This window comes from Equus asinus, chromosome 14, assembly GCF_041296235.1.
Source record: "Equus asinus isolate D_3611 breed Donkey chromosome 14, EquAss-T2T_v2, whole genome shotgun sequence".
NCBI lineage: Eukaryota > Metazoa > Chordata > Mammalia > Perissodactyla > Equidae > Equus > Equus asinus.
Window position 1 is genome coordinate 32,289,509 of NC_091803.1, and position 144,179 is coordinate 32,433,687.

Genomic DNA, 144,179 nt, shown 5'->3' on the forward strand with positions numbered 1-144,179 from the left:
CTGGAGGGATCAAATAGGGAGAAAAAGATAAATGTTTCAATTCTGCTTACCAAGGTATAATTTACCAAATTGTTATGTCATAATTAGCAGGAAATAAAAGAGAAAAAGATTTCCTTAAATCTGGAAAGAAAGAAAGACCCAAAACATCAAAAATCAGCAATATTTCAAATGAGAAGTCATGTAAATTATAATTGCCTTCATCAGTTCATTCAGTCCTGTGTAATCAATTCTTGATCTTAATTTTCTGTTAGGAGTTTCATGAAGTCTTCAGTTTCTTTGTTAGAGTCTGTAAGTTCTTACCCAGTTCAGTTTTATAATCTGAAATTTTATTGGAAACCTGTATTCTAAAGTATCAGAGTCCTTCCATGAATCTCTCTAAAGGTGAAACATGTTTGTATAAGCAAAAATCATAAAAGTAAAACAGCAATTATCTGCAAATGACAAAAGAATCAAAAGGGCAATTGACAAAGAAACTTGCCTATTTCTGTGACATACAACATTTCAAGGTAATCACTAGAATTATGGCTGAGAACCAGGATAGATCAGAATTTTAGGAATGCTATATAATTTTAAAAACATTTATATCAATAACATTTACTTACATAATACCACCTAAGAAGGTTTGTCATCACTTATTTGACAATGCTTCCCATGTAATTTAACGTACCAAGTAAGCCTAATTATTTTAATATCTTTCTTCTTATAGGAAGAGAGAGCAAATTCCTCAGGGGCCCTCTGAAAATCGTCAGAGAAGTTCTCTTCCTTCTTCCATGTCAAAAGAAAGCCTTTATTCAGGATTTGAATATTTGGGGCAAGAAGCTTGTCAAAAATATCAAAAGACTTTAAAATACTTGGTCAAACAAGATCAAGTGTCTGCTGATCTTGTTGCTGTGAAACAATGCTTAGTTATCCATTCAAACAAAGTGACAACAGAAATAGTCAAGGGCAAACAGAACATTAAAATAGTAAAAAAACAAAACAACAACAAAAAACTTAATAGAGAGATCTCAGTCTTTTTGAACATAGGAAATTATCTTAACAAAATATAGATCTCTGCCTTTTAGGTAGACTTACTCAAAGATAAGGAAAATCCTTTTATAACCTCTATCAAGAGCAGACTAAGTTTAAGAAAACAATCCCTTTTAAGAGAGAAAGCCTAATTCTAATTTTTGTACCAGCTTACTTCTGATATTAAAACTTATTCACTTAATTAAATGTATTTTAATCTTAGCCAATTTGACCATGTATAAAACTCTTTTTTAGGGTTCTTCTTTCACAAACCTCCCTTGACTTTCTTTTTAGTTTCAGAATTTGTTCCATGCTTTCTTTCTTCCCTCCTGGTACTTTAGGACAAATTTATCTTTCTTAACAAAACAAACAAAAATATTTCCATTCTTTATACCTTCTTTACTGAAAATATACATTTTACTTTCCTTGAATACAAAGATGTTTTCTGTATTAATTTTTAGTATCTTTACTTACATATATTCATTAGAATTTTTAACCTTTACAGACCTTAGTATAAACTAAAAACTAAGCAATTGTGAACTGCCCTTACATTAGCATTCTGTGGCTTGGAACATTTATAAATACCTTTCATAATTTCTTTTTTTTTTCTTCTTTATCTCCCCAACCACCCTGTACATAGTTGTATATCTTAGTTGCAGGTCCTTCTAGTTGTGGGATGTGGGGTGCCACCTCAATGTGGCCTGACGAGCAGTGCCATGTCTGCGCCCAGAATCTGAACCTGGGCCGCCTCAGCAGAGCACGCGAACTTAACCACTCAGCCATGGAGCCGGCCCCCTCCTTCATAATTTCTAAAAACGTTACTTCATAGTACAATCTTTTAATAAAATACATATTTCCTAATAGACCTAAACACTTTTTAGGGTTTTTTTGGTAATAAGAAGCCAAGAGTAGATAAACTTATATTTGGTAATTTGTTTCTATTACATTTAGAATTAATTTATGTAAGCACTCTCTTATGGGCTCAGACTTGAAGAGGGCTCCTTGGCCCTTTAATAAGTGAAGTTCAAGGGTAAGCCCAGTGTGGTAGGCTGAATAAGGGGCCCTCAAAGATATCTGTGTCCTAACCCCCAGAACCTGTATGTTACCTTATATGGCAAAAGGGACTTTGCAGATTAGATTAAGTTAAGGATCTTGAGATGGGGAGATTATCTTAGTTTATCTGGGTGGGCCTGATGTAATCAAAAGGGTCCTTATGAGGGGAAGGCAGCACCTGGCACAGCACCTGGAAAATAGTACAGACCCAACCAGCGATAGTTCTCTGTAGACTTGTATGTAGACCCCCTGCCCACTCCACCCATACATATGGGCCTTCTGAGGTTTGCTTCTTGCTTCTTTGACAGACCTCTGCTTCCTCTATCCTTTCTAGGGTTGGGCCTTTCCTCTCTCTCTAACCCTCTATGGCTGCCATTGCTCCATAGCATTGCTGTCCTGTAAAGCCAGAAAGTAAGCCTCACAGGTAATTTAAAATCTTTTTGCAGCCACATTTGAAAAAGTAAAAAGAAACAGGTGAAATGAATTTTAACAATGTATTTTACTTAACTCCGTCTATCTAAAATATTATCATTTCAATATTGACTCAACAGAGTCAATATAAAAAAATTATGAATGAGCTATTTCACATTAATGTCTTCAAAAGTTTTTGAAATCCATGGTGTATTTTATATTGACGTCCTATCTCAAATTGCATGCTAAAATTTTATGAAAAACACTTTATCTCAATTCAGAATCCATTAAATTTGCTGTTGAAAAACTAGATTCACATACTCAGTGTGTCCCAGACTTACATAAAAGTTTTCCAATAATTGAATTGTGTATTAAATTTTAAATTTAAATTTCTTAAACTTAAATACAGTATGGACCCACTCTTAAGAGAAACAACCATAACTAGTGAACATTATATATATATATATATATCCCAACCATTAAAACCTTTGGAAATTATCATAAGGGTATATAGCAAATGAAGAAAACTTTATTAAACAAAATCTGTTAGATCTTGATAAGAATAGCAAGAGTCTGCCCCTCCCCTGTTCCCATCTTGTGCTTGTTCACAGAAGCTCCCGTCTGGGAAAGTATTCCCAAGGAGATGGAGCTCCTTCTCCTCTCAGCTCCCAGTCAAGGGATATAGAGGGCCAAGCCCCCAGCGTTTCTCATCCCCCAGCTCTGGGGAGTGTGGCTGAGAACACAGGGGCTCCTTCCTCCACCCAGTTTCCACGTGTAGGTGGAGGCTCTGTCTAAGGGGCGGCAGGCTAAGAACACTGGGGACCCAACAGCCCTTGCTCCAGAATGCTTGCAGGGTGGAGGCTTCATAGAGACTTTTGATGAGCAGCTGGCTCCAGGATTCTGGAACTTAGAGACTTGAGACTGCAGATGTGCACAGCCAAGCTGGGGAAAGTGTGGTGACCTCTGGGGAACCAGCCCTCCTTCACTCCCAGGCCTGAGGCTCCAGAGGGTCCAGTGTTCACCAGCCCTGCTGTCAGCCTCCCAGCTCCAGTTCTCTAGTAAGTGATCTCTTGATACAGAGGAATGAGAATTCTTTTAACTGGATTAGTGGCACACTCCTCTCACATTTTTTTTTTTTAAGGATTTTATTTTTTCCTTTTTCTCCCCAAAGCCCCCCGTACATGTTGTGGGTCCTTCTAGTTGTGGCATGTGGGACGCTGCCTCAGTGTGGTCTGATGAGCAGTGCCATGTCCGCGCCCAGGATTCGAACCAACGAAACACTGGGCCGCCTGCAGCGGAGCGCGCAAACTTAACCACTCTGCCACGGGGCCAGCCCCTCCTCTCACATTTTTTATCTCTTGAGATAATGCCTTAACTCAAAAGTTCTCTGATGGTGAGTAGGTATTTTAGGCCACAGCAGGTAGGTGGAGGGCTGCACATGGAGGGCTTTTTATTTCATAATCCATGCACCACCCCATGTTCTTGCCTCTTGCACACAGCGCTGTCATATGAAATCCATTGTTCGGGGTTTTAAAAAGTAGCTTCTGTTTGTAACATATTTGATAGCTGAAGGAATTATATCTTCAGTTTGTAGCAAGCTCTTAAAATTCAATCAGAAAAAGACAAACATCCAGATTTAAAATGGGAAAAGAAGCCATAAACATAAGAAAACTTCAATCTTATATAGTAATCAAAGAATAAACCATGAAATGTTTTTCACTTGTCACACTGGCAAAGACTTAAAAAATATCCAGCGTTACCTCCTCCTCTACTTTTGAAGCCGGGTACCTGAGGATTATTGTAAATATTCGATAAGATTACCTTTTGACCTTGTTATGAAAAGAAGTTAATCTTGTCAATTTGCTGTTTTCTTGTTTAACCTGAGGGGTGACTCAAGGGTCACAAGGATTTATGAGCTTGTTTTACAGAAGAAAAAGAATGCCTTCAAGGATCATCAGATAACCAGTCCCCAGCTGCTGTTGAGGGCCCAGAAGTCAGATTGCCCAGGGGCTTATTGGGAGTGAAAGAAACAGGGATTTAGCCTTTGTTTTTCTGAAATTCCTGCTGCCAAGCCCCTTAGCTCTGTAAAACCCCCTCCTCTCTTCTCTTTTAAGGTGGATTTGAGAGAACCTATCCTCCCACCTTCTCATTTTGGCCAGTTCTAATAAACCTTTCTCCACTTCCAACCACCAATGTCTCAGGGTTTGGCTTACTGTGCATGGGCACATGAACATGAGATTGAAGTGTTCAGTATCAATTTCTGAAAGAGTTTTTGCAAATTTGGTGTTATTTCTTCCACAAATGTTTGATAGGATTTACCAGTAAAACTACTTGGGCCTAGGGCTTTCTTTGCGGTAAGGTTGTTAATAATTCAATTTTTAAAGTAGATATTGGATTATTCAGACTTTTTGTTTTATTTTGTGTAGAAAGTTATATTTTTCAAGGAATCTTTCCATCTCATTTACATTGTTGAATTTGTTGACATAAAGTTGTTCAGAATATTTCCTTATTATCTTTTTAATATGTATAAGATCGGTAATGATAACCCCTTTTTCATTCCTGATATTAGCATGCAAAATTATTGTTAAATGATGATCATATAAGTGTCTTTTAAAGTGAAAAACTGAAAGAAAAAAAACTCTCTGAATGCTTAACAATAGTGGGTTAATAACGTAAAAAACTTTAGTATCTTGACAGAATGGACTAGTATATGGCCCTTGAAATTACATTAAAACTATAATGAAATACTACAATTTGAAATTGTGGGGGTTTTATTTTTGAGGAAGATCAGCCCTGAGCTAACATCTGCCACCAATCCTCTTTCTTCTGAGGAAGACTGGCCCTGAGCTAACATCCGTGCCCATCTTCCCCTACTTTATATGTGAGATGCCTGCCACAGCATGACTTGACAAGCAGCATGTAGGTCTGCACCCGGGATCCGAACCAGCGAACCCTGGACTACCAAAGGGGAACATGTGAACTTAACCACTGTGCCACCAGGCTGGCCCCTGTAGTATTTTAAATGGCTAAAATTTAAAAGAGTCACAGTAACAAATGTTGATGAGGATGTGGAGCAACTGGAACACTTTGCTCCACTGTGGTAGGAGTACAAATTGGTAATTAGAAAACTGTGTAGCAATATCTATTAAAGCTTAAAATACACAAACTTTTTTTTTTGCTGAGGATGATTGGCCCTGAGCTAACATCTGTTGCCAATCTTCCTCTTTTTGCTGGAGGAACAGTGACCCTGAGCTATCATCTGTGCCTATCTTCCTCTATTTTTTGTATGTGAGTTGCTGCCACAGCATGGCATGATGAGTGGTATATGTCTGCATCCGGGATCCGAACCTGCAAACCCAGGTCACTGAAGAAAAGCATGCTGAACTTAACCACAGGCCACGGGACCGTTTGTCTTTAACGTATATCTTTTTAAAAGAAGGTATAATTACAAGTTAATTAAACACATCCAACCTTTTGACTACAATTAAGTTTTATATTCTGGACTCCTTTGGAGTCAGAAGGTATGGACTTCAAAAGTCACATGGGAATAAAAAAATCCTACAACCTATGTAATTATTGTCATAAATGGCAACAAGATGGATGCTTTAATGAAGGGTAGAATTGGATTATTTCAATAAATTGAGGGTTCCTAGTCTCATTTGTGGCACCATGAGTGGAAGTGGATTCTCTGAGGAGATCCTCTCTTACCTGGCAAAACACTTGTGCGGAAGCAGTTCCTGGTACGTCCCTGGATTTCTTGATAGAGTGATGATGGGAAACCTGGACATGGCCTGGGCCACAAGGAAAGGAAAAACAAAATCTGTGTGTGAAGATGAGAAAGACAGTGAGACTATTGCACGGAAATGTCCAGGGGAGAGGATCACTGACTTTAAGACTCAGCTGGAGCAAATCCTTTATCTTAATGAGCCTTGGAAGAGGATTTAGCTGTTCTTATCTGGATCTAGGAGCTACCATGTTAATCACCCAGTAACTGAACAGATACACAGCTTGGCATGTACTTCTAGATCCCAGAAGCCCCTTTCTTAGCTCTTTATTGTTTTGAATAATAATCCTGGATGTTGTCAGGAAGATTTTGGATTGTGAAGGTAGTTTAGAGATTAACACAGCAGTATAGAGATTGTGTGATGGAATCCAATAGAATCAGTTTTATTTCTGATTCCAGCTCTGATTCCTTGGGCTAGTTAGTTAACCTCTCTGAGCCTCAGTTTCCCCAATTCTACCTCACAGAGTTGTTGGGGAGATGAAATGAAATAATGCATGTTAAGTGTCAGTATATGCTCAATAAAAGGTAGCTGATATTAATATTATCATCTTCGTTATCATTATTGCCTTTTAACAGTTTCATTTTCAGTGATTCAGCTGAAGCAGCCAAGTCCTCCTGATTCCAAAGAGCCTAGAGAAGTGAGAAGACATTGTTCTCAGAAGGAGGGAGAAGATCTTCGGGTCAGGATGACATTTCAAATTTAATTCTTGATTCACCTCATGTTGGGCATGAGTTGTTGGGCCGTTGCTAATGTTTATTTCAGGCCTTTGCCCCAGCCCTCAGGGAACTGTCTAACGTTTAGAAGAGACTCAGGGTGGAAGGTTGCCATGTGATACAGAAATACACAGGCTGCTTGGAGCCAAGCTCCCAAGACATTGCTCAAAGACAAAGTTCCACCAAAGACATCACCCAGACCCCACAAGACATCTGTTGGCTGAAAGTCCATCCACTGTCTAAAGATAAATAGGAAAAACATCTGAATTCTCTTGCATTGGTACTAGCAACAGCAAGAAGAATTGCTAGTTATCAAGCACTAACCTCTGGAAATAAAGACCATTCAAATCAGAACAAGCAAAGGCTTGGGGCCAGCCCGGTGGCGCAGCAGTTAAGTTCGAACGTTCCGCTTCTTGGCGACCTGGGGTTCGCTGGTTCGGATCCTGGGTGTGGACATAGCACCACTTGCCAAAAGCCATGCTATGGTAGGCATCCCACGTATAAAGTAGAGGAAGATGGGCATGGATGTTAGCCCAGGGCCAGGCTTCCTCAGCAAAAAGAGGAGGATTGGCAACAGATGTTAGCTCAGGGCTAATCTTCCTCAAAAAAAAAAAAAAAAAAAGAACAAGCAAAGGCTATTTACTCAGAGTTTGCTATAGCAAGGGAGTCGGCCCCCATCATTTGCAGTTTGGCAGACATTCAGGCAGGCAGAGGACTGTAAAGCTTTATAGTGGAGAGAAGGGAAGGATCTGGATGCCCCCTGAGTGGAGGCTGTGGCATGGGGAAGCTGTAGGCGGGCTAACTAGAGGTGGACATCCTATGTGATTGGTTAGAGGTGCACATTTGGCTGTCACTGGTTGGTCCTATGTTAGAAGCAGGACAAAAATTAGGGAAGCTGCCAGTTATTAATTAATCCTTGGCCATTTGGGGCTGATTGCTGCAGGGGTTATTGTTTGGCTTCCTGGGCTGGTTGCTGGAGACAGTGGTCTGACTTCCTCCAGGTCTGATTTGGAGATAGCAGGCTGGCTTCCTGGGCTGGTCTGTAGATAATGGGTTGGTTTCCTGGGCTGGTTGCTGCAGACTGTGGGTCAGAGTTCTGTTTTAATATGTGATCTGGCCATTGTCCATTTGTATATTCAGGCTCTTACGCTGTATGTGTGGTACTGTGTTCACTGCTTTACACACGTCAACTTATTGAATACTTCCTTCTATACAAACAGCACACTCTCCACAATGTTCTGCACTGCTTGTTCTCCTGCACAGTGCATGCTGAAGATCTTTCCATATCAAACATATAGAAGTGCTATATTTTTAAAATAGTGGCATAATATTTCATTGGATAGATGTACCATTATTTGTTTAACCACCCCCCAAACCCAATCTTTTGGCTATTACAAATTAGGTTGCAACACCTATCCTTGTGGTGATGACAGCTTGCATGTACAGCAAGGGATCTGTGGGATACATTCCTGGAAATGGACTGCTGGGTAAAAAGGAAGGTGCATTTCTAATCTTGAGAGATGTTGCTAAATTTTACCCCAATGATATCTAATTTAATTCTTATAAAAACCCTATAGGATTGGCGTTTTGATAGACGAGGGAACTGTCTCATAGACATGAAATAGCTGGTCCACAGCGGTGAGTGCAGCCTTGGAATTGGAACCTCGGTCTAGCCAGTGGGCTCTGAAGCACTGTGTCCTACTGCCTCCTCCCCGTGTTATGGTGGCTACTGTTATTAACCTCCAGCCTCAGGCCAGGCACTGAGCTAAGCACGCTCTGTACAATAGCTCATTTAAATCTCACAACCTTGGGAGGTAGATGGTACTGTATTTAGTCAATCTAAGCTGCCATTAATTGTGAATCACACCATTGCTCTATGACTCATCAAGAAAACACAAAGCAATGCTACTTAAACTTGGCCATGCTGTTGATTGTAAGGCACTTTCTGATTTTAAGAGAGTGAAATGTAAAGAAATGTGCCTCTTGGAGTCCACAAAATACAACATGATCCTGTTTTACAAGTGAGGACACTGAAGTATCATGAGGTGAAATGACTTGCCTAAGGTCACACTAGACACTGGCAGAATTGAGGTTTGAAAGCTTATCCGTTTAATGCCAGAGCCACCTCAGTACTCAAACCTTTCCTTGCTCTTGTGCTGGGAGCAAATAATTCTTTGGTATCAGAGCTCCTCCAAGTAAAGTATTGGTACCAGGGAATTCTCCAGGTTTAGATGGCAGAGCACGAAGGCTTGGAAATGTGCAGGGCTGTTATCCTGGCTGTAATGAGCTGAACTGCCACAGACTCTGCCTCCTGGTCTAATCATCTCGTGTTCTAGAACTCTGTTGTGATTATCACATTTTCCTGCTTTAAAAAAAAAATCCTCCAATGGCTCCTCACTGCTGTCATGTTAAGGTAAGGGTTATATTCTTTTCTGATAATCCAGTCCATGTGACTTCACCCTCACCTCTCATTTCTTTTCTTTCCACACCTTACACTTCAGCCAAACTGGCCTTGTGCTCCGTACATCGTCTTGCATTTTCTCTTCCAGGCTTTGGCCTGATTTACACTGTCTCCTTTGCTCTGAGTGCTCTTTCCACTCTCACCTCCACATAATCAAATCCCATATACAGAGTTCACCTCCAATGCTTTATATGCCCCTCTCTTTTGGAAATGATTGCTCTGTCCTCTGAGCCTCCTAATGCTTTCTCCTAAAAAACCACAAACTTTCTGCCATGAATTAGTTATTCATATGCTTGTCACGGCTCTCTGACTAGCCTGTGGACTTCTTGAGGGTAAAGTTCACACCTGACTCATCTTTGAGCCCTTCCTTTCACCTGATCTAGTGACCAACACAGAGTAGAGATCAGATACCACCCTTACTGTATGGAGACGTTCAATGAACACAGAATTGGAAATGACATTAGACAGAGACCTTCAAACCTGCTCTCAATTCCTGTACTCTTTGACTGACGTCTTTAAGGCAAGTTGATTCTGCAGGGTCCTAAATCTGTGTTTAGATCTCCTTGATTGCTTATATCTTCTGATATTTGCATTAGAACAGAAGATGTGTTGAACACCTGCCTGTAGGCCTCTGACCTGGTTCAGCCCTCCAGGTGCCTCAGGTCCCCTCTTGTCTCAGTATCCCCATCACAGTGATGTGGATGGTTCTGGTGTTGTGTTGTGAGGGAGGTGGAATTGGAGACCAGGGACTTGGCACAGATTCTAATCCTAGATCTTAAAAAATCACTGTGAAAGCTCCTTTCTTTCTAGATCTGTGTGACTTGGGGACATTTCCTGACTCTCAAGGTATAACCGTGAGGCCAATAGAATCTCCTTAAATTCTTAATTTTTTTCTTATTGCAGTAACGTTGGTTTATAACACTGTATAAATTTCAGATGCACATCGTAATATAGTTCAAATTCTGTGCAGATTATATCATGTTCCCTACTCAAAGACTAATTGCAATCCATCACCACACCCACGTGTCCTGTCACCTCTTTTGCCCTCCTCCCTCCCCACTTCCTCTCCAGTAACCACTAATCCAATCTCTGTTGCTATGTGTGTTTGTCCTTGTTTTTATCTTCTACTTTTGAATGAGATCATATGGTATTTAACTTTCTCCCTCTGACTTATTTTACTTAGCATAATACGCTCAAGGTCCATCCATGTTGTCACAAATGGCTGGATTTCATCATTTCTTATGGCTAAGTAGTATTCCATTATGTATATATACCACATCTTCTTTATCCATTCGTCCCTTGATGGGCACCTGGATTGCCACTAAGTCTTGGCTATTGTGAATAATGCTGCAGTGAACACAGGGGTGCATGTATCTTTATGTATTTGTGTTTTTATGTTCTTTGGAGTAGTACCAGCAGTGGAATAGCTGGATCATATGGTAGAGCTATTCTTAATTTTCTGAGGAAACTCTGTACTGTTTTCCATAGTGGCTGTACCAGTTTGCACTCCCACCAGCAGTGTATGAGGATTCCCTTCTCTCTGCATCCGCTCCAACACCTATTTTATTCCTGTCTTATTAATTATAGCCATTCTTTTTTTTTTATCGAGTTAATGATAGGTTACAATCTCGTGTGATTTCAGTTGTACATTAATGTTTGTCACTCGTGTTGTAGGTGAACCATTTCACCCTTTGTGCCCACCCCCCTCCCCACCTTTCCCCTGGTAGCCACTAATCTGTTCTCTTTGTCCACATTTTTAAATTCCTCATTTGAATGGAGTCATACAGAGATTATCCTTCTCTAACTGGCTTATTTCACTTAACATAATTCCCTCAAGGTCCATCCATGTTGTTGGAAATGGGATGATTTGTTCTGTTTTGCAGCTGAGTAGTATTCCATTGTATATATGTACCACAACTTCTTTATCCATTCATCTGTTGATGGGCACTTAGGTTGCTTCCATGTCTTGGCTATTGTAAATAATGCTGCAATGAACATTGGGGTGCATACGACTTTTGGAATTGCTGACTTCAAGCTCTTTGGATAGATACCCCGTATTGGGAATGGCTGGATCGTATGGTAGTTCTGTTTTTAATTTTTTGAGGAATCTCCATACTTCTTTCCATAGTGGCTGCACTAGTTTGCATTCCCACCAGCAGTGTATGAGGGTTCCATTCTCTCCACAACCTCTCCAACATTTGTTACTATTAGATTTAGATAGTTTTGTCATTCTAATGGGTGTAAGGTGATATCTTAGTGTAATTTTGATTTGCATTTCCCTGATGATCAGCGATGATGAGCATCATTTCATGTGCCTATTGGCCATCCATATATCTTCTTTGGAGAAATGTCTGTTCATGTCTCCAGCCCATTTTTTGATCGAGTTCTTTGATTTTTTTGTTGTTGAGTTGTGAGAGTTCTTTATATATTATGGATATTAAGCCTTTGTCAGATATATGACTTGCAAATATTTTTTCCCAGTTAGTGGGTTGTTTTTTTTTTGTTTCAATCCTGTTTTTATTTGCCTTGAAGAAGCTCTTTAGTCTGATGAAGTCCCATTTGTTTATTCTGTCTATTGTTTCCCTTCTCTGAGAAGACCTGGTGTCCGAAAAGGTCCTTTTAATACTGATGTCAAAGAGTGTACTGCCTACATTTTCTTCTCGAAGGCTTATGGTTTCAGGTCTCACCTTTAGGTCTTTGATCCATTTTGAGTTTATTTTGGTGAATGGTGAAAAAGAATGGTCAATTTTCATTCTTTTACATATGGCTTTCCAGTTTTCCCAGCACCATTTGTTGAAAAGACTTTCTTTTCTCCATTGTATGCACTCAGCTCCTTTGTCGAAGATAAGCTGTCCATAGATGTATGGTTTTATTTCTGGGCTTTCAATTCTGTTGCATTGATCTGTGCACCTGTTTTTGTACCAGTACCATGCTGTTTTGATTACTGTAGCTTTGTAGTAAGTTTTGAAGTCAGGGATTGTGATGCCTCCCATTTTGTTCTTTTTTCTCAGGATTACTTTAGCAATTCGGGGTCTTTTGTTGCCCCATATAAATTTTAGGATTCTTTGTTCTAATTCTGTAAAGAGTGTCATTGGGATTCTGATTGGGATAGTGTTGAATCTGTAGATTGCTTTAGGTAGAATGGACATTTTAACTATGTTTATTCTTCCAATCCATGTACATGGAATGTCTTTCCATCTCCTTATGTCGTCATCCAATTCTCTCAGAAAGGCCATGTAATTTTCATTATATAGGTCCTTCACTTCCTTAGTTAAGTTTACCCCGAGGTATTTTATTCTTTTTGTTGCGATTGTGAATGGTATTGTGTTCTTTTTCTGTTAGTTCGTTGTTAGAATATAGAAATGCTACTGATTTATGCAAATTGATTTTATACCCTGCAACTTTGCTGTAGTTGTTGATTACTTCTAAGAGTTTTCCAATGGATTCTGTGGGGTTTTCTATATATAAGATCATGTCGTCTGCAAACAGTGAGAGTTTCACTTCTTCCCTCCCTATTTGGATTCCTTCTATTCCTTTATCTTGCCTGATTGCTCTGGCCAGGACCTCCAGTACTATGTTAAATAAGAGTGGTGATAGAGGGCATCCTTGTCTCGTTCCTGTTTTCAGGGGGATGGCACTCAGTTTTTGCCCATTGCGTATGATGTTGGCTGTGGGCTTGTCATATATGACCTTTATTATGTTGAGGTAGTTCCCTTCTATGCCCATTTTGTTCAGAGTTTTTATCATAAATGGCTGTTGGATCTTGTCAAATGCTTTCTCTGCATCTATTGAGATGATCATGTGGCTTTTATTCCTCAGTTTGTTGATGTGGTGTATCACGTTGATTGATTTGCGGATGTTGAACCATCCCTGTGTCCCTGGTATGAATCCCACTTGATCATGATGTATGATCCTTTTGATGAATTGCTGAATTCTTGTGGTCAAAATTTTGTTTAGAATTTTTGCATCTATGTTCGTCAGTGATATTGGTCTGTAGTTCTCCTTTTTTGTGGCGTCCTTGTCAGGCTTTGGAATCCGCATGATGTTGGCCTCATAGAATGTGTTAGGAAGTGTTCCATCCTCCCTAATTTTTTGGAATAGCTTGAAAAGGATAGATATTAAATCCTCTCTGAAAGTTTGGTAGAATTCCCCAAGGAAGCCATCTGGTCCTGGGGTTTTATTCTTTGGGATGTTTTTGGTTGCTGTTTCAATCTCTCTCCTTGTGATTGGTCTGTTCAAATTGTCTGCTGCTTCTTGAGTGAGCTTTGGGAGATTGTAGGAGTCCAAGAATTTATCCATTTCCTCTAGGTTATCCATTCTGTTAGCATAGAGTTTTTCGTAGTATTCTCTTATAATCTGTTGTATTTCTGCAGAGTCTGTTGTTATTTCTCCTCTTTCATTTCTGATTTTGTTTATTTGAGCTTTCTCCCTTTTTTTCTTTGTAAGTCTGGCTAGGGGTTTCTCAATTTTATTTATCTTCTCAAAGAACCAGCTCTTTGTTTCATTGATCCTTTCTACTGCCTTTTTCGTTTCAATAGCATTTATTTCTGCTCTGATTTTTATTACTTCTCTCCTTCTGCTGACTTTGGGCTTTATTTGTTCTTCTTTCTCTAGTTCAGTTAGGTGTAGTTTAAGATTGCTTATTTGGGATTTTTCTTGTTTGTTAAGATGTGCCTGCATTGCGATGAATTTTCCTCTTAATACAGCTTTTGCTGTATCCCTTATGAGTTGGTATGGCATGTTATCATTTTCATTAGTTTCCAGGTATTTTTTAATTTCTTCTTTAATTTCTTCAATGATCCATTGTTTGTTCAGTAGTGTGTTGTTTAGTCTCCACATCTTTGTGCCTTTCTCAGCTTTTTTCTTGTAATTAATTTCCAGCCTTATAGCATTATGATCAGAGAAGATGCTTGTTATTATTTCAATTTTTTTAAATTTGTAGAGGCTTGCCTTGTTTCCCAACATATGGTCTATCCTTGAGAATGTTCCATGTGCACTTGAGAAGAATGCATCTTCTGCTTTTTTAGGATGAAGTGATCTATGTATGTTTATTAAGTCCAATTGTTTTAGATTTTCGTTTAGCTCCACTATTTCTTTGTTGATTTTCTGTCTGGATTATCTGTCCATTGATGTGAGTGGGGTGTTGAGGTCCCCTACTATTATTGTGTTGTTTTTAACATCTTCCTTTAGGTCTATTAATAGTTGCTTTATGAACCTTGGTGCTCCTATGTTGGGTGCATAGATATTTATAAGCGTTATTTCTTCTTGATGAAGTGCCCCTTTGATCATTATATATTGTCCCTGTGTGTCTCTCTTTACCTGTCTTATTTTGAAATCCACTTTGTCTGATATAAGAATTGCAACACATGCTTTTTTTTTCCTTGCTATTAGCTTGAAATATTGTCCTCCACCCCTTCACTCTGAGCCAGTGTTTGTGCTTGGGGCTGAGGTGTGTTTCCTGGAGGCAACAAATTCTTGGATCTTGTTCTTTAATCCATTTTGCCACTCTGTGTCTTTTTATTGGAGAGTTCAATCCGTTTACATTGAGAGTGATTATTGATGCATGTGGACTTAAAGCTGTCAATCTGTTGCTCATTATCTGGCTTTCCTGCTTTTCTCTTCCTGTGTGCTTTATCCTACCCATTTGATACTGCAATTTCTTATGCTGGGTTTCTTAGATTTTTGCTTATTTATGTTTTGTGTCTCTGTTCTGTTGTTTAGTTTAGTGTCTACCCTGAAGTTTGTATTTAGAATCTTGTGTATAATATAGTCTATTCTCTGGTGGTCTCTTACTTACTTGGCCTAGACTAATTTAGTCCCTTTGCTCTTCCCCTCCTAAATTATTATTTTCACTTCTTGTTCCAACTTGTGTTATGAGTTTGTAGTTAGAGTGATAAGATCGTCTTTGTTTTGGTAGTTTCCTTACCTTTATCCTAATGCTATAGTTGAATATTTGCTATCCTATTCTGGTTCTATTTATCTGTCTCCCTACTCTGTGGTTTGTGACCCCTTTCTCCCTTTTTTCTTTTTTCAGGTATGAGAGCCTTCTTGAGGATTTCTTGTAGTGGCGGACTTTTGATTACAAATTCCCTTAACTTTTGTTTGTCTGGAAAAGATTTAATTTCTCGCTCATATCTGAAGGATATTCTTGCTGGATAGAGTATTCTTGGATGAAGATTTTTATCTTTTAAAGCACTCCATTCTCTCCTAGCTTGTAACGTTTCTGCAGAGAAATCCACTGAAAGTCTGATAGGGGCTCCTTTGTAGGTAATTCTCTTTTGTCTTGCAGCCCTGAGTATTCTTTCTTTGTCATTCCTTTTTGCCATTTGTACTACTATATGCCTTGCAGTAGGTCTTTTTACATTGACAAATCTAGGAGATTTGAAAGCTTCCTCTATACACATTTCTCCCTCAATCCCTAGATTTGGGAAGTTCTCTTCTATAATTTCATTAAGCACACTTTCTGCTCCATTTTCCTTTTCTACGTTCTCGGGAATGCCTATGATCCTTAAATTATTTCTCCTCATTGAATCTCCTATCTCTCTAATACTTTCCTCATTCCTTTTAATCCTTAGTTCTCTTTCTTCCTCTGTCTGCAGCCATTCAGCCTGTCTATCTTTGATTATGCTAATTTGCTCTTCTAGGGAGTCTACCCGGGCATTCAGGGAATCCGTATTCTGTTTTATCTGGTCCATTGTGTTTTTCATCTCTAGTAATTCTGTTTGATTCTTCTTTATAATTTCAATCTCTTTTGTGAAGTAACTCCAGAACTTGGCTTGTTACTCTATCTTTCTCTCTACCTCATTGAGTTTTTTCATTATAGCTGCTCTGAACTTATTTTCATTTAGTGTACCTAATTCCAAGTCCTCAGGACTTAATTCTATGTTTTTATTGTTTTCCTTCTGGTCTGGGGCTTTTATAAATTGCTGGATGGTAGAGGAGTGGTTTTTTCGCATGGTGATAGGATTCGGTTGCAGTTACAGCCTGTCGCCACTATATGGGGGTTGAGTGCCGCGCATTCTGAGCTCTCCACCTTTGGGCAAGATGGCGGCACCCAGTGCGGTTTGCTGGGGCGGGGGCGGGGGCGGTGTCTCTCATGCACCGATCTGGATTCGATCAGTTCTGTTCTCTGGTCTCCTGGGGCCCTGCGTTTATGGGGTCCCCGCACAGAGAAGGTTTCCCCTGTCGCGGGTTTCCACTCTACCGGTGGCGGGAGTCCTAGACGATCCCCTGGTCACACGGCCCCTCCCCCACTCCTTCCCAGACCCGCGCGGTGATCCCGGTTTCTAGGGGATGGAGCGATGTTCTCTCTTACCCTGTTCCAGCTCCTCCGAGGTGGGCAGTAGGGGCTCCGTCTTCTGTCTTTTGATACTGTAGGTCGCTGAGTCCTGGAAATTCAGGGTTTTTTTTCCAGTCCTTTGTTGTACTTTGGAGGGGAGAGAGTCCCGGGTCAGCTCACCCCGCCATTTTGCTCCGGTATTCTCCAGTTATAGCCATTCTAATGGGACTGGGGTGATACCTCATTGTAGTTTTCATTTGCATTTTCCTGATAGTTAATGATGTTGAACATCTTTTCATGTTCCTGCTAGCCATGTATATATCTTCTTTGGAGGAATCTCAGTTCAGGTCTTTTGCCCATTTTTTTATTGGGTTGTTAGTTTTTTTGTTGTTGACATGTGTGGTTCGTTGTATATTTTGGATATTAACCCCTTATCAGATATATGGTTTACAAATATCTTCTCCCACTTGTTAGATTGTTTTTTCGTTTTGTCAATGGTTTCCTTTGCTGTGCAGAAGCTTTTTAATTTGACGTAGTCCCATTTGTTTATTTTTTCTATTGTTTCCCTTGCCCAGACATGGTATATGAAAAAAATGCTGCTAAGATCAATGTCAAAGAGCATACTGCTTATGTTTGCTTCTAGAAGTTTCAGTTTATTTTATTTCCCCATCTTTGAAAAGAGATTAAATAAGACTCTCATTGAAATAGGATTCTTATTTCCATATTGTTTCCTACATTTAAAATGCCACTAGCTGAAACTTGTTTTCTTCAGGGATCATAGTCATGTTAAAAAGTTATTTATGCTCGTAGTGCCAGATAATGTGCTTTTGCTGTTGACACATTGAGGTAATTACATTTTATTGGTTTTGGTAATAATCTTAGAAATGGTTTTTTTATCTCTCTAGTTAATTTCCATCACATTTCTGAGAAGATTAAGAATTAAGTGAAGGAAAACTCAGAAATGGTCCAACAAGTAGCCGTTTGTGAACAGAAGGTATAATCATCTAATTTTTATTTTCATGGCTTCTCGTTGAAGTACTTCCCCTTTCTTCTAGTTCACTTATTTTTCTCTCTCTTCTTTCATGCTAGTGTCCCATTTCACTACATTGTATAACAGTCTAAATTTAAAGCAAGCATCTTATATGTAAAGCACCACTTTTTAAAATTTCTGTGTGGACTTACCCACGGGAGATAGGCTTCACTATCTCTATAAATAATATTTTTGAATTCTGAATCCATTATTACATATCTGTATAGATCAATGAAGCGAAGAAACATGCTCAAGAAACAAAGGGGCAAAATAAGATTCTCTGTGATGAAGTACATAAATTTAAGGTAAAAATCCCTTCTTTTTCCTAGATTACACTCTAAAAATAGAAGTAAAAGTGATAAGTGAATATTACTAATCTCTATGTTTTGTTGAAGAATAACATCAAAACACTTGAAAGCACTAATGAAATCATTAACGACGTCATTCCACGTATACGAACTAAGTTGCAGTGAGAGAGAGATGGGAACATGCAGAACTGGGACTTGGTGCAAGTTTTGCTACTAAGTTATGACCATAATTTGATTTTTGAGATTTTGTTCACTGGGTGAATTGAGCCCTGCATTCCTCCATGCTGTTCACTGCTGCTTCAAGTACTAATACCCACAATGCCTTTTTTATTTAAGGACTTAGGAAGAATTTTTTTCTGATTTTACAACCTGGGTTAATTGTTTATATCATTCAGCACTCCCTCCCCTCCAAGAAATATAGAACTGAGAAACTGTAGGAGAGAGTACTAGAGAATTCTAGCCACGTTGAGCAGTCCTAGCCCCCTGAAGGCAGAGCAGAGAATTTTCATAGTGAATCTAGTGACAATATTTATCTTCCACTAAGAAACACTTCCTTTGAGCTGTTTGACTTCAAGATTTTAGACTGTCTTTGCTTTTGCCTCGTCAGCCAGTCCAGTATCCCATTGTCTCAAAAGTAGGAAAGTTGGAGCGCCCATGAGATATTTGTGACTTCAGTTATTCTTTTAGTTCCTCATTTCTTTCTGTGTTTCACTTTTCTTCTCGACTTAAACTGGATCAGCTGCTTTTAATGATTCAGGGGCTGATGTATGTTTGTTGGCATTTCTTCTTTTTAGCATATCGTCCAGATTTCGGTTGAAATCTAATACAATTTGTTTCTATCGTACATGCAGATAGTAGAAAAGAAAAATATACAGAGAGTTAAAAGGTGATATTTCAGTGAACACCTCAGGAATTTCAGAAGTAAACTACCTATATTTGCTGCAGGATTTTCATTGTACACCTTAGCTTTGATGAAGAACAAATATGACACGTCTTAGAGTATTAAATTTGTATGTTAGCTATTAGGGATTTTTCTTCTTGGGAACGAAGTCATTAGTGAGAGTGTTTTGCTTAAGTTCAAATCCCCCTTAATGAATTTCATGTCAGTGAAGCAAAATTGAAGTCTGAATAACAGCATGTACAGAAGGAAAATGCTCAGCTTAAGATCAAGTAGAAGAGAACAAAAAGTTACTCCCATAGATTATGTAAATCAGAGAACTAAACATCATTACTTCCTTTTTAATTTTCTTATTTTTAATTGTGGTAAAATACACATAACATAAAATTTACCATCATAGTCATTTTTAAATGTACATTTTAGTAACATTAAGTACATTGACATTGTTGTACAATCATTACTTCTTGAATACCTTTTCTCAAATCTGTCTTCAAGTCCGGAGATATGAGTGTAGGATTCAAGGATTCCATGCAGAGAGCCTCAATACCTAATAAATGTACCCTGGAAGGTATGTTGCTTGTGGGGAGGAAAACCCCATATAGTAAAAATGAGTTTTCATTGGGAAGGTAAAAAATGGCTTCTTGCCCTCAAGATTCTCTCCTTTCTCCTCTCCCCTCCACAACCCAGTTCTTGGGAACATGTGCACACACACAAACAAAATTGTTTTATGCTTTACAGAAAGGAAAAAGAAGCTAGAAGACAACTGTGAGGCATTGAGATCTGTTAAAGTGGCAAAGAAATCAAATTAAAAATGTTAAAGAACAACATAGGCATGATTGATGAAATCTGTGGACAAAGAAAGATGGTCAAGAGGAGTAAGATATTCGCGTGTTGTTACAAATACTGTTGTGTTAGTGAATGTGGGGAACAATGTAGATAATTATAATTCTTTTAGAATATTTACCACCATATTTTTGCCATATTCATTCTATAGAGAAATGTGTTTCCCCTTTCTGCCTTGACTTTTGTAATCTGCACCTTCCTTTCCATTCTCACTGGTTATCAGAGATTCTTATTTGTAATTAATTTCAGATTGGACGGAGTATTGGTACCAGCTTTAATCACTTCATTTTCTGGAACCTTCTGGGTGCATTTACGTTGTACTCTAGGTTTCAATCCTGTCATAGTATCATGACCTGCCATATGTCTATCATTTCCTATTAAATTCTAGACATTGGGTAGAAAATATTTAGAGAAAAATTGAGGCCTCTTGTTGTGTTATCTTGCTGCAGAAAATCTGGGAGTTTACATCTGGCAGGTGATCAGGGACGCCAGCAGTACTGAATCCTATTCATCCAGTTAGCAATTCAGACCATTCACTGAAGGCTCAATCCCTCCTAAGGCCAGTGTGTTTTCTGTCCACCTTTATTCTTCGTGTGTAATCTCCTGGGACCCAGCTAAGGCCTGCACGTTTTCCTAGGGATGACCTTCATTTAGTGACCGTGAACTCCAGTTGTTTTACTTCTGTGCCCATGGATGTGTGTAAACGCTCGTCAGCTTCTTTACCTCTCAGTAGTCTCCTCTAGAATTACTTGATGAACCCTGGGGAAAGTGGCCCCAAATGCCAGGCTGACCTTAATCCTGGGCTTCCTTCTTCTCCATCTTGGCCTCATGTTTCTTTATTGGCTTGTTAGTAATTTGGTGCAATCATGAATTTCCTATTTTGGCCAGTGTTTTCTCTTGTTCTCAGGGGGAGATGAGGGACTTCAGACCCACTCATCCATGTTCAAATGCAAAATTTTTCTTATATTCCCTCAAGAGTCAGGTTTGTGTTATCCCTTCCCAAGCCTGAGGGGTTGCTCTGTCCTCACTGACATCTTGTTTGCATTAAACTGTGAGATGTTTTAGGGTGGGAATAGTGCCCTGCTTCCCTCTGTGTCCTCAACACCTTATAGTGCACCCACTACATTCCAACAAGTCCAGAAAGCATTTGCTGAAAGATTGCTGGGTGGAGTCACGTGAAGTGAAGTAGGTGGAGTCAACATCTCACTTATTGAGATGGGGGAGACTGGGGACAAGTTTGGGGTTTGATCTCTTTCCTACTGTGCCAAGATACAGCGTAAACAAATCAGTCCACCTCATTTGAAAGTTTTAGCCAAACTCTTGGAACCCAAACCTGGTGGAGGTGGTGTGCATAGTGGTCAAATGCAGTATCTGGAGTGAGATTGCCTGGAATTATCTCTCAAGGGCTTTCTAGCTGTGTGATCCTGACTGGTTGCTTAACCTCTCTTTGCCTCACTTTCCTCATCTGTAAAATGGGGATAATGAAACCTATCTCCCAGTGATGTTGTGAGAACTAGATGAATGCACAGCCTATTGTAAACACTCATCAGAGGTGCCTACTATGGCTTCCCTTGCAGCCATGTCTGAATTCCAAGCCAAACAGCTCTTCTAAGGCAGCACCAACCAGGAAAAGTGGCAATGAGTAAAACAGGATCGAAGACACTCAGGGGCTTTTATTATCCAGCCCCTACCCACCCACCACAATGATAAATAATTTTATTGGAGTAGATCACCTCAGAAAATGATGCCAGGACCTAGAAGATGGGCACCTTCCCTCCTGGCTTTGGAGAAGCTACAGTTCTTCCTTGACTCTTGGTTTTTTCTCTTGTCTTGGAGGTCCTTTTGGCTTAGCCACTTTCCTCTCCTTCTCAGCTATTTCTTTCTGCCCAGCTGGGTATTCTGGCTTGGTCCCATTCTCCAGCTCAGTCAACTTCTGCTCAGGTAACTCTTTCTCCATAAAAGGTACCTCTTCTTCCTCAGCTAATACCTCCTCTTCTATCACCACACTTTGCTCAATAGACAATAGCTGTTCAAGAAAAGGAAGGAGGAAGGGAAGAAGGAAGATAAAGGAAGAGGTAAGATGGGCCAGACTAGTGGCATAATGGTTAAGTTTGTACACTCTGCTTCAGTGGCCTGGGGTTCACGGTTTGGATCCCAGACATGGACCTACACACTACTCATCAAGCCATGCTGTGGCAGCATCCCACATACAAAACAGAGGAAGATTGGCACAGATGTTAGCTTAGCAACAGTCTTCCTCAAGCAAAAAGAGGAAGATTTGCAACAGATATTAGCTCAAGGTCAATCTTCCTCACCGAGGAAAAAAAAGAGAGAGAGATTGTAATTGCCAAGGCCACTTTTTCTGGAAATGCCCAGAGAGAGACACCTGGAGGATCCTCCTAGATGCAAAGTCCATTTGGCTTGGGTGGGGTTGTTCTCAACTGTGATTTTGCCCCTCCAATAACAGGACCTTTGGGGAACCACTATTTGTCCACTCTTAAGTCCACAGATGTGGCTGCCCCCTTGCCTAGCTCAAGGCTGGGCATGTGACCCAGGCCTTGCTAATGAGGTCCCTTGTCAAAGACATTTGCTAGGACTACTAAGAAGTAGGTTCTTTCTTTCTAAGATAGGAGGATATAGGTTTAGAGCTGTGGGGCAATCTTTGACCCTCCATGGGGAAGTGACTGCTTTGGAAAGAAGCAAACATAGAGGAAAACAGAGATGGGGAGATGGAAAATGAGCTTGAGCTTCTGGATCCACCCATGCCTGAAGTTCTACCAGTTATACAGGATAAATTCCTATTGTTGCTTAAGCCAAAGAGTAGTGATTCTGACATTGGTAACTGAAGGGTCCTAACTAATACAGATGGCACCTTCCAGCAGATGGCCTCACTAAGGCATGAACAGGATTAAGAGAGAATGGGGATTGTCATCCCATCCATCAAGAGAATAATGCTACAGGGCAGTATGCCATCAAGACATCTGGTTACCAACTCAGGAACAGTGGACCCAGGGAAGCAGCCTTGGGAGCTGTGTGAGACCTCAGAGCCTTTGCCCCTCCGAGTGTTTCTAAAGTCTGCCATTTTTGCTTCCTTGTAGTAAGTGCCTTTGAAATAAAATCATCCAAACTGGATGGTTGTTCAACCATCTTCAAGTATCTCCTGAGTGCACAAGAATAATGGAACTCTTGGCACACTCTTTCCTAGTCCATTGAGGTCTTGATGATTCTGTGTGGGAAAGAATAACCCAGGGTGCTGCTGTTTGCCTTACCTCATCTTCATCCTCAATCCTGGTCTTGATTTGACTTTCCAGAAAGTCTGAAAAGCCCTTCATGGTGTATTCTCCCTTATATGGTACAGCCTAGGAAGAAAACAGAACAGGGTCAAAATGGTAGCCTCTTCCTGCAGAATACTCAGGGGCTGTTCCATAGGTAAATCCAGAGTCCCATTCCTAACCACCTGAGTACAGTGGGCAGGTTCCTTAACCTTTCTGAGCCTCTATTACCATGGCTCTAAGAGAAGGATAATAAAAATTCCTCCATCCACAATGATTGGGTCAGGGATGAGCAACTGACCTAAGCTGGACTCCCTTTGAGCCTTGGGACATTGTGGAAACTAATGGAAAACACTCTTGAACTTGAGAAGGTAATAGGAGCTGGAGCTAAGAACGAAGCTGATTTGGTAGAAGGCAGAGTTGCAGATAGGGAGAAACTGAGTCTGCGCTAATAACACAACATTTCCAGTTATGTGAGTCCCAAGAGCCCCTCACTTGTTGAGAGTCGGTGGGGAAGAGCCTGAAGAAGGGGTACCGGTCCAGGTTCATCAGCTGAATATCATTTGCCGTGATGTCGATCTTGGTGATGGAGACTGTGGAGTGGTTTTGATATTTTCTGCCCAACTCCTCCAACACTGGGAATAGCGCCCTGCACTTTTGAGACCAGGGTGCATCTGGAAGAGAGGGGCCATCGCGCAGGCTCACACTAATGAGGACTCTGAAAGCCAACACTGGTCCATAAACACCATCACTGTGTTCTACTAACGGTTCTGCTGCTTTGCAAATTGCACTCCTTATTTCTTTTAATGATATATTAGGTTATTTTACATTTTAAACATAGAGCCTGGTCATTATTAAATAAATTAGAAAAAAATTAACCTAATCTCCTTTTGCCCAGACACTAACACTTTTAGCATGTTGGGGCGTTTTCTTCTATTCTTTGTTTTTCCTTTTACATAGCTTTCCACTCCAGATGAAGAAGAAAACCAAGAGAAATATTTAGGCTAGATGCTTCCTCATGTTCTGCTAGAAAGCGTGTGTGTGTGTGTGTGTGTGTGTGTGTGTGTGTGTGTGACAGCACTAAAGGTTTCCAGTGGAGGTTAGACTTGTAGCCTAAGGTCACCCAGTGAGTTAAGCAGAGGAAGGGGGATTTGAAGACAAGTTGCTTTGACTTGTGACCATCACACCATACTGCCTTTCAGTCTGGTGGAGAGAATCCCCCCAAGAAGAGAACAGAGGTTGTGACAAGTACCACTACCCCAAGAAGGGGGACACTGGACTTCCTTGTGGGGCAGTTCCTTGAGCTGTAATTTTGGCCCAGGCATCCAGCCCTCTGGAGAGAAATCAGGGACCAGCTGTTTTCCTCCTGGAAGGGAAATCAAACCTTGCCTCCTGGTCGTTCTGTTAGTTTCTGGCTGTGTGGGAGCAGTGGCCTCAGAGGCCCTGGACACTCCACATTTGGATGATCACCCCTCCATTTACAAACCAAGTGCCTCCAGGACCACCTGCTCTCCCAGCAGCAGACCTGCAGCTCCCCTGGAGCCCGATGGGCCCTGAGTTGGAGCAGGAGGGAGCATAATGGCTGCAGTCCCAGGGGGCCAATGTGACAGTCCTGCTTCCAAGAAAATGAGGCTGCTTTTACCTTTTCCCAGAACGAAGTCGGCACTCTCATAACTCCAGGTGTCAGGTAAGTACAGAAAGGGCCACCGCAACCTCTCACTTAAAGGCAGCGGATCATGATTATTTAGCCACGCAGACCTTAAACACCCCACCCTGTGGATGAGAGTCCATTTCAGTGAGATTTAAAAGGCTTGTGTGATGCAATCCAGCCCTCCTTTCACCCTTCAGGAATTGATGGGATCAGAGCTCAAACGGAACATTTTGCCTTGCAGCTTATTTACAGTGTGGCCTAGGGTAAGGCAGTTAATCTCTGTAAGGCTGGGTTCCCTGATCTGTATCGTGGGGCAATTTGCTGGCCCTTCCTAAGAGGCTTGTTTTGAGGGGGCAATGAGAGCAGGTATGTAAACAGCAAACTCATGTCTGGCTCATGGTACGTGCTCAATAAATGGTAACTGTGTGTTAAATAAAAGAGATGTCTGAAGCAGCTTCATTGTCACCCTTCTCTGCGTCTCAGGATGAGAGACAAGGTCCCTGGCTTTGGCTCTCATGGGCAAATCAGAAACTGGGGAAAGGGCCAGAGTCCTTAGGTGAGCACTGGAAATAATTATAACAATAGGAATAATGATAGCAATAATAACTGTCATTTGTCAAGTGCTTACAACATGCCAGACACTGCTAAGTCCTTTACATGCATGATTCGGCTCCCCAGCTTGGCCACACCAGCTCAAGTAGGTTAAATACAGGCCATTTGGTAAGTCACATAAAGCCAGAAGCAGCGGGAATCCATATGGCAGTTACCAGCATAGGCACTGGAGTCAGGCTGCTTAACTTCCAATTCCACTTCCAGCATTTACTAGCTGCCTGATTTTGGAAGTTTCTTCACCTCCTGGGACTGTGTTTAGTCATCTGTAAAGTGGGAGGAGCAATAATAGTAGCTACTTTCAGAAGTATGTTGTAAGGATTAAATGAGATAATGTGTAACAAGGCCTGGTGTATCTTGGCATTCAGTCAGTGTTAGCCATCAGCATTATTATTGTTGTAAATAGCCACAGGCCTGGATTCTGTGGAAAGAATTCTACCCGTTCCAAGAATTCAGCTTTTGAGGAGAGTTGCACTGTAGCTGATTAGCATCATGTTTTTTTAAGATTGGCCCTGAGCTAACATCTGTTGCCAATCTTCCTTTTTTTTTTTCTTTTTAGGTTTTCTCCCCAAAGCCCCAGTACATAGTTGTATATCCTTGTTGTAGGTCATTTTAGTTCTTCTATGTGGTACGCCACCACAGCATGACTTGACAAGCCGTGCATAGGTCTGCGCCCAGGATCCAAACTGGCGAAGCCTGGGTGGCTGCAGAGCACACAAACTTAACCACTCGGCCAAGGGGCTGGCCCCTGATTAGCATCTTGATCCAAACTCTTTGGATATCTGAAGACCATCTGTGCCATGATGCTTTGATAGATTTTGGTGCCCAAGAATGCAGGAGCAACACTTGTAAAGTAATGTCAGGGCCATTGCCTCCCGTGGCCTCTGTGGAAGTACTTACAGAACATCACAAATACATCCCTCTCCTTGTCAAAGACGACGACATTGAAATTCTTCCCAACAAGCTGCTTAACTGGCCCTTGGTCCCAAAATTTTGGAATCTCTTCACTGGATTGATGTTTCTAGGAGGCAAATTTGAGAGGTCTAGCAATCTCCAGAAAGGGATTGGCATTTGTTGCTTCAAAACCAACTGAACCAGCATCAAAATCAAGATAATTTACATGACCTATAAGATCTTTATCACATTTCGGTTCCTGCCAACCTCTCCAAGCTCCTCACCATTCCCTTGCTTTCTTTAGCTACACTGGTCTTCTATACCCCAGAGGACTAGCCTTCCTCCCACCTCAGCCCTTTGCTTATGCTGTTCCTCTGCCTGGAGGGACACCCCCACCCATTCTTACATTCCCTTCTCCATCTAGTTAACTCAGATTTATCCTTCAGAGTGACCTCAAGGGAGGACTTCCCTGACTCTCATCCAGACTAGAGCAGATCCTGCCAGCATACATTCTCATAACACTTGGTACTTGTCCTTGTATCACTTATTCAAGTATATCATTTATATTTATTTTTCCGGATATTTGATTAATGTGTCTCTACTACACTGGACAGAATGTCACAAGGGACTTTTCTTCCCCCATCTTTGAATATCCACTGCCTGGTACATACTAGGACCTCAATAAATATTTTATATATAAATATTTTGTAAATGAAAGAATGAACCAAGCTCTTGCTCCCCTTTGAAGGAAGTGGTACAAATTTCAGAACCTATGTTTCTCTCTACAGCCATTACTTCCTGACTATCTCTTGAGTCCACACCCCTCTCTCTGTTTGCACTGCTGCTACCCTAGTCCAGGAAGCCTTCCTCTCTCATCTAGATCACTGGGATAGCCTCCTAGTGTTCTCTTTGCATCTCCTCTTAATCCTCTACATGCCTGTATTCTCCTACAAGCAGCGTTCTGCCTTCACCATGCAAATGTAGCTTCCCATTGCTTTTAGGATACCAAACCCTTAATATGCTTACGTGTCCTTGCTGTCAGGTCTGCTCAGCTCACCAGCCTTATCTCCCACATTGCTCTCCCTCATTTCCACCCCAGCCTCTGGAAAGGACTTGAAGATTCTTTCCAAGGGGGCATACAGGGGAGTGGGGGCTGGGCATGGGAGATGGGAAACGGTGAACATGATGGAGAATTAGGAATGGGCCAGATCAGGCAGACCTCATCACTCATGTGAACATCTTCATTCCAAGAGCACAAAAGGACCCCTGTTGTCCCTAGAGAGGGAGACAGACACCTTCTGAGGTATAACCAGGGGGAAGAGAAAGAGGATGGGTAGATCTCCACGTACGTTTGTAGATGTGGGGAGGGAAAGTGAGATGCCTTCTATTTTCTTAATGATACGTGAGTCAAGTACTCAGCTGAGACTTGGGGTATGAAGAGAAATAGATTTAGAGATTAAGAGAATGAACGCACTAAGAGAAATTGACATAGAAATATTAGGAAATTTCTAAGAGCCCATGGGAGATTTGGTTTATGATTCCATGAAGGCAGCCTGCCTCACAGTGATGTTCTTTTTTCTCCAGGATAGGCCTGGAAGCAGTCAGGAAGGTAAGTGGGTTCAACTGGGGTTGTGATTTTGCTTGGTAGATACTACAGGATGTAGAGGAGCTAGAAGGTGGAGGGGATAAAGGAGCTAAGGGGATCAAGACCAGAGTGATGAACGATGGAATTGGAGTTCACAAAGGAGGGCACTAAAGAGATTGTGAAATGACATCAGGAGGTTGGAGTCCGTGAAAAGGTAAGGAATTGTACCAGTGTGTATTCTAGAGAAGGGATCTAAGAGGATGAGAAGCTTGAAACCGGACTTTCAGAGGGGCTGCCATCTCTAGAGTTTGGCCATGAGAGCGAGTGGCTGAGATGGCATAGACACACCAATTATGGGAGAAAAGACCAAAGTTTTAGATATGGACATCCCTGGAACTGATAGCAGAGTAGGGATGAAGGGCAAGTGAGGAGCTGAAGTCCTCAGAGGGTGAGAGGGAAGTGATCAGAGGACAGCAACAGGGAGTGGGATCAGGTAATCTAAGGTCCAAAGGCATGGACTCCTCAGGGTCTGGAGTTGCTCAAGGTAGGAGTACAGATGGTTTGGAAGTGGTGTGGAGGACACCAGCGTCACCACTTGGCCTGTGACAACGTGCATCAGAGAAACAACAGCTTTCACTTCAGAAAGCTGCAAGGGAGGCAGTGTCTGTGGGAGAGCAGACAGAAGGTAATGAGTGTCCTCAGAGGTAAGGTGACCGTGCATTCTGGTTTGTCCAGAGAGTCCCAGCTTTTTCCTGCTGTTCTAGAATACTTTTAAAGAATGCCCCATTACTCTCAAAAGTGTCCCCATGTAGAAAATAAAAAATATGGTCACCTAACTCTGCAGGGAAGTTGAGGATACAGCAAGTGCTCAATAAATGGCAGGTGACATTGTGTTATGCAGCCATCATTTTGCAGCCTCTCCTCCCTTTTAGTAAAATAGGCTCCCTTCTAACCCCTCAAACAAAAGGTCCCTGAAGGCTTTGAGGTTAAATCCTGATTGCTGAATACATTCCACCCCATCTTCTCCCCAAAAGCAAGCTCTAGCCTTGGACCAAGTGAATCTTTCACGTTACAGTCTGAAAGAAGATTAAGAGCTCCATTTTGGAGGATGTTAGCCCTGGAAGTGCCTGCATTTCAGTTGGAAATAGCTGCAGAGGAAACATGCTTATGTTAAGAATAAAGAATTAATGGTGGAATTATAGAGTCAAGACAGATCAAAAGTTGAATAGATTTGAGGTGGGAGATGGAGGTATTTCCCCACATTGAACCATAAGGTTGATCTTTATCCTGCTTCCGCATTCAGATGACCAAAGCCAAGCAGAATTACCAAAAATGGACGATTTGAGATTCTGGATAAACCTTGTCAAAGAACAAACTTACCTTGGCACTATTATTCAGGAAGCTGCGGCCGAATTTCTTGAGGTTTTCATAGGTTATCTCTTCAGAAGGCATTTTGTATCTCGCATCAGAGCTTAAGTTTAGGATCTGGACAGATGGGATATTGACCTCTGTGATCCGGAAGTATTTGAAGACATGTCTGTTTCTGGGTTCATCTGCATCCACAAGGATGAAAAGGATCTGCCAAATCAAGTGAAACCTGTGTCTCTCTGGATTCAAGGCCATGAAAAAGGTAAGAATTACAAATTGGGTAAGGAGTCCCTTACCAAGGGAGAGAAAGTGTTGGGAAGTTGTAGGAGGGGACTAATGGAATGCAAGTAGCAGGGTCTATGGAGTGCGTCTGAAAGACTTGACAAAGCCTCCCTTCCATCAGGCAGGTGCGGCCCTGTGCCCCAGTGCAGAGACAGGCATCGGCCTTCAGCCTCGTGTTGCCATCCTTGTGCAGGGCACCAGCCACACAACCGTAGCAAGTCAGAAGTTCCTGAGCTTTCACCTCTCAGTTCCTTGGGCAAAACGTTAACTTCTCCTCTCTGTACCTCAGTTTCCTTATCTGTAAAGTGGTGATTATAATAGTACCCACTTTGTAGGGTTCCTAAGAATTGAACAGGACAATGTATGTAAAGGCTTAGTTCAGTGACTGGGAGGTAGAAAATGTTTAATACATGTCAACTCATCATTATTCTAAATTATTCTTCTATCAAGGAAATTCATGACTTCATTCACTCATTCATTCAACAGGTATTTGTGGAATGCCTACTAGGCATTTTGGTAAGTGCTGGGGGTACAACACTGCCCAAGCCAGACAAATCTGTGCCCTCATGAAGCTTATGTTCTCGTGGAGAAGACAGACAAAAATGTGTAAACAAATTAATAAATTCAGATAGCGATGAGTGCCAACTAGACCATAAAACAGGGCACTGTGTTAGAGTGATTACACAGACAGGGTGAGGTAGGGGCTCAGTATTAGGTAGGAAGGTCAGGAGGAGTATCTGAGGAGGTGACATTTTAGCTGGGACCTAGGAGATGAGTAACAAGTCAGGGGAACCTTGATTCAGGCAGTGGAAACTGGGAATGCAAAGGCCTGGGAGCTGTTGTGGGGGAAGTTTAGAGTGTTCTAGAATAGAAAGGAAAGGCCCATGTGGCTTCAGCACCACGAGGGAAAGAGTCATGGTAGACAAAGTCAGAGATGTGTCAGAGATGAGGTCAGAACTCCAGCACAGAGCTTGGGTTTTGTCTGAACAAGATAGGAGGCCACTGAAGTATAGGAAGCTGGAGAGTGACATGATAATTTTTAAAAGATTATTCTGGTTGCAGAGAAGAAACAAGAGTGGAAGCAGGGAGACCAGTTAGAGGCCGCAGAGAGTGACATCAGACACTCTCAGGTCATTCACTGATCAAAATATGAAGGAGCCTACTATGTGCCAGACACTCTTCTAGGGGGTAGGGAGACTGTGAAAAACAAAGCAGACCTATGAAAACCATCCTTGTATACTTTCAACAAACACTGCTAGAAGTGAATAAGATAAGATATAGGGGACATGAACTGTTGGAATAATATTCATCCAATGCTTTATCTTTGGGTTTAAAATGGATCCCAAATAATAAATAGCATTTGGGAAGCTTGTTAATGGAGGTAAAGACAATTTAGAACTTCATCTCACAATATATAGCAAAATAAATTCCACCTAGATTAAAGAGTCAAATTAAAATATAATCTAGAAGAAAATGTGGGTGAATATTGACTATTATAACATGGGAGAAATATAGGGAAAGTAATCAGATTGTGATCAATTTAATTACATCAAAAATCTTAAGGTTTAAAATTGAATAAGCCAGGAAATATATTCACTAGAAGTTTTCCTGTAATTGGAGCAACTTTCCTGGAGGACAATGTGGTGGGATATAGCATGAACATTAAATATGTTCATGCCCTAATGTTCATGCCCTAGTGGCTTTACTTTGTGCTTATTTTGGGTTTCCAGGATTTTATTTGTTTCATTTGATTTCCAGAATAATTTTCTTCAAAAGAAAAAATCTTCCATTACTGTGTTTCTTATAAAAACACAGAGAAAAATAAATAGCCCCCATAGTCCAGGTGGTGATAACTACCTAAATTTAGATATAGTGCTTAGGAAAAACAGATTTGTTTCTAATGATGATAATGATAGCAATAAGAAGAAGCACTGTGTATCATACTTTTGCTCATTGCTTTACATATAGCGCTTCCAATTCTGCACAGAAATTCTCTGTTTTACGCATGAAGTGATTGAGACTGAAAAGTTAAGAAACTCACCTAAGACAAAATCACTTGTAAGGGGAGGAGAATTTGAACCCAGGTCTGTGTGATGCTAAAGCCCAGAATCTCAGCAATTCCTTGTCAGATCATCTGTGCTGTGTCACACCTTCAGGCTTTTCACACTCCCTGACCTCAGGCAGGAGGGATCTTTCATGCCCCTCACTTCCAGGCCAAATGCTACCCATACTGCAGTCACCCGCGCTTAGTCCATCAAAAAAGCCAGCTGAACCATCATGTTCCCGTAGTAGACTTATCAAAAAGATGAAAGAAGGAGGAGCATGCATTTGGAAAGAAAGAAAAAGACACTGGACAAGAAGAAGGGAGGGGGCTGGTTTAAATAGTGAATAATACATAGCATCTATATGCAAATCAGGAAATTGGTATGCAAATACAAATCCTTCCTGGGTTAATTTATAATCAGTAGGGCAGGCAAATGGCATCAGAGTCTAGAGGTGTTGGATCCCCATCTAAGAGCCCCAAAGAGCAATGGCACCTTCCACAAACCTTGTTTTGGAATTCCTTCAATGCCAACTTATAATGCTGCATTATCGTACCAAATGACTTGGAGCTTTTGGAGATGAAGAGCAGCATGTGGTTCAGGATGTTCAATTCGTAAATCAGATCCCTATTCTGAAATTACAAGGAAAAGAGGTCATTCTATGCATACAGCTGCCCCAGCTCCCCGTCTCCCAGGGTCTCTGCTCACTGACCTCAATGTTGTATTCAATAACAAAATCTGTGAGGTGCTCTTTTATGACTTGACTGAGGACTTGTTTGTTGGTACTGTCATAAATAAGCTCCTGGCGTTTCGCAATTTTTCCCTTGGACAAAAGAAGAAAAACATTGGAGGGTGGTAGCTTCCATAATGTAGGCACTTAGTAAATATGAATAACACAAATTTCCCCTTGGATAAAAGGAACACACCATGGTGACAAGTATAATCCATAATCTAGGTACTTAATAAATATGGATGACTGGGTAGATTAGCCTGTGGATAGGATATGGGAATGTGGCAGCCATGAAAATCTCCCATCCACAAAGACAGGGAGTGTGACTGACAGCTGCAGCTGCCTTGCTCTGAAATCCATCAACATATTCATGCTGATGCTGAGCAGTTTCTCACACACTGCTCCTAACAAATAACTGAACGTGTCAGGGATACTATTTCTGAGAGATGCAGGACTTGTCTGATGATGACTTTGACAAACTTTCTAAGAACTTCACTGCAGTCGAAGACTCTTTCACTCAACCTTCTTTCCTTTTGAAGGGTCAGACCTACATCCTGGCCTGATGGCTCTCTGAGTCTCCCTCAGCATCCTCTCTGTTTTCCTTCACGGGCATTTTCTCTAATAAATCTTTGTATGTCTGATCCTATTTGGTGACTGCTTCTTGGAAAGACCTGAGGACTAACACAGGGAATGATATAATTCTCTGTAGCCCAGGATCAAAGTTTTGGGGGAAGGAGAAAGAAGCAGCTATCTGCTAATTTCCCTCTACTCTATCTCCTTCTCTTCATCTCCACCAATCCCATCCTGTAGTCCAAACCTCTTCCAGGACTCCCGCAAAAGTCTCCTGATGGTCTTCCAACTTCTCCCCTTATTTCTCTCCAATGCATCCCCCACACTTCAGCCAGATTGATGATATTAGAACGCAAATCTGATCATGTCATTCTCTTGCTTAAACACTTCATAGCCCCCATTGTCCTCTGGATAAAGTCCAAATTTTTCTGGTCATAACAATAGTCTAATAATACTAATTAGACTTATTGAGAGCTCATATTGTACCAGCCACTGTTCTAAACGTGTTATATGCATAAACTCATTTAATCTTCATGACATTTCCTTGAGCTATATATTATTATTTCTCTCATTTTAGTTGAGGAAATTGAGGCACAGAGAAGTGAAGTGACTTGCCCAAGTTTGCTAAGCTCATAAGAGATAGAGCCAAGATTCCAACCCAGACAGTCTGATCTAATGCTCATGCTTTTAACCATTAAGATAGACCAAGTCTCCCCTCAAATGCCTGATCTGAGTTTGCTGTTTGGCTTTTGATTTTGTGATGGGGTTTATTCTGCAGAACTTTTAAATTTTTATGTGGCCCAAATTTATCAGTATTACTTTCGATAGTTTCTAGGGTTTCTGTCATGCCTTGCAAAGGGGCTTTCCCATTCCAAGTTTAGAAAGCAAACTCTCCCATGGCATCTTCTAGTTTTTACATGGTCTCAGTGTTATATTTTTAAATCAGAGATCAATCTGGAATTTAATTCGATGGAAAGAGTGATATATGGATTTAGCTTTAGGTTTTTTTTTTTCCAAATGGCTACCCAGTTCTCTTAACACCAGTCATTGAATAACACAGATTTTTCCTGCTGATCTAAAATATCATCTTTATCATATACTAAATTTCCAAATGTATTTGGAACTATTTCTGGATTCCATGTTGTCCCGTTCAAAAACACAAATCACGTTGTTCTCCAACTTAAAACCTTTCAATAATTTCCATGGGCCCAAGTAAAAATGAAGTGGCTCACAGTCTTCTCTGAATGTCAAGCAGATCTGGCTGTCACTCCACCTACCTCCTATATGGCCTTGGGCAAGCAACCTAACCTCTTTTAACCCACGTCTCTCAGTAACGTGGTTATTGTAAGGATTTGGCTTTGTGTGGGAGGGAGGAAGGCATGTTTCGGGAACCAGACTACAGTATCTAGACTAACACTCTTCAATAGAACTTTCTGTGATGATAGAAATGCTCTGTAAATCTATGCTATCCAATATAGTAGCCTTTATCCACATGTAGCTAGTTTGATCAAGGAATTAAAATTTTAATTTAATAAATCTTGATGTAAATGGTCACATGTAACTAGCAGCTGCCATATCGGACAGCTCAGATCTAGAATCCAGAGAGGGAGAGGAGGAAGGTGTGTAATAGAGGCTAGACTGTGGAAGGCCTTGTGGGCCTCTTTAGGGACTTGAGTCTTTATCCTAAGAGTAACAGGAAACCATTAAAGATTTTCAGTGGGAAGAAGGAAAGTGACCATCAGATTTGAATTTTAGAAAGTTTACTCTTTAGAAGACAAGAGAGAATGTGGCATGTTGCATTAGGGTGGATGCTGCATCAGTTTGTGGGAGATGATGGTCCCTTGACCTAGGATGGTAGCAGTAGAGAGAAACGGATAGATTTAAGGGGTATTTTGGATTTAAAATGAGTAGGATTGGGGTGGTGGATTGGTTGTGAGGGGTGACGAGGGAGGTGTTAGAATGATGCCTGGGTGTTCTGGCTTTGCTCAGATGGGAGATAGGAGAGATGGTGGCACCATTCATTGAGAGAGAAATGCTGGGAACAGATTTGGAGGAGAGATTATGACTTTAGGCTTGGCCATCTTGAGACATCTGATGATAGATATAAAAGTCTGGAGATTAGAGAATTCTGGCTGGAGATAGAGATTTGTAAGTCATGGGTGTATGGATGGTAATTGCTGATACAGGGTGTGAAGGGGGTGCATGGAGCAGAGTAATACACAGGGCAGAGGATTAAGCCTTAATGAATTATATTTACTGGTTAAGGAAAGGAGGAGGAGCTTACAATGGAGAATGGTTAGAAAGGCCAGAGAAACAGTGGGAGAGTGATTTTGCAGAAGGCACTTAGCTCACAGGTGGAAGAAACAGAATTGGTACCCAAGCCCTTCCATACATGCGTAGTCCACTGTTTTGAACTAGAGACCGCTCACCAGCAGTAGGGTCAAAGTCCTACCTTTTTGAACACCAGAACACTGTCCAGGGGGACGTGGAAACGCCCAATGGCATTGCTAATTGATGTCACTCCAAATGTTAGCTCTGGGAAGTCTTTGATCACATCGTAGAACAACTCCGCTACTTCTTCCTCTAAATCCTGTTTGGGAAGGATGTTTGGTGAGGCTTCGGTAGGAAGCAGAATGCCTGGCTTTTTTAAGGGCAAGGCAGAAATGGTGACCAATTCATCTCCCCTCCTTTCCAAGTTCTGGTATTTTGCTGGGTCACCTAAATCCTCTTCTCTGGCTATGACTGAGGCCAAAATAGGCAAATTCACAGAGAAGAATGGAGAGAATTGATAAACTTGACCTTTTCTGAATAGAACAGTGTTGGATGTTCTAACATGGGTTGAGATTTTTAAATGTTTATCCTGTTATTGCTTTCAGAAGAAGCAATTGATTTGACCACAGGTGGTACCAAATACAAACTTGGTATCAAGATATGGCTGTAGTTCCAGCCTTCATTCTTTAGCCTGAAAGAAAATTGGGACTGAAAAACGCTGTCAAAAAGTGGGATGGGAGAGAAAGAGGCACATACTCTCCCCATGTATAAATATAACGCCAAAGTTCTAACTTCTACTGAGAGAAGCGGTGAAGTCATCAGATTATGGAAAATGAATTAAGACGTGTAAGAAACTCATTCTCCAAAAGGAAAAACAATTTGCAAATTATTTATTATTCAGTCATGTTCTAAATGAACCCCAAAAGTTCCGTTACACTATCAAAACCAATTCAATGAATATGTCAGTCTCCTCTCCTCTCTCTCCATTCCTCTCCACTTTCTAGTTAGCTTCTCCTACCACTTCAGCTTCCATTTTTTCTTTATTCATTTTAACTGTGCAGTTCCCCCAGAAAACCAGCTCAGTGGGAAAGGAAGAATGGGCCTGCAATTAACTCAAATAGACCTCTCCTCCCACCACCCCCATCCCAGACAGAGGGCTCTTCACCAGTCAAAAAGGCACCTCCCACCTCTTGAACCCAGTACCTGGAAGAAGCCAATGATGACCAAGGGCCTGGATTTCACAAATTCTACCACCTGCTGGGTGTCAGTGAACAAAAATGCTTTCTGGCTAATTTGTCTTCTCAACCAAACAACCAAGGCAGTAGATTCAACCACTCCTGGAGAGAGATACAGTTAAATGGATCCCAAGGAAGTTTCCTCTTGAACTGGAGCAAGGCCTGTCTTCCCCAGGTTTAATGAGTAGAAGCATCTTGTCTTGGGCTCCCACCCCTGGAAGGCCAAGTTCAGTTCTTCCACTCTCCCCTCCCCCACACTCAAGCTCCATGGCATGAACATTAACAGCAGCAGCCAAACTGTATTGAGTGCTTATCAAGGACCAGGCACGGTGCTGAGAGTTTTGCATGTATCCCATCCCCAGAGCAACTCCACAGGATAGATATTCTTACTCTCCTCATTTTGAAGGTGAGGCTATTGAGGCTCAACTTGCCAGTGGCCACCCCTCCAGCAAACCTGGGAATCAAACCCAGGAGGAAGCATGCCCAGCCTTCTTTTTTTATATACTCTCCAATGTGACAGGAAGATGGATGTATTTTTAAAATATATAAGTAAATAGAATGTAAATTAAAAGACTAGCTATCTCTGTGACCTTGGGAAAAAAATTCCGTTATCTCCCTGTGCCTCCCATTTCTCAGCTGAGCCACGAATGTCTGCTAAGGCCATAGATCTCAACTTCCATTTCTCAGCTATCATGTGGGAGGTGCCAAGCACACGAAAGTCTTAGCTTCTGAAATTGGGGCACATATAGCATATCTGGGGAGACATAATGGTGGGCCAGAATGTGCACAAGACTACAGATGGACTGTGTTTGCCAGGATCCTCAATTTCACATGATGGCAGGTAATGTAAAATATTATTTTATATTAAAGCCCGCTGTAGAATAAAATGGAACATTTGAAATGAGTTTATGAGATAAAGCAATGTGTGTTGTGAGGAGATTTGGACCACACGTGCAGGCCTTTACTCCTGCACTCAGTCATTCATTCCTTCACTCGTTCGTTCATTTGACAAATGTGCGTTGAGGGCCTATTATGTTATCAAGTGCTGTGCCACTGTTTTGCAGCTCTCATTCTGTTAAGTAGGCAACTCATCAAATAATTACACCAACAAGTGTATAAGTACGCCTAAAGGAAGTAGTCAAAAGCAAAGTTCTTTGAGCCTGTAGCAAAGATACATGACCTAGACTGTGAAGTCAAAGAGGGCTTCCTGGAGGAAGTCACTTATGAGTTGAAAACTGGAGGATGCGTAGGAGTTAATCAGGAGGCAATAAGGAGAGGGGAAGGCTGCCAGGCAGAGCAAACAGCTTGTGCAAAGGCCCTGGAGCAGGGCAAATTTCTGCATGGGGCTTGGTGAATGCACACTGAGTTGGTAAATCAGCTGGGAAGGACTCTATTTTCAATGTCTTTGCTTACACCTCCTAAGAGCATTAGGCCATTTTTAAAACTTATAATGAAGTACATTTACATACAGAAAGGTGCACAAATTATAATGTATAGTTTGATGAATTTTCACAAAATGAACACATCAGAGTGTTGACGTGTTCAAAATGAACATTACCGCCCTGATCAAGAAACGGAACATTATCAGTCCCCCAGAAGTCCCAGCCGGGCCTCCTCCCAGCCCAGCCCACCTCACCTCGGGGTAACCAATATCCTGACCTCTAATGGCATGCATTAGTCAGCCTGCTCTTGCACTTCATGTAAATGGGATCCTACAGTGTGTGTTTTGGGGTCTGGCTTTGTTACGTTTGTGAGCGTCATCCATGTTGTTGCGTGTCCTCGTAGATTCTTTCCCACTGCTGTGTAGTATTCCATTGTATGAATATTCCACAATTTATTTATCCATTCTCTGTTGATGGGCATATGGATTGTTTCCAGTTTGGGGTTATTAAGAATTAATTCTTGGGGCCAGCCTGGTGGCGCAGTGGTTAAGTGCGCGTGTTCCGCTTCTGTCAGCCAGGGGTTGCCAGTTCGGATCCTGGGTGCAGACAGGGCACCGCTTGGCACGCCATGCTGTGGTAGGCGTCCCACAGAAAAAAAAAAAAGTAGAGGAGAGGGGCATGTATGTTAGCTCAGGGCCAGCCTTCCTCAGCAAAAAGAGGAGGATTGGCAGCAGTTAGCTCAGGGCTAATCTTCCTCATAAAAAAAAAAAAGAATTAATTCTCATGCATGTCTCTGGGGGCACATTGTACCCACTTCTGTTGAGCACATGCCCAGGAGTGGAATTTCTGGTCATAGGAGATGCTGTATTAAGCTTTGGTAGATACAGATTAGTCCATTGTAAAAACCACAGTGAGTCAGGCCTATAGAAGTTCATTGGAGGAAGATGTGATGGCCTCAAGGGACACAGAGGGCTGGTGAGGCTACATGCCACCCTCAGACCATGCCACTCCACCCCACTGCAGTCACCCCCTCCAAGTGGACTGCAGCCGCCAGGTTTTCTATTTTCATGGTGTTCTGAGCCAACTTTCAGGAAGAAACAGGCACAGATCATTGGAACAAACTTTCTCTTATAGGCTTTTGTCTGAAAAAATTATGTTGTAAGTGCCCTGAAAAGAATTTGTTTAAGAATTCTGAAATATCAAAAAAGGTGAACAAAACCCCTCCAAACAGGTTAGAATTTCAGGTCATCAAAATCATTGCTCTGTTCTCACTTCACACCGCTCTCTCCCTCTGTCTGAGCTCCCGCCACACCCTTACCCTCTAGCACACCACGCTCTGGCATCCACCAGTCCCTCCGCCTGGGCTGCCCTTTCCTCAGCTCTCAAGGGCATCTCCTCCTGCTTATTCAGTTCTCAATTGGTCTTAACACCCTTCTTGTCATTCTCTATTTTATGACCTTTTGTATTTTCTTCGTTGAGTCTCTTTCTGAAATTATGATTTTTGGCTAACTTGCTCAGTAGCTCCTGTAATGTCTGGCCCATACTTGGTGCCCAAGAAATAATTATTGGATGAATGGATGGGTTGAATGAATCATTAGATAAGCCAGCTTGAAGGAATTTGATCTTGGACTCTCTTCTCTGGAATGCATGAGTTCTGTTTGCCCTGCTGGACCCCATGGGACTGAGGTAGCTCTCAACTTGGCATATGGTTTGTCCCTGAGCGCCTGCAAATTGAGAACTGCCCCTGTTGGGCAGGTGCCTCTCCTGGCACTTGGCTCTGAGCCAGAGGACACGGTGACAACCAAAGTGTGAACACTATGTCCATGATTAACTGGGGCTGTCGCTCTGCTGCACATTTCCAGGCACAAGCTGTGAATGCGTCATTAGCTGAGGACCTGGAGGCCACCTGATTCTCCCTCCCACCATGGAGATGGCCAAGGCCAAGCTCCCACCATCAATCCACGGAGGTTAGAGGACGGGGACTGGGGCTTTGACCCAGCAAGGACTAAACTCCACCTGCCTCCTAGGGAGGTTTTCATAAAAGTCACACTGCAGGAGATCAGTAAAGCACTGTCGTCCCTCTCAGCTCAGGGAAGCCCTGTCAAGTCTGCCAAACTGGCACTGTTCGTCCTGCTTAGAAAATGAGAAATTGGAAGGCTGGCTCAAGTTCTCACAACTAGCGCTTGTGCTGAATTCCAGGCCCTGGCTCCTCCCAGCATCCTGCTGTCTCTTTCCCTGGTGGGTGGTAACACTGAGGAAGAAGGGGGATGGGCAAACCCAGCAGAAATATGGGCTGGCTTCTTACCCCATGCCTGCCTGCAGTGGGTCCCTGCAATTCCATCCCATTCCAACTCAAAAACCATTCCTTAAGAACCTAAGCGTTCCAGGCACTGGACCAGGGTCAGGAAATGAATAGTTGATGATAATAATAACCATATCTGCCATTTCCTTAGAGTGCAGCACAATGTAGAACAGGGGTCAGTCAAGTGCAGCTTGTGGGCTAAATCTGGCCTGTCAAGTGATTGTCTAATAAAGTTTTATTGGAACACAGCCACGCCCATTTGCCTCCGTGTGGCTGCTTTCACACTGCATCAGCAGAGTTAAGTAGTTGCGACAGAGGTTGTCTGGTCCATAACCCTTCAAATATTACCTGGCCCTTTACAGAAAAGATTTATGGATCCCACTGCTTATTAGCTGGGGAGACTTGGGGAAGTTATTCCACTCCTCCATGCCTCAGTTTCCCCAGCTGTAAAAGCACCTCCTACAGTGGGTTGTTGTGACATGTGAGAAGGGACTAGAACAGTGCCTGGAATACAGTAAATGCTTCTGATATGTGTCGGAAATACATATGCTTGTGCTTTGCAAACTTATTTCATCTTCCCAGTAACCCTAGGAGGTAGATGCTTTCACCATCCTCACGTTACAGATGAGGACATCGAAATTTGACAAGAAGAAGTGGTTGTTCCTCTTGGAACAGTGGTACGCAGTGTACAAGTGGTACTTAGTAAGGATTTGAAGCCAGGGAGCATCTGCCAGTTCTGGCAGGCTCTTTGGAGGACCCAGGAAAGGAAGTGAGATCCTTGCCCTTGTTGTGCTCTCCGGCAGGTAGACGATGAGGAACAGATGCAATTCTGTGAGGTGAGGTCGTTGATGGAGGAAGCTCAGGTGCTGTGGGACCAAGAAGAGGGGCAGGCACTCCAACCCGGGAAGTCAGAGAGGCTTCTTGGAGGGGGTGATACTGAAGCTCCCTCCATGGCAGAGGAGGTTCCAGGCACTGATTCATACCACAAACGGGGCTCAGACAGTCTGGAAGTTGCCACATTGTCACCTGTTGCCTCTAACTCTCACCTGGCCTTCAGGAGGTGAGGGCATCGCAGAACCTGAGCCACTTCATGAGCAGATGTGGACTCTACTAAAGTGACCTGGGGCTTCTCGTTTCTTCTCAGCCCTCCTCAAAGCCAACACTCACTAAGGGCTCCTTGCTTGGGCTCAGGGGGTCACCATCCTTGACAGTGGTCACTCAGTATCCGTAGGAAGCAGCAGTCTCTGTCCTTTCTCTCACTGCTCCTGCCCTCTCTCCCATCTCTTCTCTTACCCCCTGCACATGCCACCCTCACACAAGCCTACTGGGAGCCACAGCACTGCCTGGCCCTTTATGTCACCTGCCCTGAGGTTGGCCCTTTTGCAGCACTGTCCTCTGCAAATCTGGCCTGTGTGTCTCATGCCCCTTTGTGTCCATCCCGAGAACTGCAAGGCATGGAGCAGCCCATGCAGGAGATGGCTCTCCCCACCCCCACCCCTTTGGTTCCTGCAGTAACACTCAAACAGGCTTCTTACAAGCCTGCTAAATACCAGAGCTGCAAAAGGCAATCTCAGTTTCCTGAGATTCAGTCATTCAATACGTATATAATGGGAACATCCTAGTCATGAGCCATGTGATGACATTTCGGTCAACAATGGACCACATACACGATGGTGGCCCCATAAGATTAGTACCATACAGCCCAGGTGTGTAGTAGGCTATACTGTCTAGGTTTGTGTAACGGCACTCAATGATGTTCGCACAACCAATGGTGCATTTCTCAGAGCACATCCCCATCGTTAAGTGACACATGACTGTACTAGCATAGTAGGGACTGTGCTGGGCACTTCTGTGTTCATCAGCTTTGTTCCATCCATCCATTGATTATACATACATTTATGCATTCATGTATTTAACATTTAAAAAGATAGGACGTACCATGTGCCAAACTGAGGCACATAATCCTTCAAGCATCCTCGGTATCAAGACCGGCTTGACACATGGTAGGTTCTCAATAAAAGTGTGTTAAATAAGTGATTGAATGAGTTGATGAATGAAATGGATGATGACAGAAGCTAAAGTGTTTCGTAGTCACCCTGCCCTGAACCCATCTTGTTCCATCATCTCCCAGTCTCCCTTTGGGTTTACCAGTGCTTCCTTGGCCTAGGACCCTGTCAAAATCATTCTAAAGTAGATCAGGGCTGGGGCTGGGAGCTGGAGTTAGGGACTTACTTTCTGGTTTCTGGTAGTTTGTAAACCATGCACCTCACTCTCCCATCTCTAGGGCCCACCCGCTGACATGCAAGCTGTGGTGAAGGCAGCTACATGTTCACCAAAATCTATTTTCTTTTCCTTATGGACACAGAGCAGCATCATATTTCTCAGTTTTCAGTTGGGTGGGCCCATGTAACAGAATTTTGGTCAATGGAATGAGAAGTGAAGTGATATTTTCCACTCCAGGCCTGGGCCATGAATACCACCAGTGGCGATATTCTGTCTCCTTGTCCCCACTACTGGCTGGATACAGAGGAAACAGCAGGGGGCTCAGAGGCTGTAGGGGAGGGCAGAGCCAGAAACTGGAAGGAGCCTGGGTCCGTGAAAGACTGTGTGGAGCAGAGCCCTCACCTCCACCCTCTGCCTGCCAGCTGGGCTTTGTGTGGCAAGAAATAAGTGTGTAATTGTATTAAGCCACTGAAATGCTGGTGTTTGTGTGTTTCCTTGGCTAGCATTACCTTGACTGATGCCCATGTACCATTACCTTTGCAGCTGATGGGCTCTGATCTGTTCCCCTCAAAAAACAGCTTCAAATCTGGGGTCTTCTTAATGTCAAACTCCTTCTGAAGTTCTTTCTCGATGGTGATGTCCACTTTGCCAAAGCCGACCCCATTCTTGCCTTTGCCCATGATCTCCGCAGCTTTGCCCAGCTCCTCAGCCATGTTCCTGGATTGCTTCGAGGATGGGTTGTCTGAAAGAGCCAGTGTGAAGACAGAACTCGCTAGAGCCTCACCCCCTCCCCATCTCCCAAGGAGGAGGCTTTGTTTGGTCTGCTTAGCTCCTGGGCCTTTCACGTGCTCTGCTGCTAATGGGTAAATTTTCAGAAGAGTGACAGGATGTGAGACACGAGGTTCATGGAATTGGCCAATTTGGAAGACACACATCAGGGTTCTTTGGGTTCAGCAACACTGGGCAACTTTGGGCAACTCGCTCAATCTCTCTAAGCTCCACGTTCATCACAGGTAAAATGGGGAAAATAATAGTGGCTATTTCATGGAGTTGTCAGAGTCGAATGAGATGTATTTAACAACGAGTGATACAGTGCTTATGATTTTCTAAGAGCTTTGCGTGGATTAAGTCACTTAGTCCTCCCAGTCCTCCTATGGGGTGGGTGGTGGTGTTATTATCTCAACTTCCTAGATGAGGAAACTGATGCACAATGAAATGACCTGCTCACCTGAGGCCATGTGGCAGTGAGGGGTATAGCCAGGATCCAGACCCCCTCAGCTCTCTAACCTCATTGGGTCTGTAAAACCCTTAGCATAATGCCTGGCACATAGTAAATACACAATTCATTATTATTACTACAGACGTTATTATTGTAAATGTTCCATGGTCAGAAATTGCATGGAAGAGAGAGAGAGTGGCGGGGGTGGGGGGTTAGGGGGGAGGGAGAGAGAACAAGAGAGCATGGGTGCCATCTGGTGGAGAGTTCTGGAGCTAACAGGCCAAATTGGGCCCTGCCAGTTGCCCTCTAGCTGCATATAACGTCAGGTAACCCTCAAGTAGAGAAGGCCATGTGTGGGAAGGGTTGAAGTCGGGGGGAGGTTATGATGCCCCTTACCCTCTCTGAGCCCATCCCCTTGGGGAGAACATTGAAGAGACCTTGACATTTGCGATTAAGATTCCTTCACTCCTTACATTGCTGAGCCAAGTGGGGTAGGGGTAAGAAGGGGGCGCCCTTTTCTGGAAACAGCCTCAGGGAGCGGGCTCTTTATCCTGGCAGCGGGAGAGGCCTTCCTGGTCTAAATGGGAGGGGACCAAATGGCTCTCAAGTTTGCCTGCCTTCGCCAGATAACACTGTGAGTCTGCAGGTCCCTCCGCTGGCCCCGGATGTCTGCTGCACGTGGACCAAGGCAGGGCGAGGGGTCGCTGATTCCCTTTCAAGCCAGAACGCACACTTTATCTTTTTCAAGCCCCCTTGTCCATCTGGAGCACTTGGAGAAAGTACAGAATACCACCACTGCCATGGACAAGTTCCAAGTCCAACAGAGAGGTCTTTTGTAAAGGAAAACCAGAAAGCTGGCCCCAGCAGGCACACGCCCCATTGCCAGTCAGCACACCTGCTCCTGTGATGGAATCCGAAAGTGAAGGATCATTTTCATTAAACCCTTGATCAATGGACAGAAAGAGGGATTTTTCACTGATCGATTCCTCTCCACTGCCTGCTCTGTCACCCTCATTGCCTTCGATAGCCACCATCCATCACTCCAGCAGGGGCTGTCCTGTGGCTGGCCACCAGCTCTGGCCCTTGGGGCTCTCCCTGGCTTCCTTGTGGATTCAGTCATGCCCTGCTCAGGGTTGCTGATCGACAAAGCATCCAAATCTGAGTTTTTAAGGGAAGAACCTCAGAGCAAGACAAACACTTGGAGTGATTGTCCAAATGGTGGGGCTCTCAGAGCTGTCACACCTAGCCCTGAGTTCCTGGGTGTCCGAAATGGAAGTGAGAGAAAGCTGTCAGCTGCAATGCTGGGACCTGAGAGCTAAATGGATGGGACCTAACTATAATAGTAATGAGGATTCATGCATTCATTCATTCATTCATTCATTCATTCAACAAATCTTTTTTAGGATCCACCATGTGCCAAGTGATGCGGGGTCGGTGAGCCGAGGAGTCGAAAGAAAGATTTCTTGGACTCTCAAGATCTGGCAGTAGTGCTCTTTTTATTTAGAGAATAGTGTGGAATAGCATGGGGACAGGACCCATGGGCAGGCAGAGCTCCTGCTGCTGCTGCATGGGGACAGGACCCATGGGCAGTCTGAGCTTCTGCTGCTGCTGCATGGGGACAGGACCCATGGGCAGTCAGAGCTCCTGCTGCTGCCCTGAGTTGAGGGTTAGGGCTAACTTTATAAGGCATGGGTACGTGACTTATTTTTACTGGAAAAAGAGAAGATGATGTAAAAAGTCATTAAATGATTTCAGTGTAGATGGGGTCTGGTTATTGTGTGGTCGTATAACTTTAGATACAAATCTGGCCATATAGATCGGCGTGTAGGTGAGGATGCCCTGGGCTTCTCTCCCTGGGGCAGCCCTAATTCATACCATAAAAATCCACCGGGTCATATAGTTTGGCATGTAGGCCAGGTCACCTTGGGCTTCTTTACCTGAGGCAGCTTTAATCCACATCAGAAACCCCCCCTGAACCCATTTGGGCCCAAAATCTTTTGGGGATATGGATGATGGTCAGTCTTCTGTAACTACTTCTGGCTGTACAAGGTCATAGAGCTGTCCTAAATGGGGCCATGGGTACAGGTAGGAGGTTCAGCAGACTGGAAGACTGCACCCGTGGAATCCAAGGCTGACAAGGCATACAGAGCCTCTGGAGACGAGAGAATCATTTGACGAGAGGTGGTCCAGGAGGTGAAACTTTGTTGACATGCGGAAGACAAACAACAAAACAGACAACAAATTATAATAAGAAATACAAGCAGTATGATTAACCCAATGAACAAGGTTTTGATAGCAGTCCAGAAACCTGGTCCTGACCAGGAGTTCAACCAGTCATTTAGAAATAGGGCAGGGTCAGACATGGACTTAATTTGGTGGCTCATATCAGATAGGAAGCCGGAGATATTTTGATGGTAGTCAGGAATATAGACACAACATTCAGTTTTTATAATGGCACAGGTGCCCCTTTGCACTGCTGTCAAGACACCAGTGCCATTCGGTTTTGGAGGACTGCCTTACACATTTGGGATACTTCTACATCCAGCAGCGAAAGGCTATGTTGTGTATCATTTAATGCCTTCATAGTAAATTTGTTTAGGACTTCCATGTGCAAGATGACACTTTCAATTCCTAATTGGGGAAGGAAAATTGAGGAAAGATGGTCATACCAGTGGAAGACAGAGCGGGTCCAGCGCTGTTGCAGGTTGGGTAGGTTAGCAGGAGGAGTAACTATAGTAAATGTAGTTCTACCTTGCATCCAGACGAAGCCTAGGGTGCATTGTCCAATCCATCCAGTTGGTAGCCAAGGCCATAAGTTGGAGCCACATAGCCACTGAGTGCCATTAGGGGCTAACCAACGCGTGCTGGCCCGTCTATCCCAGTCAGTCCCAAACCAATCATGTTTTTAAGGCTATAATATGAGAACACATGTAATGGGGAATTTTCCCCATATGTCGGGTGCTATTAGGCCATGTATCATAGGTGTAATTGGTTTGTTCCCAACATAGAGTGGCCTTTTACTGAGTTGATCACTAGTAGGAGTGAGCCAAATATATTTGTCCCAAATTTGACATAGTCCATCCTGTGTGTATCGATAAGTTGGGGACTTTACCTTTGGAACTTGTTGTTTATGATCCACCTGTGGCAAGGCAAATCTAGTTAGTATTTGGGCAGTAGTGTTGAAGGAAAAGGTTTGATTGTGGCCAGGGAACTCCCAGGTGTCAGAGACGGATGGCCACAAGGAGACGTTATGATTAGTAATAGATGAATCTTGCAGAGGAGAAGAGCTAGAATCTAATATCCATAAATGCGTACTATAGTTTCTACTGAAACATAATTTTTTTCTCTCTAAAATCACCCTCATTTTTACAAAAGATAGCCAAATTAAGATTAACTGGTTTGCAAATAAAGTGTCGTTTCAATACAACTTGGTCCAATTATTTACATAAGTGCAGGAAGAATAGTAATTGATTATACAGGCTCTTTTAAATCTGCTTTGCTGGAATTTTTTATGAGGAATCTCAGATTGAACTGTGAAGGCCTCTTGAGGCCAGAAAAGCCAAGCCAAGGACTTGCCGTCAGATTTTGCCTGTAGTACCTACAGATTTGGGTGGATTTCTCTCTTCTCGAGGTCCCCCAAAATATTCTGAGGTTCCTTGCACCTGCCAGATAAGCAAGCTTCCTTACTTACCAGGTAAGATTGCCAGAATCTCTGTAAACAAGGTACCAGGCCCATATTTCCAAGTGGCTTTATTTCCAGAATGTCCAATCTTTGTTCCTGAAAAGCTGTCTTGTCATATCCGAGCCTGTATGTTTCTCAAATATGACATTCCAGTCAAAGCCTTGGTAATATAACCAATGTGTCCTGTTATAAGGAGAACAGATTCTTATTAAACTTATGCAAATAACTATATTGCCACGAAATAACCATGCTCACTCACAAAGAGTTTCTAAATTCTGGAGGGATCGGGTAGGGAGAAAAAGGTAAATGTTTCAGTTTTGCTCATAATGGTATAATATCACTAAATTGCTGTAAGTCATAGTTAGCATGTAGGTGAGGATGCCCTGGGCTTCTCTCCCTGGGGCAGCCCTAATTCATCCCATAAAAATCCACCAGGTCATACAGTTTGGCATGTAGGCCAGGTCACCTTGGGCTTCTCTAGCTGGGGCAGCCTTAATCCACATCACCAACCACTATGCTAGGTGCTGGGGATTTAACAATGAACAGATCGATAAAAATCCCTGTTCTCACTGGAGAAGGCAGAAAGTATACAAAATAAGGAAGTAGATTCTATGCCACGTTAGATGCTAAGTGATGATGTTATAGATGCTCTAGAGAAAGAAGCAGCAGAGCTGCTGGTTGGGAGTGTCAGGGGAACTGTGAGAGCAAGTAGGGAGGCCAAAGGAGGCCTCACTGGGAAGGAATGTTTCAAGAAAGACTGAAGGAGGTGAGGGAGCAAGCTATGCGGAAATCTGGAGGGAGAGCGTTTCAGGCAGAGGAACTGTAAGTGCAAAGGCCCTGAGGTGGGAGTGTGAGGGACATGTTTGAGGAATGACAAAAAGTCCTTTGGGCCTGGAGCAGAGTGAGCTGGGGTGGGGGTCTATAGTATAAGCCCTGATAGTTGGGGTTTTTTTTCTTTTTTTATAATGCAAGTGCCTGACTTAAGCTTTGATTGCCAAGGCATTCATTTCAAAGAGGCATCCGCTGCAAGAGGACTATCTGGAATAAACACATTGCCTGCCACACACTAGGTAAAGAACCAGGCTGCCTCCCCACTGAGTGAGGCCCCTTGATTCAGAGATCTTGGTTGATTTCAATTACTGAGGGTTTTTAATTAGGGAGTAACCCAATCAGATTTGCATTTTAGAAAAAAACTCTCTCTGGGAACACTGTAGAGACAGTGCTGGAGGGGAAGGGAGACCATCTAGGAAGATGCTGCAGTGGGTCAGATGGGGAATGATGAGGCCAGAACTAAGGCAGTGGCTGGGGGAAGGGGGAAAACTGGAGATTGCAGAGAGCTTTAGGAGGCGGTATCAGCAGGACTTGGTGGCTGGTTAGAGGTGCAAACAGAAGAGTCAAGAGTGACCTTAAGATTTCTGACTTTGACATTGGGTGGATAGTGGTGCTGTCAGGTAAGGCAGGATGTAAACAGAAGCAGGTTGTTGGGAGTGAATCAAAGACGCCGAGATGTTTTCGACACATGTGGCCTTTGAGACAAGTGAGGGACATCCAAGAGGCAAGGTCCTGCTGACCATTGGCTCTTGAGCCTGGAATCCTCAGAGAGATAAGAAACTGGGCAGCAGCTAAGGATCTGAGAGTTACCCAGGCAGTATTTCCCTGAGGACAAGATTTGAAAAATCCTTTCTGTAAAGAGCCAATCTTTCCTGGGAAAAAAGCTTTTATAATGCTTTCCCCAAGTGATTAGTTTTTGCAAAGGTCACTCTGGAAGGCCTGCCGGTTTTTGAGAACTCATTTTGATTTAAACTGTGTATTGGAAGGAATCAAATATTCAAAGGTAATGAGTTTGAGTGTCTCTTCTAGATAACAAAAACGCTGTGGGTGTTCACTGCTTTGAAATACCCTCTGGTTGGAATGCTTTAAGTTCAAAGAATTCAAATGGGTGGTTATCAAATGCAATTAAAGAATGTAGAATTGAGAGGCTCCCTGTGCATCCCCAGGTTCAATCAGCATCAATCCCTAACTTATAAGACGTCAGTTAAAGCCCCAAAGAGCCAGGAACTTGCCCTTCTGCCCGGATTAAAACAGAGTAATCATTGGGCAGTCTCGCATTCTCATGCAGACGGGACAGGTTCCCAGTCTTGTCCACCTGCTGTGCCATTTTTGGAAGGCTAAATGTGTGTGGAGACGTGGGTTGTGTTGTGCAAAGTGCGTGGCTCTAAATCTTTCAACACCCCCATTGGGTCCAGGATTCAGAGATTAGGGCTGCAGCAAAAAAGAGCAGGTGGCTTAGATGTCTGACCTGTGCACATCCTTAGCTTACAATTCCACCGCAGGCGGAGGAGGGCTGCAGGGTTCTCACTTCTTCCCTGAGAAGAGAGCCATGAAGCAGATGCTCAGGTGGTGGCCCGAGTCCTGGTGTGGATGGGGGCTGTGGGGAACCAGCTGGAGGAATCATTCAGCAAAGCAGAATGCCTGCCCTTCTCACAGACTCGCGTAAAGAAAATGGCCCAAACTGGATCTCTCCTGCAAGGTCTTGCTCCATGGGCTTGAAGTAAATCTGAGCACATCCCCTGGCACTTAGGTCAAAGGAAACCATGAACAGCCTGGGCTAGACAGAGGTCGGAGGCTTGCAACCATTTTGATGGAACTTTATGCAGTAGGCACGCTCCATGTTGGATGGAGGCAAAAATGAGCTGATCACATTTTCCCTTCTGGGAGCTGTCGAGGTTAAAGGCACAAAGAGAATGTTTTTGTTCTCTCTTGGTATGAAGTGGCTGCGCAAGCCCGCTGAGGAGGCAGTGAGACCCAGGGCAAGCTGATGCTGTCACATCCTCAACTCCCCCATTGCAGTGGCATCGCTCAGAGAGAAGGTAACAAATGAGAAGAGATAAGAGTCGAGGAAGGAGCTGGGTGGCCTGCATTTCAGGCAGTGGACACAAACTTGAATGTGCTGGGATGCGGCAGGGGTGTGCTGTGTGGGGGTAACTGACAAGCATGTTTTCTGACCAAGAGGGGACATCATTACTCAGCTCCAGCCAATTATCACGTGGCAGGAATGTGAGCCAATGCTTCCTGATCTTTTTTTTAAGAGCAGATGTACATTCAACTTTAATTGTGACATGTCCCCAAATAGGGACATGAATAGTGCCACCACACTGGGTTGTTGTGAGGATTCAATGACTTCACATTTAATGAGCCCCCAAGGACAGTGCCCCGCACACAGTGAGGGCTCGCTGTGTGAGAGCTGTTATGAAAATCCCTCCCACCCTGTGCCAAGGCCAAGTCTGTGCCAACGCCTCAGGAAAAAGAAGCCTGTTCTTGCTGCCAAAGTGTCTACTGAGGCAAAGAGCATCCGTCCAAAGAATGAAAGTGGGGATGCAAAACTCAGACGATAAAGGTGATGGTATCTTTTCTTGCCCATAGCTGCCATCGTTTATTGCGCTCTATTGTGTTCCAGCAACTTATCATATGGTCTCATTTAATCTTCACAATAACTCAGTGTGGGCGTTATGTTCATGCCCACTTTACAGAGGAGGGAACTGAGGTTCCGAATGGTGAAAGACACCTGAGGGCAAAGCCTGGCTCCTTGCCTTCAGTGGGACAGAAGACCCACACAAATCGAGACTAAATGACAATGTAGATCTTGCAAATTGCTTGACCTCCCCGGACCTCAGTACTCTCTCTGGAAATAGGGATGATAAGATATTAACCATACATGTTGAAGCCAGATATGAAACTCCTCTGGCCCCGGGAGCAAGGAGGTAGGTCTCAGCCCACCCCTCACCACCGCCTAGTGGGTGGGGGACACACAGAAAAGCACCATGAGGAAGCGGGTCTGGTTCAGCCTGTGGGTCAGGCCGGCAGGTGTGAGCACCAGCAGGTTGCGTTCCACCAGGATGTGCAAGGGCTGGGACGTGTTGATGCTGGCCTCCTTGACGTCCACCTCTCGTGAGCCCTGGACAGTGGAGGTACAAGAGGCCACCAGCAGCAGAGACATCCGGAGCCACTCCATGGCTGTCCTGCAGGGGCAGGAGGAAGGACAGGAGTCCTTATCAACATAGGTGGTGGGCCCCCATGTCTTCACTCCCTCCCCATCTCCTTTCCTGCTGGGCCAGTCCATGAATGGAGAACAGGGCCTGAGCATGGCCACTGCCTCCCTAGCAGTGCCCACAGCTCAGCAGCGGCACTGGAGCAGAGGCAAAGTGTTACATTAACCTCAGGGTCCATGGAAACTACACAGGGGTAGCTGAGGCAGCAGGGCCCCACTCAGAGCAGCAGGAAGCTGAGTCACATGCTGGCCACTCGAGCCCACTGGCCCCCCAGACACCAGGTAAGAATTTTTCAAAGATGAGTCCCACTCAGAGTCCTAGGGTGAGCCTCTGGATCTCAGAGATGACCGGTCCAATCCCCCACCACAGCCTCTGCTTCATGCTCCTCCAACTTCTTCTTGAATGCCCCTTATGATGGGAAGCTGACTACCTCACAGTGTACCCCTTTTGATTTTTGAACAAATTTTCTCCTCAAGTGTAAATATTTCTCTTGAAAGTCATCACCATAATATACGCTTCTGAAAATTCCAAACAGTACAATAAAAATGTGTTAAGTAGAAAATAAAATCTCTTCCATAATCCTACTGCTGAGAAAGCTACTGTTAGAGTTTGGAATGAATCCTTACAGACGATTACAAATGCCAGCATGAATGCACCTTTGAATGTACACATTGAACATAAATGGAATCAGGTATGTGTATCATTCAGTGTTCCAATTTTCTTACCGAATCATGTGAAATATGGCCTAGATTCCTTCCCATAAGAATGCATATCAGATCTACAACATGATTTCCTTCCTCTCTTTTCCTTGGCCTTTATTTATCTATTTGACCATTCTTCACTGTTCGAATGGTCTGGTCAGCAGCTGCCTTCCTGTGAGTTCCACTCTCTCTAATAACATATGTCTTTCCCAGCAAGTTAGAGCATAGAATCAACTCCTCAGCTCTTGGCATGTTCTCCTCAAGCACAGAGCCGTTTCCCCATGTAGCATGCAGCCTACATGAGTGTCTCAAATAAGAAGACAGACAGCAGGTGTGCTCTAGGTCCCTCCTTCAGACAACTTGATAAGGACCTTAGCTTCTTTGCTGACTGCTGCATTTCTAGCACCTGGCATTTTGGCAGGAAAATCAACATGAATGAATGAATGAATGGATACTTGATACTTACCTGGGAAATATGTTTGGCAGATTGTGTGAAGATTTTTTTAAAGTAGGTCTTCTAATGTAATTTTTTTGGCCTAGTATATAGAGAATTGTGACCAATTCTCAGTGCTAAATTTTATAAACACCTGTAGCTAAACATACTTGTCATGCACCAGACACTTCTAGTGCTTTCTGTGTCATCACCTCTCTTATGACAATCCTATGAGGTAGGTGTGGTACTATTATAATCCCCATTTAGTGAGCATAAAATGAGGCATAGAGAGGTTAAGTAATTTGCCCAAGGTCACACAGCTAACAGATGACAGAGTCGGGATTTTAACCCAGGCAGTCTAGCTACAAAATCCATGCTCTTAACCGCAATGACGTACCGCCTCTCTAGTGCCCCGCTGCAGAATGGATGCAGGGAACAATGTTTTGAGACATTAACTGAGGCTCCCATCCTCCCACCCTGGTATCCTTTAACCTCTCTCCACCATGCAACGTGGCATTCTGTCCTGCCTCAGAAGGGGAGGGCTGAGGCTGGCAACAGAGAATAAAATCAGATTTTTGGTTTTTGGTTGCAAAGCAGGCCTTTAAAAGTCATAGCAGGGACAAGGCACTTGTAAGCCAGGGCTCAGATTGCAAGAACTGGGCAAAAGAAAGAAAGATGTTTTTGCTGTAAACTCTGGGTTTGGAAGAGCATGTTGTCAGAAGGGGCAGTTGCCTGCCCCAAAGGAGATAAAGGCTTGCCTTCCCGTCAGGAGGAGGAGGATGGGGAAGAGTGGGGAGAGCCCTGATGCTGCCGGGGTCCTGAGAAAGGGGTTCCGCCCTCTGTCCCTTCTCCGGGCTGAAACCCCAGCCCCGTCTCTCTTCGCTCCCCATGGCAGCCCCAGTTCCCAGGGCCGGGCCTGCCCACAGTAATAAATAAGTGACTGTGTATTAGGCCAGTATTGGAGCTTTACTCTCGTCCCATTAATCCTCACGGTGCAGCTGTGAGGTGGGTACAGTCATGGTGCCCACTTCACAAAGGTGGAGAGCCACCCAAGATCACCCAGCTGGTGGATGAAGGAGCACGACCTGGGCTCAGGTATATCTAAGCCCAATGCCCATGTCTACACCGGGGGTCAGCAAACTATGACCTGCTGCCTGTCCTTGTAAAGACTGTTATCGGATCACAGCCATGCCCACTCCTTTACTATTGTCTGTGGCTGCTTTTACTACAATTCCCAGTTAAGTAGTTGCAACAGAGACTGTGTGTGGCCAGCAAAGCCAAAAATATCGATCATCTGGCCCTCTACAGGGAAAGCTTGCTGACCTCGGGTCTAAGTCACCAGACCATGCTGCCCTCACACCCGCACCTCAGATCCTGGACTTTGGCGATGTTCACAGATCCTCAGACTTGCAAAGCCCACCATCAGAGTGTAGCGTCCCCATCTGTAGAATGGGTGAATAGTCCCTGCATCCAGGGTCGTTGTGAAGACATGATGATGAGCACTTCTTACACCTGGAGGCACATGAAAATTCTCTGGGGAGCTTTTAAGACAATACTGATGCTCGGTCTGACCCCAGACCAGTTAATTCAGAATTGCTCAAGGTGGGGTCCAGATATCTGTATGTTCTAAAAGCTCCTCAGAGGATTCTTCTTTTTTCTCTTTTTAAACTTTCTATTTGGTTATTCTCTTTGCTTTCCCCAATTCATTCCCCACACAACAGTTAGCAATTTCCTTTTTAAACATAACAGACCACATTGCTGTCTTGTTAGGAGGTCCATGGCTTTTCATCACGTGCAATCCCACCCTGTGCTGGGTTCTATCAGGCCCCACTGGCTAGCTCTGCACCCCATTGTCCTATTCACAGTGCACCAGCCACGCTGGTCTCCTTCTCTCTCCTCAAGCACACCTGCCACAGGGCCTTTGCCTGTGCCTGGAACACCCTTACCCTGCTCTTCAGCCTTTTCTGGTCATTCAGGTTCCAGTACAAACACCAGCAACTCAGAGGGTTCTTCCCAGGCTGCTCTGTCTCCCCCTGCCTCTGCTTCCAGCACTCTTGGCCCCATGACCCCTGTTTGCTTCAAATCGTGTATGATTATGTTTGAGTGTATCTTGTTTATGTTTCTAACCTTTTTAATGTAAGTGCCTTTGTTCGTGGCTGTTTCCTGCCTCCTAGGACAATGCCTGACCCAGATTTGGAGCTCAATTAATGTTTCTTGAATTAATTAATGAATAAATGACCTAATTTAATTCTCACGCAAACTCCACAGTCCATTTCAGTGCTTCTCAACCATGACTGGTATTAGAATCTCTCAGGGAGCTTTAAAAAATTACTGATGCTCAAGCCCAAACCCGATGGATTCAGTTTCATTGGTCTGGGGTGGTGTGAGTCTGGGCATCTTTTTTTCTTTAACCCCCTAGGTGATCCTAATGTGTAGCCATTTAGGCTGAAATCCACACTTACATCTGTGACCCTCTTGGCAGAAGGACGGCTGCCGGGGCAGAGCCCGTCAGTCAGAATTGCCACTTCACTCAAGCTCATACCTGCAGGCAGCCTGGTTACTCTCAGGCTCACTGGGGCCCTACCAGGGCTGGGCCAGTAAACTCTGGGGCACTTGAGGAAGGAAGTCGTGGCCTGAAGAACAGGCTCCTGGTTCCCTTTGTGACCTGAGCAGGACCCACAGGCAGCTGGGTGTTCTAAAGAAATCCAGAGGCAGGAATGGAGTCCCTTCCTGGACACACTGAGGCCACAGCAGCCTCAGCCGCAGTGTTCTGAGTTCTGGGGTGCTGGAGGCCCAGGGGTGGCCCTGGGGAAGAATGAGTAGGAGGAGCCCTGCCCTGCCCTTGCTGAGAGGAGCTTGCCCATGGACAAAGGCCGGGGCTGGGGGTCACATGGAGGGCCAGAAACAAAACACCCTGAGGCAGTGGGTGTGGCATTGAATGTTCCTGAACTCAGGCATATAGATTGGAATTTGATCGAGCATATAGATTGGAATTTGAATCCCAGCTCTTTTTTTTTCTTTTACTGAAGTAGCATTGGTTTATAAAACTATATAAATTTCAGCTCTGCGTATCATACTTCAACTTCTGAACACATTACATCATATTCCTCACCAAAAATCTGGTTGCCATCCATCAGCATAGACACGTGCCCCTTTACCCCTTTCACCTCCCCCCACCTCCCTTCCCCCTGGTAACCACCAAGCTGTTCTCTGTATCTCTGTGTTTGTTTGTTTGTTGTTATTATTTTGTCTTCTTCATATGAGTGAAGTCATATTTGTCTTTCTCTGTCTGACTTGTTTCACTTCATGAAATACCCTCAAGGTCCATCCATGTTGTCAAAAATGGCAAGATTCCATCTTTTGTGTGGCTGAGTAGTATTCCATTGTGCATATATGTACCACATCTTTATCCATTCATCATCAGTAGGCACTTTGGTTCTTTCCAAGTCTTGGCTATTGTGATAATGCTGCGGTGAACATGCGGGTGCATATATCTTTTTGAATTAGTGTTTTCATGTTCTTTGGATAAATACCCAGAAGTGGACCAGCTCTGTCCCTAAGCAGCTGTGTGGCCTCATGTGTGTCAATTATGCTTTCCGAGGCTCAGTTTCCTCACCTGTAAGATGGATACAACTCACAGGGCTGTTGAAAGAGTTAAAGGAGATGATTCGTGCCAAGTGAGCTGCTCAGCACCTGGAAGGCAGAAGCCCTGCCTGGCCTCACCCCTAGTGATAGTCATCTACAGCGTACACACACGTCAAATCATCACATTGTACACCGTAAATATATACAAGTTCATTTGTCCACAGACCTCAATAAAGCTGGAAAAAATAAAAATAAAGTGTGTTTAAAAAATATATTGAACACTAGAAAGTGATACATCCTGAGGAGGAACGTCAAGCAGGGAAGGGAGAGTGGGAAGTGTCAGACGGGAGAGGCATCCGATCTTGGTTAGGGAGCTCGCTGAAGGCTCCCTGAGCTGAGACCTGGGGGTGGCGAGGCAGTGACCCCTGTGGGAGGAGCGTCCTGGCAGAGAAACCAGCGAGCACAAAGACATGAAGAACGCTGCCTGGAGTCAGCTAGCAGGGCCATGCGAGAGGCTTAAGATTCAGGAACTTCGCAAGCTGGCTGTTAAAACTTTGGTAGCTTGAGATTGGCCACGGGAGAAGATTTAATCACAGATGCTGGTGAACACTATAAGTGGGGACATTTTTGCTGTTGTTCACAGAGAGCCAGTTTACCAGCAGCTCAGCTGCAGGCCAGAATTTCAAAGAACAGGCAGCAGGGAGACCACTGTGGCTGGAGCAGATTGGGCAAGGGGGTGAGAGACGAGTAAGAGCCGTGCCATTGGGTGGGACCCTGCAACCGGCTCTCAGGACTTTGGTGTTGACTCTGAGTGAGATAGGGAGCCGTAGGAGGGTTCGTTAAAAAATAGCTTTATTTCGATATAATTTAATATCATAAAATTCACTCATTGTAAGTGTGCAATAACTATTACTATTGCTATTTAGTAAATTTACAAAGTTGTGCAGCCATGACCATAATCCAAATTTAGAACATTTCCATCACCTCCAAGAGCTCCCTCGTGCCCATCTGCAGTCATCTCCCGTTCACGTGCACAACCCAAGGCAACCACCAATCTACTGTCTGTCTCTGTACTAGAGGGCTTGGAGCAGAAAAGGGACAGGGTGGAACTTACATTATTGTCACGATTGCATCCTTCCTGTACAATATTATAAAGTTTCTGTTCCCTTTTCAGGTGAGATGGTGGCCTGAATTTTCAGGGAAAACCTCTACCAGGTCCAGGACACTCACCAGGCACTGGAGCTGGAATTTAATCTCCCAGCCACTGTGAGCTGTGAGCAAAGCTTGGCTCACTGGCTCAAAGTGTGCCGGGCAGTTGAAGCCACTGTGTCGTCCGCTGGCTTCTGGCTCTGCCCACTCTTGGCTGCCTTTGGAGCCAAAGTTTCCCCAGGAGGCGGAGTCAGCAAATTGCCTTCCTCAGCAGGAACATTTACAGGCCTTAAGGCCTGTGTTCAGCTGAAGCAGAGCCTAGAAGTCGTCTGCGTTTCCTGGGTTCAAGAACAAGGTAATGGGGAGAGAAATCCTTCAGTGACATGTGTCAGCTGCTCCTGAGGCCCTTGCTGATTAAGCCAAGAAGGGGGCACGACTGAAATGGCCTTACTGGAGAAGAAGGCCTGGGGATTCTAATTATCAGCTGTCAAGGGGCCAGGGCATCCAGGGTGGGAGGTGGAGGAAAAGGCTGGGGCAGAATTTTGGAGAGGTGAGGAGTGGGGAAGGAGAGGCCGGGGGCAGGGAGTCTGAGGCCACAGGCCCCAGAGCTGGTGGCCAAGCAGAGGCTGGGGCCTAGCGCTTTTTGGGAGGTGAGACCTGGAAGTCACTTGTCCTCTCCAAGCCTCACTTTCTTTATCTGTAAAGTGGGGAAAATAACACATCATAGAGTTGCTATAAGGATTTAAGGAAATAACGTTTATAAAGCACTTTCCAAATGTTTGGTATGTGTTAAGCTTTCCGTAAGTGGCAGTTATCATTGTTGTGATACATTCTTATTGTTGGTTATTGTGTTAGTCCGTTTGGGTGGCTGTAACAAAAGTACCATATACCAGGCGGTTTAAACAACATTTATTTCTCCCAGTTCTGGTGGCTGGGCAATCCAGGATCCCGGTGCTGCAGGCGGATTTGGTGTCTGCTGAGAGCCCACTTCCTGGTTCATAGACAGCTGTCTTTTCATTGTATCCTCACCAGGCAGAAGCAGCAAGGCAGCTCTCTTGGGTCCCCTTTATAGGGGTTCCACGCTCAGGACCTAGTCACCTCCCAAAGGCCCCACCTCCTGATGCCATCACATTGGGGGTTAGGACTTCACGTATGAATTTTGGGGGAACACAAACATTGAGTCTCTGGCAGTTATCATTATCATTTCTGCTGTTATTATTATTACCAAGAGGAACTTGGCGGAAGGAAACTGAACCTGGGGTTGCAGCCCCTAGGCCTCAGCTTCTCAAACTTTAATGTGCACACAGCGCCCCTAGGGTTCCTGTTACAGCTCAGAGGCTAATTCCACACATGTCTGGGGTGGGGTCTGAGGTTCTGCAGGTGATGCTGGTCCATAGACCACACTTTCAGTGGCGAGACCCTAAAACTGCACCGTCCAGTGCAATAGCCACTAGCCACTTGTAGCTGTTGAGCACTTGAAACATGGCTAATCCAAACTGAAGTGTGCTTGTGAGTGTAAAGTGTGCTTGTAAGTGTAAAACTGAAAGTGAAAATAGGATTTTCAGGACTAAGTACAAAAAAAAAGAATGTAAAAAATATCTCTTCAATAATTTCTTTTTATATTGATTACACGTTAAAATTATAGTCTTCATCTTCATATAATCTTGGGAAATGGGCTTTGAGTCACTGACCTCAGACCCACAGAGATCCACAGGCAGTGAGAGATGGAAGGATGGACCTCAGGCTCAAAGAGGAGAAATGACCAAAATCCCACACAGAAGTAAAATTCCAGCCCAAGACTCTGTTCTACGAGTCAATATGTACTATAGTCTCCATCAGGGCTGACCACAGGCTTCTTTCCCACCTCAGTTTCTCCCAGAGCCCAGAATTCAGGACCATGTGCTCTCTCCTCTCTTTGGTGACAGGCAGGAGGCAACGACATGAGACTGTGGCTAAGAGGCCTGGTCCTCCAGGCTCTGAGGAGCACCCGGGGAGTCTGTGGTCCTCGTGGGCAGCCACCACCTCTGCCTGTCCCTCAGAAGATTGTGGCCACCTGGGAAGCCATCAACCTGGGGAGGCAGCCAGTGCCTGAGTACTTCAACTTTGCCCGTGACGTGCTGGACGTGTGGACGCAGCTGGAAAAGGTGAAGCCCACAGTGTCCTAGTGTCCATCTTGGGCATTGGAGGCTGCCCTGGGTACCCCAAAGAGACTCAAGGCTCCAAGTCACATTGATCTGGACATTTTGACCCAGGAATTTTACAAGTCCTAAAATTGAAACTGTTAAGCCTTAGAAAAAAATTATGACCAAGTTATGCGAGCCTTAGACACCCTTGCCCAATCCCTCATGTGCCTCATATTCCTGAGCCCAAATCACACAGTGAGATAGTTGCATCCCTTTTGATTCATTTCCCATCATTCTGATCAAGTGAAGAAGAAAGTTCTTACTGCTGCTACTCTATCCTTAATCTCTCTCTCATTGTCATGCACTTCCCTTTTAAATAAGGAGAGAGCTCAGCTCTGGCTCAAAGCTTTTCATAATTCACAGCAGGTACATACGTAGAATTGAACTAAGTTTATCTTGATCTCCTTGTGTCTCTGTACATATGCTTCCTTCTTTATTTCTCCTTCCTTATATATCTGTTATGTCTCTCTCTATTTTATAGTCACCTTTTACTTATGTTAAAGATGCTAACTTTTTTTATAGTAGGGGAATATAAACTGTATTTCAAAGGCATTTATTTATGCTAATTTTAAAGAAAAAATATGGGGCGGGCCACGTGCCCGAGTGGTTAAGTTCATGCACTCCACTTCGGTGGCCCAGGGTTTCTCTGGTTCAGATCCTGAGCGCGGACATGGCACCGCTCATCAGGTCATGTTGAGGCGGCGTCCCAAATAGCACAACCAGAAGCACTCACAGCTAGAATATACAACTATGTACTGGGGGGCGGGGTGCTCTGGGGAGAAGAAGAAGAAAAGCAAAAGATTGGCAACAGATGTTAGCTCAGGTGCCAATCTTTAGGGAAAAAAATTTGCCTAAAAAAAAGAAAAAATGTGAAATGAGTAATACTGTTAGTAAATATAGTGTCAGTGGATATGGTAAAATTTATGAAAGTGGGTGAGAATGACTGAGACATAAAAGCAGGCTTTGCAGTCAGGTAGACACGGTTCGTCCACTTGAAGTGTGACCTTGGACAAATGCCTAAGTTCTTTGGATCTCAGTTTTCTCGTCTATAAAGTGTGAGTCTTACCTATGCCGCTTGGAGTTGTCATGAGAATTAAATGAGACGTGTATGTAAGAGATGGAGCCAGAGTGCTCCATGCCTGCATACAAAGTCTAAGCTCTTTTCACCACACCAGGATCATCCTTAGAGGACCTCCCCTAATGGTAAAAACAAACAAACAAAGTTAAGTCAGCAAAAATGAAAAAATAAGGACTTTCTAAAATTTTCTCCACTTTAAAAGCAACAACAACCAGAAGAACAAAAATCTTGGGAAAATTGTCAGAATCAACTTTTCAGAACTCTAGAAACTAACCAGAGGCTGGAGTAACTCAGGGAATGTTTATTAAAGAAACACCATTAAAGATTTGAGTGAATCTCAGTAAGAATGCCCCTAAGATACTGTCTCCTATAACCAAAAATAGCAAATACCATTACCAAAAATACCGTAGTCTTCGTGACTATTTTGACAAAAGTTTAAAGCGCATCTGATGAAGTTCAACTTTCAGGAACCAAGAACTGCCAGAAAATAGTAGCCTCTACATTATGCATACATTTAGAAGTTTACTTGAAATCTGCCTTTCCTTCATAGTATGGGTAAGTTGAACTTTACTTTTTAAAAACTTGATTGCCATTAAAGCAAAAATTATAAGGTTGCAAAAAAAAAAAAAAAGAACACTACATCTCAAATTGATCTGCATACTCAATGTAGTCTTTATCAAAATCCCAGTAGACTTCTTTGAAGAAATAGAAAATCTTGTCTAAAAATTCATACAGAAATGCAAGGGACCCATAATAACCAAAACAATCTTGAAATGGAAACACAAAACTGGAGGACTCACATTTCTCTATTTTAAAACCTACTAGAAAGTTACAATAATCAAGATTGTGCGGGGGGGAAAGTTACAGTGTGGCACTGGCATGAAGGTAGATGCAGATAAATGGGATAGAATTAAGAGTCCAGAAATAAACCCATTCATCTATGGTCAACTGATTTTCAACAAAGGTGACAAGAAAATTCAATGGGGAAAGAGTTGTCTTTCCAACTAATGGTGCTGGGACACCTGGATAGTCACATGCAAAGAATGAATCTGGTCCCCTAACTCAGACAACATAAAAAAAATTAACTCAAAAATGGGTCAAAGACCTAATGAAGGAGTAAAAAGTATGAGATTCTTAGAAGAAAACATAGGTGTATCCTGGATTAGGCAATGGTTTCTAAAGTACAAGCAACAAAAGAAAAAATAGACAAATTGGACTTCATGAAAATTAATGACATTTGTATACCAAAGTGAAAAGTTAGCCCACAGAATGGGAGAAAATATTTGCAAATCACGTATCTGATGAGGACCTACTATCCACAATATACAAAGAACTCAAACTCAACAATAAGAAGACAACTCAATTAAAATATGAGCTAAGGATTTGGATAGATGTTTCTCTAAAGAACATAAACAAATGGCCAATAGACACATGGACAATACTCACCATCTTTATTCATTAGGGAAATGCAATCTCAGCGATAATGAGATTGCACATAGAGGATCATAGCTAATACCAAAATCAAAAACAAAAAAAAAAGTACAATAAAAAGTGCTAACAAAGATGTAGAGAAATTGGAACCCTCAGACGTTGCTGGTGGGAATGTAAAATGGTGCAGGTGCTGTGGAAAAGTTTGGCAGTTCCTCATAAAGTTGCGCATAGAGTTGTCATATGATCCAGCAATTACACTCTTAGGTATATATCCAAGAGAATAGAAACATATGTCCACACAAAAACTTGTACACGTATGTTCGTGGCAACATTATTCATAACAGCCAAGAAGTGAAAGCAATCCTGACGTCCATCAACTGATGAAGAGACAAATAAAACGATGGTACCATCCATACAGTGGGATACGATTCAGTCATTAAAAGTAATGTAGCACTGATGCATGCTACAACATAGATAAACCTTGAAAACCTTATGCTAGGTGAAAGAAATCAGACACAAAAGGCCACATACTGTCTGATTCCATTCATTTGAAAGATCCAGAATCAGCAAATCCATAGAGACAGAAAGGATTAGTGGTTGCCAGGGGCTGAGAAAGGAGAGAATAGAGTCTGTACAGTATTTCTTTTTAGGGAAATGAAGATGTTTGGGAATTAGATAGTGGTGATCGTTACACAACTTTGTGAATATACTAGAAACACTTGAATTGTGCACTTTAAAATGGTGAAGACTATGGTGTGAGAATTATGTCTCATAAAAAAGGGGAAGGACATGGAACATTGTAAATTGTACCCTACTTTTGCATTAAAAATGTGGTATGGAAAAAAATACCTATGTCTGCCTAAAGAAGCATTGGAAGGATATGCAAGAAACCGATAATATTGGTGATTCATTGAGGCTGGTGAAGTGGGAACAGGGTAGAGAGGGACAGGATGAGGATGAGACTTCTCAATGCATAGCTTTTTGTATTGTTTTCATTTTTGAATCCCGTGACTGTGATAACTATAGTAAAAATAAAATTAAATAAATAATAACAACAAGCAAACAAAAGTCCTCAACAAATGTTTTCTATTTTTTTCTGCCTACACTGCTGTCTAGGCTGGGCACCGGCCCCCGAACCCTGCATTCTGGTGGGTCGATGGCATGGGAGCAGAGGTCAAGTGGAGCTTTGAGGAGCTGGGGGTGCAGTCCAGAAAGGCGGCTAACGTGCTAGGGGGCGTGTGCGGTCTGCAGCCTGGGGACAGAATGATGCTGGTGCTCCCGCGGCTCCCAGAATGGTGGCTGGTCAGCGTGGCTTGTATGCGCACAGGTCAGTGGGCAAAGCTGAGATTTCCATCTGGGGCCGACACTCCCTGCCGGGGCTCTGCAGTGTTCACAAGGTTTGGGAGATGAAGCAAAATATACCCTATGTGGAGTTTTGTTTACTTTCACTCTGCCCAACAGTCACAAACTTGATTGTATACAGGGGCCAGACAGCAATATAATTGACTAAAGCAGGCAAGCGTGAGGCAGTAGGGAGCGCTGAGGACTGAGGTGAGCTGGAGATCACATACCTCATCAAACGGGGAACTGCTTCTCAACTCCAACGAAATGTTTCCATGTGTGAATGAGGACCAGTGTTTCCAGATATTCAAATTTTGTAACAGAAGACTCTGGATGTTTATGAAAAAACTTCCAGTCGTCTAATGTTGACAACTAAATATTTATTTAAAAAATTCTGAGTGGGACAAACCAAGCATATTTTCTGCTGGTTGTGGTTTGGGAGCCGCCAGTGTGTGGATAGTAATACAGTTATGGATGAGAGACCTATACAAGCAATCTACACAAGTTTCGCTCTTAGACTTCATGGCTCTCATCACTGGAGCATCTTCCAGCTCCCAAGGGAAGGAAGAGAAGGACAAAATAATCAAAGCAATGAGATTATCCCTGAGGGTTCCTCTTCCTGCTGTCACGAATGTCCAGGACAGAGGACCGTTGGTCTTCTTGGCATGGTTCTTCCAGCAGAGGAGCAGAGGTTGCAAAAGGACACAGCACGTAGAGCCCAGAGAGCCTCTGCTGACCCCGTCCAACGAGCTTATTGAAAGGGCTGAGTTTATATGCTGATTTTACAAAAGCAAGACAACTGCTTTTGGTGGAGAGCTGGTTTCTCCATCCTCTGGGAAGTTTCCACCACTTGGAATGTTGTCCACCCACTTCCAATCACGTCCATAGAACAATCTCCCTAAAATACAGATTTTACAAATAAGGCTTGCAAAACAGGAAGATACAAACTCACACCAGAGAAGTAGCTTTGTATATGAATGAGCTTTATTCAACCATTTTGTGAACGGATTGTCTAAAAAGCAAAGAGACAGGAACTCTAATTTTAGTTTTACATGTTTTTGCACAATACACAAAAGTGAGCACCATCATGGTGTATCTAGCTCGAGGAAAAGAAACAGGCAAACAGATTGGGGAGCTCTCCATATTCTTCCATGACATTTGAGGTCCATTTAAATGAGGGCCATTTAAAGGGTTTCCCAAATAAGGAAACCTCTGCAGTTTCTTGAAGACCTACTATGTGCCAGGCACTGTGTTGGGCACTTTGCACGATCAGAACTCCCCTTTGGGACATTATTATCGTTACTTTTCCTGTTGCCTAAACATCTCCAGTTCTCCTAATTATACAGATTTACCATTTCTTTGCTGTCCAAACAAAATAACTCAAGACCACGTCCCACACTGCCATGTCAAGTCTAGCATCTTCCCATTTAGACAGTACTCAAGCTGGATGTCCTTGCATTCTCATATTCCCACACTCTCCTAAGATGCACTTGTCACTTTCCTTCAAGTCTGTGATGTTGGACTCATTTCTCTTGCTGATAGCTCCAGCTGTCTACTGTCTGCCTGGGCCCCCAAAGCACCACAGACAACTCCAGGGGGAACAGACTTCTGGAAATAGCTAAAACAGAGAGATGGAGTGAAAAAACACACCATTCACCTCCAAAAGTGTTCACGCTGGGGTTTAAACCCTGTAGAAGTTTAGGAGATAGAGTGAAGGGCAATGAGAACTTTGGTTTGGTCCCACACTATTTGGGATTGGCCCTTCCTCTGTCTTCTGTCCTCACTCATTGGCTGTGGCAGGATGACTCATTCTTTCAGGATGTCGTTCTTCTTGTCTGTGAAATGGGAGTGCTGGACTCAATGGAGTGTTTACAACCTGCATTCTGAGATACTCAAGTGGTTTTTTCAAGCGTTTGATTAAAGTTTTCCCCTGCTTTCTGCTTCCTCATCCCCTATCCTTGGGGAGAGAGGAACTCAGCTGCCCTCAGAGTGGTTTTGGTTGAAATTATGTGGGGTCCTGGAGCCCCCACCTGCTACACCTACCCACCTGCCCCAAGCATCCCACACCCAACACTGGGATCCATTGTGGTCTTTTGTTTGAAAGGCATGGAAAACCCCTGGGCTAGGTAATCTCTAAGACAATATAACACAATGCTCCGGATCACGGACTCTCAGGTTTACTGCTGCCTGGGTTCACAATTCCAGCTCTACAACACATTAGCTGGGTGATCTTGGGCCAGTTATTTCACTTAATTAATGCATAAAGGCCTAAGTTTTAATTTTTTTAAATCTGCAAAATGGGTATAATAATAGCATTTGCTCTCCAGGCTTGTGAGAATTAAATGAAATAATGCATGCAAAGTTCTTAGCACATGTACATGCTCCATAAATACATTCTGGATTTCATTACTATCAGTATTGCTACTTTTTCCAGTTCAGGCATTCCAACCCTGTCCAGCCCCTTCCTGCTCCTGTGTCTTATGGGAACATCCAGTCTGGACCTCTTCACAGGGGTCTTCCCCTGCTGCCCAGTCAACATCCCTTCTCTGTGTGGTTTCAGGGGCCGTCATGATTCCAGGTGTCTCTCAGCTGACGGAGAAGGACCTCAAGTATCGGCTGCAGGCGTCCAGGGCCAAGTCCATTATCACCAGTGACTCCCTGGCTCCGAGGGTAGATGCCATTAGCGCCGACTGCCCCTCCCTCCAGACCAAGCTGCTGGTGTCAGACAGCAGTCGGCCAGGCTGGATGAACTTTAGGGAGCTTCTCCGGTAAGTTGGGGCTCTCCAGAGGACAGCATGAAAATGAGACCCAGGAATCTCTCCTTTAAGCAAGAGGAGATGGAATGCATTGGTGATTGCACACGAGGAGAGGGCATCAGAAAGGAACGCTCACTTTGGAAGCAAGACAAACCTGAGACCTAATCCTGGTGACCACCTTAAGATCCTTCAGTCACTTAGTCAATACTGGAACTGTCACCAGCTTTCTGTGCTTCATGTGCCTCTATAACGATGAGAGTGGTTACGGAGCCATTAGCTGGAGTAAATGAGTAATCTGTGTGAGGCATTCGGTACATAGTAGGTGGTCATTTAGTAATATAATAATTGAGCGCTTAGTGTCTGCTAGGCATTGTGCTAGGTAAGCGTTCACCTACATTCATTCATGGGACAAAGATTTAATGCACATCTGTTTTGCAACAAGCATAGTGTTTTGGTGCTCAGAACACAATAATGAATCAGACGTCATCTTATTTAATCCTTGAAAAATGCTCTGTGAAGCGGACTTTAACCCGATTGTACAGATGAGGAAACTGAGACTTGGCAAAGTAGCGACCTGCTCAAGATGCTGACAAGTAGTCAAGTCAAGGTTGGGGCAGAACCAAAGCCATTAGCCTTTGAGCAAGACCCTGGTGCAAACCTCAGTGGGAGTTTGAGACTTTGTCCTGATGGAGGGAGAACCAAAAAGGGGTCCTCTCCGGGGCCTGCAAAGATAAGGCACAAACGCCCACCCCACACACCAGCTGCTTCAGATTCACCCGGGGGCTGTTCTTTTATTTTTTTTGACTAATATCAACATTTGTCTCTTGTCCCTAGCTTTATTTAAGAAAGAACTATGGGTCACATTCATTTAAAAGTGTTATAATTTTTAGGATTATAAGACCCACAGGCACGCATTGTAAATAATATATCCTGTATTTTCCAAAATATTATATTTCCAGCATATGGTATTTTTCTACACTACATTTTCATTATGTTATATTTCAATATAATGATTAGTAGCCAACACTTAAACAGAAAATATTCAACATGTTTAAGTAGTAAAGTTAAGCACAAAAGACGTATTTAAAAGTTTGAGGATATGGTAAGTACTTTTTAGATTGTTCTTTCCTACACTAGAATATAAACTTTCTACCCTAAAATTATGGGAATTTATTTGTTCATTTTGGGATGCTGTTTTAAATACAGATTCCAAGGCCCCACATCTGATCTACTTAACCAGACATATCTGAGCAAGGGCCCCAGGAAACTGTATTTTAAGAGATCTGCCCAGGTAATTTTGATGAGCTGTGGGGTTGGTCCAGATCAGTGGTTCTCCATTGTGGCTGTCATTAGAATTACCTGAGGAGGCTTTTAAAAAAATACCAACGCCAGGCCCACCTTCAAAGATTCTGATTTCATTTTCTCCGGGGTGCTGCCCAGGCAATGGCACTTCTTTTAAAAACTTACTAGGTGATCCTAAGCTCAGCCGGGGTCGAGAACCAGTGAGTTAGAAGATTCTCCAGATCACAGAACTTTAGGAATCACCCAGAATTCTAAACTTCAAACTTAGGGAAGCCTTTAGAAAACAGCCCTAAGCCACCAGGAATTGAGGTGGGGGTGGAGCTGGGCTCAAACGTGCAGAAGTGTGGCCGTGGATCTGCGTGTGTTCCACCAGAAAGTCCTCATGCCATGGTAAAAGAGCCCAGGCTCCTTTGAGTGAGCCTTTTAGCCATTTTGAGCCTCAATTTCTTTATCTGCAGAGGGTTATGGTGAGAGTTCCCACCCTGTGGGGCGACTGTAGGGGTAAGAGATAATGCAAGCTGGAGCTCCCAGTACAGTGCCTCACGCTTGGTGATTATTGAGACAATGGCCAGTAGTGTCATTACAGATATCGTTAACCATGACTGTTCTTAACTATTGGTAGTACCACCCAGTATTTTTACATTTTACAGGGAGGCATCCACAGAGCATGACTGTGTGAGGACCAAAGCTCAAGACCCATTGGCCATCTACTTCACAAGTGGCACTACCGGGGCCCCCAAGATGGTGGAGCACTCCCAGGCCAGCTATGGTCTGGGTTTCGTGGCCAGTGGAAGGTACGGTGGACAGCTTGTCTGACGGGTCCAAGGAACCGAAAGGAGGCGAGTGAGCTGGAGGGGTGTGAGTGAGGGGGAAAGGGGCAGGAGTTGAGGTCAGAGAGCTAAAAGGGGTCAGAGCAGGTAGGATATAAAGGCTTTGGGCTTTACTCTGAGAGAGGTGAGAAACCATCGGAGGGTTTTCTTTTTTTTAATTGTGGTAAAATAGACACAACATAAAATTTACCCTTTTAAACATTTTTAAGTGTAGAGTTCAGTGGCGTTAAGTACACTCACGTGGTTGTGCCATCATCTCCACCATCCGTCTCCAGAACTTTTTCCTCTAGCAAATCAGAAACTGTACCCCTTACACAATAATTCCCCATTCTCTCCTCCCCCAAGGCCCTGGCAACCACCATTCTATTTTCTGTCTCTCGGAATTTGACTCCTCTGGGAGCCTCATATAAGTGGAATCATACAATATTTTTCCTTTTGTGTCTGGCTTATTTCACCTAGCGTAATGTGTTCAAGTTTTATCCATGTTGTAGCATGTATCAGAATTTATGTTTTAAGGCTAAATAGTATTCCAGTGCATGTATATACCAATTTTGTTTATCCATTCATCCATTGATGGACACTTGGGCTGCTGCCACTTTTTGGCTATTGTGAATAGTCCTACTATTAATACAGGTGTACAAATATCTGTACAAAACCTTGCTTTTAATTCTTTTGGGAATATGCACTGAAGTGGAATTGCTGGATCATATGGTGATTTTATGTTTACTTTTTTGAGGAACATTGGAGTATTCTGAACAGAAGAGAGACATGATCTGATTTGTTTTTTTGTTATTTGTTTTTTTAAGATTTTATTTTTTCCTTTTTCTCCCCAAAGCCCCCTGGTACATGGTTGCATATTCTCCACTGTGGGTTCATTTATTTTTTTAAAGGATCACTCAAGATATTGAGAATAAACTGTAGGGGGCAAGGAATGAGGCAGAGGACCAATTAAGAGGCCAGTGCATTCAGAGGTAAGGGTGGAGGCTTGCCCAGTGGAGTAGCAGTGTGAAGGAATGACAGGAGGCGAGATTCTGAACGTATTTTGAATGTGGGCCTAATAAGATTTCCTGACAGATTTGATGTGAGGTGAGACAGAAAGGGAAGAGTCAAGGATGACACCGAGTTTGATGACCTGGACAACCAGAAGCGTTAACTGAAGGGGGAAGACTGTGGGATGAGCTGTCTGGCGGGAGGAAATGGAGGAGATCGTTTCTGGCATTGAGGTGCTTATTGGACATCTCTATTCCCTGAGTTAAAAGCGGAGATGTTGACTAGGCAGTTGGGTGTTCGTGTCTAGAGTTAATGAGAAAGATTCATGCTGGAGTTATCAGCATAAAGATGGTATTTAATGCCAGGAGATTGGGTGAGATCAGCAAAGAGTAATAAATATGGAAAAGAAAAGAGATCTCAGAACTGAAGGCTTGAGGCATTTCCACAATGAAGAGGGGAAGCGAGGAGAACTCAGCAGAGGAGACTGAGAAGGAGCAGTCAATGAGTCGAATGAGGGCCAGGAGATCGTGCGACCCAGAATCCAAGCGTAGAACATGATGATGTCTCTGTCTTCCATGCTTGCAGGCACTGTTTGCCATCCGAAGATGTTCTTCTTTCTCTGCCTCACCTTTGTAATTCCTACGTATTGTTTACGTCTAGCTCAGGTGTCAACTCCTCTATGGGAGTATTTCTCAGACCCCACATCCGTCCTTTCTCTGGGTTAGGTGCCCATTGTCTGTAATTGCATAAGGCTCTGTGTTTAATTCTATTAAAGCATACTCTCCAGGGGCTTCCTAGATCTTTATACTTACTAAACCATAAGCCCCTCAAAGCAAGACTCATCATTCATTTCTACATCCCTAATGCTAAGTTCAGAAATAAATGTTGGCTGAATAAAGTGCCCTTGTCACATGGTATTGAAATTATTTGTTCCCTTACATATCACTCCCACTGAACTGCAAGCTCTTGAAAGCATGGGATCTGTCCTTTTAATTCTGTATCCTCAGCCCAGGGCATAGGTGCATAGGAGATGCTCATAAATGCTTGTTGAGACAAAGGTTGACTTTATGGTACTTGTACAGATTTGACAAGCGTACGTGAGTACCCACTGTGGGCAGGGCTCCAAATAAGGTAATATAGATAATGTAATCCTTTTTAAAGGTATAAGCATTGCTGAAGGTCCTGACTTTCTCTGATTTTTGGCAGGCAGTGGGTGGCCTTGACCGAATCAGACATCTTCTGGAACACGACTGACACTGCTTGGGTGAAGGCAGCCTGGACCCTCTTTTCCGCCTGGCCTAATGGATCTTGCATTTTTGTGCATGAACTTCCCCGAGTTGATGCCAAGGTTATCCTGAAGGTAAGAGCCAAAAACAGCTCTTACGTGCCGTGTGTAAATGAGATGAGTGGAATATAGGTTTTGAGTTTGTGGGAGAAAGGGCTCAAATAAGGGGCCAGTTCATCTGCTCCATCTCCATGAAGTCCAACCCCAGAATTTTCAGAAGATCTTCTACTCTTTGTTTTTCTTTAGACTCTCTCCAGGCTCCCAATCACCACCCTCTGCTGTGTCCCCACCCTCTTCCGGCTGCTTGTTCAAGAGGATCTGACCAGGTACAGCCCATTTGTTTAGTGTTTTGGGGGCCTAAGTATATGAATAGACAGCAGAATATATACACATGCACACCCACCCTCTCATTCTAACTGTCTCTCTCTCTGTCTCTCTTTGTATGTCTTTCTCTCTCACACACTCAAGCATACACACCGATATCCTTGGCAGACAGCCCTCAACAGTGAACTTCTGGCCCCTAGGAATTTGCATCCAGGTGGAACTGAATAGATATGAGACAGTCTGAAATTTCAGCGCTTGAGGTGGGCTGTCCTCCTGCCATACGTCCATAGGCCATTGCCTTAACAATGTCTACTACTTCTAGAAGATGTAGAGAAATTGTTGGATAATTGTTGGCCACATGTAGAATGGGATTTGTGGCCAACGCCTTAGGTCTGGTGGGACTAGCAAGCTCACCACAGTAGATGTTCCGTCTCTCAGCCCCAGATTAACTCCACCAGCCATTCTCTGAGTGAATGCCACTGAACACTCAACAGAAGGGGACAAGACACTGTGGATGGCTTCCATTCTGGGTGAATCCAAAGGAACATCTTCTGGCAGGACAAGTGTAGTTGCTGGCGTATGTGGAGAGAGACCTGACACCCTTGAGAATCCTACCTGGTAGGATGGACCCTGGTCTATGACTCCTAGTTCTGTCCCCTCCAAAGTCTTGGGGAGTTGTCCCTGCCCTCCCCTCATCTTCCCCAATCCCATGTATCTGGCCAAGAAGTGTCTAAGAGAGTGTGTTCTTACAGGATTGTCTCAAGGTGAATTTTTCTATAATATGAGAATTTATCCATTCACTGATCTGTTGTGTGTATCTCCACATCATGACTTTGAACAAAAGCAGACTCTGAATGATTTGTTCAAGAACCATTTGGTTGAAAGATACTCAGTAATATGAAGTAACAGTCAAACCTATTTGATCTTAAGAGAAAAATTGTTGACAATGTATTTGCAATCTCTGATTTTTCACATTTTGGATCATTTGTTGAACAGAGGGGTGGTTTGACAACATATGTAATATCTGTAGGAATTTTAAGCCCATTTGTCAGAATTTTTGGGTTTCAAGAGGGCTACTTTCTATCTTTTAAATTTTTAATCGATTTATCTTTTTCAACCAGGTGGTTGTCCCAACCAATTTATTATCAATCAATTTGTTTCCAACTAGATTATTTTGGCCAATTCACCTGGAATTCAGCACATTATGCCAAAACCTACTATATGAGGTTCTGATTTAGTTCTAAACTCAGGACTGATTTTAATAAAATTGCCTGTCCATGAGGAACACGCCTGCAAGCCAGAGGATGGGGCTCTTGGAGCAGATCATAGAACCCAGGAGTTTACTCTCTAGTGCCTCTGGGTATCTGGACCTGGGCAGCAGTGCTGGAGGGCGAGGTGGGGAGGGGATCCTGACGTAGACGGCCTTGTTTTCTTGGCTGAGAAAGGTACCAGTTCCAGAGCCTGAGGCATTGTTTGACTGGAGGAGAGGCCCTGAATCCTGATGTGAGGGAGAAATGGAAGAGCCAGACGGGCCTGGAGCTGCATGAAGGTTACGGCCAGTCTGAGACAGTGAGTTCTACTGGGGCTGGGGTCCCTGTCCCAGGTCACCTCCACCCGAGCTCTCAGCCAGCCAGTGGCAGAGCCTCCTGCCTTTCTAGCTGTCCTCTCTGTGACACCTGTCAGGAACTGCCCTGCCTGCGGGGAGAAACTGATAACAAATCTCCATCAGCTTCTCTTCCCTTATTGTGTAAAGGCAGTTTAAACTAATTTCGCAATCACGCCACCAGCAAACTAACTCTCACGGCTGTGGGTGGTGTTTGCCTCCACCAGGACAGCCCGTGTCTGTCTGCATTCAGAGCCCTCGATCTTAAACAGTATTCTCTACAGCCATCTGGGCAGAGATTTGGCCATCAGCTGAGTCTTTTGTGAGACACGTTAAGTTCTTTGTGTGTGAGTGCCCTCTAGAGTGTTCAATACATGTTTGATGATTATGGAAAGAAGAGAAGAAAGAAAAGAAGATGAGGAGGAAGGAAGGGGAGAAGGGAGGAAGGAAGAGGGAAAAAGAAGAAAGAAGAAAGAAAGAGAGAAAGAAAGACAGGAAGGGAGGGAGGGAAGGAGAAAGGAAGGGAAGAAAGGAAGAGAGGGTAGTAGAAGAAAGGGAGGGAGAAAGAGTTGGAAGGCTGAGTGAGAGAAAAGGCATAGACCAGGAAGGAAACTAAGGGGATAAATCCCCTCCTTACTGATACTGGTTTCTCTCCAGGTTGTAATCTGTGCCAATCCAAAAGGCACGAAAATCAAGTCAGGATCTATGGGGAAAGCATCCCCACCTTACGACGTGCAGGTAGGCAGCCTCGCCCAGCTGTTGGTGAGGCTTGGTTCGAAGAGGAGAGCAAAATCCACGTCCAGGTTAGCAACACCAGGCTCGGCTGGCAGGGTGGCCTGGCTGTGCAGGCATCAGATACTGTCCTGTGATCTCTCTGCCAGATTGTGGATGATGAGGGCAACATCCTGCCTCCAGGAGCAGAGGGGAATGTTGCTGTCCGTGTCAGACCCGACAGACCCTTCTGTTTCTTCAATTGCTATTTGGTAAGTGGTGTGGAATGACCGTTTTCACAGTAATTGTTGCGTGCCAAGCATCGTGCTCCACACTTTATAAACATCTATTTGTTGAACCCTTGTGATAACGGTGTGAGGTAGATTGGTACTATTACTGATAAGGTTCTATTATTGGTAAGGGTGGTAGTCTAGTGGTTAAGATTCAGCACTCTCACCACCATAGCCTGAGTTCATTTCCCGGTCAGAGAACCATACCCTGTCTGTCGGTTGTCATCCTGTGGCAGCTGTGTGTTGCTGTGATGCTGAAAGCTATGCCACTGGTATTTCAAATACCAGCAGGGCCACCCATGGCAAACAGATTTCAGCGGAGCTTCCAGACTAAGACAGACTAGGAAGAGGAAGCTGGCCACCAGCTTCTGAAAAAAATTGGCCATGAAAACCCTATGAACAGCAGCAGAGCATTGCCTGATATAGCGCCGGAAGGTGAGAGGATGGCACAGAAAGACCGGGCAGGGTTCCACTCTGTTGTATACAGGGTCCTAGGAGTCAGAATCAACTCGACAGCACTAAAAAATTGATAAGGAAGCTGTAAAGATGAGAAGCTTATCCACTGTCAATCAACTAGTATGTGCAGGACATGGGATTCACACATGGGTGTGTCTGAGAGTGCAAACTTATAATATAAAGGCAACCGCATCATTTTAGTGGTGGGAAAATCAAGGTTCAAAGAAGAAAAGGGACTTATCAAAGGTCGAACTGAAATTTCGGGTCAGAGCCTGGTATTCAGGGGTTTTTTTTTTGTCTAGAGTCTTGTGCAAATAGGGGTTTGCTGGCAGGGCTGTGTCCAAGGATTCCAGCCCAAGTTTCTGCAGTAATCCAGTGATTACCTCTCCTTTATATGCACCTTGGCTGGTGTTGATGATGGGCTTTCTTTTCTCCAAACTCTTCTCTGTAAATTTCTGCAGACGCAGTTCTCAACCCTGGCTGCACATTAGAAACACCTTGGAAGCTTCAAACATTTCTGACACTCAAGGCCCGCCTCAATGAGGTCAACCTTTCTGATGGGGTGGATCAGCTCTCCCAGGGGATTCAAATGTGCAGCCAAGGTTGAGGACCACGGCTTTATAGGAATTCCATCTGGTGTGTGTATGAAGCCAGCAGTCAGCTACAGTATTGGAAAGAGCCAATAAAAGTCAGTCCATTTGTTTTTTGGAATGTTGTATATGTATTTTAGTGGCTTCTCTGTGACCACAAGAGAAATAGTCTTTCACAGTATTTTATTTAAAGTCACAGAAACTTACAAAACAACATAGTAATTACCCCAAGCAGAGATACTGTTAAAATTTGAATGTGTTTCCTTCTAATCATTTTTGTAAGCAATAGTAAGTCCTTGAATTTCCTGAAGAATTTATTCATTCATTATTTTTTGAGTGTCTACTTCGTGTCACTAAGTATACGGCAGTGGACAGGAAAGACAGTACACTGGTCCTCACAGACTTACATACACAGCCTCTCTGGGTCTGTGATCATCCCATTGAGAGAGTAAAGTAATTTGAAACTTATTTTCTGGATAGGAACCTTCACTTTCTTCAACTTTTTCTTTCCATCACCAACACCAGCAGTTAGTTTTCTTTCTGGGTCATTTTTAACTAAGAAGAAATATAAATCCCTGCATGAGAATCATGGAGCATTTGACCATTAATAGAGAACGTCAGCCCAGAGCTCTCTGTGAGTGATGGGTGGCCAGCAGGACTGACCGGGTAAGCTCACCCTCCCTCATCTGCAAGCATATTTCAAATTCACACTGACTGCCTCAAAGAGCTCAAATTGCACATGTCAATTAAATTAATATGCCCATCTCCATTTTATATCCAGTATGAAGAATATACTTATTTTCCTAGGGAAACAAACTGTCAAATGCACAGATGTTCGTTACAGTGTTGTTTATAACAGACAACAAAGGTGGAGGAAAGCTCTACGTTTCTAACAGCAGGAAATTAGTTATGTAAATGATATTACAGCAGTGTATATAAAAGCAAAAAATGAAAAAGACTAGAGAAAGAAAGAAAAAAGGACTAAAAAGAAAAAGAACTCAAATTTCTAACAACAGGAAATTGTTTAAATAAATAAGATTGATATCGAACCTGAAGTGAGTTCGCTCACCCACTGCGCAGCAAGCCGATCTCTGACACTGGATGTGGTGAAGAAAGTAGGAATTTTATTTTTGCACAGTGGTGAGCAAGGAGAGAGGGCAGCTAATGCTGAAATCCCAAACAGAAACAATCAAGGGGAAACAGAGCTAAAATAGTAAAAAGAAAAAAAAAGCCTTTATATAACCTTTTTATCAAGAGTAGATTAAAAATTTAGGAAAATTATCCTTAAGAAAGAGGAAATCAAGTTTTAATTTTGTACCAGTTTACATTTTACATATAAATTTATTTACTTAATTGGATTTACTTTAATCCTGGACAACTTGACCATACATAAATCTCTTTAGGGCTTTACTTTTGCAAAGCTTTGGTTACTTTTTTACATTCAGAATTTGTCCTAGCACTTTAGGACAAATTTATCTTTTCCAACTCAAGAAACGAAAATATTCCCATTCTTTATATCTTTTTACTGAAAACATATATTTTACTTTTCTTGTATACAGATCTTTTAGAAATATATGTTTTCTCATAGAAAATTTCTAAGCATACATAAAACATGTTTATCAATAAACCTAAGCACTTTTCAGTCTCTTTGATATAAGAAACCAAAGGCAGACAAATACATGCTTAGTAGTTAATCTTTAATATTTTATCTTATGTGGAAATGACCTAGATACCCAATAAACTGTTATTATTTAACTTCACTTAATAAAGCTATAAAATTTAAGTTTCCAAAAAGATTTTAGAAGCTGTGTTTTTTTAAAAACTTTTTTCCGTTTTCTCCCCAAAGCCCCCCCAGTTCATAGTTGTATATTCTTCGGTGTGTGTCCTTCTAGTTGTGGCATGTGGGACGCTGCCTCAGCATGGTTTGATGAGCAGTGCCATGTCCACGCCCAGGATTCGAACCAACGAAACACTGGGCCGCCTGCAGCGGAGCACGCGAACTTAACCACTCGGCCACGGGGCCAGCCCCTAGAAGCTGTTTTTTTAAGTATGCAGACTATAAAACATAATTATTGTACTTAAAACTCTTACTCAGTTTTAACAATTACTCTTAAAAACTTCATGTGACATTACAGCAGTTAACTATTATCCTCAGTTGTTCTAAGTACATATATCATAATATAATTATTATATATATGATTATATATATAATTATTGTTAAAAAGTTTTTCCAAAAACTTTTATCTTTTTACATTTATTTAGTTTACCTGTTATTAACAATTATATTTAGATTGTCTACAAAAACTCCATGAGACATTAAACAAAATTAGCTATTATACTGAGGTATGAGTTTTGCAGATAAATTTTGTAATGGAGATGACATGAGCTCACTTGACCAGTAAACCGAGGCTGTATGTCTGCATTATAGCCAATGCTGATAACTTTGATGACATGTTTATTTTAAATGAAACCAGCAAACTCAAACAGGCTTTCATTCATCAAAGATCACTTTATATCATGTTAAATAGCTTTGTCTCTTAGAAGTGTTTGCATATTCATTAAAGACTGCATTCCATCATGAGACATTTTGAATCCTCTTCTGAAACAAGTTTTCAGAATGACCATTACAATTCCAAATTATCTCAGAAGCTTACTTATTTTCACTTGTTCAATTTTAGATCAGGAATTTTGGGGGGGTTCAAGTGAAGCGAAGCTTGCTGGGAAGCCTAGCAAGAGAGGAGACAAAAGCAGCAGATTTGGGTTTGGCTGCTGGCATGTTTAATTATTTAATTATTTTCTCTTAAAGAGGCAGTAAAGTATTTCTAATTGTATTTAGAAGCCTCAAAAAAGATTAAAACAGGCTCCCATGGTTGCAGCTGGCTTTCCCACTTGCATACATCAGTTTGGGTGAAGTGAAATTGGCCCGTTTAAGTATATCAATTTTTACAAAACTTTATCTTAGCTTTGCTAAGACTTATACTTTTAATTATAACTTACATTAGAATTCTATTAACAAGTTTTGGTATTACAATACGGTTCAGGGGAAGCATTTCCAGTTAGACATAACATTTATTCCCGAAGAAATCATCCAGGCAAAGTTGACATAACTGCTTCATATAATATTAGCTTAAATATTTTAATCTTTATAGTCTTATTAATCTTATTAGCCTAACTGTTGCCCCAAACAATTGTTGGTCAGGTTTCTCACTCTGATTTTGCCTCTTGACCTTTTACATTTTTCAAACTGGGGTAAATAGAATAGGTTTGTCTGATGTCCTTTAATGTTGGGGAGCCAATAGGGGGGTCCCTTTAGCCCATCCAACCTTAGGCAGTGTTTTATTAAAACCTTTATTTTAACTTCATTCACATCTGTTCCATTTATCCCATTGAGATGAGTCCTGTGACTCTTCCCTTTCTGATTTTTCTTTGTTAACTTAACATTTCCATTCGCATATGTAAGACTACGAAAAGCTGAGACCCCAAGTTTGATTAAGTTCTTAAGACTAGTCATTATACATTTCCTCTTAATTTGGCCTTTTCATAGGTACCAATAAAACAGTTGTTTATCATGAGAGCTCTCTAAAAAGTTTCCCAACTTAAGGATCTATTGGTTGGCCATTTTTTTTCTCTCCAGAGTCTAAAGAATATTGTGGCCACGTGGTGTTACAAAAGAAAATCATCCCTCTTTAGACATTGCCTTATAGCTATAGGTCGACCATCAGCCAAAGTTTCTCCCAAGGGGCTCTTAGGTGGAATAGATGTGGCACCTCCCATGTTAACACTTTTAAAAGGACAGACAAACAGACAAACAACAACAAATACCAAAGAAGCACACTTTCCCAAAAACCCTCGGCCACAAATGGAAGCCAAAACAAGGACCAAAACCAAAAACCAAAGTGCTTCCAGTCCCAGCTTAGTCCGTGTCCTACACTCGGTGGGCGCCCAACAAATGAAGATCCGCTATGCAGATCTTCCCAAATGAGCAAGGACAAGGGACCTCGGTTGTCCACACCTGGGGGACTTATGAAAATTTGGCTGGGGCGTCGCGGCAACTTCAAAACAAACGGAGCCCAGAGGGCTGCCAAGGTACCCATTATTTCCAGGCGGTCCTGTTGGAAAAGGTTAACACAAAGACAAAAACAAAAACTACCAGCTACTTACAAGAGACGTCTTCCTAAGTCCTAAACCTAGTTTCTTCCAACACCAAAGCAAAAGCGCTGTGGGCCAACGACATCTGGTTAGCAGCCAGTCACTTGGGGCTGTCCCTGAGACAAGGGGTTCAGGCAGCTGCAGGACAGCTTCCAAGAGAGGCCTTTAGCCAGAGGCCGGTGTGCCCCAGGTGAGACATCCACCTGGGACATTGTCTCATCTGGGTCACCAAATTGTTACCAAACCTGAAGTAAGTTCACTCACCTGTTGTGCAGCAAGCCGATCTCTGACACTGGGTGTGGTGGAAGAAAGTAGGAATTTTATTTTTGCATAGTGCTGAGCAAGGAGAGAGGGCAGCTAATGCTGAAATTCCAAACTCCCCGAAAAGCTAAAAGGAAGTGTTTTTATTTGGGGTTTTAGGTAGGGGAGGGGGAGCATATGGCCTTGCTGGTTGGAGCTTTCCCACCAGCCTGTCTTTGGCCTCGAGACTACTTGCAGAGAGGAGGAAGCCCATGACCTTGCTGGTCAGCAGCTTTCCCACCAGCCTGGATCTCTTTGCGGGGAGGAGATAATCCAGGTGCTTGTCCTTGATGGTGTCGGTCTCCACGGAGGATAGTAGAATCTGGAGCCAGGAAGCCAGAGAGTAAGCAGGGAATGAGCGTTTTGGTTTTAACCCCATATATGCTGGGTTTAATGTGGGGAAACTGATGTCAGGGTCGGTATCAAGATTACAGCCACACAGGGCAATATTATGGAACCATTTAATATGATATTGCATAGGACTTTTATTCTCATGAAGAGACATCTATGATATATTGTTAACTGAATTAAAATTGCATTATAAAACATGTGTATACTGTATTCTATATGCATACAAGTATGTATATGCATAAAGTCACATACAGGCAATGAAAAGGTCCTATAAATGAGATCGAATTTCTAGTCTTGGTTATCTAACGGGACTGCTCTTTTGTCATCCTTCATCTTTCCTTTCTTTTTCTTTTTCTTTTTTTTTAATACTTTTTGGTGAGGAAGTTTGGCCCTGAGCTAACATCTGCTGCCAATCTCCCCCCTTCCTTTTTTTTTCCACCCAAAGCCCAGTACATAGTTGTATATCCTAACTGCAAGTCACTCTAGTTCTTCTATGTGGGATGCCACCACAGCATGGCTTCATGCGTGGTGTGTAGATCCGCGCCCAGGATCGGAACCTGCAAACCACGGGGCTGCCAAAATGGAGAGGGAACACTTAACCACTCGGCCACGAGGCCAGCCCCTCTTTTATTTTTTAAAGTCTGTCTTCTTGGAGAAACAGGCAAAGTGTGACACTTTGTATGTATGTTTGTTTGCATTGGTGAGGAAGACTAGCTGCCAAGCTAAGATCTATGCCAATCTTCCTCTCCATCTTTATTTTCTACTTATTCTATATGAGATTTGTAACTGTATAATACAGAACTAATAAAAATGTTTTTAATGAAATCTATGCAAGCAAAGAGCCCCCAGCATGTATTTTCGTACATAATTTGCACCATACCACAAATTCAGCTTTGTACTATGCACTTTTTTTTATTGAGATCGTATTGGTTTTAACATTGTGCAATTTCAGGTGTACATTATTATGTATCAGTTTCTGTATAGACTGCGTGGTGCTCACCACCAATAGTCTAGTTTCCATCCATCACCACATATATGTGCCCCCTTCGCCCTGTCTACCACCCTCCCCTTCCCCTCTGGTAACCATTGATCTGTTCTCCTTATCCATGCATTTGTTTATCTTCCACATATGAGAAAAGCCATATAGTGTTTGTCCATCTCTGTCTGGCTTATTCTCTTAACATCATACCCTCAAGGTCCATCCATGTTGCTGCAAATGGGACGATTTTGTTCTTTTTTATGGATGAGTAGTATTCCAGTGTGTATATATACCATATCTTTTTTATCCATTCATCAGTTGATAGGCACTTGGGTTACCTCTGCATCTTGCCTATTGTGAGTAATGCTGGAATGAACATAGGGGTGCATAAATCTCTTTGAATTGTTGAGTTCATGTTTTTTGGATATCTAGCAGTGGGATAGCTGGATTGTATGATATTTCTTTTTTCTTTCTTTCTTTCTTTCCTTTTTTTTTTTTTTTTTTTTGCTGAGGAAGATTCACCCTGAGCTAACCTCTGTTCCCAATCCTCCTCTTTTTGCTTGAGGAATATTTGACCTGAGCTAATATCTGTGCCAATCTTCCTCTATTTTGTATGTGAGTCACAACCGCAGCCTGGCTGCTGACGAGTGGTGTGGGTGTGCACCTGGGAACCGAACCCAGGCTGCTGAAACGGAGTGCACCAAAATTAACCACTAGGCCATGGGGCCAGCCCCAATATTTCTGTTTTTAATTTCTGAGAGATCTCCATACTATTTTCCATGGTGGCTGCACGAGTTTGCATTCCCACCAGTAGTGTATGACGGTTCTCTTTTCTCCACATCCTCTCCAACATTTGTTATTTTTTTGTCTGGTTAATTATAACCATTATAATGGGTGCAAGGTGAAAAGTGATATCTCATTGTAGTTTTGATTTGCATTTCCCTAATAATTAGTGACGTTGAACATCTTTTCATGTGCCTGTTGGTCATCTGTATATCTTCTTTGGAAAAATGATGTTCATATCCTCTGCCCATTTTTTGATTGGATTGTTTGTTTTTTCTTGTTGAGTGGTATGAGTTCCTTATATATTTTAAATATTAACCCCTTGTTGGATCTGTGATTTGCAAATATTTTCTCCCAGTTGGGGGGTTGTCTTTTCATTTCATTCATGGGTTTCTTTGCCTTGCAGAAGCTTTTTAGTCTGATGTAGTCCCATTTTTAAATTTTTTTCTTTTGTCTCCCTTGCCTGAGGAGACATATTCAAAAAGATACTGCTGAGATCAATGTAAAAGAGTATACTGCCTATATTTTCTTTTAGGGCTTTTATGGTTTAATGTCTTACCTTCAGATCTGTGATCCATTTTGAGTTGATTTTTTTTGTATGGTGTAAGATAATGGTCTACTTTCATTCTTTGCGTGTAGCTGTCAAGTTTTCCCAACACCATTTGTTGAAGAGACTTTCCTGTCTCCATTGTATGTTCTTGGCTCCTTTCTTGAAAATTAGCCATGCATGGATGTGTGGTTTTATTTCTGGGCTTTCTATTCTGTTCCATTTATCTGTGTGTCTGTTTTTGCACAAGTACCATGCTGTCTTGGTTACTATAGCTTTGTAGTGTATTTTGTATGTTTTGAAGTCAGGGATTGTGATGCCTGCAGCTTTGTTCTTTTTTCTCAGGATTGCTTTGGCTGTTTGGGGTCATTTGTTGTTCCACATAAATTTTTGGATTCTTTGTTCTATTTCCATGAAGAATGTAATTGGTATTCATATTGAGATTGCATTGAATGTTTAGATTGCTTTAGGTAATATGGACATTTTAACTATGTTTATTCTTCCAATCCAAGAGCATGGAATATATTTCCATTTCTTTAGGTCTTCTTTGATTTCTTTCAATAATGTTTTATAGTTTTCAGTGTATAGGTCTTTCACCACTTTGCTTAAATTTGTTCCTAGATATGTTATTCTTTTTGTTGCCATTTTAAATGGGATTGTATTCTTGACTTCTCTTTCTGCTAGTTCATTATTATTATGTTGAAATGCAACTGATTTTTGTAAGTTGATTTTGTACCCTGCAACTTTGCTGTAGTTGTTGATTATTTCTAGTAGTTTTATGGTGGAATTTTTAAGGTTTTCTATTTACATAATCCTGTCATCCACGATCAGGGAGAGTTTTACTTCTTCCTTTCTAATTTGCATACCTTTCATTTCTTTTTCTTGCCTAATTGCTCTGGCTAAAACCTCCAGTATTATCTTGAATAGCAGTGGTGAGTGTGGACACTCTTGTCTTGATCTTGTTCTCAGAGGGACGATTTTCAGTTTTTCATCATTAAGTATGTTGGCTGTGGGTTTGTCATATATGGCCTTTATTATGTTGAGGTACTTCCCTTCTATACTCATTTCATTGAGAGTTTTTATCATAAATGGATGTTGGATCTTGTCAAATGTTTTCTCTGTGTCTAATGAGATGACCTTGCCATTTGTATTCCTCATTGTGTTAATGTGGTGTATCACATTGATTGGTTTGCAGATGTTGAACCATCCCTGCATCCCTGGTATAAGTCCAACTTCATCATGGTGTATGATCCTTTTAATGTATTGCTGTATTCAATTTGCTAATATTTTGTTGAGGATTTTTGCATCTATGTTCATCAGCAATATTGGCATTTAATTTTCCTTCTTTTTTGTTATTCTTGTCTGGTTTTGGTATCAGGGTGATGTTGGCCTCATAGAATGAGTTAGGAAGTGTTCCATCTTCTTCCGTTTTTGGAATAGCTTGAGAGGGAGAGGTATTAAATCTTTTTTGAATGTTTGGTAGAATTCTCCAGAGAAGCCATCTGGTTCTGGACTTTTGTTCTTTGGGAAGTTTTTGATTACCGTTTCAATCTCTTTACTTGTGATTGGTCTATTCAGAGTCTCTATTTCTTCTTGATTCAGTTTGGGAAGGTGTATGAGTCTAAGAATTTCTCCATTTCTTCTAGGTTGTCCAATTTGTTGGCATATAGTTTTGCATAGTATTCTTTTATAATCCTTTGTATTTCTGTGGTATCCATTGTAATTTCTCCTCTTTCATTTTTAATTTTATTTATTTGAGCCTTCTCTCTTTTTTTCTTAATGAGTCTGGCTAAGGGTTTATCAATTTTGTTTATCTTTTCAAAGAACCAGCTTTTAGTTTCATTGACCCTTTGTATTTTTTTTCAGTCTCTATTTCACTTATTTCTGCTCTAATTTTTATTATTTCCCTTCCTCTGCTGTCTTTGGGCTTTGTTTGTTCCTCTTTTTCTACTTCTGTTAGATATAGTTTGAGATTACTTATTTGAGAGTTTTCTTGTTTGTTGAGGTGGTTCTGTATTGCTATAAATTTCCCTCTTAGTACTGCTTTTGCAGCATCCCATAAGAGTTGGTATGCTGTATTTTCATTTTAATTTGTCTCCAGCTATTTTTTTATTTCTCCTTTGATTTCTTCATTGATTCTATGGTTGTTCAGCAACATGTTTTAAAACTCCATATATTTATGACTTTCCCAGCTTTTAGCTTATAGTTGATTTCTAGTTTCATAGCATTGTGGTCAGAAAACACACTTGATATGATTTCAACCTTCTTAAATTTATCGAGGCTTGCCTTATTTCCCAACATATGATCTATCTTTGAGCATGTTCCATGTGAACTTGAGAAGAATGGGTATTCTGCTGTTTTGGGCTGGAATGTTCTCTATATATCTATTAAGTGCATCTAGTCTAGTGTTTCATTTAAGGCCACTGTTTCCTTGTTGACTTTCTCTCTGAATGATTTATCCACTGATGTAAGTGAGATGTTGAGCGCCCTTATTATTATTATGTTGCTGTCAGTTTATCCATTTAGGTCTGATAATAGTTGCATTATATACTTTGGTGCTCCTGTGTTAGGTACGTATATATTCATAAGTGTTATGTCCTCTTGGTGGAATGTCCCTATTATCATTATATACTGCCCCTCTTTGTCTCTCATTGTCTTTTTTATCTTGAAGTTTGCTTTGTCTGATATAAGTATGATTACACCCACTTTATTTTGTTGCCATTTGCTTGGAGTATCATCTTCCATCCCTTCACTCTGAGCCTATATTTGTCTTCAGAACTGAGGTGTGTCTCCTGGAGGCAGCATATTATTGGATCTTGTTTTTTATCCCATTTAGCCACTCTGTGTCTTTTGATTGGAGAATTCAATCCATTTACATTTAGAGTGATTATTAATATAGGAGGGCTTTTGTCTCTTGTTTTCTGGTTGTTCTGTATTTCCATTGTTTCTTTTCCCTTATATTTCTGACTGCCATTTCAGTTTGGTGGTTTTCTGTGATGATTTTATGGTTTTCTTTTTATTTATGATTTGTGGCTATGCTCTGATTTTTTGTTTAGTGGTTACCATGTAGTTGATATAAAAGATCTCATAGATGAGATGGCCCATTTTCGATAGCCTCTTATCTCCTAAGCAGGTTCCATCCCTGTTGTCTTACCCTACTGAGCATTGCTATCACAAATTATTCTTTCTTGTGTTGTGAGTTTGTGACTAAATTGAAGTGTTTATAGTTATTTTTTGTGCTTTCCTTCCCTTTATGTTTTATCCCCAAAGCCCTCATTTATCTCCCAAAGCCCCCTGGTATATAGTTGTACATTTTTAGTTGTGGGTCCTTCTAGTTGTGGTGTGTGGGATGCAGCCTCAGCATGGCCCAGTGAGTGGTGCCATGTCCATGCCCAGGATTTGAACCAGCGGAACCCCAGGCCACTGAAGCAGAGTGCATGAACTCAACCACTCAGCCATGGGGCCAGCCCCAGAATTTCTTCATTTTTAAAAAAAATCTTAGTTCTTGCTCCTCCTCCACCTGAAGCATTTCTATATTTCTATCCTCTAATAGACTAATTCTGTCCTCTATAATGTCAGCTCTATTTTTTTTTTGTTTCTAGATTATTTTTAATCTTATTAGTTGTGTTCTTCATATCAAAATTTCTGCATAGTTTATTTAAGGGCTTCAATATTTTTGGTGAAGTATTTCTTCTGCTCATCAATTTTATTCCTGAGCTCATTGAACTGTCTTTCTGAATTTTCTTGTAACTTATTGAGTTTCTTTATGACAACTGTTTTGAATTCTCTGTCATTTAGATTGTAATCTTCTGTGACTTCAGGATTTGTTTCTGGAGACTTGTCATTTTCCTTTGGCTCTGCAGTGTTACTGTAGTTATTCATGGTGTTTGATGAATTAATCCTCTGCCAGCACATTTGTGATTGTATCAGGTCACAGATTCCACCTGCCATCACTGGTTGGTGGGGCGGGGTGGGCAAGAGCTGTGTTTTCTAATCTCACCCTGGCTGCTGATTGTTGTGTTGGTAGCACCACTCTGCATTTGTGCAGACTGGCCACAGCTGCTCAGCAGGTCATGCTTCCATGGGAGAGGCTTCTGCACTCGGTGAGGCTGGTGGCTGTCATGCAGGTGGGGCTGCTGCACTAGGCAGGGGACTGGCCAAGCTGCTTTGCTAGGTGGGAGGGTCACTTTCTTTCACTCAAGCTGGTGCTGTACTCACAAGATGGTTCAACTGAGCTGCCATGCATGGTGGGTGGGGCACCTTACTTGGGGCTGAGTCACTGCCTCTTGGTAGGGAATTTCCCATAGGCTGGACTGCTTTGGTAGGTGGGTGCTCCTGTGGGTTGGGCTAGCACTCTGAAAGCATTCATGCCTATAGGCTTGGCTGCCCCTGCCTCCACTTACAGTCGTGCCAGTGTGAGGATCCACTACCTGGATCACTGCCACTGGGGAAGGGGAGGGGCCCACTCATCTAGTTCCACTGCTTCCTGGGGGCCCAGTCCACCCGCCCTCAGGTATACGGCTGCATGGATCTCTCTGGTTTCCTGTTGTGTTGTGTAGGGAATCTTCTGTTGGTTGATGAATGTCCATTTAGTTGTAACTTAGAGGAGAGAGACAAAGGGAACAACTCACCCTGCCATGATGCTGATGTTGCTCTCCTAGAACTCTATACTATATACTTTTAAAAATTAAGTTGTGTCATGAGCCTTTTTTGTGGCATTCAGTGTTTTGGGAAATTTTCCTTTTCTATGGAAGCTTAATGTTCCTCCAATTTTTGGTGAATGTGATAATTATGCTTTCCCTCCTGTGGGTGTTGGCTCTGCCAGGGGTGCTTTGAATCCATTCTCCTGTGCCCGGCCTCACAACATGCACCATTACCCTGAGAAAGTTAATCCCTCTCTCCATGGTCTTCTTCTCTAGAATGCTGCTCATATGTGAAGGTAGATTACTCTCACCAAGATGTCTTTTTTCCCCAAGAGTTCTTTTTTTGTTTGTTTGTTTATAACTATACCTGCCATACATATGTATTGTGTGAATAAGTCACTTTATTTATTTATCCATTCTCCCATGTATGGTCATTTGGCTTGTTTTCAGACATTTACTGGAAAACTGTGCTGCTGTAAACACATTTGTCCATGTCTCTGGTACATGCCTGCTAAAGTTGATATTCGGAATATATGTAGGTGTGGAATTGTTAGATCATGGGATGTGGGGATGTTCAACTTTACAAAAAAGTGTTTAATTTTGCAAAAGTGATTGTACCAATTTACATTCCCATGAGAATCCTAAAGGCAGGTCACCAAAGGTCTCCAGATACTTATGATCTCATTCACCACCAGTAGGAGTGTAACGGCTTGGCCCTTTTGGTAAAATAACTTGATATTTGGGACTATAAAACTGGTCATATCCTTTGGCTCAAGAATTCCATCTTTAGGAATAACTACAAAGAAAAGAACTCAAAATGCAAGAAAATATTCGGCACACAAAGATGTTCACTACAGCATTGTCTATAACTGAAAAACGCAGGAGAAACTCAGAATTGAAGAAATGTTCAGTAAAGTGTAGTAGATTGACAGTCTACTGGATGTAAAATGTTAGCTGATGATATTCTTTGTTTCCATTTCCCTGGTTACTGGTGAAGTCGAATATCTCTTCGTAAGTTTATTAGCCACTTATATTTTCTGTTTTTGAAATGCCTGTGCATGCCTTTTACCAACTTTTATTGTTTTTCTAATTGATTTATAAGAGTTCTTAATATATTCTTAATACTGATCTTATTTTGTTGTATCAGTTGCAAACATCTTCTCCCAGCTTGTAGCTTATCTTTTCACTTCTTTTAAGGCATTTTTGTTAGACAGAAGTTTTCATTTTTCATGTAGTCAAATCAGTAAGTTTTTTCTTTTATGGTTAGCAATTTTAGTGTCTTATTTACTAGGTCATTTTCTACCCTGAGGTAGGAAATATATATTCACTTACATTTTCTTCCAATAGTTTTAAAGTTTTGCTTTGGACGTGTAAGTTTTTAACCATCCATGGTTGATTTATGTATGGTGTGAGAGAGGGATCTATTTTATTTTTTCCATGTGGATAGCCAATTTGTTGAACAACGTTCCTTTCCCCAATGATCTGTCAAGTCAACTTGGTCAGATATAAAAGTTGGGTATATCCATAGATAGGTAAGTTTTGGCAGTTTCTTCTACTTAATTGTCACTTGTTTTATTCCTGTGCTGCTATCAGAGAGCCTGTCTACAACAACACTCTCATAAGTCTTGATATCTAGTAAAGCACGTCTCTCCTTTTACTCAACTTCTGTTTTCCCTATTCTTGGCCCTCTGCTCTTTCATATACATTTAGAATCAACTTGTCAAGTTCTATGGAAAATGTTTGTTCGTGTTTTAATTGGAGTTGCACTAAGTCTATAGTTCCATTTTGGGAGAATTAACATCTTTATGACATTGAGTCTTACTATCTTTCCATTTATTTATATCTTCTCTAATGCTCTGTGGAGTTTTAAGTTTTCTGTGTCCATTTCTTACAGATTTTGTGGTAGACTTATTTTTAAGTATTGATAGCTTAGCTTTTTTTCTTTTGTCTCAGAATGCATTTTTCAAGTTGAGGCATAATTTACATACAATAAAATGAACCTGTGTTAAAGGCATAGGTCAATGGTTTTTGGCAAATGTGTACACCTGTGTAACCACCACCGCAAACAAAATATAGAACATTTTTATCACCCCAGAATGTTCCTTGTGTCCCTTTGCAGCCAATCCTCAAGCACCAGGAAATTTCTAAATTATTTGCTGTCACTATAGAGTAATTTTGCCTTTTTCTTAAAGAAAAGAACTTCATATAAATGGAATAATGAAGTATTAAATTGTATGTGTTTGGTTTCTTTTACTCAGCATAATGTTTTTGAGATCCGTCTGTGCTGTTGCATCTATCAGTAGTTTATTTCTTTTTCTCACTGAGTGGTAGCTTTTTCTCAAATCTTTGAGAATCAGAGTTTAACTTTTTTTCCGTCTTTCCTCTACTCGTGATTTTTGGCCAGCCCCTCACTTTCTACCTTCAGCGATTCCTGATTGCAGAGAATCAGTGTGTTTTTTATCCTAAAAACTGAGCCTAGTGCCCTCCCTCCTACATTCAACTAGGCTTCCTAGGACCCTTCTAAGGATGGTAGTGGGTGGCCATCCTGAATCATTTCCTCACAGCTTCCTTCCAATTAAAAGAGGGAAACCCCACAAATTCACAGGTCCTTGTCCAGTGGGGAATTCTGGCCAGCTTGGGCTCTGGAGACAGCTGGACTTCCTGTTGACGTGTCCGCAACTTCCTGCATGGGTTGCTCAGGCCATAGCCAGCCTGAGTGGCTGTGCCCAGATGGTCTTTCATGGGCTCTCTTTGTCTTTCAGGACAATCCTGAGAAGACGGCCGCATCAGAACAAGGGGACTTTTACATCACGGGGGACCGAGCCCGCATGGACAAGGATGGTTACTTTTGGTTCATGGGAAGAAATGATGATGTGATCAATTCTGCAAGGTCAAGCTGTGTGCTCTTTTCTTCTCCCTTTGAAGCTTCATGGGGGAGGGGATGTCACATGGAAGAGTCTGTTTTTCTTTTCCAGCTACCGGATCGGGCCCGTCGAAGTGGAAAGTGCCCTTGCCGAGCACCCAGCTGTCCTGGAGTCTGCTGTGGTCAGCAGCCCAGACCCCATCAGAGGAGAGGTAACCAGTCCAGTCAAGAACATTGCCTCCTGGTTCTGTGCCTATTAGCACCCAGAAGAAGAAGCTGGAAGGCCCAGATTCCCTCATATCTTTCCCCTATTCAGCTACCATAAAGTCTGAAATGCCACCATCAGGCACACATTCCTTTTGGTTGAGCATTTTCCTCATGTCTTTAGAGATATAAATACTCTCTAGAGGGACACCAGGGGAAGATATCAACACTTTGGTGTCAACTGGAGACAGAACTGGGTCCAAAAGAGGCTGACTGTTGGGTGGGAGATCTTAGTGGTAGGTGCAGGCTTTTCATCTATCCTGTCCCATAAAAAGTCCCTTTGCATTTGCCGATGAGGACATAGCACGTGCACCAGGAATGGCTGCTGGTGGCTCTAACCTGGGGGGACCAGCCAGCTTGAGGGGTGACAGAATAAGCGTCCAAAGTGACCTTGATCTATCGGAAAGATGGGCCAAATTTGATAAACTAGGCTTTCTCAGGAGAAATGCGAATTCCTTCCCAGGGGCCCCAGAGGAATAGAGAGAATGGGAGGAATAAGCTCATAAGCAGACTTATGTACTTTTCACTGGCTGTAAATCCAACATAATCCCAAAGTTTTATGTAGTTACTTTATGAAAGTTGATGCAACATCAAGCTGCATTCTCAGAAGCATCAGGGCCGGAGGAGTGATTCTCGAAGTCTGGGCCCTGGACTGTTCGCAGCTGCATCACCTGCGGCTCTTATGAAGAAGCAGATTTCTAGACCTCAAGTCAGACTTGCTGAATCAGAGTGACTGGGGATGCAGCCCAAAGAAGCTTCATTTTGACGAGAAGCCCCTAGCCAAGTGATTCTGATGCCCACTAAAATTTGAGGCCACTAATGCAGAGTGAGGGAGGTGAGAATCCCATCTATATTCTGGAGAAATGACACCTGGAAAAGTATGCCTAGTTCTGCGTGCTGAGAATTAACTGGGGCTGTGACAAATGGCTGTGTGCCCAAAGTTAATCCATGCAAAGCATTCAGAACAGAACCTGGCACATAGGATCTGCTCAATAAATGTTTGGTAGTTTTTAGTAGTGAGAGAAAGCCCTTCCTAAAAACAAGATCTGCCTGAATATGAAATGGTAATGAGATGCCCACTTTTGGAAGTATGCAAGGACAGTGAATCACCGCTTAACAGGATGTTGTTGGTAGAGCTGTATGCTGGTATGAATAAACAACCTTCTGGCCTTTGAACTCTTCCGTTCCTACCAGAAACCATGTCCTGTTCTGCCTGAGTTTGGGACTCTTCCTCTTCCTTGGCAGGAGGCAGCCTGCAAGAAACACATGGGCAGAGAAAGCCAAGGTGCAGAATGTCCTCAGGAGGCCTGCAATAGACGCTGTGCTGCAAAATGTTTACTGATTGCAAACGCTCACACGTGCAGTCTCAGAAAGACCCACCTCCCCTTGAAAGCGCTCTGCATTGTTCCCCAATCCTCCCTGTCCAAACCTACACCTAGCTACCTTCCCAGTCAGGAAAACCTGGACATAATGGGCCCTAAGGAGTATGTGAGGCTTCTCTCTCCAAAGTATTTGCATCTTCAGCAAAGCATGTTGGCTCCTAACGGTGTCATTTCAGGTATGGGGAGTACTTTGGGAAATAGGTAGGAGTCGGAAATCCTTCCACAAAAGCCAATGCTCCTGACAGTTGATCCTGGAAAGGGAGGCAGCAGAAAAAAGTTAGTGTCGTCCATTTCACTGGCTAAGCCCAGGGAATTGGTAGAAATTTCTGGTTGGGTTGGTAAAAGGGAGCACTTGCTCACGAGGCTGGGTTAAGGAGAAAAGAGTTGTCCTACAGGCCTGATTGTTTTCTTGGCAGGTGGTAAAGGCATTTATAGTCCTTTCTCCAGCCTACTCCTCGCATGACCCCGAAGAACTAACCCGGGAACTCCAGGAACACGTGAAAAGGGTGACCGCTCCGTACAAGTACCCCAGGAAGGTAAATGTCTGGGGGTTCTAAGACATGACGGGCAGAGAATTGAGGGGGCACACGCTACCCAGGCTCCCACTCAGGGCTCAGCACTGGGGAGACAAAGGCACAAACAGGCCCAGCCGCTGCTTCAGCCTTTTCTCCCTGTTGGTCACGAGGCTCTCCCCAAGGACATCTTGTTCCTACTCTAAGAAGTGACTGTAGATCAGATCCTGGGGTTGTGCTGAAGCACTGTTAGAAAGATCACATGCTCCAGGCTCTGGCTGTTTTGATTGTTGCCATTTGGAGAAAACCGTGAATCACAGAGGCTTTCTGATGGAGCGGCTGAGGGTAATGACTCTTTCAAGACAAAAGTCCTTCTGGGAAATGATGATTTCAAAATGTTTTTGTTTTTGTCTTATGGTCACTAGGTGGCCTTTGTTTCAGAACTGCCAAAGACAGTTTCTGGAAAGATCCAAAGGAGTAAACTGAGAAGCCAAGAGTGGAAGAAATGAGATGCAACCCCAGAAAGTTCCCACAGGCCTCTGAAGCTTCTAAGAGGAATTGGTGGATCAGTGGTTAGTCCCCACTTGGAGCATCATTCCTTCAACCCTATGGCCTCAAAGGCTCTCGGCTTCCAAATGGACATCTCCAGAATCACTGGATGACCCTGGAAGAGAAGAAGAGCATCACTGCTCCAGAGCACATGGCCACTGCCCAGTCTAGCAAATGTTTGGTGGCTCGACTTCCCCCTCTGTCTGGAGGCATCTTCAACAGCTGCCCGCTGGTCTTACTTCCTAGGAGCTTGCAGCTGGCCCTCCGAGGGACAGGTCACCATAGCGTCAGAGGGCTTGTGATCTCATTCACTGCCAGTGGGAGCATAACCACTTGACCCTTTTGATAAAGCCATTTGGTAATCACATCCAGGGCCATAAACATTGGTCACACACTTAAGCTCAGAAATTTCATCTTTGGGAATCACTACAAAAGGAAGGGTTCAAAAGATGTTTACTGTAGCATTTTTTACAACCGTAGGGGAAAAAAAGGAAAAAATTCCATGTCTAAACAATAGGGTAATAAGTAACTAAATTGTAGTAGATTAACTCAACCTATTATGTGGCGATCAAAATATGCCTTGGGGAAAACTTAAGCTATCTTACTTTTAAATTGGAATAAAAATAACATATGAATACTGGAGAGTCACAGCTTTGAAAAATAAAGGAAAGACTGCAGAAGGAAAAATGACGGGAAGGAAGTATGCTGAGATGTTAATAGTAATTTTCCTGGATATAGAAAATAATGGATGATAGTGTTTTCCTTTCCTGTGCATTTCTCTATTTTCCAAGTTTTCTCAGTGATTCTATATAACTATTTTAATGAAAAAACTATTTTAAAGAAACAGTCTCCCCAAACCACACTCTGCCTCATGTCTGGTTCTTCCTCCACACCCTAAGACATCCTCCCCAAATGCGAGTGTATTACGTCTTACCCAGGAAAGACATGAGGACCTGAAGCCACGGCCCAGGCCCAGAAACAGAAAGGAGTGACTCCGGGCAGCAGAGACCAGCCAGGCGGAGAAGACACAGATGGAAACTCAGAGTGAGCACAGCGTTGCTTACCCGCCCCCTGCACCTCCATTCACGCACCGGTCATTATTTGTTCAGCACCCACTTGGCGCTGGGCTCTGGGGGTAGAACGATAAGGAAAAGCCAACCCAGCCCTCCCTGCCTCAGCCAGCTGGGGCTGCCAACCAAAGTCCCACACACTCGGGGCCTTAACAACAGGGATTTATTTCCTCGTTCTGGACTTGGCTGGAAGTCCAAGATCGAGGTGTTGGCAGGACTGGTTCCATTCTGAGGCTTCTCTCTGGTTTGTAGATGGCTGTCTTCTCCTGTGTCTTCACGTGGCCTGTCCTCTGTGCGTGCCTGTGTCCTCATGTCCTCTTAGGAGAATGCCAGTCACGTGGGGTTAGGCCCACCCTAATGCGCTTGTTTTAACTTAATCACCTCTTTAAGGGCCCCGTCTCTGAATACAGCCACGTTCTGAAGTGCTGGGGCTCAGGACCTCAGCATATGAATCTGGGGGGCAACATTTCAGCTCATGACACTACCCCTGTGGAGTTTACGGTCTAGTGGGGAGGTTGATATTGTTCATCAAAGGATAATGCAAATAATACCCAACTGTGATAAATGCCATGAGGGAAATAGTACAGTTAAAACATAGTTGGGGGACTGATGGAGACTGGGGGGAACCTGGAGTGTTGGGGGGCTTCCATAAGGAAGTCCCCACTGAGCTGGGATTGAAGGAAAGGTGGCAGTAAACTAAGGGACTGGGGCTGAGCTTTCAGAACAAAGGATACCCACTTGCAAAGGCCCTGAGGTGGGAAAGATGGGTTTGATTTCTAAGAACAGCTCAACTCAGCACAAGCTATGTGCAGGCACAGTTCTAAATGTTTTAACTCTCAGCCATCCTGTTGGAGAGGTACTGATAATATCCTTTTTACAGCTGGAACAAAGAGGTTAAGCAATTTGCTGAAGTTCGCACAGCTAGTATCTCACAGAGATAGAATTCAAACTCAGGTGGTCCAGCTCCAGCATCCGCACATGCTCACCTTTCACAACTGATACATGCTGGCCCGGTTTTGGGATTTTGTCTTTCTCCCATGAGGGCAAGGGAACTGACAGGGAAATGATCATCTTAAGGTTTCCTAGCCCTTAAAAGCAAAGTCATGTCAAAGTGACTGACTTATTCTTTTATTTGAATAAATTTGACATGTAACATTGTGTAAGTTTAACGTGTACAGTGTTACTTTGATATATTTATGAATCATAATATTATTGTCTATATAGCGATATTTATCACATTACATCATTACGGCACAATATTATTGTCTGTTTTCGTTGTGCTGTGCATTAGATCTCTGCGGCTTGTTTACTACTCGTTACAGGTTTGTACACTTAAATGCCATCACTCTTATGCCCCATCCCTGGGGAACTACCATTTTACTCTCTGTTTTTTACAGGTTTAACTTTTTTAGATTCCACATATATGTGATGTCATACAGTACTTGTCTTTCTCTTGTGGTTTATGCTGTTCATTTTTATGGCGTTCCTAGTCTGGGCAAATTCTCTTCATTCTAAAGGTGGAAATTCAGAAAGGTGATTTGCTCCAGGTCTAACAGGAGGGGGCGCAAGAGGCGAGGGAAACAGGCAGGTCTGACTCCTCAACGTCACTAGTGCTCTTGGGCTGCGCTTGTAGTCCTGGCATGGGCGGTGCTGGGATTCCTAACGAGCCCCCAAAATGTTACATCCCTGAAAACCGTGGCTTAGGTGAAAATGACACCTGGGCAAAGTGGCATCTGCCATTGCTGTCTCTGTGGTTGCACTCTTCTCCTCTCTAAGCCTCAGATGCCTTGTCTGCAGGGCACATGGCGTCTGGATTCCCCTCTACCACCCCTCTGGGATGAACCAGTCTGTTCTTCTCCAGCTGTAATCAGAGCTCTCCACCCAGGGGCCTTGTTTCAGACTTCAATGAGGACAAGCCAAGGATGATGAAGGTTGGGGAGACCCAGTCACCTTCCCCCAGGGGCCCCGCTGACACACCTGTCTCCCAGCCAGCTCTCCCACAGTCACCTCAGCTCCAAAAGGAAAAAGGCAAAACTCCCAGCTGCAGCTGGACCACACACCACCACCCAACACTCCCCAGCTGCATCCCCAGCCCCAGAAGAGCCGCAAGGACAAGTGCTACCGCCATCCTTTACTGACAATATATTCGATGCCAGGCGTTGTGCTAAATGTTCTGTGGAAATCCTTTAAGTCGGTATTCTCAGTCTTTACTCATTCCCACTCTACCTTCATGATCGTAGCTCTATCCACATACCATCTGTGCTATAAATCAACTTGCTTTTAAGAGAGAATATCTTCACCCTAAGCAATAGATCATTCATTAAAGGGCGCATCTGGAGTTCTATTCACTTTTCTCTAATATGCATCAAAATAACCATGAACGTGAAAACTCATCTAAAATCACCTTGCAGATCTTGGCTATTGTGAATAATGCTGCAATGGACATAGGGTGCATATATCTTTTTGAATCAGTGTTTTCATGTTCTTTGCATAAACACTCAGAAGGGGAATAGCTGGATCATGTGATATTCCTATTTTTAATTTTTTGAGAGCTATCCATATGTTTTCCACAATGGCTGCACCAGTGTGAAGCAACCTAAGTCCCCATCGATGGGTGAATGGATAAAGGAGATGCGATACGTGTACACAACAGCACTCTACTCAGTCACAAAGACAGACAAAATTGTGCCACTTGTGACACGGATGGAACTTGAGGGTGTTATGCTGAGTGAAGTAAGTCAGACAGAGAAAGACAAACACCGTATGATTTCCTTCATGTGTGGAAGACAAAGAAACAAACACGCAGATGTGGGGAACAGATTGCTGGTTACCAGAGGGGAAGTGGGACTGGAAGAGGGTGAAAGGGATAAGGGCACGTGTGCACAGCGGTGGACGGAAACTGCACTATTGGTGGTGGACGGAATGCGGTCCACACGGAAGCTGAAAGGTAATGACGCACAACCAAAATTTACACAATGTTATAAACCAGTGTGACCTCAATAAAAAGTTAATTAATTAATTTAATAAAATCACCTTGCAAAATCCACTTTGGGGAAAATTGATCTAACTGAATTCTCACTGTGATCCTAAGACGAAAGTATTATTATCTCCAGTGAACAGAGTAGAAGATTGAAGCTCAGGGGGGATTTTGCACGGCAGCCCCTCCCCGGGTCTGCACTCCCTCTCCTGCTGACAATTACCGAGACCCCAGGCCACCTTTCCAGCGTCACGTGTCTTCCTCCTCTCACTCTCGGCCCCATTCCTTTTGTTACTGATCTTCCCTTTGCTCTTCCACTCTGCCTCTTCCTGGCCTGAGGACTCAATTGCATGTAAGGCTCAGCCTTTAAGTCATTTCTTCTGCAAAGATTTCCCTGACTTTTGCGGGATCCCAGGACACCCTACCTAACCCGTGGTGGCAGAAATAATGGAGATATTGAGTGGGCTTGGCTTGGTGGCCTACAGTCAGAAAATAGCTTTACGTTTTTTCCTCCTACCACTGATATTCAAAGCCAGTACGTCGCTCTCTCTTTCTCATCCAAAGGATGGTAAATCCTTGGGCAGATCCCTTATCTTTTCATTCTTTGCCAGGTCTCATTTTCAGGTACTAAATGTTTAGTACAATCCAAGTCAACACTTAAATCCAGCTTAGAGCTGCTCCTCTTCCACAGCCAGCCTTGCCCAGGGAGTGTGCTGTGTTCTCTCACACTTCCTCAGTCAGCTGTCTGCTCCCCTCTCCCAGGGTCTGGCAGGTCGGGGGAATGTGGTAGAGGGGTGAGATGTTCTCCTGACAGGTGCTGGTGTGATCCCACCTCATGCTGCCCTGATGTGGACAAACGCATCTTCAACCTCTCCCTGCTCCTTTCTTGGATCCCCATCCAATGATACATTCTCTTCTCTCTATCCTGTGAGGGCGCCTTGCCCAGGCAGGCAGCCATCTTGGGTGGAACCCTCTCAAATCAGCTCAAACATGGTGGTCTTCAGTGATGCCCTCTGGCCCATTGGCCAAACATGCCACATTCCTGCTCTGCCAAATTCTTCTTTTCACTCTGGTGACATCTTGGAGTGAGTGGATGGGTTTTTGGAACTTGGAACGCACCCAGCGGGGGTGAGGGGAGAATTTGGGTGAAATGGAGTCTCCCCTCTTCAGTGCAAGAACGTAGACTCGGGAGCCAGACTGCCTGATGTTTGAATACCAGCTCCTGCACTGTCTAGCTGTGCGGTACTGAGCTGAGCTTGCTATTTAACCTCTTTGTACTTCATTGTCCCATCTATAAAATGGGTATAATAAATGGCACCCAGCCATTGGATGGTTTTGAGGTTCAAAGGAGTTTGTATTTGCAAAACACATAGACCGGTGCCTGGCACAGTGTTAGTTACTAGGACAAGTCATTTTCGTGAAGTACTTGCTTATTGTCTTCCTAAAAGCTCAACAGTTCCCTGCCTCCAAGTCCACCTGCTGGCTCTGTCGGTAGCATGCTGTCCTATACAGGCTAGAGGTAGGTAAACTTCTAAACTTTGGGGCCACCTTTGAGCACATTGTATGGAAAACCTCTCTTTAAGCTGTGGATATTTCTCATCCTAATCTCAGCTTTGGGCTTCAGCCAAAATTCTGAGAGAACAGGGAAAGTCTCATTTAACATCCTCTTTCATGAGCATCACACTGGGCTGCTACTGTCTGATCTTTCTGTCCATCTTCCCCAGCAGATTGTGGGCTCTTCGGGATCATGAATCAATCAGGGTCGTGTCTGCCACCCCAGCACCAATTTTAGGACCCCTGCCTAGTAAGCATCAGTAAATACTCATTGAATGAATGAATTAATGAATGGAAAATAAGGTACTTTTCAGAGGAGAATAGGGCACTGAGGAAGCTTCAAGTAAGGATTACACTTGAAGACCATCCACCTCATATTTTTCTCTCAACTAATGTGCCTGTTTCTTTCTTGATCACTGAAAAGCCCCTAAGAGACGTCCTCACTTGTCCCCAGGCAAGTCACTTCCCCTCTCCGAGCCTCTTTGCCTCCTTGTACATGCTAGGGTTTGGGACGTTGCCTGAGACCTATTTTTCCCAACCTTGCCATCGCCAAGGACTCCTTTTTATCCTTCTGCCCATCATGTTGTGAAAGGTTTTGTCTTCCAACTGGCATTTCCTCTAAGCCCACTGAGTTCAGCACAATTTGAGGTGGTGTCAGCTTTTACTGAGTAGTAGTGCTTGTGTGTTAGCTATAAGATGATCTTTTTCTTGTTTCAGTATTTATCATGGATTTGGGAACGTATCTTTAGCTAGAAAAAGCCCGACATCCTGTTGTGAGATTTTGCAAATCACCGCAGCATCTTTAAGGAGAGAAGCAATGACATCCAGGTATGCCTGGACAGAAACACTTTCTTCCTCTTTGCTTCAGGATTTCTCTCTGCCCTGGGGTCTGCATCCATCATGCATACTTGTCGGAATGAAGATGAAGACAAGGATTATGGTGGTGCTGACAATGATGAACGTCTACTTTGTGTTGAGCTTCTCCTGAACTGTGAACTGTGCTGAGGACTCGCTAGACACGACCTCATTTAAGCCCCACGAAAAGCAACAAAGGAGGCGTGTCTCATTCATTCTTTAACTTACCAAAAATCATTCTATCAGTTCGAGGCACTGAGGATACACCAGGGAACAAAAAAGACAGAATCCCTGCCCACTTGAAATTGCATCCATGTGGGAAAGAGAGACAACAGACAAATAATGAAAAAAAATTGGAGTATGTTCAATGGTCTCAATGCTAAGGAGAAAAACACAGTAGAGAAGGTGGATACAAACCACAGGAGGGAGGTGTGGGATTTTAAATAAGGTGGCCAGGGAAGGACATGTTGTGAAGATGACATTTGAACAAAGACTGAAACAGGTGAGAGAGCAAGCTGTGCAGATGTGGGGGGTGAGGAGGACAGTGTCCTAGACAGAGAGAATAGCAAGTTCAAAGGGCCTGTGGCAGAAATGATCTTCCAGATGGTTCCCATTTACAGAGATGGAAACTGAAGCTCAGAGAGGTAAAATCACTTGCCCAAAGTTGCACAGTTCTAAGTGGCAGAGCTGGGATCTAAATACCAGGCCTGCCAACAGCAAAACCTAAATGAGCTAACATTGTAGCACAGAGCAAGTTCTCAGTGACTGTGATATCTAGTCTAGTCACTATTACTCAGTCCAGCGGTCAGCTGATCACACACAGCCTTGAACAGCGACCATTTCAGATTTTTTTCTTTTAAACTCACTTTTCAGAAACACAGTGTTGCCTGTAAGAAAGACATTGTACTTTGAAGTCAGACCTGAGTTCCACTGTAACACTTACCAGCTGTGGGCCTCCATCTCTGAGCCTGCTTCCTCATCTATGAGATGGGATTCCATATGCCTCCCTTGCAGAGATATGGTTAAGATTACACGTGAGCGTAGTTACACAGCACCGGAGGCCTGAAATAGCCATTATCCTTTAAAATTTCTTTTGAAGAAAGCTTGATTTTCCACCTCATAGCTTTCACACTGTGCTATGATGTTCTGAAATGTGTCCAGAGGTCAAGATTTTCTAAGAAGAAGAAAAGAGTAAGCCTGCAATGAGAGCTCATTGAAGTCCAGCATTGTGCCTTGGCAATGTCCGCTGGGGGACCAGGTGCAAAGGGCACCCAGAGAGGTATTTTCAGACCATCCTAAATAAAGCAGCATGTGCACACACACACACGCAGATCTAGCCAGAAACACATCTGTGTATGTACAGCCACACAAAGACTCCCATACCTGCAAGCATACACAGATGTCTATGATCCCACAGCCCCACACACACTCACAACCACACTCACACACAAATAGACACACCTACGCTCACACACACAGTCCTACACACATTCCAAACTCACACACAGACACATACACATAAACTCAAACACAGAGCCATACGTACACAAAAGTCACACATAGTCACCTCCACATTCACACGCATCAACACTCACAAACACACACTCACACATACTTCACACATACAGGTACACATAACCCCCTTACACATATGAGTAAGCTCCCACCCCCATACACTCACACACACAGACACACACACGCACTCACAGAGAACCAGACATACACAACAGCTACACACACAGCCATATGCACACACTCACACACATTTGCACACACTTACACACGTACACATGGGCTATCACATGCACAGCCACACACGTCACACAGTCATACTCATTATCATGTCAACATGTTTTATTTTCTTCAGAGCCCTTCTTCATTCAGTCAAATATTTACTGGGTATCTACCGTGTGCTGGATACTGTTCTAAGGTCTTGAGCTCAATCAATGTACAAAGTAGGCAAGGGTCTCTGCCTTCATGAGGCTTACATTCTAATAGAAGAAGACAGAGAAAAAAATGAGAATAAGTAAATTCTTTAATATGTTTGAAAGTGATGAGTATTAAAGAAAAAATATTAGTGGGTAAGTGGGGACGAAGAACCAGTTTGGAAGTGTGTTGCAGTTTGAAGTAGATGGTCAGACTAAGCTTCATTGAGAAGGTGACAAAAATCTTTAGCAAAAATTTGAAGGCGGAGAGGGGGTTATCCATGTAGATACCTGGGGGAAGGTAGTCTGAGAAGAAGAAACAGCAAGTGCAAAGGCCCTGAGGCAAGGTGTGCCTTCAAGAACAGCAAGGAGGCCAGTGGGGCTGATGTTCAGGTAGTGCTAAGGGGATAGGACACCAAGCCAGAGAGGAAGGGAATGTGTGAGAAGACAACACAGAGCCTTGGATAACATGGCAAACACTTTGACATATATTTTGCATGAAACTGGCATTCACTGGTGAGTGCTGAGAAGACCTGTGACATGATCTGACCTCTGATCTACCCTTAACAATATCTAAAGTGAAGTTAGTCATTCTACACGTTATTAGCTGTCTCGCATCCAGGCTGGGAGGGCTCTGTCTTGGTCACCTCTGTGTCTATCTGAGAGCAGCAGTCAATAAATGCTTGTTGACTAATTGAGAGGGGTCAGACATTTCTAGGGAGGACAGCATTCCATGGCGTGTCTTGGGGAGCTCGGCTCCAGAACCTCCAAACCAAATGGGTCTGTGGATTCATTTGCCCACTTTCTGGGAGAACGACTGTATTTTTTGAGCTTCCTTTCATTTTGGGGACCCTAATTACTGCTCCCAGGACCACGACCCTTATTCTCCAAATCTATTGCATCCATGTGACCAGCAGGAATAATCAACGACCCCCTAGACCCTCCATCCATGCAGCTGTGTAGATCTGAGTCCAAAGACCCCAAGTCTCCCACTCCAGGCTGAAGTCTCTACAGTTTACTGAGTGCTTACTGTATGCCATGCATTTGCTTTATTTTTTATTTTAACTTTTACTGATTTAATTTTTGAATAAGTAAATAAAATTTGAATTGAATGATTTAATTTAAAAAACTCACTTGGACTTGTTTCAAAGCCAAACCAGCTCCCCTCTCCAGAAGCAACTGAGGGTACCAGTTTCTAGCGTACCATTCTAGAGCTATTCGAAACATCTTCATGAGCTGGTGCTTGATGGGCATTCTCAACTCTACTCCCCACACATCTAACAGGTGTCCTAGGATTATCCCCCACTTTCTAGGTGAGAAGACTGAGGTTTGGAGTTGGGGGGTAATGTAACTTTTTCAAGAGCACACAGCTCAATAGCAGGAAAATCCAAATTCAAATCTAGACAGACTTCAGACCCTTGGTCCTGAACCATGAGCTTCTACTGCATAGTCGTGGATACAGAAGTTGCCAACCACTGGAGCTGAAGAACCAGCTGTGATCCTGGATGAGATTGCATATGGAGTGAGTACGGATAAAGGATATGAGGAGGAATCATCAAAAGAGACTGAGCGTGAGATGACAATCAGGGGAAGAAAAGGGCTAAAGGAGGTGAGAGAATGTACCTCAAGCTCATGGGAGCTGTTTCTCTCTCCCTGGTTGGAGCACGAAGTTGCTGGCAGTCCTGGGTGTAAATCTCCTTTTCACCCCCTGGATTAAAGGAACAGTTCCTGCTGGCCCCCCAGGTTCTAGGGCTGTACAATTCATGAACAAGGAGGACTGGCATTACCCCAAGTAAGGCTCCGGGTTGTCCACAGCTAATGATTATATGAGTGCTCCTCAAAGGCTGGAAGGATTCTGGAGTTGACTGCTTGATTAGCTGTGCTCTGCTCCAAGGCTACAAGGATTCTGGAACTGTCTGCCCGGGAGGAGGGCGGACCAAGAGATTCCCAGAGACTACCTGAAGGGACTTGCCAGTGAGCGCTGTTGCAAGGAACGGACTAATGGGATCATGCCTCATGAGGGCACTAGCCAATCTTTAGAAGTCAGGGCCATTGAGAAGAGTCAAATCTCTAGGGGAAAGCAATCTGCAATGCGTAGGGTCCTTGGAAGTGAGTACCTGCCAGGTCTCAGTGAGGAGGGAGCACTGGGCAAAGGAAATGGGGCCTTCAGCACAACAAAAGGGACTGGGGTGTCTGGGAGAAGGGCTGTCAAAGGGGGATGGGCATTGGGTGCTGGTCAGGGAAGGAAGCAACTCTGAAGAGGTGAGGACGGAAGAACGAAAAAGAGCCAGCCATGGAAAGAGAGAGGGACCAGCAGGAACAAAAGCAATAAATATTCCCACCCAGGAGCTTGTAAGAAATCTTCATGCCTTCTTCTTTTGGAAAATAGGAGAGTAAATACAAGTGTCAGAGACCTTGAGCATTGTGGCTGCTGATGCCTAGATAAGAGGGGGTGGAAATGCAGCCAATTGGCAGGACTCCTGGAATCAAAGTTCATTAGACTTAAATTCTGCTACCCCTATCAAGGCGAGCATGGAGGAAATCAGAGACCAGCCTACACAGCCTTGGAACTACTTTCTCTGGAGCCAGTCCGTAGATGGAAACCATAATTACAACTGTTACAATTTATAAAGTCATTCTGTATGTTAGGTCCTATGTGCTAGGTGCCTAGTATTCAAGACATCTCAGTCAAGGTTCAGTTGAAGGAAATAGATGCTACTTGTATTACTCAGCATTTACTATAGTAACAAACATCCAGGACATCTCAGCAGCGTATAACGATGCATGGTTTTTCCCATGGGTCTGTGGGTTGGCTGAGGATGTGCTGGGCTCAGCTCAACTCCACATGTGCTACATTCTGGGACCCAGGCTGAAGGTAGACACCTATCTGGGGCACTCTACTCTCATGAGAGAGGGCAGAAATGCTAGAATTCCTGATCAGCCACACAACCACATCCACCTATTGACCAAAGCATATCCGTGGGCAAGCCAGAATCAATGAGAGGCGAATACATACTCTTGCCCAGATTGCACTGGGAAAGTCACATGAAAATGAATGGGGGCATATAATCCTACTACAGGGAGGGGGAAAAATATTGGGAACAATTCAATCTACCACATCACTGTATTTTAAGCACAAAGAGGTTTATTGTATAGAATTGGGTGTTCACAAATCTGTCAGAGGTGCTGGAGAGAGAGGATCCAGACAGGGTGTGGTGCTTTTGGAGAATGGCCCACCAAAAAGAAACTGAAATGGATGCTGAGTGCCAATTAACTCATAACCACAAGAAATTAATTTCTGGAAGAACCCTGTGAGGCTTGGGTGAATCTCCGGAAGCAACTGATGACTTTACAGGAAAGACTCATCTGTCTCCTGTCTCCTTCACAGGTCTGACCATGCACTGGCTGTGGAAACTCCAGGGGCTTTGTATCCTGTCTGGGACTTGGATGTCCAATCGCGCTGTCCACATTCATACCAGGGAATCGGCAGCCCTGCAGTGGGGCCACCGGAAGGTCCCTGCCAAGTTTAACTTTGCTAGTGATGTGGTGGGTCACTGGGCTGGCATGGAGAAGATAATGGGGTGGAGAAGAGGCACAGAGTTGGACGGATTGGCTGTGTTCACTAATCACCCATTCATTCAATAAATTTTTATTGAGCGCTTATGTGTCAGGCACTAGGATGAGCTGTGAAGAAGATGTCCACCTCCATTGAAGGCAGCATGGGGTGGGAGCAAGAGAACATGAGCTTGGCAGAAAGATGGATCTAAGAGACCAGTGCAGAGCGGAGTGAAAACCACGGGCGGCTGACACACAGTTTGCCTGCACCTACTGCACATGCTTTGTTGTGACCTCCCAGAGTGAAACAAGGACAGGTGGATTGGGGTCATAGAGGAGGTGGATTTGGGCTTAATAAGAGAAAATCAGCACTCAGGATTGCAACAGTCTTCTCAGAAAGTTATGTGTCCTTGTCGTCAAGGGTGTGTACACAGGATGGCCACTAAGCAGGGATTGCCAAAAGGGCTGCAACATCAGACATCAGAGAAAGAGAGTGACGCAGAAATATCTAATTTTCCTTTCCTGCCCTGGAATTCTAAAATTCCTCCCCACTCACTGCTGATCCCTCCGCTGCCCTCGCTTGAAGTTCTGTGCACTTTTAGGGAGGATGGAAGGATTCATCTTGGCTGGAATAGGGGGAGAGGTGGATCTGCCAGCATAGGCTTAAAAGAATGGTGCCCAGAGGGAGTCGTAACTGTGATGTCATCATGAGGTCCCAACATCATGACACAACATTAATAGAGAAATTGCAGATGCTGGGCCTCTAGGCTGAAGATGGGTCATGGTGCAGGATACTCGTAAAAAAATTTGGTCAACATTTTAAAATTGAAAACTTTAAGATAAAAACTTAGATTTCTGGCTTTTCTTTAAAAGTTAGACCTCCTTGGAATAATGAGGAAGGACTTTACTACCGTGACTCAGAATCCTGAATCCATAAAAGAAGTGATTTAATAAATCTGCTATGTAAACATCAAAAACCCTCTCCATTGACAAATAACACTATAAGCAAAATCAGAAACTAACAACCACCGGGAGAAAGTATTCAACTTATATCACAGTAGAAGAGTTGATATCCCTAACACAAAAAGAGCTCCTAGAAGTTAAGAATGAAAAGCTGCAACCCAATGTAAAAGTGGGCAAAGTATATGAATGGGCAGTTCACAGAAAAGTGAACTCAAATGGCCTTTAAATATTAGAAAAAAATGCCCCACCTCACTCATAAGAAGGGTAATGCAAATTAAAACTTCACTGAAGTAATACTTTTTACATACCAGTTTAGTTAAATACAAAAGTTTGACCATATACTCTGTGGACAAGGCTAAGGGAAATAGACACTCTCACACATTACTGGTCAAAGGGCAAAATGGTACAACTCCGATGGAGAGGAATTTTGAAATATGTAACACAATTACCAATACATTTTCTCTTTGAATTTGCATTATTGCTCTCAAACTATTATGTGGGGACCCCTGAGGACACCAGAGATTCAGGGCACCTGTGAATTCAAAGCTATTTCAAAACAAAACTAAGACAAATTGGAATCCTTGTGCATCACTGGTGGGAATGTAAAATGGTACAGCTTCTATGGAGAATACAGCAGTTCCTCAAAAAATTAAAAATAATTAAATAGATTTAAAAAAATTACCATATAATCCAGCAATTCCACTCTTGGCTATATATCCAAAAGAACTGGAGGCAGGATCTTAAAGAGGTGTCTGTATATCCATGCTTATCAGTATTCACAATAGCCAAAAGGTAGGAACAAGCCAATGTCCATTGATGGATGAATGGATAATGGAGGATGCAGAGCTCATGTTCTAAAACAGCTTCTCCCCGAAGGGAAGGTGATCAGGGTTCTTATGGACTATGAAGGGGGAGGTGTCTCTGCGTCATCACTCAGGGCAGGGCATTTGGAGCATGCAGAACTTCCCTTCTTGCACACAGCACCTTTTGCATGCCTTTCCTTTTGCACATGGCACCCATCGCCATTCTTGGGCCTTTCTGGTTTGGACCATTTCTGCAGTTTGGCCATCTGGCAATGTTCTGCGTTGGTTCCTATAAGCAAGTACAACTTAAAAACAGAGCCTTAGAGGGGCTGGCCCCGTGGCCGAGTGGTTAAGTTCGCGCGCTCCACTGCAGGCGGCCCAGTGTTTCGTCGGTTCGAATCCTGGGCGCGGACATGGCACTTCTCGTCAGACCACGCTGAGGCAGCGTCCCACATGCCACAACTAGAGGAACCCACAACGAAGAATACACAACTATGTACCGGGGGGCTTTGGGGAGAAAAAGGAAAAAATAAAATCTTTAAAAAAAAACAAAAAACAGAGCCTTAGACGTGGAAGATGTTTTAGGGACTTCCCTGGGTGACACTGTCATGATGAAAGCCATATTCTTTTCTGACATTCAAGGCCATCTGGCCTCACCCTCACCTCTCAGTTCTTTTCTTTCCACACCTTATACTTCAGCCAAATTGGCCCTGTCCTCTGTACGTCCTCCTGCTTTTTCTCTTCCAGGCTTTGGGTTGGTTTATACTGTTTCCTTTGCTCTGAGTGCTCTTTCCACTCTCACCTCCACATAATCAAATCCCATATACAGAGTTCACCTCCAATCCTTTATATGCCCCTCTCTTTTGGAAATGATTGCTCTGTCCTCTGAGTCTCCTAATGCTTTCTCCTAAAGAACGGTGAACTTTCTGCCATGGATTAGTTATTCATATGCTTGTCGTGGCTCTCTGACTAGCCTGTGGACTACTTGAGGGTAAAGATCACACCTGACTCCTCTTTGAACCCGTCCTTTCACCTGATCTAGTGACCAACACAGAGTAGAGATCAGATATCACCCTTACTGTATGGAGACGTTCAGTGAACACAGAATTGGAAATGACATTAGATAGAGACCTTCAAACCTGCTCTCAATTCCTACACTCTTTAAGGCAAGTTGATTCTGCAGGGTCCTAAATCTGTGTTTGGATCTCCTTGATTGCTTTTATCTTCTGATATTTGCATTAGAACACAAGATCGGTTAAACACCTGCCTGTAGGCCTCTGACCTACTTTCAGCCCTCCAGGTGCCTCAGGTCCCCTCTTACCTCAGTTTCCCCATCATAATGATGTGGGTGGTTCTGGCATTGTGTTGTGAGGGAGGTGAAATTGGAGGCTAGGGACTTGGCACAGATTATAATTCTAGATCTTAAAAAATCACTGTGAAAGCTCCTTTCTTTGTTTATCTGGGTGACTTGTGGACATTTCCTGACTCTCAGGGTATTCCCATGTGACCAGTAAAATCTCCTTAAATTCTGTCAGTGTCTGTCTTAGTTGGCATTATGTTGCCTTCCAGGTACCAGGGCTTTAGAGGGTCTTGGATGTTATCCAGAAGACACTGTTATGAATTCATAGATTGAATAAATGAACAACTTCAGTTTCTCCAATTCTAATTCTCTACCTGATATCCACTGGTTGTTGTAGCTCATAAAGAGACAAAGACTTTGTGGTGAGGCTGGGCAACACATATACGTGTACCTACCTCCCCTAAGGGATCTTTGGGTAGAGTTTCAAGAACTTGAGCATGGAGTCAGAACACATAACCTTTTGTCTTAGGCAGAATTGACTGTAAGTTTGGGAAACCAAAACAAAGGCAAGCCAATTACTTCCGTGGGTGTTGAACCAAAGAGATTGAAATCAGTCTCAATGCTGGAGGAAAAATTGACTAGATCAGATTTTCCAAGAGATAGTATAGTATCCATGAGCTATTTAAAAGATTATTTTTGTAAGTTGATTTTGTATCCCGCAACTTTGCTGTAATTGTTGACTGTTTCTAGTAGTTTTTTGATGGACTTTTGGGGGTTTTCTCTGTATAAAATCATGTCATCTGCAAACAGCAAGAGTTTCACTTCTTCATTGCCTGTTTGGATTCCTTTTACTTCTTTTTCTTGCCTAACTGGTCTGGCCAAAACCTCCAGTACTATGCTGAATAAGAGTGGTGAGAGTGGGCACCCTTGTCTTGCTCCTGTTCTCAGAGGGATGGCTTTCAATTTTTCCCCATTGAGTATGATGTTGGCTGTGGATTTGTCATATATGGCCTTTATTATGTTGAGGTAATTTCCTTCTATCCCCATTTTGTTAAGCATTTTTTATCACAAAGGGATGTTAGATCTTGTTTAATGCGTTCTCTGTGTCTATTTGAGATGATCGTGTGGTTTTTGTTCCTCGTTTTGTTAATGTGGTGTATCACACTGATTGACTGGCAGCTGTTGAACAATCCCTGTGTCCCTGGTATAAATCCCACTTGATCATGGTGTATGATCTTTCTAATGTATTGCTGCATTTGATTTGCCAATATTTTGTTGAGGATTTTTGCATCTATGTTCATCAGCAATATTGGCCAGTTGTATTTCTATACTCTAATAATGAACTAACAGAAAGAGAACTCAAGAGCACAATCTCATTCACAATTGCAACAAAAAGAAGAAAATATCTTGGAATAAATTTAACCAAGGAAGTGAAAGACCTATACAATGAAAACTACAAGACTTTCCTGAAAGAAATTGATGATGACATAAAGAGAAGGAAAGACATTCCATGCACATTTATTGGAAGAATAAACATAGTTAAAATGTCCATACTACCTAAAGCAATCTACAGATTCAGTGCAATCCCAATCAGAATCCCAATGACATTCTTCACAGAAATAGAGCAAAGAATCCTAAAATTCATATGGGGGCATCAAAAGACCCTGAATTGCTAAAACAATTGTGAGAAAAAAGAACAAAGCAGGAGGCATCACAATCCCTGACTTCAAAACATACTACAAAGCTATAGTAATCAAAACAGCATAGCACTGGTACAAAAACAGGCACACAGATCATGGAACAGAATTGAAAGACCAGAAATAAAACCACACATCTGCGGACAGCTAATCTTCAACAAAGGAGCTGACAACATACAAATGGAGAAAGGAAAGTCTCTTCAACAAATGGTGTTGGGAAAATTGGACAGCCACATGTAAAAGAATGAAAGTAGACCATTCTATTACACCATTCACAAAAATAAACTGAAAGTGGATCAAAAACTTGAAGGTAAGACCAGAAACTGTAAGACTTCTAGAAGAAAATCTAGGCAGTATACTCTTTGACATCAGTCTTAAAAGGATCTTGTTGGATGCCTTGTCTTCTCAGACAAGGGAAACAATAGAAAGAATAAACAAGTGGGACTTCATCACACTAAAGAGCTTCCACAAGGCAAGGGAAAACAGTATTGAAACAAAAGGACAACCCACCAACTGGGAAAAAATATTTGCAAGTCATACATCTGACAAAGGGTTAATCTTCATAATATATAAAGAACTCACACAACTGAACACCAAAATAATCAAACAGCCCGATCAAAAAATAGGCAGGGGATATGAACACACATTTCTCCAAAGAAGATATACAGATGGGCAGTAGGCATATGAAAAGATGCTCATCATCACTGATCATCAGGGAAATGCAAATCAAAACTACACTAAAATATCGCCTTACACCTGTTAGAATGGCTATAATAACCAAAAGAAAAAAATAACAAATGTTGGAGAGGTTGTGGAGAAAAAGGAACCCTCGTACACTGCTAGTTGGAAGGCAAACTGGTCCAGCCACTATGAAAGACAGTATAGAGATTTCTCAAAAAATTAAAAATAGAAATACCATATGACCCAGCCATCCCACTACTGGATATCGATTGAAATAACTTGAAATCAGCAATTCAAAGAGATTTCTGCACCCCTATGTTCATTGCAGCATTATTCACAATCACCAAGACGTGGAAGCAACATAATTGCTCATCGACTGATGACTGGATAATGAAGATATGGTGTATATATTTACAATGGAATACTACTCAGCCATAAAAAATGACAAAATTCCTCCATTCATAACAACGTGGATGGACCTTGAGGGTATTATGTTAAGTGAAATAAGCCAGATGATAGAGAAAGACAAACACTCTATGATTCCACTTATGTGTGAAATATAAACAAACACATGGACAAAGAGAAAAGATTAGTGGTTACCAGGGGGAAGGGGAGTGATGCGGGTACAAACGGTGAAGGGGTGCACCTATGAGATGACTGACAAATAATAATGCACAACTGAAATTTCACAATGTTTTAAACTACCATAATCTCAATTTTTAAAAATTGTAAAAATAAAATTTTAAAAAAGATTATTTTTTAAAAGAGTACCATGATGACATGGGATTTTCATCTTAGACGCTGAGTCTAGCCCCAAACCCCTTATAAGTTGTGATTCTGCCTTTGTGTTTATCACTACCTATAGTTGTCAACACACTTGTTCACCATGGTTCTGTTAGCAGAGAACAGGAAACATACAACAGTGTGTCTTTTGGGTAATTGCCCTGGATCCCTCCCCAGCTACATGGACCCACTGCTCTTCCTCTCTCCACCCAGACTCTTGGATTTCTGGATCTACAGTAATTTGTTTTTAATCCTTTTATGGACACCCTCCCACTTTGCTTTCAGTCTCGTTCCTTCTCTCAGTATTGACATTTTCTGCAGGCGTGGGTGAGAAACTCCTTTCTTAGCTTTAGTCCCATGAAACTCTCCCTTCATTCCCCAAGAAAAGAGCTTTCAGGCCTGTATAGGCTGTGTGAGGACTGTCCCTTAAAGCCTGACAAAATCCCATTCCCAAACCATACTGGGAATACTTGACCAGTGTGGGAGCTCCTGTTGTCTTGTTGGTTAATCCAATGGCCATTGGACCTTGACTCTTCATTCTCATGCAGGTCTGCTTCAGAGGGGCATCTGAAGTTGTGAGTTGTAAAAGATGCAACAATGAGTTCCAAATGCAGCTTCTCTGACTTAGAGCCAAGGACCCTGGCTTGGCTATCTGTGCTTTTTGAAAATAGCAGTCCATATCTTGGCATATCGGGGCATGATTTTTAGGGAGTCTGCTGCTAATTTTTCTTTTTTAAAAATTTTGTATTGATATTTTTGCATAAGAAATATATGAGGCATTTACAGCCTTGTTTTTCTCAGTAAAAGATCCTCTATTCAACCAATAGCTCAAGTCAAAAATCTGTAGGAATCTTTACTGTTTCTCTTTCCTATCGACTCACTTACTTACTTACCTACCTATCTACCTAGCCCACATGCTAACCATTGACAAGCCCCGCCAACTCTACCTCCAAAACATATCATGTCTATCTATTCTCATCACTTTCTCTGCTCAGGGATTGGACTGTGGTGAGGTGAGTGAAACATTTGCCTCAGGCATGGTGTTTAAGGGGACATCAACAAATTCAGTAGTCAAGGTAAATAATATTTTAATATCATAATTTTTTAAAAAGTAAAAATTAATGAAAAGATCCATAATAAACAAGGTTTCAAGATTTTAAATAAATATAGTATCCAGCATAGCACTTGTATGACTCACCTCACTGTGCCACCTTAATCCTGCCCCTGGCTCCAATCAAACTTTATTTGTAAAAAACAGGAAGCCGGTTTGAGGGTTGTAGTTTGCCAATTTGATTTTTTTAATTTCAAAAACATTTTTAAAGTATTTGTTTTTAAAAGGTTTATCAAATTAAAGTTACCTTACAGTGCCATGGTGGAGTGAGCTGTTCCCTTTGTCTCTCCCATGTAAGTCACAACCAGTAGGACATCCATTGACCAACAAAAGACTCCCTGCACAGCACACCAGAATGCCTGAGAGGTGCATACATCTATACTTCTGAAGGTGGGTGGATTGGACCTCCAGGAGGCAGGGGAGCAGCTCCCTCCCCCTTTCCCAGCAGTGACAGTCCAAAAGACAGATACCATTGGCAGGGGCGGTGGTGCCCTGACCTGAGGTTTCAAAAAGCATGCTGATGCTGGAGACCAGAGGCTGCAGGAACAGCCACAGTGCTCATGACTCAGCCCCTCCCACTTCCCCAGCAGTGGTACATGACACTGGAGACCTGAGGCTTCAGGAGCTATAGCAGGACCCATGACCCAGCCCACAGTGATGGCACCCCGACACTGACCCTACCAGCAGTGGGGGCTGCATACAAGACCCCAGCCCTCTGGCAGCAGCGGTGACACCCATGAACCCAGTTACCCTGGCAGTAGTTCTCCCCGGACCCCCAGATAACCCCAGTGCAGCAGTGCAGGTGGCATGTGGCAGCTGCAGCCAAGCCTGTGGAGAGCCCATGGAGGGCCAGTGAGGGATCACAAGACCCAAGTGACCGCAAAAGCAGCAGAAGTGCTCTCAACCTGGCGACCCCAGTGGCAGCACCCACAACTGAAGCAACATTGCAGGCAGCAAGCCACCTGCAACCTCGGAGACACAAGCAGCACAAGGAGGGCACTGATGATGCCTCTGGCAGAGGCACTGGAGGGTGGAAAGTGCAGGCTCTCAGATACAACCAGAAGCGACTCAGAATCAAAGTAAGAAAAGCCTTATCCACATAAGAAAGCTGTTTACTACCACAAATGTGCCGGCCCAGGATCAACTCATCAAGCACCGTGAAGAACTACAGTAACATGTCAGAACAGAAAGAAAATGATGTCTCTCCAAAAACCAAACATGAAGTCACAGAAGATTTCAACCTAACTGACAGAGAATTCAAAAGAGATGTCATGACGGAACAATGAGTTACAAGAAAACTCAGAAAGACATTAATGAACTCAGGAATAAAATTAATGAACAGAAGGAGTACTTCACCAAACAGATTGAAACTCTGAACAAAAACCAAACAAATTCTGGAGATGAAGACCACAATTAATGAGATGAAAAATAAAGCTAAAGCATTGGAAATAGAGCAGAAAATGTGGAAGAGACAACTAGTGAGCTCGAAGATAGAAATCCAGAAATGATTCAGGTGGAAGAGGCGATAGACTAAGATTTTTTAAATGAAGAAATTGTACAAAAAATATCCAACTGTATTAGGAAAAGCAACATAAGGATAATGGATATCCCAGAAGGAGACGAGAAGGAGAAAACAGCCGAGAGCTTATTTAAATAAATAATATTTGAAAACTTCTCAAACTTGGGGAAGGAACTAGACCCACAAGTACATGAAGATAATAGAACTCCTAATTATCAAAACATAAAAAGACCTCTCCAAGGCACATTATATTAAAACTGTCAAAAGTCAATGACATTACCATAGGGGAAGGCTAAAGGGGTAAGGGGTAAAGGGGTAAAGGGGCACATATGTATGGTGATGGATGAGAACTAGACTATTGGTGGTGAACACGATGCAATCTATACAGAAACTGATAAATAATAATGTACACCTGAAATTTACACAGTGCTGTAAGCCAATACGACCTCAATAAAAAGAAAAGAATACCTACAACACCCCAAAAAATCCAATTTAAAAAAATTATTAAAGGGCTTAGGTAGACATTTTTACAGGAAAGATATTCTGCAAATAAGATATATTTCTACAAATAAACAAGGAACACAAGAAAAGATGCTCACCATCATTAGTCATTAGGGAAATGTAAAATAAAACTGCGATGGGGCCCGCCCAGTGGCACAGCAGTTGAGTGTGCACGTTCTGCTTCGGTGGCCTGGGGTTCGCTGGTTTGGATCCCAGGTGCAGATATGGCACTGTTTGGCAAGCCATGCTGTGGTAGGCGTCCCACATACAAAGCAGAGGAAGATAGGCACGGACGTTAGCTCAGGGCCAGCCTTCTTCAACAAAAAGAGGAGGATTGGCAGCAGTTAGCTCAGGGCTAAACTTCCTAAAAAAAAAAAAAAAAAGAAAAACCAACATTGATGCATGCCAGCAAGATGGTGCGATAGGAAGGCCCAGCACTCATTGCCCACAGAAACCATGATTTAACCATAATCCATGGATGAAAATACCTTTAGGAAAGTTCTGGAATTCAGGTGTGAGGTCTCAGCATGCCGGTGGAGCAGAAAATCTGAGAACGACCACACTGAAAAGGGCAGAAAGGACAGCTCCACCTGCGTCACCGTTCCCACAGGCTGGCTCGGCTCAGCTCAGAGAGACCCCACCACCTGCGATTTCTCTCAGGGGGAAGAGAGCAGTGTGAGCGTCACTTCCACAGGCTTTCCAGGCACTGCTTGAAAGCCTATGTCTGTCTTGCTGAGGGAATCAGCATGGCTGGATCCTCTGGAGGTAGCTAAGAACAAAGATGTGGAGAGGGGTTCACAGCAACCACTGTGGGATCTCAAAGCCAGCCCACAGACACTGCCAGCCACCCCACCCACAGGCCCTGCAGCTGGTATGGATGTTCCTCAGAAAACTGAAAACAGGGCTACCATATGATGCAGGAATGCCACCCTGGGTATATATCCAGAGGAAATGAAATCAGGATCTCAGAGAGATATCTGCACCCCATGTTCACTGCGGCATTACTCACAATAGCCAAGATACGGGAACAACCTAAATGTCCATCAATGGCCGTATGGATAAAGAAAATGTGATGCATTTAAACACAATGGGATATTATTCAGCCTTAGAAAAGAAGGACATCCTGCCAATTGTGACAAGATGGATGAACCTGGAGGACATTATGCTAAGTGAAATAAGACAGACACAGAAAGATAAATATTGCATAAATTCACTTTTATGTAGAATAAAAAAAAACTGAACTCATAGTAACACACAGTAGAATAGTGATTACCAGAGGCTGTGGGATGGGGAGAAAGAAATGATATTGATCAAATGTAATAAACTGTCTGTAATAAGGTGAATAAGTTATGGAGACAAATGTACAGTATGGTGACTATAGTCAATATTGTGTTATATACCTGAAATTTACTAAGAGATCTCAAGTATTCTCACCACACACACACACACACACACAGACATGCAAATTGTAACTATGTGAGGTGAAGGATGTGTTAATTAGCTTGAGCACAGTGATCTTTTCAAAATGTGCGTATTATCAAAATATCAAGATGTACACCTTAAATATATACAATTCCTATTTGTCAATTATACCCCAGTAAAGCTGAAGGGAAAAGAAAAAAAAGGTCAATGACAGAGAAAGAAAATTAAGGGCAGCCAGAGAATAGAAAATAAGATAGAATGGAACCCCCATCAGTCTATCAGTGGATTTCTCAGCAGAAATTCTACAGGCTAGGAGAGAATGGAATGAGAGATTCAAAATATATCACAGAAATATACCACTTCAAATATATACAGACACACAGAGAAAAACTCATGTCCACAATCAATATACTCACAGACAGAAACTCAGACTCTCAGGTCTCTAATGCAGAATAAGACAACCAAACACACATGCGCACACACACACTCCCAGACCCTCCCTCCCACCCCAGCCCACAAGACAGCTCCCAAGAGAGACAGACAGCCCTGGCACTCAGTGGAGGCCACTGCAGGCAGACAGGATGAATAGACCTCAGCATGACCTGCCCCACCTAAGCTGTCATGGCAGGGGGCATTTTCCTGATTCCAAACCAAATACTGGGGATCTGCCTCAAGCCAGGGCCTTCTGGATGGCTGTGCGTGGGTCCTGAGATGCCAGAGAGTGACCAGGGTAGGGTTTCTCTGAGGACAGGGGTCCAGGGCAGGGACAGGGACCCTGACAGGATGCAGTTAGAGTGGGTGTTTTGGATGGGGCTTAGCAGATCCTGAGGTCAAGAGAGGTGGAGAGGAGAGCTTCCCCAGGACCCTGCCGTGTGTTGGAGAGGGCTGCACCCTCTCCTACAATAACAACAATAACAGTAATGCCATCACTAGAGCTATTATATGGCAATATTATCTTCATCACAGCAATGACTGACCATTAGTCCCAGGTCAAGGAGCTGAGAGCTGACCATGGCTGCCTGGTTTGGCCTCATCTTCAGAGTAGGGCAGACCTCAAGCAAAGCTGGGTCCTGGACAAAGCTTCTCTCTGGCCCCTTCTCCCTCTGGAGTCTCTAGGCCTCAGTCTGCCCCTCTCCCAAAATCCCTTCCCAGACCCAAGTCCTCTCTGACCCTTTTCTCAGCCTTGGTACCGCCCTCTCCATGACCACTCTGAAGCTGATTCCCCAGCTGTGCAAGGGGGATAGAGATGGTACCAACTTCAGCATCCCATGAGATGATGCCTACACAGCACAATGCTTAGCACATGCCCATAAGAGGAGGGACCTTTGATTATATCATTATTGCCTTTAATGAATGTGCACCTTCTAAGGCACAAGTTCTGGGAGGACAGAGACCCTGGGAGATGATGCCAATATGCACAGGGACTGGGCACTTGGCTACCTCTTGTCCTTATGACAGTCTTCGGACTCAGGCATGGACACTCCCATTTTAATGAAGGAAACCTGATCAGTGTCACACAGCTGGTAAGCTGCACAACCAGCTCTCAAGCCCAAGGCTCCTGGCCTGGCCTCCAGGGACCTTGAAGGGCTCCCCTGCACTAGCTTTTGGTTGCAAGCACTTCCTTGGCTGCATAAAGGATCTCAACTGTTCCAGGTCCCCAACCTCTGTTCACTTCTCTTTCTTTCCTTCCTCCCTGCTGGAGCTCTGATCAGGGTGACCCTGGCATCCTTCATGGAAGTCACCAGTCCCTTACAGGCTGGGCCTCTCTCCCATTCACTTCTCTGCTGGTCTGACTTCCACACCTTCTGTACTGGTCTCTCCTTGTGTAACCAGATCAGTCCACCTCTGGGGCTCTTTAGGCAGCCAACAGCATCTAAACAGAATTTCATATGCTCTCTTGTTTTGTTTTTATTTTGCCTGATTTTTATGTTTTCTTTATATTTATGGTGAAAGACAGTGATTTTCCACCATAAAAGTGATGGAACATTTCCTGTTTACTATAAATTTACATAATAATAAAAATGGTGGGATTTAAAGTAATGATTTTAAGCTGCCATGGGCCTGAATGAGTTGGGGAAACAGTGTGCCCAATCATGCAGAACAGAGCCTTAAGGAATTCAGGATGGGAACAAGGAGAGATGATCACCAGTGGGGTTTGTCCTAGTCACCTGAGTCCCCTGGCCCCTGCCCGCCTATGTGGCTCTCCCCACCCATCACTTCTGGTGCTGCCAAGCTCTCTCCGTATTGCCCCCATGTGGCCCAGCAGAGAAGCTGATGAACTTTCTCTCTTAAAATGCTCACTTTCCTGGAGATCCTGGGAGATCAATCATGAGAGTCAGCTTAGAGATTTCCCCCATTAAAGTTCATAATGTAGAGCCATGCTATCTAGTAAGATGACATAGATAAGTGACATATCCACTGCTGTTTCAGGTGATAAAATATCTGGTTCATTAGGAATGATTTTGAGACCACACACACTTTGTCACGCAAAGTAGAATATCCAGACCAGAAGAAGACATATTTTCTTACCATTTAATCATAATCATATCATTCAGGTCAAATATAGCCTCTTTTCCTTTGGGATTTCTTCCTACAGTCTTATTTTATTAATCATATTTATAAATATTACAGTATTTTCAAACATATGGAACTATCTAGTAGCTTTCTATCAGTGACTTCTAGCACAGTTCCATTATTAGAAACATGCTCTGTGTGATGTCATTCCTCTAAAATATATTGAAATTTGCTTTATAGCCCAAATAAATAGGATTGATTTTGTAAATGTATCATATGTGCTTAAAATTAATGTGTCCTTGAGGCTGGCCTTGTGGCCTAGTGATTAAGTTCAGTGTGCTTCACTTTGGCAGCCCAGGTTCAATTCCCGGGCACGGACCTACACCACTCAGTAGCAGCATGCTGTGGTGGTGACCCACATACAAAACAGAGGAAGATTAGCCCAGATATTCATTCAGGGGAATCTTCCTCAGCAAGAAAAAAAAAATGTGTCCTCAACAGTTGTTTTCTGGGTACAGACAGATATACGTATACATCTACAGTATTAAGATGATGTGCTATTAAGATCTTTTGCATCTTACAGATGTTCTGCTTTTTGTATGAATTGCTGAGGGAGGGGTGTGAAAACCTCCCACTCTGCTTGTGTATTTGATTCTTCTTTCACTTCCGTCATCATTTGCTTTATATTTTTAAGCAAATGCCCATGGGAAATCTTGGGAGGTTGGAAAGGAAGGAGGGAGTGTCCAGAAGTGGGCGGCAGGGGACCTGGGTTGGGAAGGACCGGAAACCAAGTCTTTGAAGGTTCCAGAGAGGACCTGTCATTGGGATGCTCCTAGTGAGGCACCAAGTTGGGGAGGGGCATTCTAAAAACGAGGTCACGCAGAGTGTGCACTGTGATGAACCAAAGGTGAAGGCAGGGGATTGGTCAAGAGGGAGTATAAAGGATCAGGATTCCTAAGGCAGCACCCAAACAGGAGAAGGTTTAGAGGAAGACGAAGCCCTTGTCCCCTCCAACTGCTCCTGAGAGTCCACTTCACCTGCTCCTTGTGTCCTGCTGACCTACTGACCTGTCTGAACCCTCCTCCCTCCCCTCTAGGACTTGATCTCACCCAGTACTTTCCCTGACTCCCTTCTTCTTCTCCTCCCAGGTGTCCAACACCCGCCTTCCTGCACAGCCCCTGCACAATCCCATCCCGAATTCCAACTCCTCCCTGGACCCCCTCACCACCCCTCTACTGAACCCCTCCACATTTTTACTTCCCAGTTGCCTTCCTGGAAACCTCAGGGCCCTTGAGAGGATCAGGACATGGATGTGCAGGGGATGGTCTTGTGGCTCCTCCTGCTCGGGTCTCCCAGTTACCCAACCATGAATGTGAATAAATATCAGACATCACTGGTATCTTCTTTTTATTGGGCTCTTTCCCATGGTGGTTAATAACAGCTTTTCATGTAATCCTTGTCGGGAACTCAGACATTCCTTCTTTCTTTCTTTCTTCTTTTTTTATTTTTGAGGAAGATTAACCCTGAGCTAACATCTGCTGCAAATCCTCCTCTTTTTGCTGAGGAAGACTGGTCCTGAGCTCACATTCATGCCCATATGCCTCTACTTTATATGTGGGACACCTACGACAGTGTGGCGTGCCAAGTGATGCCATGTCTGCATCGGGATCCAAACTGGCAAACCCCGGGCTGCTGAAGCGGAATGTGCACACTTCACTGCCGTGCCACTGAGCCGGCCCCGGAACTCAGACATTCCTGAAGCCTGAGGGCCTCAGGGCAGGTTTCTTGACCAGCCTGAACTGGTTCTGGCCACAGCTGTCCACATCAAGTTCTGGGTCCTGACAGCACTGCTTGGACCAAACACAACAAGGCTGACAGGATGGAAACCTGAAAATAGTAACTTTATAGCTTCAAGAAGGAAGAATCTGTGAATATACTGAAAGCCATTGAGATGTACGTCATCAATGGGAGAAGTGTATGATTTCTGAATTATATCTCAATAAAGTTGTTTTTAGAAACATAGGGAACTCTTATTTAATAGAAGTCATGGGAGTTAGACTGGCTCCTGGAAGCCTTGTCAAGATCCTGCTTCAAGATATGGAAGTGTAGGGTCCATCTCATTTTTGGTTTGTTTTCCTGTAAGTACATGGTTCATATACGTGAAAGTTGGCAGCCCTGGGAGCAGTGGTATCGAAGCATTGGTGTTGGTACTAGTCTGTTAGAAAGTGAGATGTCATTTGTGCTCTGTGCTTTCTAGATTGTTGGCTTTTAACAACTTCTGAGTCATCCCTTCCTTTTGCTCTTGGAAGCTGCCCCCAGGGACTCTGTGTCCAACCAGGATGATGGGAGCCCTGAGAAGTCCCTCACAAAATAGGTGGCTGCATCCTGCTGGGATGTTTATAATGGGGAAATCATCAGGAGTGATATGACCAGCAGGTGAATGACTTGTGCTTTCTTTAGTAAAGTGTTCACGTCCAAAGTGTTGATTTATGCAAAGCTAAAAGGGTCCTTAATGTCCTTAGGCTTGTCCAAATATAAAGAAATTCCAGATTCTTACTGTGAAATGTTTACTTTGTCATTAAAAAACATGTCTACCTCCAGGAGAAGGAGTGAGAGGTGGGGGGTGGAAAGATACTGAGAACACCCTACAGAGATAAGTAGATGTGTTTTGATCAGCACGCGCCAGATTTGTAGAGAGGGATCTGGAAAGGTCTAGTGGTCAAGAATAACCCTTGCATTGAGGCAGAATCATCCCACATGAATAGCTCCAATCAAAGAAGAATCTATTCTGTTTCTTTTGAGTCTACAAAGGAGGAAATTTCTTGATAGTCTCCATTGAAACATTTCCTTCTCTACCTAGGCTACATTCTCATAGATGAGTTAAGCTCTCTTTCCCTACTTCATCTTTGAGAACCTGGATAAATTAACTCGTCTTGCATTTCCCACAGCCACCCTTTTTCGTGGTCATTGACCGTCAGAATCTCAGCTTTTTGGCCCCATTGGATCTCATCTAGGTAGGAGTCAACTACTGATATCAGTGTCCAGACAGTTGCCAGATGTAACGAGAGTGCCCACGACTGGGGATGTTTAACCAGGTAGTGACCAGATGGTCTTTGTCTTTTTTGTACATTTGGTCCACGTGTTTATCCATTGTGCTGAGAGTTACTGCTCTCTCCCTGACAGTGGTGACTCAAAGACGGTGTCTGTTTCCCATGAGCACACATTTTACTGACCCCAGCTGTGAGGGCTGAAGATGAAAATGTTATAGATTTCAGAGGCTACTTTCTAGAGAAGTTTCATTTGCACAAAACTGAAGTTTGGTATGTGGATTAGTACGAATTACATTGTGAGTTTGTTTTCTCCTAAGATCCTTGTAAATCTAGTTTTTGTAAATCAATGTTTGCCTTTTTATGTTGCCTTTGGTTTTGGTGAACATGCATTCCATAAATTTTGTATTCCCTTACAAATTAATTTTCATGGTTGCTGTTGCTTGATTTAGGTGCAATACTATGAAATATGAATGTGAATTCTTTTTGTTAGCTATGTGGAATTGTGTTTTTAACTAACTCCAATTCTCATACTTTTAATCATAATATACAAGATCACAGTATTATGCAAATCTTTACGTACTTCCGAAATCTGACATTATGTGCTCTGGTCAGAATCAAAGTGAACACTGAAAGCAAACCTCAGTGATTTCAGAAGCCTGGACTAACCAATAATCTATACTTAATTTTTATTGGAATAGTAATCCAAGTATTATTATAATAGCAGCTGCCCATGTCTCTCAGCTATGTGCATATTTGTGAACATCTCTCTGTATTATTCTCGTTTGTGTCTTAAGCACACATCTTTGATTGTTTTTGCCCATTCTTCTGGATATTTGGGCAGATTTTTGAAGATGTTTCAAAGAATTTTATCCAAGTTCTTCGTGAATCTACAACAGAAGACCTAGGTTTCCATCCACTACAAGTTTGATTTGACTTATTTTTCAATTATAAATTGATTTATAAACTCGTAAGCTCTGTTAACTGTTTAAAAAATATTTGCAATGTGTTTGTCAGCAAGTAAAACTTATCAGTTTGTGTATCACACACAGCTTAAGTGTGGTATAATTCATGCATAAAAGAAGCACATTTTTAATGAATACGATTTGTTGATGTTTGACATACGTATGCAGCAAGGAAACCACCACCATGTGTCTGTGTGTGTGTTTACAGTGTGGTGAGAGACTGGCGGTGGGGACAGGCACTGGAAACTCGCCTCCCTCGTTCTTGAGAGCCACATCACCCGCTCCTCTGCAAAATGGCCCTGCTCTTTTCACCCCTTTCCCATCCATTACCGCAATTCACTGCCATGGTTATGTCCTATTGTCATGGAATAATGCAATGCATGCTTTTATACTTCATAAAGTTATTTATATTTAAATAAAAAATACTTGCACGCATACTGGATTTTGTGTTTCTACTGTGGTTGACTGTAATGCATAACTTAATGCTTTCAGAAGACCAATTTCGTAAGACAAAGTTGACTTACCAGGGGCATGTTCAAAACTTCACAGGACTGTCGAGGTTCCAAATGGACACTAATCCATTAGCCTGAGTCCCCCAAGGAAGAGGATGTGGAGCAGAGCCACCGTTGACCTGCTGTGGACATGTGGTGTGTGAGATATAAACCTTCGCTGTGGTAAGCCACTGAGAGTCTGGATCACTCATTCACAGACGTAACCTTCTTTGTCCTGACTGATGCATGACTTAATGCCGTTATAAGATAAATTTCCCAAGACGAAGTCAACCACAGGCTTCCTCAGCACCTCAGAGAGCAGGCCTCGAAGGAGGGCCAGGGTGGAACCCCTGTGCAAGACAGACCTTCTGCAAGGTCCAGTTACAGCACTCGCCACCTATGAGACCTTGAGCAATTCTCTTCCTCTGGCTCCTCATCCCTAAAATGGGATATGGGGAGTGCTGGGTAAATACGATAACACACATGAAGATTTTTTTCTCTGGGCACATTATACTGCTCAGAGGGAAACCTCAATACATTTTCCCTAATATTAATCAGAGCCTTGGTCCCAACTCATTAGGGTAGGAAGCATTTCTGACTGACAGTAGGAGGAGATAAAGTGTCCTTGACGCCTGAGCACCCTGGATGGGATTCAATCCCATCTCTGCCAGTACCAGGCATGGGACCTTGGAGGCAGCACAGTGCCCCGCACCTGGTTTTAGAACATAATGCAGCTGCGGCTGGGGTGGGTGGAAACGCAGTACGAGCTCAGGAGCTGTGAGGAAGACTGCTCAGGGTCAGCTCCCCACAGGGCAGGCTCTGGAGTTTACCGCCAAGCGGCAGCACATTCTCCTGAAAGTCAACCCTATAAGTGACTGACCCAGAGGCTAAACGCAGTGAGCCCAGGAATAATGGCAAGTACCCATCTTCCCAAGTGTGATGGCCCCTGCAGATCTCGGCCCCAGGGAGGTCGGAGCCTTGGAGCTCGCAGAACCCTGAAGCCCGAGATTCTTGCCTTTCTGCCCCCTCCACTCTGGGCCCCTTCACAGAGCCACTCCAGCCTAGCCCATTGCTCCCCTTCCACCCACCCTAGCCCAGCTCCCCCGCTTCCTCCTTGCTTCCTCTTGTCTCTGCTTCTCTCTAGTTCTGTTTCCTTCTGACTTCCCTTTGCTCTCTAGGACTTAACCACCCCCCGCCCCCGACATCACTCACTCTCCCCCTGCCTGTCTCTTTCTTGTCTCTCTCCCCAGGCCCTCACACCCTCTGCTCCACTGCAGTCCTGTCCAGGACCACAGAGACCACCACCCTCGCCTCCACACCCTCCCTGCCATGTTTTGGCCCAGGTTCTGCTCACAGTGAATGAGAATGTGGTTAAGAGTCTGCTCATGCTGAGATTTACTGCTGTGCCGTTGTTCCAAGCCACTCCTGGGCAGCATGTGCACAGTCAGACCTTGACCTTTTGGTCTGGTCTCAACCCCAGAACTGATGAAGGGCTGGCCACTTACTCCTGCTTGGAAGGAGGGAGGGCCCTTCAGCCTCCAGGGGCTGCGGGGGCAGAATGGATTGGATTGGGGGACCTGGAGGGAGCCAGCTGTTTCCACCCCAGCACCTTCTCCTTGAGGTATGTGGGGGGTCCCATGCCATTGATGCCTGCCCTGCCCATCCCTCAATAAGGAAATCATGGGAGGATTATGGGACCTCATGGGACTTACAAAAAACTGTGCTTCCATCAACTCCCCACAAAGCCTCCTGGACTTGGTGCTATTGGGGGGCAGCTGGCAAGTTGAGTGAAGGGCACAAAACCTGGATTGCCGCAGGGCCTCTTCACTGGTCTCCCGGAGCCACTCCCGGTTCCTCATCTATTCCCCACCATCAGAAATCGGCCACTTCCTGGGGACAGATAGCTGTCTCTCTGATCACCAGACACCCCTGGGACTGGCAGGCACCACGTGAGTATTTGCTGACTGAACAAACACAACCACAGCCAGATCCAGATGTAGGATGTGTCCACCACCACAGAAGGACTTCTCAGGCCCCTCGCAGTCAACAGTACCCCTCCCAAAGTAACCTTGCTTCTGCCTCATTCCCATGGTTTCTGCCTGTTTTTGAACTGCGCGTACAAGACTCACACTGTGTACGCTCCCTGGAGTGAGTCGGTTGGTCCTCCAAAAAGCAGACGCTGACACTGAGTTAGAACCATAAAGGGTGTATTAGGGGTGACAATAAGAAAGATAAAAGTGGAGGGGGCAGGATTGGGTAGGGAAAACCATAATCAATTGCCATAGCCTTTTTATCACGGCTCAGACTCCTCTTTCAAAATCATCGTCCTGTAAGGCAAAAAGATTTGAGGTTATTTCAATGTGATCTTATTTTGTCCTGTATACATTTGTCTTCTGTAATATATCTGTGGCTTCTGATGAGCACTTTACTGTGTGGCTGCATATTTAATGGAAAATAATTGCCTTTGGATCTCAGGTATAGATCTCTGAACTCACATATTCTCAAAATTATCTTTCCTTTTTTGACTGGAAGTTCCTGAATTTCACTAGGAAAAAGGTGGGGGGGGGGTCTTTGCCTTATCTTTCAAACAAGGATTGTGCATCTCTGGGCCTGAGCTCTTACGCCCTTAGTTTAGTTGAATGTACTTCAGTGACCATCTTCTGATAATCTTCTGTGTGGAGATATTTTCATTTGAATAGTGAGAATGGTGAGTGCCAACATGTCCCAGCCATTTTGCAAGACACTTTCATTATGTACTTAGTCTTGTCTTCCTCACAATGACCTCAGAAGCCAGTATTACCCCCTCTCACAGACAACGGGGCTGAGGCTCTGAGTAGGCCCCACTGAGAGCTGGTATTAGGGGCTGAGACAGCGGGAACACAGGCAAAGAATTGGGATACTGTGTGGTAAGTTTGGGGAGATGCAAAGCTGACAGTCAGGGGTGGTGACTGGAGGATGCAGGGATGTGGTGAGAGGGGTCCAGCAGGGGTGGCTGCTGATCAACCTTGAATCCCCCACAAAGAGTCCGACTCACTGAAGGCCAAGGCAGCCGCTCGGCTGATCTAGATCCTGTCTGCACTCTCAATCTCACGCGGGCACGATAATCCCAGGCAGACATAGCATCCTGAAAGAACCAAGTAAAATCTCCAAACCTCCAGGGATTTTTTTCTGTCACACAGATCAAGAACTTTCAGAAACCCAAGGGAAATAAGAACCTCTATTTAGATTATGAACCAAGGGCTGTCTGGCAACAGTGACAACTTGGTGAGGATAACTGCATTGCTCGCTTTGTGTGACTGGAAAACACGCAGTGGCTCTGCATGGACCTCACGCTGCCTTCACACTCCCTGCTCAAGCTGCTTGCCCTGCTGGGAATGGCCATCCCAGGCAATACATTATTGTCATCACACATGTCACTGCCTTGAAGCCAAACACAAATGTCACAAATCTTGCAGCCAAACAGCTCAAATGAACAGCCTTTTGTAGTGGAAGGTAAATATTGTCACCAGATTCACCTTGAAAGTTCTCTGCTCCACATTAAGAGGGATAGGACTTTTCAACATGGCTAGAAGTCTCCAATACTCTCTCCTACAATTTCTCAGTTCTATGTTTCTTGGAGGGGAGGGAGAGCTGAATGATAAAGGATGTAAAAACAAAAAAAAATTCTTCCTAAGTCCTTAAATTTAAAAAGGCATTGTGGTATTAGTACTTGAAACAGCAGTGAACAGCATGGAGGAATGCAGGGCTCAATTCATCCAATGAACGAAAAGTCTCAAAAGCCAAATTAGGGTCATAGCTTAGTAGCAAAACTTTCCCAAGTCCTGATTCTTCTTTTTTTCTTTTTTGCTGAAGAAGATTCACCCTGAGCTAACATCTGTTGCCAATCTTCCTGTTTTTGCTTGAGGAAGATTCTCCCTGGGCTAAGATCTGTGCCAATCTTCCTCTATTTTGCATGTGGGTCACTGCCACAGCATGGCCACTGATGAGTGGTGTAGGTCCACACCTGGGAACTGAACCTGGGCCACTAAAGCGGAGCACACTGTTATTAACCACTAGGCTACAGACCAGCCCCACCAAGTCCTGACTCTTGATGTTCCGGTCTCTATCTGACTGCAACTTCACATGTATACTTTGAATGATGCTATTAAGGATTTCATTAGTGCGTTCAAGTGATTCGAGGTTATTCTTCAACAAAACAAACAGACATTAGTCATAGTTACCCATTACTTGTACTTCTGTTTTTAAAGTGTAATCTAGGAAAAGAAGAGATTTTTACCCTCAATTCTTTTAGGCTTTGCTTCTTTGATCTACAGAAATATATGATAAAGGATTCAGAAGTCAAGAATATTAATTATAGTGATAGCAGAACCTGTCTCCCGTGGGTAAGTCCTTACTAAAATAAGTAAAGTGGTGCTTTCTAAGATGCTTGCTTGGAATTTAGACTGTTATACAATGTAATGAAACGGGACACTAGGATGAAGGAAGAGACAGCAAAAGAAGTGAAATAGAAGAAAGTGGAATTACTTCAACATGAAGCCATGAAAAGAAAAATCAAAGGATGATTATACCTTTTTCTCATGCGTGGCTATGTCTGTTTTTAAATAGGCTATGTCCTGCATGCATTGCTTTATCTCCCTTGAAAGGTGATGCAAATTAATCATAAAGAGATGAAAACCATTTCTAAGATTATTACTAAAACCAATAAAATTAAATTACCACAATACGTCAACAGCAAAAGCACGTTATTGGCACTATAAGTATAAATAACTTTTCAGCGGGACTATGGTCCCTGAAGAAAGCAAGGCTTAGTTAGTGGCCTTTCAAATGTAGGAAACAAATATGGAAGTAAGAACCCTATTTCAATGAGATTCCTATTTAACCTTTTTTCAAAGATGGGGAAACACAATAAAATGTCTTAGTCTAACATCCCATCATTAAGCAATATTCTTAGAAAATATGAACAGTTCAAACAGCCCTGTCATCACCAGAGGAGAAACAAGCGAAAAATCAAGCAACTGATGTACTTATATTCCATCCTCGAATTACCAAATACAATAAATAGATCAGTGTAAACGTGTTAAAAAACAAAAATCAAGGCTCTGGCCCGGTGGCACAGCAGTTAGGTTCACACATTCCACTTCGGTGGCCCGGGATTTGCTGGTTCGGATCCCTGGTGTGGACCTATGTGCTTCTTGTCAAGTCATGCTGTGGCAGGCGTCTCACATATAAAGTAGAGGAAGACACACATGGATGTTAGCTCGGGGCAAGTCTTCCTCAGAGAAAAAAAAAAAAAATGGGGAGAGGATTAGCAGCAGATGTTAGCTCAGGGCTAATTTTCCTCAAAAAAAATTAAATAAATAAAAATAAATTTAAAAAATTTAAAAAAGAAAAAAACCCAAAAAACAAAACTCAAAATGAAAAGAAAACAAAACACCTGACTTCCTACAGGTTTCCCCTACTTCCACCTGGCCTTTAAAATTATCCAGAGAGGGGCCGGCCCGGTGGTGCAGCAGTTAAGTGTGCATGTTCCACTTCGGCGGCCCGGGGTTCCCCGGTTCGGATCCCAGGTGCGGACATGACACCGCTCGTCAAGTCATGCTGTGGTAGGCATCCCACATATAAAGTGGAGGAAGATGGGCATGGATGTCAGCTCAGGGCCAGTCTTCCTCAGCAAAAAAAGAGGAGGATTGGCAGCAGATGTAACTCAGGGCTAATCTTCCTCAAAAAAAAATTATCCCAAGAGATTCTTCTAAATGTCACTTGACTGGCTACTCAAAGGCCTCCAATGCCTTTCTGCGACCCAGCAGATTCCCTTTCATGAGAACCAGGGTGGGTGGCTCAGGAGGACAAGGTCTTTGGAATCAAATACACTTGAGTACAGTCTCAGCTTTACCACTTGATCATTACAGGACCTGGATAACTCACAATTTCTTTAAGTCACAAGATATATCACCACAAAGATGCAAATGTTACCACCCACCATATAGGTAAACAACACACATGAAACACTCACCTTACAGGTGGATGACACGTATAAAGCACCTAGAACATGACCCAGGATTCCAGAATCTTCTGACAGGCATTTAATTCTACTGTTTGACCCCAAAGTACAAACTTATCTTCTATTTGCATGACATGACAGCTCTGCTGCCCTGAGGCCACACTTCTCCCTACCACCAATGCTCTAGTCACCATAAGAGACACCAGCTTTTAAGGGCCTATTGTGTGCCCGAAAGCCACCCTGGTTCTCAACAGACAGCATCACTTAATCGTCACAGTCTACGAAGCCGATGCAGAATGCATTAGCCCCACTTTGCATCCTATTCACTTTGCCTCATTCTCCACTGGCTTTAGGGGCTCCTTCCACTGAAGACTCAGAACACATGGTTTCAACCTCTGTTGTGACACACACTTTGCCTGGCAGTAGTTAGGTTCTTCTCTAAGCCTTAAGCTTCTTGATAGGCTCATATAGAATCTCGATCATCTTTACATTCCCCCAATTGTTAGGTCAAAGCACTCCGGCCAAATTTCAGACTCATGTCATCACTGGCTTCCTAAACATTTCTAATCAGAGTTAAACTCCTCCCCTTCTCACTACTCATGTGATCTGTTCCTCCTCTCGGTCTCCCACTTCAATAGGTGGCAACTCAGTCTATGTCTTCATTTGGGCTGCAAACCAGGAGTAGTAAAATTGTCGAGTTAAGAGGCCAACCAGACCTGAGAAGTCAATGGATTTACTTCTAGCTGAATTAGAACCCACATCAAACATCTGTCTTGAGAAAATATTACAAGGAAAACAGAAGCCTGAAATCTTACCTTCATGCACCGGAGGGCATTCCTAGAAGAAGGAGAAGCAAAATTGATGTAAAAACATGTCATTTTTAAAACAAACCTACAGTTCCTGACCATACAGTCAAAATTGTAATCCAATTGTATTATAATAATGTTGTAGTTCAGCAAAATAAATTCATAGAATTATAATCAATAGAAAGATTTTCCTATTTAATTGGTGATATTTCATAAACCATCTCTAATAAAGAGAATTAAAGTAAATATCTTATTTTGGAACAAAAGCTCTAGTTATGTTCTACTAAATGCACACCAATCTACTTCACTTTAATAATGGAAATGGCAGGCATTTTAACATTAATATGCTAATGCACCATTTACCTGGCATTCTGTTTGTCAATGCCAAGAGCCATAATAAAGTCCAGAATCAAGGACTGTTTTCAAAGCCTCCAAGAAAACAAAAGTAAAGGCAAAACTTTTGGACTAACACATGCCTTTTCACTCACCAGAAACACCTTAGAAATCTTTTATTCAGTGTTGACTATTCACTGAACTGACAAACAATTCTAACAAATCAGGTCCTATATCTTTCCCAGATCACTAACGACAAAGGTTGTCAAATTAGAAATGGAGTGGGAGACAGCTAGAGAAAATGGACAAGCAACAACGTAATGAGAGCTAACATTCCAGAAAAAGCAAAAAGTCTTCCCAAACCTGAGTCATCTCCTGAAGACATCACTGAATTACAGCTCAGTGAAACCCAGGCAGGGCCCCAATTAAACAACATGGAAAGACACACTTTCTTGGCCTCTAGAACATATTTCCCCGATCAAAAGTTATAAATGGTCATCAGATGCTGAGTTCAGCCTGAAAAACTTGACAAGAATATCATTGCAGTATCGAAACACCACTTATAATATGTTATCACGGGAAATGCATCCAGAGAAGGCCAACGGGAAAGTCAAGGATGTTCCTCTAACATTGCATCCTGCTCAGCAGACAGTGAGCTTCCTCTACCTGATGACACCCTACCCACAGGCAGTGACAAGCAGGAGGAGCGATGAATGGCAACTGAGAGGAAGGAGGAGGATTCAAGAGTCAAGTAATTCAGCTGAGGGGCAGGATCAGGATCAAGACAACAGTCTCCTGAAAATCAGAGCAGAGGGGCGTTTCAGATAAGAGAAGCAGTGGGAACATGAAGTGCTTTCCCCTTCTCCCGCTCCAAGCTCTGTTGTACTCTGATTCTCTTTCTTCTGAAGGAATTCCTTGGGCGAGGGGGAAGAAGATATCCCAGGAACCCAGGAGAAAGACGTTTGCTTTCAAGGAATTTCCCAAGCAATATGCATGGGGAAAAATTCATTTACAATGATAGGTCCATTACAATTATGAAGTCCAGAAATCTGTTCTCAATTTTAGAACTTTTGTACCTAAAACTCTGCCGCTTTAACTCATCAGTTTCAGTCATCTGCAAAGCTCATTTATGCAGAACAATTTGTTCCCAGTTATGTTAGATAACTGAGGCATTGGTTGGGACCATCACCAAATATAGTCACGTCCTGCCCTCCACAATTAACATATTAAAAGGACTTAAAATATAAATCAAGTCCAAGGATGCCTCGGACATGAATGTGTGGGAAGACAAGCGAATATGACAAAATGTGAATATTTGCCTGGTGTCAGAAACCATTTCACTTCATTAAGGTGAGTTACGCACATCAATTAACTAGGCCCTAAGGTTGGTCTTCGTCTAACCATGTCTCCGAGTTTCCTCCTGGTCTATTGATAAAAGATTGTTATACATGTTTGGTGAGTAAAATGCTTTTCAAAGAAGAAGAAATTTGCTAAGCACCATAGTACATAATCAAGTCAGGAAATTTTGCAAACAGATGCATTAGAAAAAATGTTAAAAATTACCTTGTCCCTTAAAGATAAGCACTTTTTCTTATCATTCTATGGTGTTTTCATGTAGCAATTTTTTTCATTCTAGGTATACATAGAAGCATATACATTTTTAACTACAGTGTATAGAAACTCATGGTTTCTGGTTTTTCCACTTGACAATAGCATTGTCCATTTCCTGAAATGTCTTTGAAACATACAAATTTTAAAAGCTGCCCGATACAGTCACCCCTCAGTATCCTCAGGAGATTGGTTCCAGCAATCTGGTATCCATCCCCCAGCAGATACCAAAATCAGAGGATGCTCAGATCCCTTACTTGGTCCTCCATATCCATGGATACAGAACCTGCACATATAGAGGGCCGACTGCATTTCACTGTGTGGATGTACAATAATTTAACAATTCTCCTACTAAGTATCATTTAGGTTGCTGCTATCTTTTCACTATAATCAATACTGTCCTATTAAATATCTTCATACAAGATCTTTAACTGCATGCCTGGTTATTTCCTGAGGGTGGATTATGAGAAGTGGAATTATACTCAAGAAAAGAAAATGAACATTTTTAAGGTTTCAGATACATACTATTAACCTGTATCTAAGAATGGTTACGAGACTTCACAATTCTCTAACAGTGTATGAAAGAGCCTATCAAGCAATTAAAATTTATTATTTCTTTTTGATAGAAAGGATTTCAAGCTTGAAGTTTTCTTATGGAGTTTATAGTTGTTTACTGAGTTCTTTACTAAAAAAGATTAGAATATTTTACAAGGTTGCTTCAGTTTCAAACATTAATTTGTATTCTTGTTAATAATCTGAAAGGAAACAAATGAAAGGCCCAGTGACTATAAAAAACCCCTGCATATTTAGGAATCAAAGTCTACCTACAAAGTACTGTAATATACTCACAGCGAAGAGCTTCTTCCAGCAGTAAATGGCCAATAGAGCAATTTGCAGGTAGGCAGTAATAACGACAAGCTGCCAAAGAAAACATAAAATTCAGGGCCAGGATGGAAATGGTTGGGCAGAATATCAAATAGGTGGAATAAAAATAATGTTAACATAAGTAAATGAAATAATAGAAAGTCTCAAAGAAATTGAACATATAGCAGTCACAAAGATTCGTTGTTCTAAAGTAGTGTCTAAGAGGTGACCACGCCCCTCAGATATCCCCAGTGGATTCCACTGCTTCAGAAAAGATCAGAACTGGCACTCGCACGTTTCTTTAGTGGCTGGCAGTGTTGTCAGGCCCTGTGACTGTGGGCATCTTGAAGCAGAGCTCAATTTCCAGTTCACCTGGGACCCTACCAGTTCCTGTGTCTAATGCTGGGCCAGCATCTCTCTGAATCACAACTTTCTTTTGATAATTTGAATTTTATCACTTAAAGATCAACATAAGACAAAAAACATAAAGTCAAGAAAAATATGACTTTAATCAGAAATAATCAACTTTTGAGGCTCGTATAAACAAAAGTGGTGATAATGTATATGGTACAAATATGTGTAATTCCTCTAAGATCTTAGATTTTAATTCTATTACATTTAATGTAAATAAAGACAAAGATTTCCACTTAGCATGTGCAAACTGCTCCTGAGAACTGTTCTGCACTGATTGCTCTAGATTTAACTGTATGTTCTTGAAAACTAGATACCTTAGTTCCAAATGCTGTCTTTAAACAAACAGAAGTATTCATTCAAAAGAATATGGCTCAGAGGGAATGAATTATTTACTAATTCATGCAACAACATGAATGAATCTCAGAAACACTGTGCTGAACAGGATAAGACAGGCACAAAAGAGCACATACGGCACGCGTTTATTTACATGAAATTTTAGAACAGGCAAAATTAACCTACAATGAGGGCAGGGATTGACTGGGAGGAGAGTGAGGGCACATTCTGGGAAGACAGTAATATTCTATATCGAATGAAGCTGGAATATACTGGTATATATATTTGTCAAAACTCAGTGAATGTATTTTCAGATTTGTATATTTCACTCTATGTAGTTTTATATTAAAATAAAAATATATGTAAATAAATATTGAACTCTAGTTACTGGCAGGCATGATGAAATATTTAGGAAGAAATATACTGATGGCTGCAATTTAATTTGAAATACATCAAAAATAAGAAGGACTCATGGATGGGTAGAGAAATGTATGGGTAGATACATGATAAATCAAGTTTAGTAAAATGTTAGGGAACCAATGTTGCTGTGTGTTTGAAAATCCCCATAATAAAATGTTGGTGGTAATTAGCAAGACCAAAATGCCACGTCAGTGATTGTTCTATTGAACGAGAATTCCAAAAATAATTGTTATTAATGTACTAGATATTTAAAAAAATTTTAGCACATTCCCAATTGGATTTTTTTCTCAACCAGTTCATCATGGAACTGCAAACTCCAAGTACACACTGGACAGTCCTGCAGAGGTGCTACTCCAGGGTTATGTTTTAAGGGGCGTGACCAAAGGGAAATAACCAGCCCCATGGCTTTTTTTCAGGTAGAGAATGAGTCAATTGTGGTATATCCCATATCAAGGAGCTCTATACAGCAATGAAAAGGAACAAACTATGAGTATACAAAATGTTATGGGTAAACATTGAAATGATATTGCTGACCTGAAGAATCCAGGTTTTTAAAAATAATCCTATATGATTCCACTACATAAAAATCTATAGACTATACACCAGTGGCTGAAGGTAACGCGTGTGGGAATAAAAGGGGGTGAAGGCAGATGGAGGCGAAGGAGCATGAGGAACCTTTTAGACGTGTTCAATATGTTTATTATCTTAATCGTGGTGATAGCTGCATGGCTGTACACATATATCAAAATTCAACAAATTATATTCTTGAAATAAGTGGTGCATCTTTTACACCACTTATTCCTCCATCTAGTTTCAGAAAAAAAAATGGATTTACAAAGTGTTAGAGGTTTTTATTTTCCTGAAAAAAACTTACAAACATTTAAAAAAGTTAGTTAACAGAATTTAACTTATGAATTTCTAAGCCAGTTTGTAATTGACAAAAATAAATAAATAAATTACAAACTTACCTGGGGATTTAAGTGTGGGCATGCATGAAATGCTTGGGTGTAATTCTTTGAAAAATATCCAAAAAAATCCCAATCCTGTATGAATGAATGGGAAAAAATTAAAATTCTATATTCAAACTATAAACAAGAGAAGTATATATAGATATGAGCATAACTAAGATAGGCAGATACTATTATAACTACACTTGAATTAATCTACCAGTAAAAATTAAGTATAGAATACCCTTAAGACCGAACCTCTAAAATCATTGATAATATTTTCTTTCAACATTCATTTTTATTTTGAATCAGGGCAGATAATGTCAGATTTCTGAACTGCATAAAAGATTTGCATAAGAGAGGAATCTTGCATGTTCTATGGTTAAAACTATGAGAATCAAAACTAGTCAAAAACACAACTCTTAGAGTGGCGAGCCAGAACTCACTGTGTATTTCACAGTATTGCTCCTAAAACAAGCAGAGCCGGCTGACCCAGAACTCGACGAGGACAGCAGGGGCCAGAGCCTGGCCAGGCTGCTCAAGAAACCTGCACTTAGGTCCCCTGTTGGCAGACAGGACCGAGTTCCCCTCAAAGAAATCCAAAGAAGCTGTTATTTAAACCACAGTGTGAAGCAGCAGGATGAAAAGGAAGGAACCACTGATGTCCGAGGTTTACTCTCTGTCGAGTTTCGGTGACCAGGAGACCCCAGCAAGAGGAAGAGCAGCCTCTGCGCCTCCATGTCCTGGTTCTCTCAGGCGGCACTCAAGGTGCCAGGGAGGAGTATGGGGACAGGGAGGGGTGTGGCAAAAAGGTGGGGAGTTGGGTAGGCAAAGGTCTGGCAGGGGTGGGGGGAGACAGGGCAGACCAAGCCTGAGAGGTCAGTAGGTCAGCAGGTCAGTGGGACACAGGACAGGTGAAGTGGACTCTCAGGAGCAGCTGGAGGAGATGAGCCTCCTCTGAGCCTTCTCCTGTTGGGTGCAGCCTTAGCAACCCAGATGCTTTATAGCGTAGTGCCCCTTATCCACGGTTTCACTTTCCTTGGTTTCAGTTACTTGTGGCCCAAAAATATGAAATAGAAAATTCCAGAAATTAACAATTCATAAGTTGTAAATTGTGCACTGTTTTGAGTGGCGTGATGGACTCTCTCACCGTCCTGCTGTGTCTTACCCAGGGCATGAATCATCCCTTTGTTGGATCCCAAGCCATCGACATAGTCTGCTCCTGACATCGAACCATCGATACGGTCATGGCTTAATGATCCTCCTTCCGAGTATGGTCAGAAGGTCAATATAGCCTAATGTCATGTCACAATGCCTATGGCATTCACCTCACTTCACCTCATCAGGTAGGCATTGTATCATCTCACGTCACCACAAGAAGAAGGGCGAGTACAGTACAATAAGATACTTCGAGGGAGAAACCACATTCACACAACTTTTATTACAGTACATTGTTATAATCGTTCTATTTTATTATCAGTGATTGTTGTTAGTCTCTTACTGGCCCTAATTTATAAATTAAACTTTATCACAGGTATGCATGCATAGGAAAGAACATAGAGTTTGGTACTATCCACAGTTTCAGGCATCCCCTGGGGGTCTTAGAACGTCTCCCCCTCAGATAAGTGGGGACTGTGGTACTCTCTCTTGACCAATCTCCTGCCTTCCCCCGTTCCATCACAGTGGACCCCATATGACTTCATTGTTAGAACACCCCTCCCTGACCTGATGCCCCACCACACACGATCCTAACGACAGTTCCTCTCTGGAACCTTCCAGGACCTTGTGATTCTGGTCCTTCCCACTCAACCCCCTTCTTTCTGGAACACTGCAGGTTTCCCCACAGTCAGTCTCAGCTGCAAACCATATAAAACAAACGATGGCGAAACTGCAAAAAGAATCAAATACACAAGCAGAGTAGGAGATTGTTACCCTCCCTCTCAGCAATTCACAGACTAAGCAGACAGAACATCAGTAGGGATGCAGAAGATTAGAACAGCAAAGCATCTTAGCCTGATAGAAATATATACAGAGAGAAATTATTACACCAAACAACTGTGGAGTATACATTATTTTCAAGCACATGTGGTATATTTACAAAAATTAAATAAATATTAAACCTATTTGGATATAAAGCCAATTTCAATATATTTCAGAGAAATGAAATCCCACAGAGGATGTTCTCAGATTACAATGTAATTGTGCTGTAAATCCATGATAGAAACACAGACTAGAAATTTCCATAAGTTTGGGAATTGAGAAGTACCCTTAGGAATAAAAGTCAAGGGTTGGCCCAGTAGCCTAGTGGTTAGGTTCATGTGCTCTGCTTCTGCGGCCCACACTTCACAGGTTCAGATCCCGGGCATGGACCTAGCACTGCTCATCAAGCCATGCTGTGGCAATATCCCACATAAAATAGAGGAGGATTGCCATAGACATTAGCTCAGTGACAGTCTTTCTCAAGCAAAAAGAGGAAGATTGGCAACAGATGTTAGCTCAGGGCCAATCTTCCTCAGAAAAAACAAAACAATAAGAGTCAAAGATTATATTGGAAATGAATGACAATGATCGTAACATTACGGCAATAAAATACATCTCCATCTGCCCTGGGAATTCCACTCTGTGTGATGAGATTGTATGATCTCTGAATCATCCTTGATTAAACGGACATCTTCACACCTGAAACAGTGGTGAACATGTCACTTATCTGTCACCCTGCTACCTGTTAGCATGGCTTTACCTTACAAACCTCAGTGGGGGAAAATCCAAGCTGACTCTCATGATTGATCTCCCGATTTCCAGGAAATTGAGGATTTTAAGAGAGAAAGTTCATCAGCTTCTCTCCTGGGGGGTACTGGGGACAACACCCAGAGAGCTTGGCAGCACCAGGAGTGATGGGTGGGGAGAGCCACATAGGCGGGCAGGGGCCCAGGGACCCAGGTGACTAGGACAAACCCCACTGGAGATCATCTCTCCTGGGCCCCGTCCTGAGCTCCCTGAGGTGCTGTTCTGCATGATTGTGCACAGTTTCCCCAACTCATTCAGGCCCATAGCAGCTTAAAATCATTGCTTCAAATCCCACCACTTTTTATTATTATGTAAATTTATAGCAAACAGGAAATATTCTATCACTTTATAGAAAATCAATGTCTTTTACCATAAATATAAAGAAATGATTAAAAACAAAACAAGGACAACAAAACAATAGTGCACATGAAATTCTGTTTAGATGCTGTTGGCTGCCTAAAGAACCCCAGAGGTGGGCTGACCTGGTTACACAAGGAGAGACCAGTACAGAAGGTGTGGAAGTCAGACTAGCCTAGAAGTGAACGGAAGAGAGGCCCAGCCTGTAAGGGACTGGGGACTTCCATGAAGGGCGCCAGGGTCACCCTGATCATAGCTCCAGCAGGGACGAGGGGGAGAAGGAGAAGTGACAGAGGTTGGGGGCCGGGAACAGGGGATATCCTTCCTGCAGCCAAGGAAGCGCTTGCTCCGCAAAGCCAGTGTGAGCCTCCCATGCAGGGGAGCCCTTCATGGCCCCTGAAGGCCAGGCCAGGAGCCTTGGGCTCAAGACCCGGCTGTGCTGCTTTCCAGCTGTGTGACACTGAGCTGGTTTCCTTCATTAAAATGAGAATGTCCATGCCATTGTCCAAAGACTGTAATAAGGACAAGAAGAAGTCATGTGCTGAGGCCCCGTGCTCAACATAATCAGCAGCATCATCTCCCAGGGGCATCTGTCCTTTGGAAACCAGTGCCTTGAAAGTGTGCAGCCATTAAAGGCCATAATGATACAACCAAAGGCCCCTCCTGTTAGCAGCCTGTGCTAAATACTGCTTTTCCTCCAGAGGAAAAGGCTAGTACTGTTGGCTACCTAACCTTCACTCTCTTATCCTATGAGATTTGGGGAGCAGAGCACTGTGAACCACTCAGGGGGACCAGCCCCATCCATTAGCGCTTGTCACCTTCCTCAGATGCTTTATGGGGTTGTCCCTGACTTCACGTGCTGCTGCTGCTCCTTGGTGAGCTGGTCTCAGTCCTGGGACGGGAACTACGGGGTAAGGACAATAAACGCCTTCACCCCCTGCAGCGCAGAACCAGATGGGGGGCTCAGGTTGAGTGCCAACCACTTATATGGTTTGAAAAGTAAATGTTCATGAAGGAAAGGAAAGAGAAGTTGACTTTTGAGCCGACAGTGGTTAAGCGCATGGCGGCTTTGGAAAAGGATGGGACCTGGCTCAAGTCCCAGGACTTCCAATCTCCACTCTACACCGTGGAAACTTACTTAAGCTCTCTTAACCCCAGTTTCTTTCTCTGTGAAATGGGGGCAGTAAGGTTCATTCTTCACAGGGTTTCTGTAAAGATTCCATGAGATAATGCATATGAGACATCTGGCTAGTTTAAATTTATCATTATTCCTATCATTTTTCCTATGTATATATTTTTTCCTATATCCATATTTACTCTTATTGTATGTTTTTGGCTGAAGGCCAGTGGGTATTTAAGAAGCATTGGTGATTTATTATTTTTACATTATTAATTGCACAGAGCCTCATATACGGAAGATGCTCAGTAAACACCTGTAGAGTCAATGAATGCATGCTCTGGAGCCAGACTGCTTAGATCTCCATTCTGATTCCACCGCTGTGGCATCTGGGCAACTTATTTAACTTCTTTAGGCCTCTGTTTCCTTATCTATAAAAAGGGTATAATAAGAGTCCTGAACTCATTAGGTTGCTGTAAGGGATAGATGAGGGGGCACATAAGAGCTCATTAAGTACTGGATGTCATCAGCAGCACCAGCACCAGCAGCAGTTTCAGTCACAGATGAGGCCACAGTGCCTCCTGGTGACCACACAGTGTAAGTGCACATGCACACCAACTGGCGGGCACCCTGCCCCTGTCCCCCGCCCCCCCACCTCCCACCCCTACCCCACCCTACCTCCAAGGCTGGGTTGACATGGCCTGGAAGTTTCCCCTGCACCTGCCTTCCCAGCGCCCACACACAGACATGATGACCTCTGTGTCCTCATCCTCCCCTCCCCTCAAACTGGGCCTGTGGGGCTAGGCAAGCTGAGAGCTCCGCCAGGGCATTCTCCACTTCTGCTGGCCCCATGAGATACCTGGAGGATCAACAGTTCCTCTAAGATTTCTGAGCAGATGCCAGGCACGGGGGACCCAGGTCCTCAAGTCTCATGTTTTGGAGGGTCACATCTTCCCTTGGCATGGAGGATAACTGTCACAGGGAGCCAGATAACTGCGACCTGGCTTGGTCATAGGCCCAAAACATGAAGACCTGAGCATTCCATGCTAGGAGATATAAGACTCATATGCTGCCCAGAGCTGCTCATCTCACTGCCTCTGGTGAGGGAGGGCAATGTTCTGGCCTCCCCGAGCTCTAAGGCTTGGCTCAAGCAGCTTCCTCCAGCGTAAAATCTATTGGAAGCCTCCAATTTTACCTGAAACATTCATGCAAATTCTGCATCCTACTCCTCTGCATCCTACTCCCCATTGTATCAGCATGTTTTAGAAAAAAGAAAAAAAGACTCTCAATTTCCTAAATATAAAAGGGAATTTGGTGCTGTAGGATAACGTGACCTTTTCTTTAAAAGCTATGCTATTTTAAAAATCTTTCCCGTCCCTCTTTCTGAACTCCCTCCAAGACTGAAAAATCTTTGTTCAACAAATATTAAGTGCCTGCTACGTGCCAGGCATGATTCAAGGTCTTGGGGATACAGCAGAGAACAAACATTGTCCCTGCTCCCAGGTAACTTACGTTCTTCATTTTTACACTTTATTGCACTTAAACTTCATAACAAGCTTAGAAAGTAGACAGTTACTATTCCCAGTTTCTCTGAAGGAAAACGGAGACTCAAAATGGGGAAGTAATTTGTCCAATGCCGCATAGCTAGTGTTGGGGCCTCAAGGCTGAATTAATGCCTGTTTCATTCTAAAGTTCATGCCATATGTTTTCTGGCACGTGGACTGTAATTTTAATACAGTCAATGAGGTTTTCCTAGGATGATTTTCCTTTCTAAAGCTGAAGATTGCCTCCTACATTTCCTATCATATTAGTGCCTCAGTGCATGGGTTTTCAGGTGCATTAAGATGCCACTCTAATGTGCAGCCAGGTAGCACATGGAAGTGTGAACAAGGTCAACATTTCTGATACTTTGAAACATTTTAAAAACATAGATCTGCTGATACTTTGAACTAGAAGTGCTGAGGCGTAGATTCCAAGTCTGGTAAGGAACAGCTGAAAGAATTTGTAAAAGGGCCTCTGCATCTCTGTGTCCAGGTTTCCGATTCATTCATCCATTCAATGAATATTGATGGAAAACCTACACTTTTCTACACAAAGGACATCATGGTAAGCCAAAACACACAACCCCTGACTCATGGTGCTTATATATAGCAGAACAAAAGATTTAACCTAATAATATTCTAATAAAAATATAGCCACAAACTGAAATACACTCATGTGCCGCATAATGACGTTTTGGTCAACGATGGACCACATATTCCATAAGGACAGTGCTGTATAGACTAGGTGTGTAGTAGGCTATACCATCTAGGTTTGTGTAAGTGCACTCTATGATGTTTGCACAATGACAAAATTGCCTAACGACGGATTACTCAGAATGTATCCCCGCTGTTAAGAAACACGTGACTGCTCTGAAGTGAAGGGCTGGGATTCTGTGAAGATACATTTTTAAAGGAAATTAGCTTCTTTTAGGCATCAAGGAAGCCTTCCCTAAGAAAGCCCTGCTTGCCCTGAGACCTGAAGGCTGAACAGGAGTTCACCAGGTGAGGGGGCGTCCTGGGCGGAGGGAGCAGGTCGCACTAGAGGAACTCTCAGAAAGTTCGTGCACAGACTACAGAGCAGGGGGTTATGACGCCGAGAGTCATCGGAGAGGTGGGCTTGGTCCAACCTTCCAGGCCATTTAGAGCCAAGACAGCAATTGTCGCCAATATCTGTTCTCTCTTCTCTGCCATTTTAAGACAACAGCTGAGTTTAAGATAAATGATGTGAGGCTTAGAGAAGCTAAACCACTTGCAAAGATCACACAGTCACTTTGGGTTGGAATTTTTTAGTTGAGGTATTATTCAAATACCATAAAATTTACCATTTTAGGTGTATAATGGGTGGTTCTCAGTATATTCATAAGGTTCTGCAACCACTGCCACTAGAACCACTTGCTTTTAAGCATTACCTACTTTGTTCTCTTCCCATCCTTAGAAAAATTATCTTAAAATATTTAATTGAGATAAAAATACACATTTTAAATTGCACACGTCTTTTAAAACAGCTTGATAAAACTTTTACACGTGCATTCCTCTGTGGAGCCATCTACCAGATCAAGATGCTCAGGTCATCTCCACCTGCCTAGCTGGCTCCCCATGCCGCTCCCACTCGGTATGCCGCTCCCACTCGGTATGCTTCTCCAAAGTAACCACTAACCATTCTTAAAGCCCCATAGTAGGTATCGGAAAGGCGCTGACTTAGAAGGGTCAGGTGTCAATCTCGCATGTTATGAAGCAAAGAGGCCTGACCAGATCCACACCTGCTCCCTAGGACAGGCCTCCTTCTCAGAGGTGAGCAGAAAGGTCCTGGGAAGCTTCGTCCATCTTGAAAGGGATGGCGGCCACAACTCTCATGGCCCTGGTGGTGTGGGGGCTAGGAGACTTCCTTCCTGGCCCTAAAAGACTCAGTTGGTTCCGACTGAACTGTGGGAAGGGACTGTTGGGATCCTCATTACCCCAGGCCCTCCATGGGCAGGATGATGCTGAGGGAAGCCGCATTGGCCATTAACACAATGATATTCAGTAAGGAACTCACCGCTTACATCACTGATCACTGTGACGGCTTTGTCATGTGTCAGCATGGTACCCACATAAAGACAGTGACAGAGTCATACTTCCACCCATGATCCTACCATCCCTAGCACAACTGAAAACACACGAACCCTTTCCTAGATAGGCTTGTCTTTGGGTGATGTTCTGAAATATGCATCCCAGGCTCAATGAGGAGTATGTATTCCTGACCCTACTTCTAGCAGTCTTGTTGATAGTGTCAGTCGATTATAGACGAGATATAAGATTTCAAGATGCCAAGAAAGTTGATGGTCGAGAAATATTCAAACCACTCATAAAATGGCAAAGGAGGATGTCAGAGAGTTAGGCCAGTTACATGAGAAGGAGAGAAAATAAAAAGGAGTGAAGTTACATTTGATTCAAAAAGGATAAAGAAAGGAGTCAATCTTGCAGGAAAATATGTGAACCTCAAACATTTTAGATGAAAAAACGGAACAACGTAGTGACGGTGATGTAAAATGAGAAATGAATTAAAACATTTCATTACAGTTGATGTAAAATTCTGTCAGGAAATTTATACACTCAACTCTTTTCCACCAACAGATGACTATCTAATTGTTTATCCTCAAAATGAGAAAAAACTTGAAAAAATAAACAGGAAATTATTAAATAAAGTAAACAATTTAATACAGGACAGAAATAGTCAAGACAAATTTCAAAAGAATAGATATTTTTGGAAAGAAAATAATTAGTTTTTGGACACTGAAGCTAAAGGACACAGGAGGGAAGAGTTCATACAGCACTTTCCTGAAGTTCAAATTTCCTGTCTTCAGTGCCCAGTCCATCTCCTACGGAAAACAAGGCAGCTCAGGCCATTCAGAAGATCCTGACCTAGAGTACGACAGGAGGGACGCAGGAGAGCACACTGGCCAACAGAGATGGCACCGGCAAGAACTGTGACGTTGCCCGCGATCTAGGAAAATTGCTAACAGCACAAAGCACCCGGTATGAAATTGGAGGGATGGGGGTCTCGCGTTTCCTGCCTAGGAGGAGGACAGAGGAAGTTCACAAACGGCTCACCAACTAACCTGAACCAGACAAGGAATGAAAAACCACAGCCAGAACAACACCATGGCAAGGAGTTAGGTAAGGAGTCGGCTGTGCCAGGAGACTTCAGTGGGTGTTGTGTCATCCTCCGAGTGGAAGTGACAGAAACACTGTGGGAGAGCCCTGCAGTCCTCAGCCCAGAAGGACTGAAGGCTTCTGGGTCAGAAAAGATGAGAGGGGAGAGGGGAGGAGGCTTCTGGCTCCCAGGAAACGCTTTTTACTAGCACTAAAGTCAATGACACAGTACACTTGCAATGGAATACACTAAGCCTGTAGGAGGAAAGAAGATGCTGCTGCAGCACAGGGGCATGCTTCCAGAAACAATTGCAATAGAAAAAGACCCCAGCATTTACCTCGCCAACGTGCTGCTTCATCTCATCCTCCACCAGGGGGCAGACGTCGTCCACAAAATGAGAAGCCAAAACAGGTGCCACACCTGAGAAAAATCAAGACAGGAGAAAAGGAGAAGTGGTCCCTCTAGCAAGACCCTGAGGAAGGAACAAGGGGCCTAAGAGCCATCCTAGAAGAGTCTGATGATCATTCCAACCATCAGTGCACTGATCAGAGAGAAATGGATACAAACAGGCCTCAGCTCACTGGCTAAGTTGCCAGGGAGAGCCATCCACGACCGACCTTGAGGAAGACGCCCCCGGGGCTGCTTCCAGAGTCCGCGGTATTGCTCAGCAGCTTGTGGACAGCTCAGGACTTGGTCAGCGGCGGCCAAGTGCCCGAGGGGGCCACCTCAACCTGCGCAGGGCCCGGCAGGGGGTCTCGGGGCCACAGGCCTCCGCAGAAGATCTCCTTCTGCCTCTCTGCAGGCATCCTCTTTCCTTCAGTACCCAAGGGCCCAGCGGGCCGGCCCAGGCTGGACAGAGGACGCAGCCCATGGGAACGACTGATCCAAGAAGCGCAAGGAACGCTCCAGTGGCCTCAGCCGGCTTGGCCCTCGCGCTGCCGAGCCCTCGCGCACGTCTCCCCTTTCGACCCAACCAAGCCAGAGGCCAAGAGATGAACCCGCCCTACGAGGCAACTCCGACTCTTCAGGTGGCCTTACCGCGGGGGGCAGGTGGAGGCGAGGGCAGACGGCCCAGAGGTCGCCCGGCCGCAGGAGGGGCTGGCGGCCCCGAGCTCGCGGCGGCCGCGACGCCCGTGGCGTTGGGCGTGCCGCCGGCTGGTCCTCGCGATGCGGCCGGCCCGCCGGACCGCACGCTCACCTGCGCGATACAAGGGTGAAGGGAGGGTGACGTGGCCCACGTGAGCACCAGCACCAACGAGAGCTGAAACCCACGGAAGCAGGGCCAGCACCCCACCCGGCTCCCTCCCCTCCGCCAGGTGCCAGGGGAGCGGCAGCAGGGCCAGACCACTCCAGCCCCGCCACGGCGGGCCCGCCCAGCCGGGCGCGCAACCCACACCCCACCACGGGCAGGGGCCACCGGCGCCACACCTCCCTGCCTGTGTCCGACAAAGCAGAAGAGCAAGGGCCCCTGTCCCACACAGGGCCGGCAGAGGCCACGCCCAGGGAAGGCAGGGCCAGGTGCCAGGCAGACAGGCATCTCGGGCCAGGGGGCCGCCCTCCGCCCTCCTCCCCACCGCCGCCACCCCAGAGGCTTGAAGCTGCTTGGCTCCCCCTCCAGAAGAGAGAGGAGCACGGACGCGGACGGAAAGACCCACGCCCCAGCTCTGGAAGCCGAGCTCCCCCTTGGGGCCGGGCTCTGCCTGCCAGCCCTTCCACGGCCCGTGCCCCGCCTCTGCGGCCCTCCCTCGCCAAGGGGTCGTCTCCTCTGCGCAGCGGCTGCCCACGGGCGCCACGGCCTCCCGGGACGGGGGCCCTTCCCGGGCTCCCGCAGGGCCACGGGGACAGCGTGCTCTGAGAGGAACGCGGGCACCTGCCAAGCTCGGCCAGGCCCAGCGCACCGCTCTGGGGCTCGGCGCTCGCAGGGGAGTCCGCTTGCCAAGTCCCCCGGCAGAGGCGCGCGGGCTGCGCCCGACGCCAACACGAGGGGAGCCTTCCGAACCACACGGCCAACACAAGCGTGCTGCGTGCGTTGCGATCTCAGCGGGGAAAACCCCGGGACGGCTGGGCTGAGGAGGGCACGCCCCGCGCCCTGCTCCAACGCCGCCCCGGGACACCACGGGACCGCCGCCCCGGCAACCCGGGGGAAGGCCTCTGCTGGATCTCGGTCCTGCAGGACTTTCCTGACCCTCACTCTTCCCTCCTTCAGGGCCCCCGTCCACCGCCGCCCGCACGCAGCCCAGCTCTGGCCATTCAGCAGATCCTCACCCAAG

The 144,179-nt window shown here is 43.5% G+C and overlaps 2 protein-coding genes and 1 long non-coding RNA gene across 7 annotated transcripts; 1 reads left to right on the forward strand and 2 right to left on the reverse strand.

Annotated features, from left to right (window-relative positions):
• Positions 1-21,581: 21,581 nt before the first annotated feature.
• On the reverse strand, positions 21,582-51,118 carry LOC139040205 (protein disulfide-isomerase-like protein of the testis). Its single transcript, XM_070484757.1, has 11 exons — positions 50,917-51,118; positions 42,741-42,947; positions 36,267-36,400; positions 35,245-35,382; positions 32,205-32,315; positions 31,999-32,124; positions 29,181-29,378; positions 26,222-26,342; positions 23,557-23,735; positions 23,059-23,148; positions 21,582-21,815 (listed from the first exon to the last, which is right to left on the reverse strand). Exons 1-11 carry the CDS (start codon positions 51,116-51,118, stop codon positions 21,582-21,584), a joined length of 1,740 nt encoding a protein of 579 aa, XP_070340858.1.
• A 5,828-nt stretch (positions 51,119-56,946) lies between these two features.
• LOC139039722 (acyl-coenzyme A synthetase ACSM5, mitochondrial-like) lies at positions 56,947-92,375 on the forward strand. 5 transcript variants are annotated; one of them, XR_011494256.1, is made up of 14 exons: positions 56,947-57,378; positions 58,949-59,167; positions 62,832-63,042; positions 65,617-65,824; positions 67,765-67,908; positions 70,141-70,294; positions 70,466-70,545; positions 71,989-72,112; positions 72,804-72,884; positions 73,028-73,129; positions 88,708-88,818; positions 88,921-89,020; positions 90,871-90,990; positions 91,392-92,375. XR_011494256.1 is itself a non-coding variant. In XM_014857884.3 (14 exons), the coding sequence occupies exons 2-14, from the start codon at positions 58,964-58,966 to the stop codon at positions 91,473-91,475; spliced, it is 1,740 nt and encodes a 579-aa protein (XP_014713370.3). In that variant the 5' UTR covers positions 56,947-57,378; positions 58,949-58,963; the 3' UTR covers positions 91,476-92,375. The 5 variants fall into 5 exon arrangements, 4 of the variants coding, with proteins under 4 accessions (XP_014713370.3, XP_070340854.1, XP_070340855.1 ...); XM_014857884.3 differs by having other exon boundaries at positions 88,708-88,835; XM_070484753.1 differs by having other exon boundaries at positions 72,804-73,129.
• A 31,066-nt stretch (positions 92,376-123,441) lies between these two features.
• On the reverse strand, positions 123,442-142,310 carry LOC123276900 (uncharacterized). Its single transcript, XR_011494018.1, has 5 exons — positions 142,247-142,310; positions 132,996-133,070; positions 130,846-130,914; positions 128,065-128,086; positions 123,442-123,575 (listed from the first exon to the last, which is right to left on the reverse strand). It is a non-coding gene; the product is annotated as an uncharacterized lncRNA (long non-coding RNA).
• Between the last annotated feature and the right edge of the window lie 1,869 nt (positions 142,311-144,179).

Bases quoted from the DNA above. Each gene is read 5' to 3' on its own strand.
- LOC139039722 (XM_070484753.1), top strand. From the start codon at position 58,964: ATGAGACTGTGGCTAAGAGGCCTGGTCCTCCAGGCTCTGAGGAGCACC. The intron at 89,021-90,870 runs GTAACCAGTCCA...TTTTCTTGGCAG, and splicing joins CAGACCCCATCAGAGGAGAG to GTGGTAAAGGCATTTATAGT. The intron at 90,991-91,391 runs GTAAATGTCTGG...TATGGTCACTAG, and splicing joins CGTACAAGTACCCCAGGAAG to GTGGCCTTTGTTTCAGAACT.
- LOC139040205 (XM_070484757.1), bottom strand. From the start codon at position 51,118: ATGGAGTGGCTCCGGATGTCTCTGCTGCTGGTGGCCTCTTGTACCTCC. The intron at 32,316-35,244 runs GTAGGACTTTGA...CTTTTGTCCAAG, and splicing joins GTGTTCTGGTGTTCAAAAAG to GGAAAAATTGCGAAACGCCA. The intron at 21,816-23,058 runs GTAAGGCAAACA...TTTCTTGAACAG, and splicing joins GGATTGAGGATGAAGATGAG to CTATTGTCTATTGAGCAAAG.